General features: G+C 37.1%; 1 protein-coding gene across 1 annotated transcript; it reads left to right on the plus strand.

Moving 5' to 3' along the window:
- Positions 1-25,761: 25,761 nt before the first annotated feature.
- Positions 25,762-93,755, plus strand: Pawr (pro-apoptotic WT1 regulator). Its single transcript, XM_042698811.1, has 7 exons — positions 25,762-25,895; positions 26,276-26,947; positions 69,038-69,169; positions 73,915-73,949; positions 85,047-85,185; positions 86,819-86,923; positions 88,939-93,755. The coding sequence occupies exons 2-7, from the start codon at positions 26,417-26,419 to the stop codon at positions 89,023-89,025; spliced, it is 1,029 nt and encodes a 342-aa protein (XP_042554745.1). The 5' UTR covers positions 25,762-25,895; positions 26,276-26,416; the 3' UTR covers positions 89,026-93,755.
- Positions 93,756-118,717: the final 24,962 nt, after the last annotated feature.

Here is a 118,717-nt window from a genome sequence, read left to right on the forward strand (position 1 = left end):
TGAATATAGACAAGTTCTGTCTCAAACAAAATTATGAACTTAATCATTCTGCCATACTAGTGTGTTCCTCTTGCAATCAGAAAAGAAGGAAACTCCAGGCATTTCCTGCCTAATTCAAACCCAAACTAAACTACTGCTAACTGAAATGTTACAAATATGAGCACTCAGTAATATTGAAAGCAGAAACTTCCAAGTCAGGTAGAGAGTCATCAAACAAGAAATGAACAAAACTATTTGATATAGAAACACTTGCCTTCATGTTCCTCAGGTTCTCTGTGGGAGTGTGATGTGTGGAAACAGAATCTGTTCTTTAATTGAGGGTAATATAAAATGCGCCAGCATTATGAATCATAAGACAATGAAATATTTCATGTGGCTTTAAAGCTCTTGAGCCTCAGGGAAAAATACATTCCTTGTCAATGAGGTTCTAGGAGTTTGTGTATCAATTTCTACCTTTTCGAGTCATATAAAAGCACTTTTCCTATAAGTATTGTTGTCTTTTCTATTAATCAAATGCATAGCAATGATCTCATCCTTAATTCAGTCTTTTTCTTTTTGAATGTATACATGCCTAGGAATATCTTTCTGTCCAACTATCTCTCACAATTATGTGAAAATTCCCTCTGTCCTGTTCTTTTGTTCTCCTATCTAGTTATGTTTTTGAAAATTGTAAAAGAGTAGATATTAAGTGTAGTCTATAATATTTGATAAGTATATAAGGTAACATATATGCTAATTGACTTGAATTAGTTATTCCTATATATATATGTTGAAAAACAACATGATTAACAGGATAAATATATCATTTTATTATAACATTTAAACTTTTAAAAATAGCAACTAGAAAAAACAATTTTTTTTAACTTTCTTTCTTTTTCTTTTCTTTTCTTTTTTCTTTTTTTTCCATTGTGGGTCTTGAACAAGGCCTAGGCACTGGTCAGTGAACCTCTTTGTCCTCAGGGTTACCGCTCTACCACTTGAGCCACAGCATGACTTCAGATTTTTTTTTGGGGGGGAGGGGAATGGTTAATCATGAGGTTTGAACTCTGGGCCTGGGCTCTGTCCCTCAGCTCTTCAGCTCAAGGCTAGCACTCCACCACTTGAGCCACAGCACCATTTCCGATTTTCTGGTGGTTAATTGGAGATAAGAGTCTCATGGGCTTTCCTGCCCAGGGCCAGCTTTGAACCACAATCCTCAGATTTCAGCCTCCTGAGTAGCTAGGATTACAGGCGTGAGCCACCAGTGCCCACCAAGAAAAAACTGTTCTATCTTAAGCAATATGTTGTATTGCCTTTGGCTCACACTGATGCTAGTTCCTGTGGAGGCCTTCGGAGCACTAACAGGGTGACCATGATTTTCAATTTTAGAAATACTTTTCCTCTATTTCATATTCCTTATTGGCATTAGGTTCAACTTTATGAACTAGCTCATATTCAGCTGTTTTTGATGACATAGTGGCAATTGTTATATTTTAATGTAACATAGCTGTCTTTTCTTACCCTTCCCTTGACTTTTTGAATAGATCTGGTTCTCTCTCTCCTTCTTCTCTCTCGCTCTCTCAAACTCTGTTGATCATATCACATATAACAAGAAATACTGTCACAGAAAAGAAAGTTGGTTCTACATCTTTCTTCTCAACCAGGCTTATTACTTTTCTGATCTGCTACATATTGAACATCGCATTGTATGTACAACATTGCTGTTATGCTTATATTGTAGTATCATAAGGATACATGGAAGACAATCATGATTTTAATTACTAGTTATTATTTTCCTGTTATTTACCCAGGTTTAGAAGAAACAAGTTCAAGGCAAAATGTTTTTTCTTTCAACATTTTAAAATCAGCATGTATTAAATGCTCATAATGTATTGGCACTCTGAGTCTTTAAGATATAGGAAGAAGCAAAATGGGAAAAATTTCATCATCTTGGCTTTAGAATAACTTAAAAGTTTATATACTTAGTGATTAAGCTTTCTTTGGACTTTTCTGCTTCCTGACTAGGTGCTTTTAAGGGAAAGTTATAAAGAGAAATCTGGCAGGGATTATTTTTCTTATTTTATACTTTGTAAATTATTAGATATGATGTTTTTTTAATATGGTGGTAACAGTTCACAAACTAATTTCCAGTGATAAAAACCATATAGATCAACTCATTTTTTTTTTTTTGGTTGGTCATGGGGCTTGAACTGTGGGCCTGGGTGCTGACCCCCAGCTTTTTAGCTCAAGGCTAGCATTGTACCACTTGAGTCACAGCACCACTTCCAGTTTTCTGGTGGTTTATTGGAGAAAAGAGTCTCACAGACTTTCCTGCCTTGGCTGGCTTTGAACTATGATCCTCAGATCTCAGCCTCCTGAGTAGGTAGGATTACAGGCATGAACCATCAGTACCTGGCTCAACTCACTTTTAAATCTAGATTCCTTTTGTTGAGTGTGAAAGTAAGCAACAAAAAATGTACCCCAAGTTCCAACATCAGTTAGGTTGTTTTGTCTCACAAACTTAGGCTTCAGGAATACCACATACACAGAGGATCCTCTGACTGAGATTCTTTCCTGCTTTGGGACTTCACACCATAGCAGTGGACTTTAAATTGAGGGATGAGGAAGGTAAAAGACGCAAAACCTTTTCTTGGGCCCTGACTTGCTCTCCCACATTGAAAGTGACATAAACTTCATGACTCTGAGATCTCATAGTATTTATTAAGGGTGGTTCTTTTTCACATCATTTAGTTATTCACTTGGCAAACATTTGCTAAGCACCTGGTTGTGTGCAAGGCCTAATGCTACCCATTGAAGACATAGTAATGTACAGAATATCTTCCCTGACCTTGAAAGACTCAAATGAGAAAGTGTTAGCAATTGGCAAAGGCTACACAACATAGAAAATGTAGATTCTTTGACTGTGAACATAGGGGCCATCACAGAAATGTTTCTGAGGAGGAGATATTTGAGCCAATTCTTGAAAGATAAGCAGATGTTTTCAAGGTTGGAAAGGTAAAAGGAAAAGCACTCAGAGAGAGAGAGAGAGAGAGAGAGAGAAAGAGAGAGAGAGTACAATTTCTACATGCTACTCTTTCCTCTTTGTTTCTGTGAACAGAAGATTAAAACAGCACTAAAAATCTGTTTAGGTTATGAAGAAGAGATTAGACTTTACCCTGGAGCAAATTAGAGAAAAGTATTTTTATCTAGTAGTATAATCATCAGATTTACATTTTAGAATATCTTTATGCTTCTAGTATAGAAAGTGATTGGTGGTTAATGGAATTATCTGAGTCAAGCAGATGAGAGTTTCCCAAAATATAAAATGAGGCAGGCATTTATAAGACTTGGAAAATAGAAACTCCAGTACTAGATATGAGAGTTTAGAGAGGGAACTGCGTGATGACCTCTAGGTTTTTAACTGTTGGCACAGTGATAACAGTACACACTTCATCAATTTTTTATTTTTTTTTTTAATTTTTATTATTTTTTTAGGGGGGGTCTAGTCGTGGGGCCTGAACTCTGGGCCTGAGTGTTGTCCCTCAGCTCTTCAGCTCAAGGTTAGCACTCTACCACTTGAGCCACAGTGCCACTTCTGGCTTTTTTTCTTTTTGCTTATGTGGTGCTGAGGAATGGAACCCAGGGCCTCATGCATGCAAGGCAAGCGCTCTACCACTGAGCCACCTTCCCAGCCCTACTTCATCAATTTTAAGCAGTACATTTTTCACATTTGATTCTCTGAAATTGAAATCCATTTTCTATTTGATGGTTTGTTTACCTAGTTGTTGGCACTTGTTCCTTTTTGCCTTTTCTGTGAGGTAATAAATAATAGTATACCATCCACATTATGGCATCTTAAATTTAGTATAATATGAGAAATAAGCTTGGCAATTTTCATGGATGATGATCATGTTTGAACAGCAGAGAGAAGATTATCCCCTATGAGAGATGAGGAAGACAGTTTTATTTGTTTTAAACTGGAGATTGAACTCAGGCCTTGTGCTTGCTAAGCATGTTTGCTCTACCACTGAGCTACATTTTATACCAGAACTCTGTATTTTTAACCAGATCCTCAGATTTAAATGCACATTAAAGTTTCAGAAACACTGATCCATAGTACTTATTGTTTTACTATTAATTAAGGACTAATGAGTTAGTATACCACTAAGTTATTTAAAATTTGTAATCACTTTCTATTCTTTTGTTTGGCAATTTCATTATTTACCATAATAGCCATTAAACAACCAGCAGTTTCGGGGCAATAAAGTGAAATTTTAATTAATTAAGCTTCCATTCAGAGAATTTTGTATATGCCCTATAATTCTTTTTGTTGTTGTTAGTCATGAGCTTGAACTCAGACCTGCGCACTGTCCCTGAGCTTTCTACTCAAGGCTACAACTCTACTACTCTACAGCACCACTTCTGGTTTTGTGGTGGTTAATTGGACATAAGAGTAACATGGCCTTTTCCGCCCTGGCTGGCTTCAAACCATAATCCTCAGATCTTATCTAGGTTTACAGCCATGAGCCACTGGTGCCTTGCTCCTATAATTTTTAATGAGATAAATTTCAAACTTAATTTCCAAGTATCCTTATGATAAATCCCCTTTACTAAAAAGAAGCTATATATGAATCTCTTCTCATTTAAGGAATTTGGTTCCTGGTTAGAGACTTCTGTTTCCAGCTATGACAAAGAAGCTTATATTAGTGTCCCAAAAATAATAAAATATTTTTCAACCACTACTATTATTCAACTAACATAATTTGATAACAATAATGATTAAAAATAAAAATTGGAAAAGTAAAGCACAATTTGTTAATGGCATATGATTATCTATTTAACTCAAGAGAATCATATGAAACACTGCTCAGAATAAAAGGATTCAAAATAAATACATGGAAACTAAGGATATATATATATATATATATATGATGTAATATATGATGTAAAGAGTGCTACTGAGGGATTGACAGAGAGGGAGAGAAAAAGAGAGGGAGAGAAAGAGAGAGAAAGGGAGAGAAGGCAGGTGTCAAAAGACATATAGTACTCTTGTGCTGGAAATTTTAGCATGGCAAAGATGTCAATTTTTCCTAAAATTGATTTATAAATTTGACACAATTCCATAAAAATATAAAAATGACTCATTTGGAACCATATAAACTGACTAAAATTCAAATGAGAAGGAAACAACTATGTTAGAGCCAGGGAAAGTCTAAAAAAACCACAACAGAACAAAAACAATAAAACATTTTTCTATCAGATAGTAAAATATAATTTATAAGCTAAAACACTGCTAACTATGTGAATGATAACATATGTTCCATATACACAAAACATATATGCCAGGCACATATTTTAGTATATACTTATGAAATAAATAGAATTCAATAGAAAATATAAATTGTTCCAACATAGTTATTAAAATTAAGCATATGAAAAAGTGGAATTTCAAAATCTTAGAGAGAAAAGAAAATATTCCATCAATTATATTGAGACAAATGGTAACCAAATTGGAAAAAAAAATAAGCTGTGCTTCACATCTTATCCAGAATGAGTTCCAGATAATAGGAGAGCTTAAAGGTAAAAAATTAACTCAGAAAGTAGTAAAGAACACAAAATACAAAAAAGTAACTTCCAAAACCATAAAAAGATTATGTAGTTTGACAACATAATTTTCTACATGCATTGTGAATAGTGTGTGAACCCTATCAAAAGAGAACTAATAAATTGGGTAAAATATTTACTACCCACACGCTGGACAAAAGCTAAATTCTGTGTGTGTGTGTGTGTGTGTGTGTGTGTGTGTGTGTGTGTGTGTGTGTGTGTAGTGTGTGTGTATGCTGGACCTGGGGATTGAATTTAGGGCCTGGGCACTGACACTGATCTTTTTTTAATCAAGGCTAGTGCTCTGCCACTTGAGCCACAGCTTCACTTTTGGGTGGTTATTGGGAGATCAAGTCTCACAGACTTTACTGTGCTGGCTGGCTTTAAGCCTCCATCCTCAGATCTCAATCTCCTGAGTAGCTAGGATTGCGGGCATGAGCCACTGATGCCCAGCTTCAAAGCTAAATTCTTTATGAAGAAGAATTTCTACAAGTAAAAAATGAAAACAAGCAAGCAATATAAGCTGTGTAAACACACATATATACACACATGGCAAGGGACAAAAACAGAGACATTTTTGTAAAAATTAGAAAAATAAAAACGGCCTTTACATGCTGAGAAGGCACTAGGTTTCCATGACAAAAAGTGAGATGCAGGTAACATAATCCAGTGAGATTTCATGTATTACTCACCAGCATAATTCTTGACCACACACAGTGTTGATGGGGATCTGGCACAGTCCTGCATTGTCGATAGAAGTAAAAATTGCTTCCTTTTTTTTATTGTGAAAATACTGTACAGAGGGGTTACAATTACATGGGCAAGATAAAAAGTACATCTCTTATCAAGCATTGTAGCTTCCTCTTTTGTTTCCCCTTCCCATCCCTTCCCATCCTCCTCCCCCACCCAACCCTCTTCCCCCCCCCCACCAAAGTTGTAAAGTTCCTTTTCGACATAACAACTTGTACATCTCATTGTAAAATTGCTTCTTCAGAGAGCGATTGAAAATGCTGTTAAAAGTAAAACTCCACAGGCCCCCTGAAATGGCGATTCCATTGAACAAAGACATTTGTTCTAAAATGGGTCAAACTACTGTGCCCAAGACTCACATGCTGTAACAGCAAAATATCAGAAACAACAAATATGCTCATCAGAAAGTGACTGACTCAACAATTTGTGATATGCTCACCTGACAGAATGGAGCACGGCTCCATATTTTTGTCTCTGTCTCTGTCTGATTCTATTTTTCCTCCCTCTCCAACTCTTAGATCCCTACAGCTGCTCCTCAACTTCTCATTACACGTATCACCATCTGGTCCACTATTTCCATTTCACTTCTAACTTGGTTTCGGTGTGACTTGCCCACACTCGCTCTGTTAAAATGTAAGCTATATGAAGGCAGATGTGTTATATATTTGTTGCACTGCAGTGGCATAGGGAAGGCAATGAATAAACTTTTACTGATAAGATTTTACCAAATAAATGAGTGGAAGAATGAATTAAAACAGAAAGAGCTCCCAAATGCAATCTAAAGTGAAGAAATCAAGACCTACTTGTGTTCTCATGCAAAGTTTTACATGCATAAGCTTTACCTACACATGTATGTGTGCATATTTGTATGCACCTGCCCAAGTGCATGCTTACCTGTTCAGAGACTTTCTGGGAGGATATACAGCAAATTCATCCAATGGTTTTCTCAAGGACCAAACAAGCAGAGCATGACAGCTAGCCATCAGGACTGGGTTTTTCTCCCTTTGCCCTAATCACGCTTGTATATTATGCTAACTATGTGAATTATGCTTTCAAAACTAATATTGAATTGCTGGTTCAAGGAATGAATGGAGAATTAATAGAAAGAGACAGGATTAATAGAAGAGGGGTCATTGTCAGTGAGAGTTTAAATTGTTCTTTCCCACTCTTCCATCCCTCTTTAGAATCCTAGGGGCACTGTCTCCCCCATTCTTCGCAGTCTTCACATTTGTGTGCCTTTGCATAGAAGTGGAATAAGAGGAATTCACTTACCTGTCTCATCTACTTAAAACATCTCTTCATTCTTGGTGAAGACATCTTTTCCTCATTCTGGGTTTCATACAGCCGTTTGTTCATGTTTCTGTTTAGAGTGGAATGCCATCATTTTTTTTAACAAATCTTATTTATTCTTTATGTCTGTTTTTGTATGCATATTTGTTTACACACCTGCAAGCCCCTTGCAGGTGGAGTTATTGCTCATCTCTGTGATCTCTTGCCTAGGCAGTAACTTGTGTTAAACAAAAAATTATGGAATGTTACTGCTTTAGACTTCACTTTTGCAATAACAAACCAGATCGCATGTCACTCACAGTAAATGTCACATCACCAAACTGAAGCTTTAAGGAAGCAGATCTCCCAACAGACCAGTTTTTCCTGAAGATAGAAGACTCTAGTGTAGCAAGTCAGCAGAAGGAAGTTCTCCCTGCTTTAATCTTTACAAAAAAATAATCCAATGTTGACCAATAAGGGTTTTTGTTTTTCTCTTGTCTATTGCTCTATTTTCTTATCCTCATGTTACCATGGTTCTGACATTGCTCAGGGGGAATTCCATTCTATAAAGTTTAGAATGAAAATGGCTTTTATTCATTAATCGCAAATAAAAGCCAACCAGATCTATAACAAAACTTGTTAATATTTTCTTTTGACTCGTAAATAGAACAAGCCTGGCACATATCCTCCAAATGTTCCTTCAGTGAAAGATTGAAATATTCTTCTTCATGTAGCTTATATATAATATATAAATATATTTATATAAATATATTTACTTAATACATAAATATATGGAATATATAGTTACATATTATGTATAATATAATATATATATGTTTGTATATACTTTAAAATTAGGAAAATAAGGGAACAGATGATCCTGTATGAAAGGAGATGTACTTATTACCTGACTCATGTAAATGTAACCCCTCTGTGTATCACCTCTACAATAACAATAAAGTAAATTCAAACAGCAACAACAACAACAAATAGATGATTCACTTGAAAAAAGTTAAAATTGTGGACCTTCAACTAAACCTAGAGCATTAATACCCATTCTTGGTTTATAAAACAACAAAATCCATTAAAATTTGTTTTCTTACTCAGTGGGAAAAAATAAAATAAAATTAAGAGAGATTGCTTTGAGAAGATAATGGGAATAGACCTCTTCTGAGTGGCCTTTGAAAAACTTAGACCAGGCATCGGTATCTTACACCTGTAAGAGGCTAAGATCAGAGGACTGCCGTTCAAAACCAGCCAAGGAAGGGAGAGTTTGTGAGACTCTTGTTATATGGGAATTCGATTGCAAGCTGCAGAGAAGCCACATTTTGAGAGGTTGAATAGGGAGTCTTTATTTGAAAGCTGGAAAATGCGAGTGGACTCATGTTCCCAGAACACCTGCAGCCTCAAATGCACTTAGTACTGTTAGGAAACTGAGCCGTGAGGGTAGTACAGAAAGAGCGGAAAACAATCTCAATAAACAAGATCAACAGAGTTGAAGAGGGATGGCATGGTGACCTGAGGAGATTCAAGAGACACGCGGCATCGTGCAATGGCAGCTGACATGGTGGGGCATAAATAGGGTCATGATCAGGGAGCAGGGTTACAGGGAGCTCGAAAGTTCAAAGGTCTAGCAAGTTAATGGTACAGCTCTGGCAGGTCCAGGAACCTATTATCCAAGTCCCTGCCCCAGCTGTTTCTAGGCATTTAGGCATGCCTATCACCTGGGGGTGGGGGTGGGGAGTGAATTTCACCTCGAAGAGTTTTTGGTAAAGTCCCCCTCATCTGCCAAGATGGTACCAGTTAGACCCAATAGCCATATTCACTCATCTCCATTTTAACCACCGAAAACCCTCAGTGGAGCTGTGGTTCAAATGGTAGAGTGCTAGCCTTGAGCTACAAAACGCAAGGACAGCGCTCAGGCCCTGAATTCAAGCCCCAGGACTGGTAATTTTTTTTTTATAAAAGAAGAAGTAAAACAAAATTTAGTCATTAGGCTATTGAAATTATATAAACATGCTCATCAATAAAATTGTCCTGAGATATTAAACTTTTTAAAAAAGTTTAAATGAATTGATTTCTAAAAGATATGTAAATTCACTTGAAAGGGATCTAACCAACATACCTGATCATAACCAGACTAAAATCACAAGCATGAATAAGCGTTGAACACACCCATCAGCCTCTTTAGCAAACAGAGTTGTATTGCAAAGGTTCTAGGACAGCCATTCTGTTCCATCCACTTTGATGGGATTCTAATTATGTATAGAGAGCTGTATCTCAGGCTTACCTAGCTATGGCATATATTCATTTCATTCTCCCCTCAGCTGTTCAATATATACTAGGTAAACTTCTCATTCCTATATACATCTGCCATCTTGGAAAGTACATGCTGATTATAATGGCTTCAATGGTCCTATCTTGCTGCTCTCATATTTTTTCTTATAAATCAGTGAGTTATTTGGGTCTTCTACATCACAAAAATGGGCTATATTAATAAGTTGTGTCCCAAAGACACTAATGGGCCATTTGGATATTGATACAGTCCACAAGACTAAGGATCCAATCAATACTCATGATGAATCAATCCACCTACCTCACATTTCAACCAAAGCCTTAGGAGACAATGAGCTGCTCTTAGCTCAACATAGAGCAGCCATCCTGACCGTTGCCAGTTGACAGGTACTTACTCATAAAGCACCTGCTCTATGCCAGGCACTGTGGTGCAGACAGAGACAAAGATTTCTTAGGAAGTCAAAACTACCTGATTAGTCTGTGATTATTAGTCTTTGATTATGATGCCCTAAAAATTTGATGAAATCCAAACAAATCTTCATCAAAAATGCACAGGAACTGAAGTGTTAGCATTCTACTGAGTTTCTTGCATTAAAAATCAATTTCTTTGCTGTATAAGCTAAGGATGGGCTGTGGAATCATGCAAACATATGCTGGAATATGTGGCATTATCATGTACTAGCCTGTAACAGTGGACAAGTTATTCAATCTCTTCGTCTCTTTTCCTCATCTGTGGAAGGAAAGTAATTTTAGTGCTCCTCTCTCAGAACATAAAGTATTCAAGTAGGTACTGTAAATGAAATGGTTAGCCTGATAATAAACAATACTTTCTTGCTCTTCTAATGAACCTGAATTATATCTTCTAGGAACTTGTATTATATCTAAATGTGTCAATGAAATAAACATCAGCTTTAAATTTTGTGAAAGACTTCTTTTGATTTAAAAAAGTTGTTATGTAGGCCATCCAGATGAATTCATATCTTTGACTTCCAAAAAACAGAAAAACATCAACCTACACATGTCAATACTCTTAAGACTGAATTGAATTCATGGCTTATCATCACTATTGTACATCTACGGAATCATCTTTGGTGAGATATAGAGCTTTGAAGGTTTTTTGTAAGACAAAAAGGATGGCAAATTCATGCTTAATTTTAAATTCATATGAGCAGAAGTAACATTGAAAAGAATCCAGTGGTGTTTTTAGATAGTGATGACTTCTGCTTGTAGGATTTCAGGCCATAGAAAGTCCTTCATACAAGGAATTTTACATTTCACCTCTATTGTTTGAAATGATGGCCAAACTCTACAAGTTGGTGTAATTCCTTCCATTCCCTTCTTTTCCCTCTTTCTTTATTCCTTTCTTTCTTCCTTCCTTCCATCCTTCCTTCTTTCCTTCCTTCCTTCCTTTTTCTCTTTCCTTCTTTCTCCCCTCCCTCCTTCCTCTTTCTTTCTTTCTTCCTTCCTTCCTTTCTTTTTCTTTCTTTCCTTTCTTTTTCTCTCTTTCTCTTTCTCTCTTTCTCTCTTTCTTTCTCTTTCTCTCTCTTTTCTCTTTGTATCTATCTTATTTTTCTTTCTTTCTCTTTTTCTCTTTCCTTCCTTCCTTTTTTCTTTCTTTCTTTTCTTTCTTTTTTCTTTCTTTCTCTCTCCTTTCTTTCTTTCTTGTCTTTCTTTCTCTCTCTCTCCTCTCTTTCTCTCTCTTTCTTTTTTTCCTTCTTTCTTTCTTTCCTTCCTTCCTTCCTTTTCTTTCTTTCTTTCTTTCTTTCTTTCTTTCTTTCTTTCTTTCTTTCTTTCTTTCTTTTCTTTCTTTCTTTTTCTTTCTTCCTTTCTTTCTTTTTCTTTCTCCCCAGATTCTGGGGCTTAAACTTCAGCCTGAGCCTAAGGAGTGTTATCTCTTATTGCTTGAGACTGGCACTCCTTCCACTTGAACCACAAACTCCACTTCTGGCTTTCTGCTGGTTAATTGGAGATAAAAGTCTCACAGTCTTTTCTGCTTAGGCTGGTTTCAAACTATGATGCTCAGATCTCAGCATCCTGAGTAGTTAGGATTTCAGGTGGGAGCCACTGATGACTCTAATAGTGGGGTGTCTTTTACCAGCATTCACAATACTCTTTGTAGAATCTTGGATCAAAAGATTCACCTTAGTCTTATGATCAAAACTGTCTAGAATGGAACAAAACCATAAATGAGTTCCCTAATTATTTCCAGCCATTCTTTCACCAGCCTCCCACCCATGAAGTTCACTGACAAAGCTTAACACTATTCCTTGGAAAGTCAGTGGACTATGTGTGATAGAGAAAAGGGCTTTTTTTTTCCTGGACATTTTTTTAAAGCCAAGGTCAGAACTGGGCCCTGATAAAGTTGATGACTTTCACAGCAACAGACAAGACTCCTTTCAGAACTGCTGGCACAGCTCAATTCCTGTTGATGGAGACAGCCATGAGTCACAGCAGTGTGGAGCATCCTCAGCAAAGCAGCCAAACCAGGTGTGTCTGTGAGCTGCACAGGGCTCCATCTGGGTAGACAATATCTACAAAAAGCTTCCCTTCACAAAGATGCCTTTTCACCATTGACAAAATGACCATGGTGTGTCAAGCTTCAAATGGGGTTTAGGAAAATTGGAATATTTCTTAATATCTAAAGGAAGAATGATTGTGACAGCGATCAAAGGAAAGGCATCAGCAGCTTTGTGCTACCCTCTGTCAGTGCACGTAAACAGCTTTAGGAGCCAAGTTAGAGATCGATTTCCAGATATTAAATGAAATATCAGTGCAATTAGAAGAAAGATTAGCTCTTCTAAAGGAGATGGTGCCTTTTGAAATTGTCCTAATTTCAGTTTACTTCTTTTTGCTCCAAGGTACAAACCCATTTCAAGTATTTCCAAGAAACATGGCTTTATAAAGTTCTGTACAGTTATGTATAGGAGGGTGGCTGAGTTTGCTTGTCAAAAAATATAGGGAGGGTGTACAATGCTTGATAGGAAATGTACTCATTACCTTACTCATGTAACTGTAACCCCTCTGTACAGTATCTTTACAGTAAAATTTTTAATATATAAAAACATAGGGAGAATGAGGTGTTGGTGGCTCATGCCTGTAATCCTAGCTACTCAAGAGATTTGAGGATCATGGTACAAAGCCAGCCTGGGCAGGAAAGTCTGTGAAACTCTTATCTCCAATTAGCAACCAGGAGACCAGAAGTAGAGCTGAGCTTCAAAGTGGTAGAATGCTAACCCTGAGCAAAAGAACTTAGGGATAGTACCCAGGCCCTGCCTGAGTTTAAGCCCCACAACCAACATATATACATATCATATACATATATACACGCATATATATATTTCTGTGTATAAAGAGAGAGCTATATATGAATTATATTTGTATAATAAAATATTATATGTGGTGATTTTAAACATACCCTGTAACAAAATGAGACAAATCTAGGTTCGTTAGAGTTGCAGTCTGTGTGTGTGTGTGTGTGTGTGTGTGTGTGTGTGTGTGTGTGTGTGTGTTGCACATGCATGCCAGCACTGGGTTTGAACTCAGGGCCTGAGCATGGGCCCCCAGAGCTTTAAGCAGCTTTAAGCTCAAGCTTTCCTACTTGATACCCACATGGTTGCCTCACTGATGTTGGCAGCTTTCCAAGATATTCTGCCCTGCTGGGGTCCCATGTAGCTCTACTCCTACAGCACTACAGGCATCACTGTACTGGTTGTGATTTGCAGGGGCTCCAACACAGCAGCAAACTTCTACCTGGTTACTATGCCCCGGTGACTTTTGCATTTACATACCTACAAAGCAAGTGCCATGTAGATGCTGGAAAGTTCTACCAGGCTTTCTTGAATTGCAGTGGCTGTTCTGTAATCCATTGGAGGTTAAATACAAGGAAATAAATTGTAGGTCTGATTATATTTTGAGAGGATCATACTGGTTGTTTGTGAGGATTGACTCTATTTTGCAATGGCTGGTCATAAGATGATGCAATACATTTATGGGACAAGGGAAAAGAGATGAATCAAAGAAACTTACAGGTTTTGCTTGAGACGATGTCATCATTAGGGGAAGAAATGAGAGGAATGGGGTGGAGCAGATGGAGAAGTAGATGAGAGAGTTTTGTTCGGCTGTATTCCTTTAGAGATATCAACATGTAGTTGTCAAATGGGAAAATGGGATATGAAAGTCTGGAATTTAGAGAGGAAAAGGTTACTTTGAAACACACATTTGGCAATATTTCTAAAACCACGGAATTCCATGGAATCATCTAGGGAGAATGCTGCCTGAGAAAAAAAGAGGGACAATGACCTCAGTCTTTAGAGGTTAACCCATAGAAGAAAAAATGGGTCAAGAAAGCTAAGAAGGAGCATTCAGTGAGGATGATGAGCAAAAAGGAAACTTTCCTGTTGATTAATAGGAAGTTGGAGAATAAAAATGTGAAGATTTAAGACTTCATTATTTGTTCCAAACAATGTGAAGCACCTAAGTAGGATTTTTAAGAAAGAGATATAAGCACTGCATTTATCAACATAAGGTTGGTGATGATTTTGACTGGAGTGGTGACCAAGAACATTTGGAAATCTTTAGAGGAAGAATGGGAAGAATGGAAAGTAGAAATACTGACTAAACATAACTTATCCAAGAACATCAACAGGGAAATAGAATTCTAGATTGGAATCAAGGGAAGTTTATTTCCTTAAGAGGGTATTATAGATAGATTGAGGCCCCCAAAGGCTTCAGGCTCCAATACCCCTAGAACTTGTGAACATGGCACACAGGAATTAAGATTAATAATCAACTAGTCTTAAAAGAAGGAGATTATTCTGGATTATCCAAGTGTGCCCAAGGATCCGCAAAAGTAGAGCAAGGAGATTAAATAGAGAGAGCCAAAGGGAGAAATGACTATGGAGAAAAGGAGCAGAGAGACACACCTATGTTTATTTTTGAGATGAAGAGAATTACCATCTAAGGAATGTGGGTAGATCCTAAGTATGAGAAAGAAAAAAAAGAAAAGAAAGATTTAGAATGAAGTTTTTCTGGCCTCTGTATTTTAGCTCAGTGAGTCTAGTATGGAAGACTTCTATAAAACTGTAAGATGATAAAGTCATGTGCTAAATCTAGAAAAAATGTCACACATTTAAAAGAAAACTACAGCGCTTTCATCGTAACGGGATGTTGGATCTTGTCAAATGCTTTTTCTGCACCTATGGAGATGATCATGTAGTTCTTATCCTTGTTCCTATTGATGTGTTGAATTACATTACTGGACCTGTGTGTATTGAACCAGCTTTGCATCCTTGGAATGAATCCTGTGTGGTCGTAGTGTATAATTTTTTTTGATGAGTTGTTGAAGCCGGTTGGCCAGAATTTGATTGAGAAGTTTTGCATTGATATTCAGAGATTCATCAAAGAAATGGGCCTATAGTTCTCTTTTGTTGTGAGTCCCTGTCTGGTTTTAGGATGAGGGTTGTACTGGCTTTGTAGAATGTTTGGTAGTGAACTTTTGCTTTCAATTTCATTTGAATAGTTTGAGGAGTATTGGTGTGAGTTCTGCTTTAAAGGCCTTGTAGAATTCAGCTGTGAATCCATCTGATCTTGGGCTCTTCTTAGATTGGAAGTCTTTCATTTCCATTTCTATTTCAGTCCTTGATATAGGTCAATGTAGTAAACCTTCTTGGTTTACTTTGGGTATATCAATGTTTGCTAGAAAGTTTTCCATTTTTCCAGATTCTCAAATTTGTAGCATTTAACTAGGCTACATCTATGATATTCTTTTTTTTTGAATACTTCTCTTGGGGTTCATTTCCCTAACAGCAACTTATCTGACCTTTTCTGCTTGACTCAGAAATATATTAGTTATTGCAAATAAGGGAAACCATAGGACCTATGTTTCTTTGGGCCTGGCTTACTTCACTTAATATAATTTTTTTCCAAGTCTTTCTATTTCCTAACAAATGGGGCAATGTCATTCTTTCTGATGGAGGCATAGAATTCCATTGTACATCTATGATAGTCTTAGCGGAGGATCACAATAGCTCAACCACCAGGTGCATATATAATGAAGCATATAAAACTGAACTCCAAGAATTGGAAACAAGAGGTTTTTATTATGTTCTGTTTTCAGTTATTTTTATTCTTTTTTTTTTAAGTTTGCTGCACCCTTTGTTTGTATATGTTTAATCTGATTTGTGGGAGGGAAAGGGAATCACAAAAACAGCAGGACAAAGGATGAACTAATGCAACAATAATACTCATTAGACAATATGTTGGAAATGAACTTTACAACTTGGTGGGAGGGGTGTGGGGAGGGGAAAGCGGGAGAAAATGAGGGAGGGGGTAACAGTGTTCAAAAAGAAATGTACTCATTACCTTCCTTACATAACTGTTACCCTCGTGTTCACCTTTACAATAAATAATAATTAAAAAAAGAAAAGTAACACACAGAGAATCACTATAGCTTATTTGTATGTTGAAGGAAATAATGTAATAGAGAAGGGAAATTGATTTTATATGATAAATGTTATGGTTTAGATATAAAGCATCCTCCCAAAGGCTCATGTGTTGAAGATACAACCTCCAGTGAGTAGATTCAAGGACTAGAAGGTGATGTATATAATTGTAGGAGCAAAGCCCTTGAAAGAGGGGAGACACAGATGTTACTGAGTGAGGCTGAGACTTTTTTTGTGTTTTACTTTTTTTTTAAATTTTGATCAGTTGTGGGGCTTGAACTCAGGGCCTTGGTGCTGTCCTTGAGCTCTTTTACTAAAGGCTAGCACTCTACCACTTTAAGCCACAGCTCCCCTTTCAGTTTTTGAGTGATTGATTGGAAATAAGTGTCTTGCTGGGACTTTTCAGATCTCATCCTCCTGAACGGCTGGGATCACAGGTGTGAGCCACCAGCACCTGGCAGGCTGAGAGCTTTTTATTAAAACACAGGAAGGCTAGGGTCAAGGGAAATATGAAGGCAAGTTCAACAATTGAGAATAAGGTTGGAATAAAGAGGTAATGGACTTGAAAACACCAACATGAACTAGACTTTTTGGAGCACAGGAGAGCAGTCTTCCTAGGATATGGAATTGCCAGACAGCATGGACTACTAGTTGACCATGGTTATGCCTTTAAGCATATCATGGCTTGTTTCAATCAATTTTATTGAGCAGGTGAACACAGAAAGAAGGCTGATGATAAACTTCAGAACTGAAGCCGAGTAAGAGACATGAAACAATGCTAAGTTATGAAAAATTGGTAGATCAATAAATTAAAAATGGTTGGAATGGGGATACTAGAGTAAATATGCTGAGAAGGTAGAAGGTAATGGTTGAAAAATAAGGTTTCAAGCCAGATGCTGGTGGCTCACACCCTTAATCAGAAGTGGAGGTGTGGTTCCAGTAGTAGAACACCAGCATTGAGTGAAAAAAAGCCAAGGGATAGCCCCAGTCCCTTTCCCCCGACATACACATGCAAAGATTTTAGAACTGAGATTCTGGAGATGCATTTACAGGTATGATAAGACTATGGGAATGCCTGACGGAATGGAAGAAGAAGAAGAATGACTGGGAAGTGGATTAGTGACAGAAACAAGGAGATTGCTTACTGGGGTGACATACTTAAGTTTGAGGGAGAGTCTTCCCATCATCAGATGTATAAAGTAAGAAGAGTCGTGTTTTTAGTTAGTCAAAATAGAAATTTTTTAAAGAAATCAGGAATATATTAGATAATATAAAGTATAAAATTATGAATGTCCAGTACATTGTTTTCTTTTTGTTGGAAATAGAGCAAAATGGAGTGTATCAGTATTCTATTTATATAAACCTGAATATATTTGTACTATGATTCATGGATATATTTTCATGTAAATTCACACATTTTCTGCATTAATAAAGAATAATAGGCTTAAACAATAAAGTGTATATAAAATAGTACTATAGAAATATAATACAGAGTAGGTAAATGAATAATTTACAGATTTCTAGTTTTTATATTTAGGGTATTTTCCACTTTATTTAAGCTTATCACTTAAAAAAAACCTTTTTTATTGTAAATATTTCTTTTCCTTTTCTCCTTTCCCTCCCCTACTTTTTTTTTTTGTCGGTCATGGGGCTTCAACTCTGGGCCTGGGTGCTGTCCCTCAGCTCTTCAGCTCAAGGCTAGCACTCTACCACTTGAGCTACAGAGCCACTTCCAGCCTTTTCTGTTTATGTGGTGCTGAGGAATCGAACCCAGGGTCTCATGCATACAAAGCAAGCAGTCTACCACTGAGCCACCTTCCCAGCCCTCCCTCTCCTACTTTCTACTTACCCTTCTTCCTCTCTTTCTCCTGTTCCTCTCCTCCTTTTCAATGTGGCTTCAAACTTAATCCTCCTGCCTCTGTCTCTGGAGTGCTGGGATTACAGCTGTGAGCCACCACATTTGTTTCTATTCTCTTCTTAAAGAATGTTCATCAAATTGAATAAACTTTAGACACCATAAAATCCAGGTCTTCCAAGATTAGGCCAAAAGCTGGTCTAAGATTATCCACATACAATTGAAAAAGGGAAATTTTACTTATGAAGGGAAATTTTAATTAAAACATAGTTTACTATGGCTTTTGAAAAAAGGCGACAAGAGAGTTACCTCTATATTAAACTGAGATATCAGAGTTCTTTTCCTACCTTTTTTTTTTTTTTTTTGTCAGTCATGGGGCTTGAACTCAGGGCCTAAGCACTGTTCCTGAGCTTTTTTTGATCATGGCTAGTGCTCTACCACTTTGAGCCACAGCCCCACTTCCAGTTTATAGTTGGTTAATCAGAGATAAGAAGCCCAGTCCTGCACAGATTGGCTCGGAACTGTGAGCCTCAGATCTCAGCCTCCTGAGTAGTTAGGATTACAGGCGTGAGCCATAAGCATCCTGCTTACCTTTTTTTTTTTAAAAAAAAAAACAAAAAAAAAAACAAAAACAAGAAAAACAAACCCCAGTAACATTCTGTTTTTAAGTGGCCACATCTTTATAAAGAAGACAAAACATTTTTTACTGTGCTAATTAGTATTATCTTAGGATGTAATTTAGTTAAGAGGTAAATAAGATGCAGAAGTCCCTATTGACTTGGACTGATGGACTATCTGCAAATACACAGAAAGATAACAGATTAAACACACATTTATCTATACCCCCTCAAATAACTTGACTGAAACAAAAGTAAAATGATAAACCAGTAACAGCAAACAGAATGAGACATAAGAGCAAAATTTTGGAGGATAAAAAATGGAAAGCAGATAGACTTTAGCAGAACAGGAAAAGTGAGTTCTAAAGCCCTGCAGAAAAAGAAGTCAACAAAAAAAAAAAGTTTTTTCACTGGATGCCAGTGACTCATGCCTGTAATCCTAGCTACTCAGGAGGTTGAGATCTGAGGATCATTGTTCAAAGCCAGCCTGGGCAGGAAAAGCCAGCTTGGGCAGGAAAGTCGTCTGTAAGATTCCAATTAATCACAGAAAAAGCCAGACGTGGCACTGTGGCCCAAGTGACAGAGTGCGATTCTTGAACAAAAGGAGCTCAGGAACAGCGTCCAGGAACAGAGTTCAAGCTCCAGGTCTGGCAAAAAGAAAACAATTAATAAAAATGTTTTTTTCCCCTCTACACACCTGAAGAGGGGTTCAATGTCCGGAAACAGAAATATATACCTCTGAAAAAGTATTAAAAAATTAGAGCAAAAAAACCACAAAGCTTAATTGAAAATTGTCAAAATAAAACCAACACTCAAGGGCCCTGTGTGGCAGGGGTTCAGGGCTCAGTAGCAAGCTAGCAGTCTCTGTTATTCCCAGAGGAGGATGGAAAGTTCACATTGTAGGATGTTGAATCATAAATGTACTGAACTTGGACACACCAGTCCTATAAAGCATAGGAATGGAGTGGAAACATACATTGAGTAATGAGACTCCTCCGTCCTTTTTCCCTAGTTGGCACTTGGAAGAGTTGGTTACAGGCAGAAACAGGTTGTCTCAGGGAAACTGGTCCAACCCAAAGGCAAGCTCTGCAGATGCCGAGGTGTGACACATGCCCCCACACAATGCCTGAGTGAAACATTAAGAAGTCCATGAGTTATGCTCCACCTTTTCACAGAAGACCTTCCAATCATCTATCAGTTCCTTAATTTTAACTATGAATGAGCAGAAGACGGATGGGCAAAAATGCTCTGGCATAACAGATGAAGAGTGAAACAAAGGAAAGAAAGGAAATACAGGCAAGAAATACAGTGCAGTGTCAGCAGAAGAAAAATAAGAGTGAGAAAAGATGCTGGATATGTGACAAAAGAACAAGACAGTATGGAAAAGGAACATCTAGAGAACAGAAAGTCTTCTCAGAAAAAAAGTGTGGCAGAAAAAAATTTCAGTAGAGTCTGGAATAGAAAGTAAAGACAATGTCTCTGAAAGTAGAGTGACATTCCAGGAGATAGAAAATAAAGAAAAGGATTAAAAAATTCTTAGAAAATCTTTAATACTCTAACATCTACTTATTAGGAGTTCAAGAAAGAGAGGGCAAAACAAGCAACAAATAAAAGAATTGTCAAAGAAATAGGATGAGGAAATGTCCCAGTTAAAGGAAAGATCACACATTAAAGGGATTCACTGAAAACCTAACATGGTAATTATAAAAAAGACTAAATCAGAGTATCCTCAATATATTTCAGAATGTATTACGAAGACTCAAAAGCTTCCAGAGAAAAAACAGAAAAAACATATAATGCCTTCAGTCTTCTAGAAACTATGAAAAGAAGAAGACAACATATTGATGCCTTCAAAATTATTAAGAAAAGGGATTGGAAGGTGGGTCAGTGGTAGAGCGCTCGCCTTGCATACATGAGACCCTGAGTTCAATTCCTCAGAACCACACAAGCAGAAAAAGCTGGAAGTAGCACTGTGGCTCAAGTGGTAGGGTGCTAGCCTTGAGCTGAAGAGCTGAGGGACAGCGCCCAGGCCCAGAGTTCAGGCCCCATGACCTACAAAAAAAAAAAAAAATTAAGAAAAATTGCTTTCAATCTAGAGTCCTATGCCCAAATAAATATGAAGATAACAACATTTCCAACATGCAAGATCTTCAAGAATGCGTTATTTGTAATATTTTCAGAATATACTGTGGATGTACTCCTCTAAAATGAGGGCAAAATGAGAGCAAAATATGGAAGAAAGCTGAGTACAAGTGGTTCATGTCATTAGACTGTTATTCAGGAGGCTGAGATCTGAGGACATCAGTTCAAAGCAAGCCTGGGAACAAAAGTCCTTGAGACTTCATCTCCAATTCGACACCAAAAGTAAGAAGTGGAGATGTGATTCAAGTTGTAGAGTGCTAGACTTGAGAAAAAAAACTCAAGGGCAGGGTCTAGGCCCTGAGTTCAAGTCCCAGGACCAATATAACACACAAATACACATACAAAAGAAATACTAAGGGTTGGGAAGGTGGCTCAGTGGTAGAGTGCTTGCCTTGCATGCCTGAGGCCCTGGGTTCCATTCCTCATAAGCAAAAAGAAAAAAGCCGGAAGTGGCGCTGTGGCTCAAGTGGTAGAGCGCTAGCCTTGAGCTGAAGAGCTGAGGGACAGTGCCCAGGCCCAGAGTACAGGCCCCACGACCGGCCCCCCCCCCCCCCAAAAAAAAAAAAAGAAATACTAAGAGGTCTGTGTATGTGCGCACGCACACACGCACACACACACACACACACACACACACACACACACACACACACACACACACACACAGAGGATTTCAGGATGTCAGGAAAGCTAATCCCAGAATTACCACAGAAGAATAGTTTTAAAATCAATGCACACTAAAGCAGAGGATTGAGCGTCCAGAAGAGATGTTTCTAATAATAACAGAACTGATGTTTCCCTGTATGATAATAAGCTGCATTGAGAAAAGGAAAATTGGGATTTGCCTTTTTGTAATATTGCTTTTACAATATTTTTGTAATATTTTTGGTAGTATTCAGGTTTAAATTTAGGACCTCTGCACTCTACCTCTTGAGACACACCTCCAGCCCTAATTTGTGAACAGTATATAGAAAACTATGCCAGTGATTTTTTAAAAAGAAGAATGTTTCAACCTCAGGAAATATAAATGGTTGTGTAACAAGGAAAAACAGTTTTAAGAAAATATGGAAGAAATGCAGAATATACTACATGGCTTTGGTGAACACAAAATATAGCCATATTCAATAAAAATCCTGACATACAGCCAGGTGCCAGTGGTTACATCTTTAATTCTAGTTACCCAGGAGGTTGTGATCTGAAGGATGATGGTTTGAAGCCAGCCTGGACAGAAAAGTCCATGAGACTCCATCTTCAAAATAACCAGTATAAGGCTGGGAAGGTGGCTCAGTGGTAGAGTGCTTGCCTCACATGCATGAGGCCCGGGGTTCAATTCTCAACACCACATAAACAGAAAAAGCCAGAAGTGGCGCTGTGGCTCAAGTGGTAGAGCGCTAGCCTTGAGCTGAAGAGCTGAGGGACAGTGCCCAGGCCTAGAGTTCAAGCCCCATGACTGACAAGACCAAACCAAACCAAAACAGTATGAAGCAGGGTGTGGCTGAAATAATAGGTAGCTACTAGCTGAGCAAGCAAGCTGAGCACATATAAAACCTTAAGTTCAAACCCAAGTATGAGGGGAAAAAAAAGGAATGACAATGTGTACTTAGTACAAGGCAGCTAAATTCTCTTACAGTGAAATGTAGAAAAACAAAGGGGAAAAGAGCAATGGCAAATAAACACATTAAAAAAAATCCCTGAATGTTGATATAATCAGTTTGAAGAGTTCAAAATTCCAGGTGGGGTTTTTGTAGCAGGAATGGATGGAAGATAAGGAATGGATGCTGTCTTTTGTTGTAATCTTTATAGGACTAATGTATTTAACTTTTTATACTATATGTGGCTATTATTTTGATTAGAGATTGAACTGCATATGCTGCAGAAATATTTGCATTGAAGTCAAAATGGCTATTTCCCAATGTACTATTGTTTCAACACACACAAACTGGGTGTTTCACGTCATTGCTAGTTTTCTGTCTGAAAGAAATTAAGCAAGCCGTAACATTTATAATCTATTTCACTCTGACATGTTAAAAACAATGTTTTTATTTTGTTAGCATTGTCATATTTTCCTTTCTTACCACTAAAACTAGTTATGATAGGCTCTCAAATGCTCTCAGCCACTCCCTAGGGAACATTTAGGGGGTGTTACTGATATCTATCTATAAGGTAGAAATCAATGACAGTAGACTGGCAAACCCTTAACCACAGATATATCTAGTCCCAAATGTGAACAGCACTGAGGTTGAGAAACTAAGTTCCGTGTCTTTGAGGATTATTTCATCAGAACTCTATACAGAAAGACTGATGATCAGCCAACATCTCACAATTGAGCACTGCTTCAGCTAAATATCTTGGCCCAATGTGGGACACAGTCTGAGTGTGAAATACATCTTTGGGAATATTGAGAATGGTAAAGACAAAGTTATAATAAGTGATAACAACAACAAAGCATGGTGCTTTATACCTCAATAATCTCTTTCATCCATAGTTCCTTGGGCACTTTATAGACTAATAATAACTACTCTGGTCCTCACTTACTACCTTTTATCTCAGGTCCTTAGGCACCTTCACAACACTCTCACAATGTAGGAAGTATTATTATCCCCATTTTATATGTAAGTAAACAGAGGTACTAAAGTTAAGCAACTTGTCCAAAGCCACACAAGACAGTAATAGCCAACACTCCTGACTCACAGCCTACTAAGAGAACTGGTGTAAAACATGCAGTGATAAATTTATATGGCATAAGTGTTATTCTAGTTCATTCAGTGTATTGTTTTCAAGTTCATAGTGTATGTTTAGTACCTCTTCTAGTATGCCTTCTAGTCTCTCAAGACATTTAAGAGAACCAAGACTAGTTTCCTAGCTGATTGATAGGATGGACTATATTGGTGTCTTTCATGAACCAAGGACCCTCCATGCAATGCCAGTTCTTCAAAGAGCATTAAAATATGCCATTAGTAAGCTGGCCTGGGCAGGAAAGTCTGTGAGACTCTTCTCCAATAAACTGCTCAGAAAAACCTGGAAGTGGTATTGTGGCTCAAGTGGTACTGTGGCTCAAGTACTATCCTTGGCAAAAGAAGCTCAGGGACCTCTAGAGCCCAGACCCAGAGTTCAAACCCTAGGGCCAGCAAAAAGAGGTTTTAGAAAATGCCATTATTGCTGATTTTTACAGTAAAGAAAACTGCTGTTTCAGAGAATTTAAACATATGCTCAAGATATCTCAGCTACTTAGCATATGTTTGAATCCAAGTGGACTATATTCCAAAATACCCTCCAAAGACAAAATTCTTTAAGTTAGAAAGTACATGAGTTGCATATATTTAATAATTTAACATTTAATTCTCCACTTCCACCTTTTAAAACTTAAGAAAAAAACCCTCAAAACTGTAATTGAGCAATCTCAGGTGGTGCCCTCACATTCCTGCCAGCTAGGCAAAGAGCCAATCACTGTTTTAAAACTACCCCCAAGGAAGGCCTTTAAATTTCCAAGGAATTTTCCATTTTCTGGTTTACCAAAATATTTACTCCAACAGCTAGATTAAAAGGCCAGAATTAGGAGAGTTTCTCTCTAGGAGATACAGAGCATATGAATCATTTGGCACACACTTAATGACGCCACCTACCATGTGCCACCTGGGCAAAACAGGAATTAAGTAGGAAGAAGGATTTGTGTTAGGTAAGCCTGTGACTCCGGGCTCTGTTTGCTTGTTTTAAAAACAAAAATGGAACCCTGACATTACTTGTATATTGCAAAGTCTATTTCCTCTGGTGCCTGTCAGTGGAGCCCACCAACCCTGATCCAGAGATCTTAGGTGACTTTCACCTAGGATTTACCCTTTGGCTCAGAAAATAATGGACAAATAGAGACTGTGAGCCACTCCAGCTCATCTCAAATGAAGATCCAGGCAGCTTTAGTTCTCTGGCAGGGAGTTTGGCTACTAAATCCACTATTGGTAAAGAGGCAATGTAGAGATAAGGTCATACAACAAGCGAGACCAGGAAAGGCATTGTCAGGAGTTTTGACGAGCCTGAGAGCCTAAGGTAATAGTACATTTCTGATAATTCACTGACAGTTTTAGCCTTTCAGCTACCTCCTGTCTCCGGGACACTTGTTTTCTGTCTCTCTTAGCCTCCCTCCTTCTCTCTCTCTTATAGATACTTTCAAAGGGTTACCAAGTAACCTTTTGTTTATAAGTACAATGCATCTTGATCAGGACCACCGGGCACTCTAGATACCGATCAGGAGGGTGTCGCGTTTTGTATCCATTCTGTAATCCCGTCTGCCAAGTCTAGCAGGTCTGGAAAGGGGGGGCAGGAAGAAGATGGCCCGGGTATTTTCCCATCCTGTCTAGCCAGGTCCTGAATCACCACCCCAGGCTGATCGCACTTTCCTTCAACAGTCGGAACTTTCCCCGGAATCACGCGATCTTGGACTTAAAAGGACGAGTGGTGGGAGACGCACAGAGGCGCAGAAGAGCAGCGAGAAGAGGCAGAGGGGCGTGGAAAGTGCTCGACTCGCTCCCCGCATCACCCGACGCCACGAGGCTGCGGGCCCGGGAACGCGCGGTCGGACCTCGGGCCGCCGGAGGAGGGCCCCAGGGAGGGGCGGGCGGGACGCCGCGCCGCGCACCTGAGCGGGGAGGTGGGCGGGGCCCTGGTGGGCGGGGCTCCGAGGGACAGACCCCGCCCCCCGGGGCCCCTGGCTCGCGCACCACTTCGGCTCTTTCCGCCGGGCTTCGGCGCCGCTCGGGTCGCAGCCGCCCCTCGCTCCTTCTCTCTCTCTCCCTCTCACGGCTCCCCACTCGCCCCGGGACCGCCGCGGGTTCAGCACGGCGAGTTTGCCCGCCGCTCCTGCTGCGCTCGCGCGCGTGCGCGCCCGCAGAGCCCTCGGCTCACCTGGGCGTTCCCTCCCAGTCCCTCGCCCGGCTGCCCGCGAACTCTTGAGAGGTAAGGGGACTGCGGTCGGCCCGCGCGCCCCGACCCGTCCCCCTCCGCAGCCGGGCAGCCGCCTGGGCCCCGGGACCTCGGAGCGGGAGGCGGTGGGACGCGCCGACAGGTGGCGGGGTCTAGCCCGGGCTGCCCCGCCCCGGCCGCCCGCGCGGCGGACCCTGCTGGGACGGGGCGGGCTTCGGGGGTGGGGTCAGCTCCTCTCCCCACCCCTCGGGGGGGCGGCGACCGTCGGGGCCCGCGGGGTAGGTACGCGGAGACACTCGGCCGGGCGGGGACGCGGCGGCTCCGGGCCGGCGGGGGGACCCGTGGCCGCGCGCGGAGGGGGACCCGCGGGGACCTGACGCTTCTCCCGCCCCCTTTTGTGTTTCCCTCCGCAGCCCCCAGACCCGCCAGCGGCCGAGGGAGTCGGGATCGCCCGGCGCCCCGGGGGTCGCTCCCTTCGCATCTCGTCGGCGGCGGCCGCGGCCCGAGCCGGGTGAGCGGCCCGTGGTGAGGACCCGGCCGGTCCCTCTGGGAACATGGCGACCGGTGGCTACCGGACCGGCGGCGGCCTCGGTGGCAGCACCACAGACTTCCTGGAGGAATGGAAGGCGAAGCGCGAGAAGATGCGCGCCAAGCAGAGCCCTGCGGGCTCGGCCGGGGCGCCCGGGGGCGGCGGCGACCCGGCCGGGAAGCCCTCCGTCGGGGCGCAGGCTGCCTCGGCGGTGGCCGCGGCGGCCAACGAACTGAACAACAATCTCCCAGGTGGTTCGGCCGCACCTGCCGTCCCCGGCCCCGGGGGCGTGAACTGCGCGGTGGCCTCCGCCGCCGCCTTGGCCCGGGCGGGTCCTCCGGGCCCGCGGAGACCCGAGGACGACCCCCCTGCCGTCGCTGCCTCCGCCTCCTCGGGGATCCCGACACCCCGGGGCGACGAGGACGACCCGGACGGCGCCCCGGAGAAGGGCCGGAGCTCGGGCCCCAGTGCCAGGAAAGGCAAGGGGCAGATCGAGAAGAGGAAGCTGCGGGAGAAGCGGCGCTCCACCGGCGTGGTCAACATCCCCGCAGCCGAGGTGAGCCGGGCGGGGCCGGGCTCCGGGCCCGGGCTCGGCGGGGCGCGGGCGGGTGTGAGCGGGGGGCGCCGCCTGCTGCGTCTCCCTGCACGGTGATCACTCCCTCTCCCGCTCGCTCTCTCTGCCTCCCCTTGCTCGAGTCCGGCCGGGGAAGGTTTGATGGAGTTTTATTTTGAGCGGACGCTTCCTGGGAAGTTCCCCAAACCCCAAGGGCGACACGTGCTCTTTTCTTTTCTTCCTTTTTCTTTCCAGCCTAAGTTCTCAGAGCTTCCGAATACTAGAAAAGACTGCTTTAGAATACTGGAAAAAAACAAACTTGTGGCTCCAGGGCTAGTCGACCGGACGGAGCTGTGTACGTTTGATCAGTTAGGAAAATTGATTCATGGCTGTGATGATGGAGTTTCCCACGTGCCCCTGTCAAGTTATCAGATTGTTTATCTCTTCCCTCTTAGCAGTGTTTACCAGCACCTGTAAAGAAAATGTAGCCTTGGGAATCTCCAAGACAGCTTTATCTGCAAGGAACTCGAGATGAGTGTATCCCATCCGCACCGGATCCTGTATAAATCAGCTCTTTATAAATAGAGTTCTCCAACAGACTTCTTTTTTTCTTTGAGTGATACTTAGGTCAGGAGGGATGCTATAACAACTCACACGCTTAGAGATCTCATCTTGTATTTAAGTATCTGAAAAACATTTGTGAGAGCTGTACTTTTTGAGTGCATATGTTTCTAGGATTTTTGATGAGTCTAAAAACATTTCTGCAGGCAGCTGCTGCAGCATCCCATTACACACACACACACACACACACACACACACAAATGTATGTAGTGTATATCTACATAATCAACTTGAATCAACACAGAACAATCCCAGACAAGTTTAGGTAACTTTATAGCTCCTGTGTTTGGAAATAACTACCTTATTTCAATCAAGTAGCCACAATTTTTTCTGAATGACTTTTTGTATGTCACATTTCCCTCCTTTTCCTTGCCTAATTTACTCAATTTTGCTATCTACTAAGTAATTATTTTACTGTTTTACTGACTGAGTCAGTAATGGGGTGTTTGCCAAACATGCACAGAGTCCCAGGTTTCATCCCTAACTTTGGAGGGGCCTGGTGTGATTTCACAAGCCTGTACAGCAGCACTTGGGAGGCTGAGATGGAGAGTCATGAGTTCAAGGCCACACTGGGCTCATAGCAAGACATTGTCTTGAGGAAAAATTAACTTTGTGATTTAAGTGAAAGTATTTGCAGTAATACACATCGTTTTTAAGTATTAATATGATTTCTGTACCTAATGTGTGTCAGTAGGGTGAGTTCATGTGAATAATTTTAGAGAATTTTTTTAATCAGCCAGCAGAACTGTCCTCTGTGTTTTGCTACTTGAACCAAATATCTGTTATTCATTAAATTGCTTTCAAAGGAATTTATAAGAGGTAATCAAATTTCCAGTTTTTTTAAATGTAAAAATATGAAGATTAAGGGGAAATTGAAGACAAGACTTGGAAAAAGCTACATTCCTCAACTCTAAAAGTAGCTTATGGGCCAACTAAAAGAATTTGTCATTTTTAATGTTTTCTCATTGTTCATCTGACAGGGGTCTTATTTTGGGAAATATCTTGGCAGATGTTAAACTTCACTTTCTGTCTGGCTTCCTCAAATTATTTTTTTGAGTACTTTAAAAAAAACCAAGTGATGTTCACTAGGGGAAATCTGTAGGGTATATGTTGGGAGATCTGAAGAAGCACCCTTTGTTAACTCAACAGGAGTCTAGTGCTGAGAATGTAGATGACTCCCCACTACAATTGAGTCTAATGCTCTGGAATGTTTTTCGTTTGGGTGTTGGCAACTCCTAATTTAATCTTCCTTAAAAACAAACAACCCAGGGTACCATTTTTTTTTTTCTTGTCTGTGGAATTTGAACCTTTTTTATTGACTAGGGAATTGAGGACTGCTTTCTCTCAGTGGTAACTAGGGCTCTCTGTGTTTCAAGCAGTAGGAACAAACAAAACAAAGTAATATTTTACCACAGTATCTAATTAGCAGACATATTTCTTGAATGCCTCCTTTCTAGGTTTTTCAGGCTTTTACTGCAAAACATAGAAGCTAGTCCTTTCCCATGTCTTTAGATGGTTGCATATTTAGAATTACATACCATTTCTTCTAGTTTTCAACAGTGAGAAGGGGTTTCTTGTGTAAAACTGTGGTTTTAAAAAGTTATATTTTACAAAACTTCCAGGTATTAAAAATATTGTGAAAGGACTGTCAGTAGTTAAAAGTAGGTATATTTCATCTGATGTTGAGTAAGACTCTTCTGACTTCAATACATTATTCTCAACCAAGTTTATATTAGACTACCATATGGTTAGTATGCAGAGGACTTATTGGTGGTTAAGAGTTCTTTCAAGAGGTACATATTGAACATCTGCCTGCCGCCTTCATTGTGGCTTTCACTAACTCATGTTATTAGTGACAAGATTATTTAATATCGTAAAGGTAATATTGTTAATGGCAGCTAAAGATACTAGAATCAAGTAGCAGATAGTTTTATTAAGGAAAGCAGGTTAAAAGCTGAAACTGACTGATTAGGAGATAGGGAATAAGGTGGGTATTATCTGATGACTGTAATAGTCCTAACACCCAGGTGCTCCTTAATGAGAAAACTTTACTGTTCTCATTATTAAGTTAAAAAAAAAACCACCTTTTCCCTAGATTTTTTACTTTGTCTGTTTTTATTTTACTTTACTTTTTTGGTAGTGATTAGTCTGAAGTAGATAATTTGGCTGTGGCAACATACTTCCTACTAGTAATTTTCATGTGTGTGTGTGTGTGTTAGATCAGACAAATGTTTACCGACATGTCTATTCCAGGCACTATCCTATGCAAACTGGAGAAAACAAGAAAAATAAGGCAGCCTGTATTCTCAGTGAGTAAGGCTGTAATCTAGAAAGAAGGATAACACATAATTATATGGAAAAGCTAAAGTGCTATGTAACAGTTTAAAAGCATGGTAATGAAGCATATAATTGATTATATTAGACTACTGTGTGTTCAGAATCTTGGCTTGAGTTATACATGTTTCTATACCTATGTATTTATGCATATATCCTCACATGCATCTATACACAGATGCAGTACTTTAAATGTCAGAGTGTAGTAGTTAACTTTGGCACCACAATGAAACCACGTGCTGATCTTAAAATAAATGCTCCCCATACTGATTCCTTGCCCTCTCTGCCCTCCACTCCCACTCCCTTATGATTTAATGGGTCTGGGATGGATCCCAGGCATTAATGTTTTTATAAGTTCCCCATGTAATTCTAATATGAGTCCGGGTTAAGTTAGGCTGCAATCTGGGGATACAGGAATGAGTAGAAAACAGGCACTGCCTACAAAGTGCTCTCAAGTAAAATAAGGAAATATGGCAAAACACTTCATCTCTGAGTAGCATACCTAATTCACAGAGAAGTTGAAGATAACTTCCCAGACAATTGTGAATGCATTCTTACAGTATCTGTGAAGTTACTGCCATTGTGTAGATTTACATGAATAATAGAGGTAGTTCCACAGAGAATAGAAGCTTTCCATAGGTAATGGTGACAGTAAAAGTTTTGGTTTAAGTCTAAAAAGTAAACCTACATTGAAAGCTTGCATTTGTGTAGTGGTGTAGTATTCAAAATACCAAGCTCATCATACCGATCTTGTAGTGCTAATTTTTATTTTTTTGTATGTCAGTCCTGAGGCCTGAACTCAGGGCCTATGTGCTGTCCTTCAGCTTTTGTGCTCAAGACTAGTGCTCTACCACTTGAGCCACAGCTCCACTTCTGGCTTTTTGGGTAGTTAAGTGTTTAAGACTAAGTCATTTGATAGTTTGAGTAGTTTAGTAGATAAGAGTCTTACAGACTTTCCTGCCTGGGCTGACTTCCAACTGCAGTCCTCAGATCTCAGCCTCCATTTAGGAGGCTAGGATTATAGGTATGAGCCACCAGCACCCGGCTCCTATTCTTTTATCGCTTGTTTCCTGAGGGGGGAATGAAGGCATAGAGAGTAAATGCCTCAAAATTCAGACGTGCAATTGATTGCATAGGAAGAAAATGTGGTTTGTGTAAGTGCACATCTGAAGGAATTTTTAGAAAATTAACCTGCCTTCCATTATTTAGCATATTTCCTTAGATTTTTTTCCCTTAACTTTTTTTTATCAGTCATCTTAAATAATATAAACATCTAAATGAAGGAAAAAGTGAAAGTGTGGAATTGAATAGAAATTAAGGTCAAATGTGAAGTCTTAGATATTGCTTTCTGGTCTTCTACCCTTGAATCTAAGTTTACTTGGCTAGATTTTAGGCCATCAGCAGAGTATAAAATTATTTTTGGCTAGCAATTAAAGAATGTGAATTTTTATATTATTTAAACAATACATTTTTTCTGTCAGGATGGACTGTCCACTCCATAGTTTAAACTAGAATAGCAAAACAGAAAATAAAAGAGCATTTATTATACAGAACACCCTTTCCCAGAACATGATTATTCAGTGTATTTATTATTTCATAGGACATGTTCTACTTGGTAAGCTGTAAATCCAGGTAATTTAAGAAATAACTTTTGGTAATCCCATTATGTTCCAGACTGTCCACCTTGCTATGTGATGAGTCAGGAGATAAATTAAAGATGACTCAGAGTTGGAGAAAATTTGACTTTTGAATGGGGTCAATATAGGATAGTAAGATGCTAAGTTTGACTGTTTTAAATGTTTGGGCTCATTGGTAAAGCAAATTGAAATTTCAACATTATCAGGATTTGTAGTGTTTTGTTTGAATTGGGATGCTATTTCTTATAAAAATAATGATTATTAACACAGATGGCTTTGGTAGTATGATTATTGTCAGTCTCTGTTCTAAGCATTTTGCACATAATGGTGCATTTAATTGTCACTACAGCCCCAAAAAGAGGTAGGGCAGAGACTGCAGGTTACTAACTTGCCTTAGCTTATTTGTATAGTGACAAGTAGAGGTAGTTTGCATTCTCAGTCTTGTCTTTACTAACTGCTTTATTATACTTGACTGTTTTGTATACATACCATGTACATAGTTTAAGAAATACAAAGATATTGTGGTACAATTTAAGATACTTATATAATTACTATAAAAGATAAAGTAGGATTTTGTGGAAAAAATTGAGAACTAAATGTTAAATATTAGCTTTAAAATTCCGACTTAAAATTACTATCAAGCTTATGGCTTGTTTATGTTCTTCATTGTTTTGATGTTGGTATTTTGCAGGTATGATATAAGCAGAAAGTAATTATGTTTTTTAATAGTACTGCTGATAGTGTCTTAGAGTTTAAAGTTATAGCATTTGCCTATATATAAAGCTCTGAATTCCCCAGCATAGAAAAAAATATATACAGTTTTATTATTTTTTTATACAAAATTGGGCAGAAAGTGCTTTTATACTTTCATCTTAATTTTTTTATTATCTCTTCAGAACTTGTGGTATGTAAGTTTTAGCTCTATTTAGTAGAGGGTAGTATGCAAGCCATGAGAAGAGAATAAGTTAAAATATTTATTACTCTTAAATTTCATAGAGGAAAGAAATGATGATGGACTGTTCTCAATTTAGTATTCTCAAAATATGGGCATTAGATGGTTAGTTTGTTTTGACTTGATATAAAGGATGTTTAACTGATTAGAATTTCTTAAGTTTATGTCAGTGTTTACATATCTTTTATGCAGATTGCAGAGTTCTATCATCTTACTATTTGAGAATTGATTCATAGTTTTAAATATGCAGTTTTAGAATGCTTACAGGTTTACTAATAAAAATTAAAACAATGTTTTAAAAGATGTGGCTGGGGTTAGGTTATGGACCACTTGTGTTAGTGTCACCTGTTTTATTTTAAATACACAAAATTATGTTAATAGTTTGCTATGGCAGTGGTGGAAATGGAGAGATTGACATGAGAGGTATTTTCATTAGAATTAAAAGTCACAAAACTGGATACTTTGAGCTGAGAAAGTCTTTAGAAATGATGTAGTCAGAAAAACTGTAATCTGAAAGTTGGGAGGTTCAAAGTCCAGCCTGGCTATATAACAAGATCATGTCTTTAATCTGAAATGTTGCATTGAATTCCTTTGACCTACTATTGAAGATAATTTCTTTTTGAAATTGAGATTTTTTTAAAAAAGGACCATGACCTTTAAAAAAAAGGAAGAAAGGAACTAGCTTATTTATTTGTTCATCTATTTGTGTTTATTTGCTTATATTTTTTTTTTGTGCCAGTACTTGTGTTTGAATTCAGTGCCTTGAACTCTCACTTTACCTTTTTGCTCATGACTGGTATTTCTTCTTTTTTTTTTTTTTGGTTGTTGGGCTTGAACTCCGGGCCTGGGCAATGTCCCTGAGCTCTTCAGCTCAAGGCTAGTGCTTTACCACTTTGAGCCTCAGTGCCAGTTCCAGTTTTCTGGTAGTTAACTGGAGATAAGACTTTCACATACTTTCCTGCCGGGGCTGGCTTTAAACTGAGATCTTCATATCTCAGCCTCCTGAGTAGTTAGGATTACAGGCATGAACCACTGGTGCCTAGCTCATGGCTGCTACTCTTTACCACTTGAGCTATACCTCCAATCTGACCCTTTTTTTCTGCTTAATTGGAGATAACAATCTTGCAGATTTTTTTTTCCCCAGATTGGCTTAAATCATAATCTTCAGATCTCAACATCCTGAATAGCTAGGATTACAAGTGGAAGCCACCTTTGGTTCATCATTTTTTTTTAAACAGCAGCATTAAGTAGTCTTCACAGAATGTTTTTACTTCAAAACTTAGATATTTTAACCTCATCTTTCTCATTTATAGCAGATCTTACCTCTAGAAGATCTTCCCACTGCGCCCACTGTCATTTTAAAAATACTTCCCACTCATTGGAGATCACAGATCTGTCATTTTATTCCTTTCTCAAATATTCAGCCCTGCTTATTAAAGTTCCATACCATGTATGGATATTCTAGGGGGCCCGGCTCTATAGCCTTTTTTTATTAATTCTCTTTTAGTTGGTTTATTCAGAAGCATTTGTCTGCTGTGTGCCTCAGTGTTCCTACAATTGTAATACTAAGGAACTTTTGGAAAGAAAAAAAAAAAGGAACTTTTGTATTCTCTCAAGGGGGACAAAACAACCACCCAACCAAAACAGTTAAAATTAGGTGTGATAAGAACAGTGATGGAGGAAAGGGCTAATAGTGAACTAGCAGAGAAGAGGGGGTCACTACTTAAAGGAAGCAGGGACGCCTTTACACAGAATGAGCCCTGACTCTTTCTTGCTAGAAGGGTTTTTCCAAGTGAAGGAGGGACCAGTAACATTCTATTTAGGTAGAGCAAATAGCATGTGCAGAGGTTCAGCTGTAGAATTATAGCTTTGTAGTGAATGTCTTCTGTGCACCCACCACTGAGTAGAGGGCTTTCCATGTGTTACTTCTCATCTTCACATTAATTCACAAGACAGCTTTTTTTCACTTTACACGATCAGGAAGTTGAGCCTGACTGAAGTGTTGTGACTTGTCTAAAGACTGTGCAGGCAAAACTTGGCTTTGACTTCAAATCTGTTTGGATGCCAGTGCACACATACTGGTTATCATTGTTGAAAATAAGAGTGATATGTTCTAACAAAGGAAACCTTAGTGTGCAGAGAGTTGGTGGTGAGAGTGAATGGAGAAGAGTTAAAGAGGATTGACTTGTTATGGGGATCCCAATGATATGCTAAGGAATTCAGAATGTATTCTGCTGTTCTTTGTGTGTATTATTGATTGGACATTTCCTCCCCCTGTACACACCTGTTTATACAATAACTCTCAGAGCTTCTGGAAAGGAAAAAGTTTGCCTTCCTAGTATGAAATAATTGTCCAGTAAGAGACATATCTATTCAAGAGTATTGAACAACATAAAGTGGTGTAAAAATCATGGACATGTAGGAAAATAAATCGTGAATTAGAAAGAAAGTAGGGGATAGAATCTGGCAAAGTGATACTAAGTGATTCTTCTGACTATAGAAATAAATGTGCTGATTTAAATATGTGAATAATCCAAATTCACTGGAGTGGACAGAATGCAGTGGAATTGAAGGACTCTAGTGATGATAACTTGCTAGTCTGCTGTGATTGTACCTAACCATGGAGAAGTGTATTAGTTTAGAAGTTTATTAGTTTGTCCTGCATGAATATCAAAGCAGGCATTTATTGAACATTTAGGTTCTTCCCGTATTTTTGAATGTCTTTAAAGGGTGAGATCATTGTCTTTGAATTTTTCCTAAAAATCATTTGTTTAGTTTCTATAAATATTCCTTTCCTTCCTTCCTTTCTTTTTCCTTTTATATATTTGGGGAACTAAGATTCTTTTCTAAGTCACATTTTAAGAATGTATTAATGATAAAAAAAAATGCCTTCTTGGTGTAGAAGATTTGTAATAAGACCACGTAATCAGGATTGTGCAAGATGAAATGTAGATTACCATTTAACTCTGACACATTTCTTATCTTTATTTATTGGGATTAAACTATATGTACATTTTTAAAACCTTTTCTAAAACTTGTTTTGAAAGTAGAGCTGTTAATCATTTCTCTTTTAGTTTATTATATAAATGTGATTCCCATAATGATGACTGTAATTTGTAGTTTTGAGATCTAATTTCTGTAATTATTTTTTGATACATATAACATGAATATTTAGATACGTAGAGATTTAATCATTTTGCAAATAGTTACAACATTTTTGTTATCAGTATGCTATGAACATTTTTGTATATCTATAAATATGTGGCTGTCTTGTTTTTCTTAGTGACTATAGAATATGCTATAATTTGGATTTTCCAGTATGTTGCCTTGTTAGTGCATGTTATATGTTAGACATTGTACTAGCCCTTTTGAATTGCTGCTTATACTTTCTTACTATTAGTGTCAGGATTTGGACAAATTCAAAGTTTGAGTAATTTATAACTTGATTTTGTTACTATTCCAAGTTTATGTGAATGATAATTGTTTCTCGTTATCTTCATACTGACTTTTTTCTGTGTCAGTGAGTTAGGAAAGTTCATTCTCGATCAGTACTTAGTATCTATGAGACGAAACCACACCAAATTTTAACAGATAATTTAATAAAATTGTTAACTAGGGAACAGAGATGGTAGATGGGAATACTAAGATATCATGGAAGTACCAACTAGAGGAAACCTTTTTTTACTTTTCAAAAATTAAGAAAATTAAATTTTAAAAGTTGTAAAAGTTTGCTGAGAAAAAAAGTGATGGGAAAAAAAATCTAGAAGCTTGTTGAGCTTGTGGGGCTGAGACTCAGACATCTGAGAAGGAGGCATTGTTTGCCTGGTCCTGGGTTACTGAGTTTGAAAGAGGGGCTCAGACTCAGATCTGTGAACAGGGGCCTCCAACTCTCTGCTCTCTAGACTCTGGAAGGCTGGCTCAGCTGCTGCTACTTGAATGAATGCTGTCAGAATGAAAAAGTGAGGCTTAGGTGAAAGGGACAGGGACAGGAACCAGGGAGAAAGGAAGTCCCCAGACGCAGAATTGAAGGAGCAGATCCTCTCTCCCTTCAGCTTCCCTCTAGCTTTTTATAACCCAAAAATGATTAAAGTGGCTCACTTAATAATTGTGGTGATTGAGAAAGTTGACTTCCAACTGCCTATTTGATAATATTGAGAAATAAAGTGTTCATTATTTCACTTGTTGTCATTATATAGAGGGTGTTTTAAAGGGACCCTTTAGAGATTACACATGAGTAGTATATTTAGAGATAAGATATATTGGAATTTTGCTTCCAGGTAATACAGGAGGAAGCAGTAAATAGAAGTGTTTTATTGTTTTCTGTTTTGCTGTGTATGTGTGAAATTTTCTAGAAAAATAAGTCTTTTTGGAGATGCATGCACGTTGAGTTGTGTGTGTGTGGCTGATGCATACAGTATGTCTAATGATAAGGACTATGGAAAGGAGTAAATGGAGACATAGGCTGGACAATGGGGACTACTGGGCGGTGATGGAGAGCAGTCAGGCACAGAGCCTCAGGAACAAAGCTTTTGAATTGAGATCTGAATTTTAGGAGGGAGCCATTCATGTAAAAATCAGGATAAGGAGTTAAGGTAGAGGTGGAGGGTACAGAAATTGAACAGGCTGTGAGGCAGGAGTTGTCTTGCAGCTTATACTGAAAAGGTGTACTTACCTAGAGTGATGTGTATGAGACAAGGAAGACCGATACCTAATACAGGCCAAGTGTTTTTAAAAAGAAGCAAATCAAAGTCTACCTTTGACTTTCCGAAGTCTTAAACTTTCCGGAGGTACTTAGAAATGTTTATTTCTTATTGATTGATTGATTGATTCAATGTAATTTCAGAAGGACAAATTGTCTAGAAGTGATTATGTGCTTTTTGCCTGGATTCATTTCTAGATGACAGATAAGTTAATTTGGAGAAGCTGCTTTTACCTTAAATGCATAGAACATAACACCGGTGTTTAAACCTTTCTTGTATAGTTGAATTGAGGTTCAGTAGCCCACATAAGTGGCCTACTTAAGATGGCAAACTGATCAGGGAAAAGAAAAGTTACAGTAGTGAAATGTAACTTGTAGCATAGTCATCGAACATTTAATTTGTAGAATAATCTGACAGTGACACCACCTCACAAAGCAACCTAATGAGACTTACTAGTAAATGATTCATATATTACCAAGGGAAATAAATTTCCTTCTAGCTTAAAACATTAAGAACATTCTAAAAATTTTTGTAGAAAATTATTGTAGTAGAAAAAAACAAGTAGAAGAAAAAAAGGTAGTGAAAAGAGTCTTATGGATGATTGTAGCACCCACTTTCAACAGTTATGAATTCAATAATTATCAGTTTATGGCCAATTGTATTTTATCTGGCTTTATAAATTCTCATTTTTAGGAAATCCTAGATAACTATTTATTTGTAAGCAGTATGAATTTATGAATGATAAGGACTCCTGTTTTTTTTTTTTTTGATTACCACAGTGCACCTAATATGTAAAATATATACTTGGTTTATTTTTCAAATATTTATTTTTCAAAAATTTTTTATGCTTTTGCACTCTACTGCTGTGATCCTATCGCTGCCTCCCCGATAGTAATTTTTTTAATGTCAAATATCCACTGTTCAAATTTCTCATATGTCTACTATATTTTGTCCAAAGTCTCTATGCTGCAGTTGGTTGCTGTATCTCATATTTCATATTTCTTTCAGTTATTAATGTTCTTTCTCTCACTCTCGCTCTTTGCAGTTCATTTGTTGAATAAAGCTGGCATTTGGCCTTTGTGTTTCATACAATCTGGATTTTGCTGGTTGCATTCCTATGCGGTGTTCAATGTAATCCTTGGAACCTTTTATATCCTATAAATTGGTAGCTTTAAACTAGAGGTTTGATCAGATTTGCTTTTTTTTTTTTTTTTAAATGCAAGAATACATCATAGCTACTCTTCTTTTATCAGAGGGAATTTAAAATCTGGTCCATGCTCTTTCTATGGTGTTAGAGTAATTAACCAATTGTCAGATGAGCTGTAATCAAATTTTTTAGTCTAGATACCTTTAGATACCTGATGATTAATACTGTTAAATGAATTTTAGTTTATGTTTAAATATCACTTGTTTACTAGTGTTTGCCTTATTAGATATTTAAAACTGATGGAAATGCCTTATTTATTTAAAAATAATAAGAAACCTTTTGCAAGTTGGATGATGGTGGTTCACACCTATAATCTTAGCTACTCAGAAGCCTGAGATCTGAGGATCACAATTCAGGGCCAGTCTGGGCAGGAAAATCCATGAGACTCTTATCTCTAGTTAGCCAAGCAAAAAGACAGTAGTGGGACTGTGGCTCAATGGTAGATCACCAGCTTTGAGAGAAAAAGCTGTAAGGGTCAGCATTCAGGTTTGGAGTTCAAGCCCCAGTATCAGCACACACAAATATCATGACACCAACAAATAATCCATTGCATATTTACATGAATAATAGTTTTTGAAACTATTTGCTAAAATAAAAACCTAAAAGATTGACATTGTTTTATCATTTTGTAGCTCTCTTAATTGTCCTGCTGAACCAGAAGATATCTGGATTCTCCTATCTGCTTCATTATTCCATTTGTTGTGAATCACCTATCGTGTAACCTTTGGAGAGAATAAGATAGGGTGGAAAGGTCAGGTAACAGATTAGTATTAATGATTTTGACATGTAGACCTGGTAAAAGGATCTTAGGGGTCTTCAGAAGTACCTGGACTATGTTTTGATAGATGTTGGCCAAAGTCCAATTTTACTAGTGGTTGCAAGATGGGATATTCTGATTTTATATTTTTTCCTTTATAATTTATAAATTTCCTTTCATTAGCAGCTTAATTACCTTGAGACACAATTTTGTACAAATAAGGAAAGCTAAATGCTGAAGAGCTAGAACCTTTATTACATTGTTCCAGCACACGAGAAAGGTAAGAGAGGACTGAACCCCATTTGTACTAATTGAAGCCGCTTCCACTTAGAGAGTGATACAAGTAAAGGAAGGCCTCTGCTCATACATTTGAGTTGCCCTCTTAAATTATTAACATGTAGTTGTGTCTTAACAGGTTGCTTATTTAGTACTATATCAAATAACATAATCTAAGAAACTTGCTTGAGGAGTCTAAACCGATAGGAATCTTTCAGTTTATCAGATGCTGTCACCTGTTTGCTTCCTTTATAGAAACATTGTAAAGATTAAGAAGATAATGTTTTTGAATGGCTTAAAGTGCTCTTTTATTGTGAACTTTTATTATTAACTGCATGGGAGGAAAAAAATATGGGCTGTTAGTGGTTGTAGAGTTTGGCTGAAGTTTTTTGGTTTTTTTTTTTTTTGCCTGTCTCTAATTTGCTTCCAGAATTGCTTCCAAATTTTGATCAATCTTGAAGCAAGATTAGGAGTTGTAAATTGTCACAAATGATAAAACCCAGAGAATGGAACTTGGAATGGAATGAAGTTGAGAGAGAGGAGATGTATGTCAGAGGAGCATGAGCAATAGATTAATTAGGCATAATAAATTTTTAATTTTTGCCCTTAAACAAAAATGAAAGGGGAAGGTCATCTTAATTCCTTACTTGTATATACTTGAGATGAAATGTGAAGTCTGTTTCCCTGTATTTTAATTGACTTCTGGAATTTTTATGATACGATAGAAATATGTTGAGATGAGTTTATTGAGCCAACTATCTATAGATCTTAAATATTTGGCAGTGTAAATAGTTATTTAATGTGGGTTAGTAGTAGGAACGATGTGAGTTGAAGGATGGAAGGAAGCTGACCCAAGTGGAATAATCTGTCAGCATAATAAATCTTTTCCAGTTAAACTTATTCTGTTGTTTTGGACTTGAAAATTGTTTTAGAGATAAGAACTTAATATCATGGTTATGGGCTGGGAAGGTGGCTCAGTGGTAGAGCGCTTGCCTTGCATACCTGAGGCCCTGGGTTCAATTCCTCAGCACCACATAAGCAAAAAGAAAAAGGCCGGAAGTGGCTCTGTGGCTCGAGGTAGAGCGCTAGCCTTGAGCTAAAGAGCTGAGGGACAGCGCCCAGGCCTAAGTTCAGACCCCACGACCGGACCAAAAAAAAAAAATTGTGGGGCACCAGGGGCTTGTACCTGCCAACCTAGCTACTCAGGAAGCAAAGATCTGAGGATCATGGTTTGACTAGCTGGAATAGGAAAGTCTGTGAGACTCTTACCTCCATTTAGTCACCAAAAAGCCAGAAGTGGAGCTATGGAGTTATGGTTCAAGGTGTAGAGCACCAACTTTGAATGAAACAACTAAAGGACAGTACTAGGCTCTGAGTTCAAGCCCTAGTATCAACACATACACACACACACGCACACACATACACACAAAAATTAAAAAAAATAATTTTTGTATTTATACAATATTTTTGAAGAAAATTGATCTTTTGAGAATCCTATGAGGAATATTATCATTCCATTTAAGCATCTCAGAGAAAAAAATTAAATATTGTTTTACCTGTATCATACTTATTATAATATACATAGCAAGCCTCCTTACAATTGAATCATAAAATAGAAGTTTTGGTGATTTTTGGTAAAAAGATTTATTGGACACCTATTTTCAAATTAGAAATTGAAGGATGTAGTCTTTTGTAAATAATGAATAATGGTGTAGCTGAATGTTTACTACAGAGTTCTAAAGGTTTGGATTTACATAAATAGGATAAATATTAACAATACCAATACAATTATAAAATTATCATAGCCAGGCACTGGTGGCTCATGCCTGTAATCCTAGCTACTCAGGAGGCTGAGATCTGAGGATCACAGTTCAAAGCCAGCCTAGGCAGGAAAGTCCATGAGACTCTTATCTCTAATAAACCACCTGAAAACTGAAAGTGGTGCTGTGGCTCAAGTGGTAGAATGCTAGCCTTGAGCTAAAGAACTGAGGGACAGTGCCCAGGCCCAGGGTTCAAGCCCCACGACTAACAAAAATTTTTTTAAAAAAAATCAGTTTTGTGTTTCTTTTTCATTTTAAAATAAACATATCAGAGCTTTAAAAAAGTCTACCCTGACCTTAAAATAATTTGATGATCACATTTCGGACTTTAATTTTAAACTTAATGAAAAATACTGAGATATTTGTCTGTTCTACCACTTGAGCCATAGTTTATTTCATTTGGTTCAGCTTCCTTACATCCTTCCAGTTGTTAACACACATTAAATAAATTGTGTTTTCATGCTGTCATTACAAATAAATATAGCTGCGCCTCCTTTCAGAGCTCTTACCTGCTTTTATTTAATCCTAACTTTAAAGGTAAACAAGCAAATTTCCATTTTACTAATGAGAAACCTTGTCTACCTGCCTAACTTTACATAGCACATAACTGATGTTTCTGAGATTGAGATTTACATTATTCTTATTCTACAAATCATCAGTGTCAAGTGTTGTATAATCAGAAAACAATGAGTGGGTAGTAGTTTTAGTTGTGTGAGTGAAGCTTGCTTCCTTGTTGTGCTGTGGAATCTCAGTCACTTGCTTTGTGTTTAAAAGATTTTTTCCCCATGAGGTAAAGTCATCATCTGAGGTTGTTTCTCTGTCTCTCCTATGCACTTAAATATTAGTTCATAAATTTTAGAATTAGATCTGTATTTATCTTCTTTGTCCCTTAGGAATAGGCCTACTGGAGAATGAGTGCCATTTTGTGGCTTGAAGTTTGAAGATATATATGATACATATGCATAGAAGGGATAGAGGGAAACAAACTGAACTCATTTCTAGTTCAAGTTTGAATTGCAGTCTGTTAGTGAAGGGTCCAGAACTAGAATGTTAGTTGAGGCAAGAAATTAGTAATTGCAAGATAATCAGTTCATATAATAGATACAGTTCTGCGGACCCAGGACTAAAAGATCTTGGATTTAACTGTTATGATTCTGAGCAAAATTCTCTGTTTGGTCGGTCCTTGATTTTTGTTGTTACAGTGTATAATAGCCTCTTCTCAGGATGGTTTGGAGGTTCAAATGAAAATAAATAGTTCTCTGTAAGAACCATTTTGTCACATGTAAAGTTCCCCCCCTCCTGTTAGCAAGTTGTGTTAGTTTCTATTTTGTATCTTATATATCTTCTGAGCACTAACTAGTACACTTACATTGAGATTTTTCTGTTAATTCTGGTAATATGCTCTGAATTCCATGTTAACTAGAGCTTTTTGAAATGATGTTTTAGTTTGAGAATCTTAACATTTTTCAGTGGCAATATTTCAATTATTGTTTAAGGGATTGTTTCTCTTTTACTTCTTGAATATGATCAAGCAGCATCCTAGCTTCTATATTTATTTCCTTAGCTTTAGTTAGACCTTACTTAGAGTATGGTGCATTTTAGAAATAACCATAGTCACTATGGCCATGGTTCTCTTAACACCAGGGCATGTCATTATCTCTTGGAAGAGGGTCTTGTATTAAGCATTGGGTCCCACCCAAACAGTGGTTTCTGATTTGGTAAACCTGTGTGGGTGTCTGAGCTCTGCATTTCTGGTATGTTCTTAAGTAAGTGATGCTGTTGCTATAATGGGCACCACTCTTTGAGAACTAATAATTTGTTACTTAAAACCAGGTGAAAATAGGCAGATCACCTAGAGGATTAGTTTAGATATGAAAGACTTGGGTATGTGTGGATTTAGGTGGGGTTTGGGGTTGGGAGAAAGATAAGAGGAAAGTTAAGAGATTCTGACATGCAGGAGAAAAGTTTAGCTATTAGGTAAACATGGAAAATTCTTTATTTCAACCTGTTAAAAGTTCAGAATTCACATAAATACACTGAAGGATTTGACAGATTCCTGAAGAAGGAAAACCAACATTTTAAAGCGTATATGCCTGTGTAGAGGGCTGATGGAAGGGATTGCCATACATTGTCCTTTGTAAGGCTAGCCAGAGGCAGTGAAGATAGTGTGGTTGAGGATGAGTGAATGGTATTAGCAATGGATTTGTGACCCGAAGAACATGTTCCTGGCAAAAAAGGGTCTAGCAGTTTCCCCAGGAATCTAACTGATGCAGGTATTCCTGTATTTTTATAGGTATATGTCAGACACAAGATTTCCATTTTCACTTTCATCAGGTGATCTTTTCTGGTATCTGGGGATGATGATGTGCCAATGAGTTTTTGCCATTTTGCCATTGTGGAAGTCCCTGGTTTTATGCATTAATTTCACAATTTAACTCTGGTATATATATAGTAAAGAGGGAGATGAATAAAGGAGCCTTCTTCTTTAATCCCTATAGCAGATTTGTAGCAGATTGGGTGAGCATTAGTTTGGAATTTGTGACCTTCCACTCAGTGAACCTTTGTTTGTATTAGCCAAATAGCAACATGTGGCTTTTGAGCCCCTGAAATTAGAAGAGCCTTGAGATGTACCTGCAGGACAAAGTAAGACTTCTAATGAAAAAGTAGTAATATTAAATTAAAATAATTTTAAGGTTTTAAACCCCTCCCATTAATACTACATTTAAGTTACATGTTAAAATGATATTTTTGGTGTATAATATCTTGTTAAAAGTAATTTTACTTAGTTCTTCATGTTTTCTTCATATAGCTATTAGAACACTGAAAGTGATACATATGTCTTAAAGTTTCATTCTTTAACACTTATTATTATTATTATTATTATTATTTTGGTCAGTCATGGGGCTTGAACTCTGGGCCTGGGCACTGTCCCTCAGCTCTTTAGCTCAAGGCTCGCACTCTACCACTTGAGCCACAGCACCACTTCTGGTTTTCTGGTGGTTTATTGGAGATAAGAGTCTTACAAACTTTCCTGCCTGGGTTGGCTTTGAACCACAATCCTTAGATTTCAGCTTCTTGAGTAGCTAGGATTGCAGGCATGAGATACCACTGCCCGGCAATCTTTTACCCTTCTTATACATGGCCTTTCTCATACTAAGCACACCCTGTACAACTGAGTTCATTAGAGTTTTACTTCTCAGATTTAGGTAGGGAGAGCAGCGTGGGATGAGAATCATAATATAAACATCCGGCTTTTAATATTTAGTTATTTATCAGTGGATGAAAAAAAATCTTTATAAATTTTGAAAAATCTGTTATCTTTAAATAGTTTGACAAGCAACTTGCATAAGTATTTTAAAGATACAGTGGTAGAAAATTTTCTATAAATATTAGTTATAAAAGTGATTTTCTTTTTAAATATAGAGAGACAACCATTTGTTAGTGAACCACTTTCTCAGGAGGTAAGTCATAGTTGTTTTTATTTTTTTAAAGCAGTCATCAATGGTAATTTGTGTAAATAGACCTTGACAACTTAAATAACATGCATGTGCATTTTATAATTTGATCATATCAACCTCATTTCTACTAACTAGAAAAAGACTTGCTGCTGGTACGTCACTTTCAGGTTTATTATACAAATCATTGCTTCTTCTTCTTCTTTTTTTTTTTGGGGGGTCCGGTCGTGGGGCCTGAACTCTGGGCCTGGGCGCTATCCCTCAACTCTTCAGCTCAAGGCTAGCACTCTACCACTTGAGCCACAGCGCCACTTCCACTTTTTTCTTTGTTCTTATGTGGCGCTGAGGAATCGAACCCAGGGCCTTAGGCATGCAAGGCAAGCGCTCTACCACTGAGCCACCTTCTCAGCCCAAATCGTTGTTTTCTTAAAATGTCAACAAGTCACTTCTGGACACTAAACGTTTCATATCCTAAGGAGTTATACTATCATAGTACAGTATTTTGAAGTATTCTATCACTCTAGTCTATGAGTACTTTCAGTGCTCTAGGAATGTGTCACATATGTTGTAACTCTGTAAACCAGGTTGTTATAGTATATTTCCAAGAAAGGTATATGTAACCTAACCCTAAAATAATAAGAACTAAGAAATGCAACTTCTGAGAAAGAAGTCTGTCAGATCAAGCATGGCTGGCATATTTCAGGGACTACTTTATGAGTTCTGAACATACCTAGGAGAGTGTAATGTTGCCCCTGCTTTTTTTTAACTTGGTACTTTACCTCCCCGACCACTATTATTTGTGGGTTATCTGTCTTCCCATAAATTGTACCCCAATCTTTATCAGATACAACTCTTCCTGTATATAAAAATACACAATACTTTAAGGTCTCTAAATTGTAACTGTCTTTAACCCTCTCTTCCTTTTTTGGGTTGGTACAGGGACTTGATTCAAGGACTTGTTGCTTACTAGACAGATGCGCTATTATTTGAGCTATGTCCCCAGCCTATTTTTGTGTTTTATTTAATTTTCAAGTAGAGTCTCACATTTTGCCTGGGGAAGGCTGCAGATCACAATGCTACTACCTATGGCTTCCTATGTAGATGGGATCATGAATGTGTGCTATCATGTCTAGTTTATTGGTTTAGGGTGGGTCTTGCCAACGTTTTTGAAATGGGGTTTATATTTATCTGTGAGTTCATATATGTGATAATATTAAGGATGGTGATGACAGCAATAATAAAAGTTATATTTACTGATGTTCTTCTAAGCCTCATCTGGTATCTTTCATAAATGAAGACCCATCAATTTATACCCTAATATTCTTGGCCATCATATTGTTTAGCGCACAAAGATACTCATTAAGTAATAAAACGAACACAAATGAACCATAGCAATAACACTAATTTAAAGAAAAGAAAGAACATCAGTAAAATTAGTGAAAAGAGTAAACAATTTGCCTAAGTCTATTCTACTAAAATGAGATAGAAAAACTGTGATTCAAGTTTTGGTTCTTTTGACTAGACCATTACCATGAATTGGTTGTTTACATGAAGCATAATTGGAGACCAATGCTTTTAATGTGCTTCAGGGGTCTAACCATATCATCACCTAGGAACTTGATAGAAATACTAATTCTCTGTCTTCAGCCTAACCTAGTGTTTTAACAAACTATCCTGTGTTGATGCACACTAGAGTTTAAGAACTTCTGGTGTCTACTGTTGAGAAAAAATTTAACAGAAGAAGGTATTTTAGTCTTGTGAGGAGGAGGTGCTGCTGGTGGTGATCACTGTGGGGTGTGTATAAACCTTATCTCTTGAAAGTGACTTTTTTTGGGGGGGGAGGGTGTTGGTTGTAGAGCTTGCACTGGTTTCCTGAATGCCAACCTGAGCTCTTTTGCTCAAGGCTAGTACTCTACCACTTTGAGCCATGGCACCACTTCTGGTTTTCTGGTAGTTATTTAGAGATAAGAGTCTCACAGACTTTCTTGCCTGGGCTGGCTTTGAACTGAGATCCTCAGATCTCAGCCTCCTGAGTAGCTCGGATTACAGATGTAAGCCACCAGCACCCAGCTGAAAGATTTTAAGCTTTTGTTTTCTTTCATAGTCTCTCCCCTCCCACCCCCCAACAATCCATCGTGTTGTCCTATCTGGATGCATCTTCAACATGTTGGCCATTTGCTTCCATTTCTGTCATCTTGAATTGTTATGTCTAACTTAATAACTTCTTTCTCTGTTACTGCTTCTCAGGTTTACCCATAGGAAAGAATTTTATCTGTGCTGTTTCCTGTATCCTTCATTTCATTTCCCAGGTTAGTCTAACTGTGATAATTTGTCAGTCTTCAGACAGCTGTCTGCAGATGATTTCAGACTTCCTAGTATTAACATTCACAGCAACCCTGTTGTCTGTGATACCTTCATTTAATGCCTTTTAGTGGCTAGTATGTTTCCCAAAGTACTAACATATGGCCTAGCATTAAATATTATGAGAAATTTTTAGCATTTTCTGTTTGTTATTATTTCTTGGTGCTTTGTTTAATAAAATAGTTGATTACAGAGGGTGAATCTTTTTTTTTCCATGTCTTTCCTCTGCCCCCTTGATTTCTTTTCTTTTGGACAATTTTAAAAGTACTTTGGAGGAGTACGTAGTCTTTCAAACCCAAATATTTCTTTTGTCAAATATCAGAAAAGAAAAAATGTAAACAGAATGGGCTGCAGACAAAATATTTTCTCAATATCGCAAAATAATTTCATAAAACTTGATTAATTTTTTAGAGAATTTATAATTAATGTGAATGCTCAAGTGACTAAATTGTTTTCCTCTTTAGTTGCATAAGAATGCAATAAATATTCTGAATGATTACAGATGAAATGTGCATAGTTGTAAATAGGTTTATTGTAAAAAATAGCTGAGTTTTTTAGTCTTTAGGTATTAGTTGGTTTGGACAGTATGTGGATTATTATATTTTCTCTAGTGTTTCTTCTGTACAAAAGGAGATTAGGCTAATGACATGAGGTAGAGGATTGAGCAGTGTTTTTACTATCTTTAACAAATAAAGCAGTCCATTTGTAAAAGAGTATGCTTATATTTGGGCTTTTAGACTTACTTATTTTAGCTAGTCTAGTATGCCCCTGCTGTATTACATTACAGGGATCTTTTTAAACTTGAGGTGAAATACTAAAATTACAGGGATCTTTTTAAACTTGAGGTGAAATACTAAAAATCAAAAAAGACAACTAAATGCCAAGAGTCAAGAGACAAACTCTTCTTCATTTTAAGATATTTAATAAATTGGATATAAGCACTTAACATAAACAATTAAACATGGCTCTTTTTCATATTTATCTTTTTAAAAAGTTTATTATGTAAAGGTAATGTACAGAGAGGTTACAGTTACATGTTAGAGTACTTTTCTTTTTGAACAGTGTTATTAATGCCTTTCCTCCCTCTCCCCAGTTTTTCCCTTCCTTCCCCACCCACATGTTGTGTGGTTCATTTTCAGCAGTGTCTAGTATCACTGCTGCATTTATTCACTCTTTTTAAAAAAAATTTTGTAAAGATGCTGTGGAAAGGGGTTACAGTTACATGATTAAGGTAATGAGTACATTTTGTCCCACTATTTCTGTGCCCCTCCTTCCCCTCCCAAAGACAGAAGAGGAATCACAAAGGCACAATAGCTATGTGTAGCTGATCATATAATTATCTAACTTAACTTCAGGAAATGGAAACAAGAGGTTTCAGGTTTCATTTTTCTTTGGTGCTATTTTTTTTTCTTTGTTGGCTCTGAGGCTTGAACTCAGGGTCTAGGTGCTGTCCCTGGGCTCCTTTTGTTCAAGGCTAGCACTCTACCACTTGAGCCACAGCACCACTTCCGGCTTTTTCTGTTTATGTGGTACTGAGGAATTGAACCCAGGGCTAGGCAAGCACTGGGCAAGCATACGAGGTAAGCACTCTACTACTAAGCCACATTCTCAGCTATGTTACTATTTTTGCTTTCTATTGTCTTGTTTTATACTTATCTTGAAGGATGACTATGCTCTTAGAATTTTAGTGTTATATAAAATAGATATGTATTTGTTTTGAAGATTGTTCAGCAAATTTAATTTATTCATTTAAATTATCAGGTTTACTGATGATGTGATCATGTTTATTTTAACAAAAGTAAAAAAAAACCTTGCTCTTCTGCTTGTTTGTCTGAGCTATGGGACATAACTAACTTTACTAATCATTTAAAAGAAAGACTAAGAATTCAAGTATTTAGTTTTTTTATTAAACTTGGGAAGATAGGTCTTCAAGTTGACCTTTGTGAGTATGTGAATTAATAACTCTTAGCACAATTGTGATTTAATTTCTTTTAAATATCCAATTAAGGACAATTAATTATTGTTTATACTGAATGTAGCATAATAGGAGGCTTCCAATGGCAGATTCAAGAATCCAGGATTTATAGTTTTTCTTTTTTCTTTTTTTTGGTCCGGTCGTGGGGCCTGAACTCTGGGCCTGGGTGCTATCCCTCAGCTCTTCAGCTCAAGGCCAGCGCTCTACCACTTGAGCCACAGCACCACTTCTGGCTTTTTTCTTTTTGCTTATGTGGTGCTGAGGAATCGAACCCAGGGCCTCAGGCATTCAAGGCAAGCACTCTACCACTGAGCCACCTTCCCAGCCCCTCATGGTTTTTCTTAAGTGTCAAATCTGAAATAAAAATTCTAAGTAGAACTGAAATATAATTCAGTGGTAGACCCCCTGATTAGCATGTCTATCATGGATAATGAACTTTTTTTCTGCCAAGGGCCATTTGGATATTTATGACATCATCATGAGCCATACAAAATTATCAATATAGGTAGACAAGCTACAAGCAGCTGATGAGAAGCGTTACATGTCTCTCCTGACATTTGTACCAAATGATTTAGTGGCCCTCTGCCTCGACTGATCCTCTTGCATTAAAACAAAAGAATTCATCTGGATTTCGTGATCGTTCTATGCGAAGTGACATGTTTTATTGGACAATTGATCAGTATTGTTTGCCTTGGTGCTCTTTCTCCTACATCATGATGCTTACATGCTATCTTTCTCCTTTGTACTTGGATTTAGCTTTATCTTCTATTTGACATTATTTCTATTTCTCTACGTGGGACAAATTCTCCTAACTTTGCTTTAATTATCACACTCAATCGACTTTCTCTTCTAAGTTTTTTGGGCATTCTTTTCCAATCTCTCGCTTTACTATATTCTTAATATAGGTTTAGTTATTGTCCTATTCTAGTCCCTCTTTTAAATCTATATAGGATTTCTTAGCAGTCTTAACCACCTGCACAACTGTATGTTACTGATAGGTTTCTTAAAAATTTTTATTGAATAATAATTGGCATTTATTTAATGTAGACAGGCAAAGTATTGAAGGAACAATCCAACAACCCCAAAAGTTTACTTGTCTAAACACACACACACACACACACACACACACACACACACACACACACACACACACACACACACACACACACACACAGCCTCTCAACATAGTTACTTTGAAATTCACAAGGCTTATAATCAACTTTCTTGAGATGTGTTTCCTCTGATCCTTACAGGTATACTTCTCTATCTTGACTTGAGTATTTCCTCATTGTGCACATGCTACTTAGTGTTTAAATTTAGACTAAGGAGAAACCTATGGGCTGCTCCGTTTTCTTTGGAGTTCGGTCCATATCTAAGCTAGCTACCCTAGCCCTCCTAGATCCTTACTTCTACCTTGAGGAGATAGTAGATTGTCTGTAGGTTCATTGTCCTGTAATCCACAAACTGCAGAAATTGATGAACTCACAGTATTTCTTCTTTTTTTAAAAAAATCTCTTATGGGTCCCTAACCATTTGCTCTCCCATGTTTGGTGTCTGAAAACCATAATTTCATGCATTTGATCTTTTTTTTTTCTCTGTTGTTTAATCTCGCTCATATTCCAACTTAATTAGAAGTGGAGGTCCTTACTGAGTTTACTACGATGCATTTACAGCCTAGATTTTCCTCTTGATTTTGAGACCTGTTTGCCAGTCTGCCTATTGGACATACTTGCTCTTTTCCCCACGGGAGAAAAAAATATTTTTCTTGCTAAACTTTATTGTTCTTTTATCCACTAACTTGGAAGTCATATTGTAAGTGGTACCACCATTACCTAATTTATCCAAGTCCCTGCCGGAATGTTCTGAAGTAACATGTCTTCCTGACTCCCTGCCCTACCCCATGTAATAAACATTCATTCACCACATGTGGTCAGAACTATTTTACTTTTTAGATATTGTTCACATTAGTCTGCTTATTTCCATCCTTACCACTAAACTAGTTTAGGCCACCATTATGAGTCACTTGGGTCCCTTGTAGCAGCCCTTAATTCATTTATCTGCTCCATATCCTTCCTCAATCTCATGCTTCAAACTAGCTTTCAAGGCACAACTATATGCTTATATTTTTCCAAAATACTTAAGTTGGCCTTTTGTTTTTCCCTTTCAGTCTTTATCTTTAGATGTTTTGTCTTTCACAATCTTACCTTTAGCAATAGTTTGTTCTGCTTACCTCAAATGTGACACCTTCAGATCTTATATGTGCCACCTTTTTCCTGGAGGAATTCCATTCCAAATGTGCATTTCTCTCTCAGATACCGTTGTAGGAATCTCCTTGATCCCTGATCTGGGCTCTATATGTTACATATGGTATGTGCTCCATGAACATGACACTTTTGTATCTTGTTAATTTTGTTAGTGATTTTTACTTAGAACAGCATTTAGCATGTTGTGAATATTTTGAATTGGAGACTATATATTCACACTTGACTCATACATTTGAGAGCAAGAAATGTTTTTGCCCTCTGTTCTTGAGTTTGTAGACTAAAAAGGCAGTGGTTGAGCAGTTCTTCCTGACGTTAGAAATGCAGTATGTCAAGCCTCACCAGACTTACAGAATCAGAATTTGCTTTAGAAGATCCACAGGTGATGTGTGCTTCCTAGTTTGAGAAGCTGTGTTGTAGTTTACTGATTATAACCTTTTATAGGTAATCAGTGTAAGTTGCTATAATATGGGGAATTGATGCCTGGTAATTTAATCCTTCAGTATATAGGTTTTGGGCACCATTATTTTTGTTAAGCTGGCCATAAGGACCTGTGCTGTTGTTCAAATACCTGCCATTCTAGTTTTTAATTTGAAAGTGTTACTTTATGTTTAAGGATTTGGGGCTGATCTTACCTCTATCCTAAAGCTTAAATGGTTGGCTTGAGGTGTTAACTAATGAGGCCTAGGGCTAATAGGGGATACCTAGTTGGTAGATGTGACTACTGGAGCCCAGTACCAGTATGTCAGGCTCCTGTTAAAATTCAGATTTTTGTTTTAAGAAACTAGATTTGTTTAAAAGTGTGTGTGTGTGTGTGTGTGTGTGTGTGTGTGTGTGTGTGTGTGTGTCCCTGTTAAAATTCAGATTTTTGTTTTAAGAAACTAGATTTGTTTAAAAGTGTGTGTGTGTGTGTGTGTGTGTGTGTGTGTGTCCTGGGCTTGAACTCAGAGCCTGGGAAATATGGCTAGTGTTCTACCACTCAAACCAAGCTCCATTTCTGATTTTTTGTTTTGTTTTGTTTTTGGTAGTTATTTAGAGGTAAGAGTCTCAAGGTCTTTGTTGTCCTGGCTGGCTCTGAACTGCGATCTCAGATCTCAGCCTCCTGAGTAGTTAGGATTACAGGTATGAGCTACCAGCACCAGACAGATAATGCATTTGTACCAAGCTTCCAAGTATTCATTAGAAAGGTAATCCAGTTGCTGTGTGACTTTAAGGAAAACAAATTTGCACTTCTATCTCTGTAACTATTCCTAAGTGCTAGTTTCACCACACATTTTAGCAAGATGAAAAAAAAAATTCTGAACAGAATAAAGAACATTTAAATTCTACCAGTTCCCCCTTCTTAGGGTTTTTCAAACAGTACCAGAACCAGGCTTTTTGAGCAGCTTTCAGTGTTAAGGGAATCTAAACCTTACTAGAGCTTTGTTTAGTTGGTTCTTGGAAGAAGTAACACATTGCTTTTGCATAGGGGACAAAAGCACTCTTTTGAGTGTTAGAATTGATGCAAAGCTTTGTTATATAAAATACATTCCTTTAAAATTTATCCTTAGCTTGCATTAGTTATGCGGGGTTCATTGTTATATTTCCACACATGCTTACCATATATCCCAATTACCCCCTCCTCCATCATTCTTCCTCCCCCTAGAAGAACACCCCTTTTAAAAAATGCATTGATCCCATGCTCTGCCTTTTGATTTTTTTTGTTCACATTATGGCCACTGAATTGACCGTGCCTCCCTTCTTTTCTTTGCTTATTCTTTGGTTTAGTATTTGTACTTAAGATGCATTTTAAATGCAGTCATATTTAACCAAACATACTTATGTTAATTGAATGGTGGCTGCCAACATTGTGGGTAGATTTTCATCCATTATCCTAATTACTGTTACTCTGCCAGTATGGATGCTGTTTCCCTGAGTCATAGACCTGTTGTACTATTTACAAGAATCTTGGTTTTCCCCTGCCCTTTTAAGGACTGTCAAGTCACTTTTGTTAATCTTTTCATCTTGCTTACTTAGGTTTGCAGCAGTTGTTTAAACATGTTTCACTACATAAATTAAGCTGATCTGACAATGTAGCAATTATTAGGGAAATTTCATATCATTCAGGTATACCTCCATTATTGTTTCTGATTGTGTGTGTGCGTGTGTGTGTGTGTATGTGTGAGTGTGTGAGTGATTTACCACAGTACACATTTTCAGGCATAAATCAAAAGTTGCAGAATCGAATGAATCTGTAGCCTATAATTAATTTGCAAAATAACCTTTTAAAAAAAGACAAGAATTTTAATGTGGAACAAAAAAGGACCAAGAGGGTGATTTTTTAAAAAGTAAACATGGAAAATATTCAAGTGAAAAATATTTAAGGTGACTGGAATTGTATCAATTAAAAACAAAGCAAAAACTATCCTGCTTGCTAGTAGAAAACTCCCTTTCCTCTGAAATATATCAGTGAAGAGATTTATAAATGCATTGAAATAGGATTTCCTGTGGTTGGAATATTTAATTTAGTTTTTTTGTCTATTTTACTTTCTCTTTTACTAAAAGTAGAGATGTGATTTTTGAATGCTGTATTGTGGTAGACAAAGCTAACACAGTAAGTGTATGAGACTACCTCTAGGTAATTTTAATTTGGGTTTTATATTCTCATATTCCTTAACTGATGGTGGAGAACATAAATATGAAAAGTCATATGAGACTAGAACAGTTTAAATTGTTCAGAAATGAAACTCTTTGTCAAATCCTAAATCCAGTTTGTAGAAGCCAGGTTTTAGTCACTCACAAACTTAATTTAAATCCTCCTAGGAATGCCCAGTATCCCTGCCAAAGGTTTTCACAGGGCCATTGATGAAAAGATTTGTTGCAGAATATGCATTCTTTGTAAATACATTTCAGGAAGAGGTTAATATAGAGGTTGGAAAATGTTAGGGCTTGATGTTTTTATCTTATTTTATGATTAAACTCTTTCCAAAGATCTTTTGAAAGGACACATTCTCTTCAGACTCACAAATCTTTAAAGCTTTTTCCACATAAAAGCTTTAAAGTGATTGAAAGCCTTTCCTTAATCAGCTCAAATCCTCACATCCATCAGGTTGTAGTCTGTATTGCAAGGTACATTTAGCTAGAGAATATTTTTGTGTTACTTAGTAAATTAAATATTTAACTGCTATTAATGCTCTTGAAAGTGTTTCAGAGTATTTGCGGTTTGTTAGCTTGATTACTTTCCTTTTTAAAATTTAAATAAGCTGCATAATACAAAATTTACCATTTTAATGTATAGTTTAGTGACATTAGGTATGCCTCTGTCACTACTGTCTGTCTCCATACTTCCCATCTTTTCAAACTGGAGCTCTGCTGCATTCAATTAAACAACTCTCTATCTTCCCCTATACCTCTGTTCCACTTTCTGGCAACTACCATTCTACTTACTATGAATTTGATTTTTCTAGGTATGTCATAGAAGTGGAGTTGCACAGTATTTGTCCTTTTGTGACTGGTTTATATAATTTAGCATAGTGTCACCTAAGGTTTATCCATATTGTAGCATGTGTAACAGTCTTCTACTTAATCTACTCAATATATATAACAGTTTATCTTTTCATTAGTAGATGGACACTGGGTTGCTTTTTTCTTCCCCTTTATAGTACATGTATAAAACACTCATTATATTACCATTTTAAATTTCTCCTATGGAAAGGACCAATGAATTTAAGCTTTGGGATTACTTCTTTCTTCTTTGATTTTTTTCCCATTGTCACTCAAGATTTTGCTGGCCCAGCTTGAATATGAGAATAGCTAATCCCTAGCCTGATCCAGAACTGCAGCACTTGATGAGGCAGCTCTATTTGGAGGGATGGAGCTGAGATACTGAAGCTGATCTGGGCCCTGGGATTTAGAAATACGGAGGAAATGCTTTAAATGCAAATTACTTGCCAAAATTTCTTTCATTGATTTTCTTTTTTGTGATAATTTGCTTTTCTTTGGGACTATAAACATTATACACTTATTTTGGTGTGTGTGTGTGTGTGTGTGTGGTGTGTGTGTGTGTGTGTGTGTGTGTGTGTGTGTGTGTGTGTGTGTGTGTGTGTGTGTGTACACCAGTCAGGGGCTTGTACTCAAAGCCTAGGCATTATCCTTGAGCTTTTTTGCTCAAGGCTAGTACCTTGAGGCACAGGTCCACGTTTCAGCATTTTAGTTGTTAAGTGGAAATTAGTCTCATACTTTCCTGCCCAGGCTGGCTTTGAACAACCATCCTTAGGTCTCAGCCCCCTGAATAGCTAGAATTACTATTGTGAGCCACTGGCAATGTGGGTGTTTGTGCCCCTTGTCTGTTGATGTTCACAGTATATTCAGTCTTCAGTCACTTAGTCTTTAAATGTGAAGAAACACATTTTGCATTTTAGAAGCATAACATTTACTTCATTTAAAGTGTTCTTATTTTTATTTTGGTTTATGCATTTCTCAAGTATTATTTTTTTCTTTTTCTTTTTTTTGTACATTTTTAATTGTAAAAATGCTGTGCAGAGGGGTTACAGTTACATGAGCAAGGTAATGAGTACATTTCCTATTGAGCATTGTTGCCTCCTCCTTTGTTTTCCCCCTACCATCCCTTCCCTCCCACCTCCACACAACTACCCCCCCCCCCGAAGTTATAAAGTTCATTTTCTACATAGTGTTCAAGTATTATTTTTTCTTATCAAGGTTATATACCTAATACCAAACTATATTGCAAATTTATAACAATAGGATGCATTTGTGGAGAACTATATCTTATCATATCCTAATTCACCCTGTTGGCCTATAGTACAGTGAAGGATTTCCTTGACACTAAAGTTTTGTATTGGATGCCCCTAGCTGTTATCCCTTTAGAGTGCTTGTATGTTTGCATAATCAAAATGAATGCACACAGCTTAATGTTGACCTTTTGTATTACAAGAAGTAGAGAAGTAACTTATGAACCTGTTGTCTAGATTAGTTCAGTGAAGTCAGACCTCTTGAGTCCTCTTGCTATAGATTCTATTGTGGAAACAGCATAAAAAGGAATAGATGTTTAAAATGTTTAAGCTCTTGAGTTTTATTTCAAGGAACAGTATATTAAATTGGGACAAGTAAGGCCTCTTGTTGCTGTATGTAGCAAGAAGATTTTTAAAGTTGAATTGTGATTGGCTTCCAGTTAAGGAAGAATGTTCAGCTAGAGCTGGTGGTATTTACCAACTGCGCCTGTGAAAACATTCCTCTTTACCCTCAGATGCTCACTCAGCCTTCTTCTGTTTTCCTAGTGACATTATTATAGCCTTTAGTCATCAGAGAAATTAAAAGCACATTTGCAAAACATGAATATCAGGATTTCCCTTCAGCTTTTCAGCATTACTACTTTTTATGATAAAGGCAAGTGTGGGGGATTTTTGAAAACTTAAGAGAATTTAGTGTTGTTAAATGTCCTTTGGATTTGTAAGGACACAAACCATATCGTTGTAATACATATAGCCAAAAGGTTTGTTTTTATTTTGGGGAATTGGGTTGCTCAATACCTTCAGATTTTGCTTAATTGAAAAACAGATCTGTGGTCATTTAAAAAAATTGGGGCATTCTTTTGGCAGTGACTCTTCATTGATACCACCAGCAATGTAATTAAGCCTGAGCTAGGATAAAATGAGCAGGATGTATCTGACCTATCAAATTTAAGGGTTTGTTTTGCTCTGTTTTTATGGGTACAGAAAAAAAGGAATACTAAATGCAGTAAATCTAATTTATTGGCCATGTTTTACCTACTAGTCGTTAGTAATTTTATTCATGGATTTTTGTAAGATTTTTAGATTAGGAATGTTAGCCATATAGGAATGTTAACCAGTTTAGTTGTAGTTACCAAAGTTTCTTCCCTTGTATGATGTGCATTTTCTCCTTTCAGCTTTTTCTCCCCCTCAACTAAGACTACAAGTAAATTATTTAACTTCTGGGACTTTGATTTTTTAATCCATAAAAGAGGAATCCCATAAAGATAGCTTTCTTCTTCCCTCATATAGTCTATTATGCCATTTTTAGAACTTTTAATGACCATATTTCAAATAATTAATTTTACTAAACATTGTCACTGATTTGGATAAAATTATCTCTGAGAAAGAATGTCTAGTCAGTTTATATTATGCCAATATAACTCCAAAAGCATTTGTTTCCTAAAGTGTGTGTATTAAAGAAAGTTTCTAGAATTACATTTGAAGGGATCGTTGAAGGTTGTGAGAATTTTAGTTTATTTGGCTTTAATCTTGCCAACTCAGTTTAGTAACCATCTCTTCAGTAATATGCTCATTACTTTTTATATTGCTGTTATTTCTACAAAGCACCTTGGTTGATAATTATTTACTATTTTTTTAAGCTTAGTCTTGATTGAGCAATACTATCTGTGCAGTTTCTGACTCAATACTAGATATGTATTTTTTTTCTTTTTTGATGATTCTGGGGTTTAAATTAAGTGCCTAGTGGTTGCTTGACAGGGGCTCTGCTCTGAGCCATACTCCAACCTTACTTTTTCTAATATATTTTAAAATGCAAAACTATTTTGTTAGTTGAATGCTGGTGTCTCAGCCTATAATCCAGCTACTCTGGAGGCTGAGATCTGAGGATCTACCTTCAAAGACAGCTTGGGCAGACAAATCTGAGAGCCTCTTATCTCCAATTAATTAGCAAAAGTCCAGAAGTAGGAGGTATAGCCCAAGTAGTAGAGTACCAGCCCTGAGCAAGAAAGCTGAGCAAGAATGAATAGGCCCTGAGTTCAAACCCCTGTATAAAGTAAAACCATTTTATTTATGTAGTAGCCTTATTTCCTTATTCATTAGATAAAGCACGACAGATTGGATGGTTTTCTAATCACTGGAATTCCTTTTTTCTTTTTTTCTCTATTTTCTGTTGTGGACTGTTTTTATTATATGCTAATGTCATTAAAATGTCTTCATGTTATTTAAGTGGAAGTTATTAACATACTTAATTAAATACAATTATTAATTGTTTTGCTTAACTTTAGCCTTAAATTCCACATGGAGAACTACATGTCTTCATTGACTAATACAATACCTTATATAAAAATATTGACCACTTCCTTCCTGGTAGGATGGAATCTGCAAGTTCTTCACTGTACTGTGCTCTTAGACTTCCTAGCTTTATGAGCCATGGGTCAATATTCTATTATTTATAAATTACCAATTGGTGGCATTCTGTTGTAGCATCAGAGGACCCAGATGAAGACAATTCCTACCCAGTGGCAATGTATAATGTCTATAAAGACATAGAAAGCTACCTGCTGTTAATACACAGAGCCCTCCTTTCTTAGGTCTCAGGCACTGCTTGTTTGATTCTTTTGGAAACAAAATAGCAAATATCACTGTTTGCTTTCTAACATATTTCATGCAAATAAATTTTCTAAATGTGTAAAGAAATATCAGAAGGATGATATAGCTATTAGGTTGGTTGTTTAACAAGTAACATGTTATAAATGTTTATTTTTTTTTAACTATAGAGACGCAGTTTAGTTAAGATATGGTGACCTGGGAAGGAATATAACATCATCTAATTTTTTTTAAACCAAATTAGCTTGAGATAGTGGTTAAACCAGTATTCCAGATAGCTAGTTATTTTGTTTCCTCAAATATTTAAACTGTCTTTTGAGGAGTCTGTGAGCTTATCACCCTTTGGTGCACTGTTTGGAAACTGCCATTCTTATTTAAGAATTATTAACACTATGATGTGTAGCCTCAAGTCTGTTTGGAATCCAAGGGAACTTTAAACCTAGTTTAGACCTTAAGTTATCTTTACCTTGGACTTTTAGTCTTTAAAGTGAAAGTATTTTTGCAAAGCAAAAGTAAACTAAGTACAAATGTTCCTGTCTGTCCTCAACAGATTTGTTTTAAGGGAATCATTGACAAGAATAATGGTTTTTGTTTTGTTTTTTAAAATTTTTTGAAGAAAATTATTATTTAACCTCTGGTTATTTGATATAGGGAATATAAAAACAATTGAGGTATGAAAAAATGCTTTTTGTTACCTAGTGTTACCTACTTCTTAAGTCTTCCAATGTGGTGAACAGTAAAGGTATTCTGAACACTGAAGGAAAGTATGTAAATGAGTACTTCACAGTTGTTGTAATTGTTAGGCGTATAATTTGATCTGAACTGTGTAATGGGAAAGGCATATTATTATCATTCTTTAAATGACTTGGAGAAGAATGTGCTCAAGAGCATTTTTTCATACAAGTCCAAATTAAGACAAAATTAACTTATTTTCTGCAGACATTTTGTTTTCTCATTATAAAAGTCTTGTCTGTCCTGACATGAGATCAAGAACTTTGGATAGTTTTAAGACAAACTAAAACCCAATGGTACGGGATTTTTGGCAATTTTAACAAATCTTAAATTTCAATTATAAGGAAGAAAAACTACATAATAAGCACATTTGTACCGCAGGAATGTTTTCCCTTCTAAATGCTGTTGTGTTTTAATGTTTGATTTGACACATATGAGACTGTAAAGTAGTGTTAGTGCCTTAGCATTGCTTTGTTTTAAACGACTGGAATTTCTGGAGTGGTATGGACCAAAATGATCTGGTTGCTACGGTAACTCATAATCCTGTGTCATTCAGGTAGTTTTTGTACAATGAAAGATTTCACCACCCACCCCACTTCCCAGTGTTTGAGATGCCACTTTAGTTTTGCTTTGTGAAAGTTCGGTAGGGTTTTTCCACAGTTGCTAGCAGGTAGCCAGCTAAGCCATGTCTTTAGTTTACTCTGCTTTCATTGTAGACTTAAGCCACAAATGTAAATACACTATGTGGACTGACCATATACAGTGAATAATTTCTGAATATCTAGGGTTTGGAGTAACTTGTATTTAGAGGCTGTGTTTCATAAGGGCTGTGTGTGTGTGTGTGTGTGTGTGTGTGTGTGTGATGTTTTGTAAAAAATTCTTGTTGAAACAGCAGAATTAGTTAGATGCAAACAATAGTCTAAGGTTGAGATGTAGCTCAGTGGTAGAGCACATGCAAAAGTCTGGGTTCAGTCCCCAACACCACCAAAACAAAACTATTCTAGAGGACTTTCTGGCAATTCTATTCACCCTAATAATTTGGAAAAGTTTCTAAAGTTGTTGTGTCACTCATTTTCTCTTACCAAATTAACATTTACATGTTCACAGAGGGGAGCTGGATAATTTATTCTGAAGATTTTCTTGCTTTGTAACACCTGTGAAATAGAAGTTTGTAAGTAGCAAAGTTGGTTACCCTTTACACTCTGCATTTTCATATGTTCATTGAACATTCAGAGTATCAAACTAAAGCAGATATCAGTAATGAGTGCTACTGTCTAAATTGATGAACATTTTTCTCCCCTTATAACTCTCCCCTGTTTTATATTTATTTATTTATTTATTTTTATTTTTTTGGGGGGGTAGTCTGGTCGTGGGGCCTGAACTCTGGGCCTGGGCGCTGTCCCTCAGCTCTTCAGCTCAAGGCTAGCACTCTACCACTTGAGCCACAGCGCCACTTCCGGCTTTTTTCTTTTTGCTTATGTGGTGCTGAGGAATTGAACCCAGGGCCTCAGGCTTGCAAGGCAAGCGCTCTACCACTGAGCCACCTTCCTAGCCCTCCCCCGTATATTTATTAATTGAGCAAATACTATAGGCTGATCACATTGTAAGGTGGTAAAGAGTCAAGGAAAAATAGTTTTATCTTACATATTCTATAAAAGTGTGAAAACTGTTTGAAAGTAACTTTCCCATTCCTAATGGAAAATTCTTTAAGTCATTCCTATATTCCTAGCTACTCAGGAGGCTGATATCTGAGGATTAAGGTTTAAAACCAGCCCAGGCAGGAAAGTCCATGAGGCTCTTACCTCCAATTAACTAATCAGTTAGAAATCTGGAAGTAAGTAGAGCTGTGGTGACTCAAATGGTAGAATGCTAGTGTTGAGCAAAATAAAGCTCACAGGTAGCACCCAGCCATGAGTTCAAGCCCCGGGGTTGGCACGCGCACACACACACACACACACACACACACACACGTAGCACCCAGCCATGAGTTCAAGCCCCGGGGTTGGCACGCGCACACACACACACACACACACACACACACACACACACACACACACACACGAACAAAACCAAAAATAAGGACACTTTCTTAAGATAAAGTAACTTAAAATCCCATGCAGTTCTTTTATTTTAGCCTCAAATGTAGAACTAAACTTTTTTCCTTGTTTTGAGGTATGGTCACAAAACAAAAAATTATATGCTACATAGAATCTGAGCACAGTGCTTTCAAAGTATGCTTAATAATAATAATAACCTGTTGCCATTCTTTTTCTTAAGTGTGAACCTGGTGACCTCATACTTGCCAGGCAGGTGCTAGCCCCTAGCTCATTCTTCTTTTAGGATCCCTTTTCCCATAATCGTTTGCTTAGTAACTTTGTTTTAGTAGTATTTATCACAAGTTAAATTCTGAGAATTCTGACTGAAGGAGACAGAAACTACTTGATTTTGTTTCTCAAAGCATAAAAATGATTCCAGGATCACTAAGCTTTGTCCAAAGGATTCTTCAGTGTTCTCATTCTTTTTTTCTAAGTATGTATACAAATTACTCTGTCAGTGTGTTTATCCAAATACTTTTAAATTCTCAGCAAATGCCTTCTGGGTTGGAGAAATCTCAGGACTTGATACATTGCCTTCAGTTCTATAGTCTTTATTGAACCTTCTGTATGAAGACATATCAATGGGTGATTTAGCTATGAGAAATTCTGAATGTTTGCATAAGTAAACATTCCCACAAATGCAGAACTTAAAGTTTTAGGGGCTACTGTTTGCAATTGTTTTAGCCTAGATTAATTTCAGATCCTTTGCCTACTTTAAAAAAAAAAAAAAAACAACAAAAAATAAACCCTCAGTACTGGGGTGTGAACTCAGGGCTTTACATTTGCTAAGCAGATACTTTACCTGCTTGGACCATACCACCCACCCTTTGTATAGTTTATGTGTTTATTTCCTTTGCCAGTTATGGGCCTTCAACTCTGGGCTTGGGTGTTGTCCCTGTGCTCTTCAGCTCAAGGCTAGTGCTCTACCACTTGAGCCACAGCGACACTTCCGGTTTTCTGGTTGTTTATTGGAGATGAGAGTCTCATGGACTTTCCTGCCTGGTCTGGCTTTAAACCATGATCCTCAGATCTCAGCCTCCTGAGTAGCTAGAATTACAGGTTTGAGCCACCAGTGCCCGGCTTGTATAGTTTATTTTTAAATAAGGTCTTATTTTACCCAAGATCATGTGAGACTATGGTTTTCCTACCTTTATCTCCAGATAGCTGGGATTATAGGCATAACCCACCATACCTAGCTTCTTGGTTGAGGTATGAGGGACTTGTTAACATTTTTCTCTGGGCTAACCTTAAACCATGATTTTCCCGTCTCCTACCTCCTTTGTAGCTGGAGTTCTAGGTTTGTTCCAGCATGTATTTCATGTGAAAGACTAGCTCTTATGTCTCACAACACAACACAAGTAAATCACACTGTAGTGACAACTGTGGCCACTAGCAGTTTTGTTTCAGATGATGAGGTAATGCATTTACATCTCAAAACAAGATGCTCACAGCTCTCTAAATAAAAAAAGATACCAATAAAGAGATTTATCACACTGGTAACAGTTTAAGATTGGGAAATTTTTTTCTTTTCTGTTTGTAGTTTACTATACACTAATTTTGCAGTCAGAAAAAATACCATTGTTTGTTTAAAATAGAAAGAAACTAGCTCTAGTTTATTCTTGTTGAAATAAATGACAGAGAGAAAGTCGCCTTTCTGATCATGAATATTTAGAGAACTTGATATGGTTTAGCCCTGAGATCTGATGAGATCCCAGTAGTGTGGTTGAATACTGACTGTGCCTGGATTACATCTGATGTGAACATAAGGAATTGTAATGGAAGGTTTCTGGTTTTGAAGGATCAAATTTGTTGCAATAAAGAGGTGGGGTTTTTTTTGTATACATAATAAATTTAAATTTAAATATTTTAAATCCATAAAATCAGATCCTCTGAATTTTGTTCCTCTAAAATGCATACTAATTAAATGTGATGAATCAAATTGGTAACAAGCATTTTGCAAGGTAAACCAGAGTATGTGATAATATTCAGATACTTTAATTCCACTCAGTTTTTGTACTTTCTGTCTTAAGGGTATAACAGGCTTTAATTGTCACAGCATAGATATTTTAATTCCACTCAGTTTTTGTACTTTCTGTCTTAAGGGTATAACAGGCTTTAATTGTCACAGCATAGATATTCACTATAGCTTTTTTTTCTGCTGCCTAATGAGAGATTACTTGTTTAGTTTTGCCAACAGTATTCACAGAGGTGCTGATTAACTTGGTCTTATTTCAACTTTCTCTGTTATTTTGGAAAAATTGTTTTTGTTCAGTTATCTGGCAACCCCTGTTGTCTTTGGAGCAGAGATAGAAGGTAAAGAAAAGCAGGGCAGGAGCTTGAGTGATAACAGAGCAGTGTGTGCTAGATAAAAGTCCACTGAAAGATGAAAGGGAGGCAGATCAGGCACCAGCTGGATGGATAGGACTAAAGGGTTCTTGATGAAGGAAACAAGTGGAATCTTTCCTAACACTGTTAATACCTGTCGTGGGTGTAGTAGCTTTTGTTTTGGAAAGCACACTTAATTCACATTCATGGTTTGTACTTATGTGATCACAAAAACAGAGACTTACTTTTTCATGATAATTGCCCCTCTTTCCCTAAAAAGTTTTGAATAACGTCATTTGCCAGTGTCTAAAATTCAGTTGACAGTCATGCTTTTAGGGACACATTTGTATGACTTACTATACATAAATACAGTTGAATTTATTTGAGTTTTGTTGTGATTCTGTTCATTTTTATTCATTGAAAAAACTTGTGCTAGTACCCGTAGTGCTAGAGCTTCATAGACAATAGATTTTGTAAAAACTAGTGGAAAGTTATAAAACATCTAACAACCTTATATGGATTCTTCATAGTAACATCAGCAATGTATATGGTACGTAGATTGAGGTATTTGGATAGAAGAAAATAAACTTACTTTGTCAGTCTTCCAAAACCAGTGTCCTAGTTTCTTTATGTTTTGAACTTCAAGTAATACTTTCTGCTTAGCCTTAATTGATTTTTGGTAATCTGATCTAATCAGTCTGATCTCTACACCACACACTTCAGAATTCCAGTTCAATGTATATTTATTGTATATGTCATGTTTTATAATAAGAGTATGAAACACTGTAATGATGCTGAAATTACATTTGTGTGTCTCTCGCCCCAAATAAGGTCCTATAACTTTCAAACTTTTTAGACAGATAAATATGTGATACAACTAGCATAAGTAGATTTGCTGTTAATGAATTTCCAAGTTTTCCACAATGACAATGTTTAAAAATCTTACACACTAACAACAACAACAACAAAAGACAAGAATGCAAAACAAATGCCTGTTTGGCATGGGGGGACTAGTAAGCAAGGAGATAAGGAGAAGGAGAGTGAAAATGGTCCAGATCTTTATGTACATGTGTGAAAATGGAACAATGGAACCTTAGATTGGTTTGGGAAGCCAGGAAGAGGATTGAGAGAGAGTGAAGAAGGAAGGGAGTCTGGTCAGGGTACGTTGTATAGACATGTCTAGGCAAAATCTACTTTTTCAGGATTGGTATTAATAAAAGTTGTAAGTATATATGTTTATAGATAAGTGGTTGAGTTTTCTTTTCCTTTTTCCCCCTTCCATAATAGAATTCATGCTATGCAAGTGTTCTTGTAGTAAGCTGAGAGATTCCCCTAGCCTTTTACTAGGCTTTTTTTTTTTTTTTGTCAGCCGTGGGGCCTGAACTCTGGGCCTGGGCGCTGTCCCTCAGCTTTTCAGCTTAAGGCTAGCACTCTACCACTTGAGCCCCAGCACCACTTCTGGTTTTCTGAGTGATTTATTGGAGATAAGAGTCTCACGGAGTTTCTTGCCCAGACTGGCTATGAACCTTGATCTTCAGATCTCACCCTCTTGAGTAGCTAGGATTACAGGCGTAAGCCACTGGCGCCTGGCTTTACTTGTTTTTTTTTTTTGTTGTTATTGCTTATTTGTTATTGTTGTTTTTTGTTATTTGTTATTTTTGTTCAAGTCCTAGGGCTTGAACTCAGGGACTGGGTACTGTCCCTGAGTTTCTTTAGCTCAGGACTTAGTGCTCTACCACTTGAGCTACAGGGCCACTTTCAGCATTTTTCTGTGTATATGATACTGAGGACTCAAACCCAGTGCTTCATGCATGCTAGGCAAGCACTCTGCCACTAAGCCACATTCCCAGCCCCCTTTTACTTGTTATTAACAGAACTATTTTTCCAAATTATGATATAGTATTCCAAGCTTCAGTTCCACAACCTAGCAGCATCCCTTCTGACATCAAGATGAACAAAAGTTTGCCTCCAAAAAAATTCTACTACTGAGTCAATAAGAATTGCTCAGATCTGACATTGTAAGCAAAAGTGACCTGCTGCAGAGACTTGTTTCAAAGGGCAGAGAAGACACTAACTCTGTCAGGCATGGAGGAAATGAAAACAAGCAGTTTCCTGTTGAAGTACTACAGGGAGCTGGTGTTTTCAGACAGCCAGCTAGGTTTCATTTTGCCTCTGAGGTTAACAAGGTTTATCATAAAAATTTAGAGGACACAATGGAATAATTTGAAGGAGAGCAAAGGGTTACAAGGCTTGGATCAGAGTAGGATGGTAGGTACATGAGAAATAGGGAAACAAGTGTCCGTCAAGTGATGATGAAGCTTGGATTAATGTGGCCTGTTGTCAGTAACTGAGATTGATGTGGAAAGGATCCTGAAAGAATTCTTTTATTTGGTAGTCTCAAAAACGAAACAAACAAGAGTGAACACAGAACAACATAGAACACATGATCTCTTATGTAACTGTCATCTCTCTCCAATAATCATCAGCCTGTAGGCACTGGACTGTACCTCTCAGTGCTTCTGCATTCAATACAGTGACCTGGTAGACTCACAGGTAAGCCAAACAAAAGATTTAAAAATACTGACTGATAATTTCTATTTTTTCCTGTTTCTTTTTCTTCATGAAAACCCTACATTGCAATGCACATCAAGGTCGTAACTGACAAACATGTTACATTTGACCATTAGAAAATTCAGGGTTTGGCATTGGATGGTTTTGAGTTGGAGTTTTATTTGTACCACTCAACCATTTTATGTCCTTGCTAAACCTGTTGGTTAAACTTAGTTCTTGGATTCTTCTTTACAGTTACTTCTTAAGGATTTGTGGGAATTATATGGCATACTACAACTTAGTGCTTTACAGTGACCTACATCTAAAAAAATAGTCAAATAGTAATATACTATTACTACTGCTATTTTAGGTGTCAGACTTGGGATTTGGATCTAGGCTCTGATTCCAAAATCTGAGATCTTGTAACTTTGTAATTTAACACACATTTCAGATGATTATAAGGAAAACAAAGAAATCAGCATGCAGGTAGTGTATTCATTCTTCCTATTATTAATTCAGAAATTCCTTTACAATAAATTTCCAAGTGTATACTGTTTTTTAAAAGTTTTCAAATGATATTCCACTATTTTATTTTCAAGAGGCAAAAGTGTTTTTCTATTTAGAATAAAATAGTTTAGACAGTCTAAAATGAAGCTACATTTTGATTGATGTTTTAACAACTTTTTAAGCAGAATTTCAGAATATGCACAGTATGGAGGGTAGGAAGAAGTCCCCTATACCCATTCTTCACCAGTTTTCAACTCATGGCCAGTTTTATATGTCCTTTGAGTTTCTAGCCTAAGTTTATAGATCTCTTCTCCTTTACCTCTTGTTACTGTTTATAGTGGAAGAATCTGGACCATTTGTTTTTTACAGTAAGGATCAGCAGAGCCTTAGTTTTGTATGACAGAGAAGTGGTTTTTATACTTTTTTGTTGTTGTTGTTGGTTGTGGGACTTGAACTCTAGGCCTGGGCTTTGTCTCTGAGTTGTTTTGCCCAAGGCTAGAGTTTTACCACTTAGTGCTACAGGGCCACTTTGGTTTTGGTTTTCTAGTGGTTAACTGGAGGTAAAAATCTCACAGACTTTCCTGCCTGGGCTGGCTTTGAACCTCGGTGCCTGGTGGTTTTTTTTACTTTTAATAGTTATTATTTCTTAAAGAAAAGCAGCACACTTTATTGGCTCAGTAATGCAGATGTTCACCAACTGGTGAATACATAACCTAATAGTAGTATATCCATCTAGTACTGGGACTCTTCTTTGGTAACTCATTTAATTAACAAACATATAAGGAATTTCTCTCTTAATGTATTGGAAAGGGAGTCCTTTTTGCAGTGAAAACAGGGGATATACTGTGGGGGAGGGACATACAAAGCAACAAAAAAAAGTCACATGGTACCTTATGTATTTACATTAGAAGCAATAGCAAGAAAGAAAAAAAAACACTTGTGTACTTATCTTGGGGTTCATAATTTTTCTTTTACTGTTTTTTTTTTCTACATTGAGACCCTACACATTACGTGATATCTCAGTCTGCTCATCTGTTTTGTTCCCAGACTTCCTCTCCACATCACCATAAAAAGTAATATTCTACATGCTTTCTTCTAAAGCCTGTGTAGTCCAAATTGCTTCTTTAAAAAAAAATTATTGTTATAAAGGTGATGTCCAGAGAGGTTACAGTTACGTAAGTCAGGAAATGAGTACATTTCTTTTCTGACAATGTCACTTCTTCCCTTGTTCTCTCTCACTTTTCCCCTTCTGTTCCTACTAACAAGTTGTATAGTTTATATTCCACATAGTGTCTAGTGAGTACCACTGCTGCATTTCAAATTGCTTCATAGCAAGCTAGCACCCCTTCTTTTCAGTTCTTGCTGTCTACAGATCCTCCAGTGACCCCTCTTGGTTTATACAGTGGCCTTTGTTTTGTTCTCTTATGCACTGTTTATAAACCTTGTTGTCTTCCCTGCTTACTGTGCTTTGGTCAGCGTCTTAATGCCTTTGTAAACAAGGCTTGCAAAGAAGTTTTCTGTTTTGTCTCTCTCACTGAGCTCTTTAGATCAGTATATTAGTTACAAATATGTTGTAAAGAACAGATAACCTACGTAATGAGGACACTAGAGAGATGTGTGTGAAGTCTGGTGATAGATAATGGTGATAGACGATTGTTGGCTCCAAATTATACCCATCCTTTAAATTACATCGTGCTTACTTAACTCCCCCAGTGAAAATATTCTTTATATTACTATAGGAATAGTAAGCTAGAACGTAACTTTTATCACTAGGTTATTTCTCCTTCATATTCATATATGCACTGACCTATTTATCTTCTTTACTAAACTATAAATTAAATGTTATAATAGATCATTTACGCTGCAGAGTGCCTTGTATAAAGTAGACACAATGAATTTATTTGTTGAAGGAATAATAAAGAATGAATTTTTTTAAAAGAAATTGGTCCCTGCTAATTAGAGCTAAGAGGGAAGACATGTTGCCAGGGATATGAATGTGTATGGAGGTATCAGTTTGAAGTAGAGAATTTCCTGGAATAAAATGTACATCTCGCTGAAAAGAACATATTTATTGTGTAATTCCTAAATGTACAAACGTTTCTTTAATTCCATCAAATTTGTTTTTACAATATACCATTGAAGCACTCTTAATATATGTGAAGATGAATTGGAAACTCTTCTTTCTTTCAGTGCTTAGATGAATATGAAGATGATGAAGCAGGACAGAAAGAGCGGAAACGAGAGGATGCAATTACACAGCAGAACACATTGCAGAATGAAGCTGCAAGCTTATTAGATCCTGGCAGCTCCTATTTGCCACAGGTGAGTGAGTATTTAAAACTACCAGGAAGCCACTAGCTACTTTAATAAGTATTTAAGTTGCTGTTAATAATTATTCCAGTCTAATTTTTGTAGCATCAGCTTCTTTAAAGTGTTTTCTATTGTTTTAGCCACTAATTTTCTTTTTTATTCAGATACTTGTTCACTTAAGCAATGTTTGGCTCATAGTTCCTGAACAATGAATATTTGATGACTGACTGACAAGCTGGTTTAAGCATCAAGTTTAAAAATAACCAGGGAAAATAAGGACAATTAACAGGTTGAATTAATCAGTTCAACTGTTCTAGGTTGATTTTCAAATTAGAATTACATAACACAGTCAAGTTGAACAGAAAGATCCGTCAGAATCAAATGTTTAAAAGTAACAAACAATAAGAAATGTATTCATTATCTTGCCCATGTAATTGTAACCACTCTGTACAGTATTTTCACAAAAAAAGTAACAAACACAATATATAGTATTGTTAATTGCTAAAACATCTATACCATATAATGAGCTGTCATTTTAAATACATAGCAACTCACTCTACTTTTTGGTGGTACTGGGGAGAAAATCCAAGTCTTTGCTTACACCAGATACATGTTTGAGCTACCACAGAGTTATATTGTTAGCCCCAGAACCATTTTATATAAACTCTATTTTGGGAATATCCTTGATAAAATCTGGTATTGAATTATTTTGTGATATTCTGAGGCCCTAAGTTTTCTATGTGTCTTTTCAGAGTTGAAAGGAATTTCAAAAGAATATGTACATTTCCCATTTTATTGATGAAAAGAGATATAAAATATAAGCATCTATTATGAAGCCTTTAGGCAGAGAGAAATAAAATATTCTGAAAAAGATGTAAACAATTTTTAAACAAATTTTTTAGTATGTAGATGGTAATCATCACAATTCTGGGAAAAAGTAATACTATATTTTAATGTGCTGTAAGCTAACAACTAAGTCACAATAATTGTGATGAATTGTAGTACAAAACATCTTTGTGTCTTCTGTCTCATAAAGTTGAAGTTTAATCTGGACTTATTTCAGTGAACATTTCCTGTAAGTTGAAGGCTTTATTTATTGAAATAGAGACAATTTACCATGTCTTGCACATCTAGTCACAGTTCTTGGCCTTTGTACTTACTCTGGGATACTCAAACAGTAAAAAACTCAGACAATATCAGGCAATGGCTTTAGAAACAGGTCTGATTTCTTTCTGAAGAAAGAGAGTATTACCCAGAGTTTAATATTTTGTCTAAATGTATAGACAAAAATGGAATTCCCTGAACATAGCTGATAGGAACCTGAAGATCTGGGCCTCATCTAGTTTGTCTTCTTTCCTGTAGTTTTTCCTGATCTTTTCTTAGTCCTACTCTTCCTTACTCTGGTTTTTGTTTGTTTATTTGTTTTATTAGCAATTGGGGTTAGTGATTGTGCCCCTCATTGGTGACCTTGACGTCAAGTATCTGTTTTGCCTGGCTATTTATTTAGGATCGTAGTGAGGCTTAGGAGCTCCCCTGGGTCACCCGAATTGGTTTCTCAGAGTTCAAGTGGGAACAGGAAATGCTTGGTACACATAGATGACCTTCCTCTTGATCCCAGTTACTATCTGATTCACATATTCCATTACTCATAAAGGATAGATATCTGCTGACAACTCCAAAATCAAAAGCAGTAGAACATGTATATGGCAGAAAAAATAAATTCTGGCATCACTGGTTGTTTTCAAGGATACTTTGAATAGGGGAGTATGTTTCTTAAGATAGTCTGTGAATCTGAGCCACTTCCCTAGTCAGTCTTTAAAAATGAAGAACAACTGGGGTATGAATTTGGCACTTAAGTATTCTTTTGACAGATTAAAATATTTTCAGTCTTTTTCTTGATCTAACACAGGAGTTGGCCTTATTTTTTCTTAGCATAAATTTCTTGTACAAAGAATTTGATTGTAATATTTACAACTTGTATGTAATGTATTTTGATCAAAATCACCCTAGGTTACTCTTTCTTTCTGCCCTCCTTTCTCCCCCTTTTATTATAAGTTTTCAGTGCGTCAGAAGGTATTGTAAACATGTCTTGCATCTTGCCCTTTTTCTCAGTATTGCAGACTCCTGCAATAATATGTAAAGATATCCATATTTTCATAAATGCGGAACATTCCATTTTGCAGATGAGTTATAATTTTTAAACTACCTGATCATTAAGGTTGTTTATAATTTTTTTGCTGTCTTGAATAATGCAGCAGTGAAACAATAAACATATATATATTGCATATGTGTAAATCTATAGGGCAAAATTCTAGAATTAGAATTGCTGGATGAAAAGAAATATGCCTTAGTAATTTTGATGATATTTCTAAAATGGTCTTTGTAGTATAGGTAGTTTTTTGTTACTCCAAACTAATGTTTTCAGTAGCATAGAATTTTTATTTTAAATAGTAGTTAAAATTTATTTTAAGTAATAGTTGAATTGGCATTGTTATAAATGTGGTTTGAATTTCTTTTCTTTAGTCAGATTTCCAGAGTGAAACTTAACTGTACTGTAAAACTAAACAAAACAAAAAATGTTTTAAGGGTTTTTTGAAATCCTCAGTATATACTGTTACTTATAAAATAGCCTATCAGATCAGTTTGTGTAGGTAATGCTATATTGTTAGAGGGGATTATTAATTTTCAGAAGGCATTATTTTCATTTCTCCCTAGTGTTAGCTTATTCAACATATTGAAAGACTACACAGAATGCTTTTTAAAAATGGATAGTAAATTACTACTCTGAGCCTTCATTTTCTCTAAAATTTACTGTATTTTCCAGAAATAAAGTCTGCTATGTAACTATATCATAACTCTTAAAAAAAAAAAGAAATCAAACCTGACACATTGTTACTATCTATTGATTGAGACCTTATTCAGGTTTTACCAATTATCCATCATGTCTTTTATGTGATCAAACTCAGAATTGTGTACATTTAGTTGCCTGTGACTCTACCGTTTACTTAGGTCTGAAGAAGTTAGTTACATAGTCTTTTCTTCTTAATTTTAAAATAAGGATGAATTATATTTTTAAAGATAATAGTTTATAGATCAGTCATTTGGTAATAGATCCAACGGTTTTTATTGTCTCATGTTTACTTATAGGAAATACAAATGTAGAAAAAAATGGAGAAATCCTACTCTACTGAAACTGCCTGTAGAAAGTATAACTCCTGGTCTTACAAATTTCAAAGGCTGTAATTTTATCTTCCCAAAACTTCAAATGTCTGTTATACAACAGATATCAAATACGTTTTTCCTGAAACAATCATCCCTGTAATGGGATAGTTTGTATTGCTCAAAGGGAAGGAAAACACCTTGTAGAGCTAAGAAAATGTTGGCAGAGCACAGGCTGTTTTGTGTAAGTTTAAATAAAACATTCTGGCTCATTTAAGCTTGTACTGTCAATAAGGAAATCCCAGGAAAATGGTCTTTACAGGTGCAGTGTCAAATTGGAATGGCAACTCAGAAACAATGAACAAAGTTTATATGTGGTAAGAGGAGATAAATACAAGTCCAGGAAGATTAATTCACATTTAGAGTGAATTAAGTTTATCATTAGTTGTTTATACTAGTTATTAATACACGTTTATAGAGGTAAGTTCCTTTATTTGGAAATTTTTGTGACTGCATATAATTTCAGCACTTGCCATACAAAGGGAGGAGGGTTTCAAATTTAAGGCCAGACTAAAGCACATGATAAAACACTATTTCAAAAACAAGCAAGGAAACAAAAGCTTTTGAGATTTTGTTGTTGTTGTCAGTTGTGGGGGCTGAACTCTGGGCCTGGGCGCTGTCCCTCAGCTCTGCAGCTGAAGGCTAGTGCCCTATCACTTGAGCCACAGCACCCCTTCTGGTTTTTTTCTGCTTATGAGGTGCTGAGGAATCCAACCTAGGGCCTCATGCATGCGAGGTAAGCACTATATAAGTGACTGGATTTTTTTTTTTAAGCCTGTAAAGAAATAGCGTGATACTATTATGCAATTTGTTATTAATGTACTAAGCTGGAAGCTTGTCTGCTATCTACTTTCAGTAACTTATAAATAAATAAGTATAATAACACTCAGTTTTATTGTCTTCCATTTCATACTTCTGCATTTGTTAAAATTTTGCTGCATATTTGTACTAATAGTAGTTGGCAGGCATAAGGAAAAGCCTGTTGCCTGGTTGCTCATAGTATTTTAGGTGGTAGAGCAGTAACCCCCAAGTCAGTAGGGCTGCTCTTGTTTAGAAAGCCATCCTTCATTGCTTCCTTCATTTCAGTCAGGAGGGTGATGTAGCATGTTCAGAAATATTTTGCATATAATCAGAATGAGAGAGATGAGATGTTTTACTGCATTTGGGAGATTCAGAGATTATTAGCATTTTTCTCATGCTTTTTTAAATGAGTACCAATTAGGTATACATTTAATTTTAGTTTATATAGAATATTTTAGAAAGCTTTAAGTTCACTGATAAGTGATGGCCTACCCAAGTATTTTCTGAACTTTTAAAATACATATTAGACAACAATTTATAAGTGATTAATTTGAGCTAAACACCAAGTTTTTAAACAATCAAGTTTTGTTTGATAAGTGATGTGAATTTTAAAAAGTGTAATAGTTATTGCACTCAGCTGATTCTTTCAAAATTAGATATTCTTTATCAGTTGTCTATTAGTGATTGTATACTTAAGCACATATGCAAACTGATTTGTCATTATTTTTACTTCATAGGAATCATCTAGAACAGTTTCAGGCAGATATAAAAGGTAAGAATCTTAAATTTGTTACTCATATTGTAGACATGAGTATAATGTCTGTCTGACCATTACTTAAGTAAGTAGAACTGCTTAAAGTAGCTTTTTGAAAAGCAGGAAACCTTAATATTGTGAGAAATTACATTGTAGGTAGGTATGTAATGTCTGTCTGACCATAGGTTATTCTGACTTATCCTGCAGTTTTTGAAAACTGCCCACACTGTGAATTTGCATAGTTTGATGAACTTTGCAAAATAAAAACTTAGAATCACTTTACCTCATATATTCAACTTTTGAAAATACAAGTATTTAAAGCCACCAGCACAACTATGTTTATTGCAGCATTATTTACCATAGCTGAGATATGGAACCAACCCAGATGCCCCTCAGTACATAAATGGATCAAGAAAATGTGGTATATATACACAATAAATTCTATGCCTCCATCAGAAAGAATGACATTGCCCCATTTGTTAGGAAATGAAAAGACTTGGAAAAAATTAAGTAGGTAAGCCAGGCCCAAAGAAACATAGGTTCCATGGTTTCCCTTATTTGTAATAGTATATGTCTGAGACAAGCAGAATAGGTCAGATAAGATGATGTTAAGCGAAATGAACCCCAAGATAAGGACACAAGTGTTTTTTTTTTTTTCTTGCTTGCTATTGTTTCTAATGTATTTATAAGGTACCACGTGATTTTTTTTGTTGCTTTGTATGTCTCTCCCCCACGGTATAACCCGTTTTCACTGTATTTGGTGTTGGTATAATTTGGGGGGGGGAAGGGAAAAAACAAATTGTTTAAATAGGGATACAGGTGGACCCATTGCAACAATGAGATGTACAAGATGCTATTTTGAAAAATGAACTTGTTACAATTTAGGTGGGGGGTGGGGAGTGTAGTTGTGGAGATGGGAGGGCAGGGATGGTAGGGGAAAACAAAGGAGGAGGCAACAGTGCTTGATAAGAAATGTACCCATTACCTTGCTCATGTAATTGTAACCCCTCTGTATAGTATTTTCACAATAAAAAACTTATTTAAAAAAAAAGAAAAAAGAAAATCTGTTGTAACAAATGAGAAGGAGGTGATCTGTGATGGAAGAGATTTCTCTCTGTGAGGAGAGGCAAATGCCTCATGAGTGTGCATTTCAATAAATGCAAAAGTAAAATTTCAAAAAAAAATACAAGTATTCCACTTATATTAAGAAAATGCCATAAAGCTACAGGTGGTTTGAACAACAAAATTAATTTACTCACAGTTTGTAAAATTAGGTGGTCATGATCATATTTCCACTCAGCTAGGTTTTGATGGGGGCTGTCTTAAATAAACCTGGGATGCAATGCCATCTTGCATTATTCTGTAGTGAAGTTGGAGACTGGCTTTTTGATGTCCTTTTTATGATGTCCCATCATGGAGGGACCTCTACCTTCCTGACTTCATCTAAACCTGATTATCTCTCAAATGCCTATTAATAAGTGCAGTCACATTGTGGGTAGGATTTGAATATATTTATTATATTATACCTAAGTGATGAATAAACACCAGAGTGTTTATATGTGTACGTATATAGGAACGTAATTGCAGTCATTGTGAAAAATTGTTCATTGATAGATAGTACCAGAAAGGTTAACTTCCTGGTCTTGGTGAGATTGTAAAGGTTGCTGAAACATGTGCTTATAATGTGCTAAAACATAGATTAATGGGTTCTTATAATGTTTTAAGACACTTCAATAGCAGTCTCAGTTTTCCTGGTAATTTTTTAAAGTAGATACAAATTTTACTTTCCTTTGATAGATGAGGTAAATGATGTTCTAGAGGTAGAATATTTTGCTTGGTGCTACAAACTTAGTAGCAGAAACTGAATTTGAACTCAGGCAGACTTACTTTAGCATTCACATGCCTGGGTGGTCTCCAGCTAGCATTATAGGTGTAAGGCCTCCCACAATGATTTTTATTATTCCCTTTTTAAAAGGAGTTTCATGAGTTGTAACTCAAACATCATAAAAGTCACCTTTTTAAGGTGTATTCACAGTGCTATAACCATCACTACTATCCAGTTCTAGAATTTATTTTCCTACCATGAAAGGAAAGCCTTTGCTCATTAAAGAGTCAGGCCTTAATTATTGCTCTTAGCAATAATCTACTTTCAGTCATTATAGATTTATCTATACTAGATATTTCATATATGTGAAACCATACATATACAATGTAGTCCTTTGTAACTGTGTTCCTTCACTTAGCGTATCAGAAAATTCACAAATCTACTATATCTTATTTAGTCATTCATCACTTATTTATGCTAATATGAAATGTTATAGGTGCATGTAATACATAGTAGAGAATATGTATTAAACATTCATGTACAAGATTTTGGTCCCGCCCCCCGACTTGGGGCTTGAACTTAGGGTATAGGCACTGTCCTTGAGCTTTTTTGCTCAAGGCTAGCGCTCTACCACTTGAGCCACAATTCTACTTCAGATTTTTGGCAGGTTTGGCAGGAGATAAGAGTTTCATAAAGTTTCTTGCCCAATCTGCTTTGAACTGTGATCCCCAGATCTCAGCCTCCTGAGTAGCTAGGATTACAGGCATGAGCCACTGGCACTTGGTGATTCTGATATATTCTTAGTACATAGAAAATTTTTGTATTGTTTTGTTAAAGGGTTTTTCCCTCAAAACAAAAGGGACATTATATGTCAAATATTTATTGACTCATTCTAAGCTGTGAAGTCCTGTGTGAGAGACTCGTGGTAAGTTAATAATACTGTATAATTTTAGCTATTCTTTCTGGGATAAAACAAATGACATTTAGAAGAATGTTTTCTTTTCTGAATTTGTTTTGTCTAACTCCCAAGTAGTAATAGTTGAGCAGCCAAGTACTTTCGATAAAATAACTATTCTATTTGATTTTTTAAAAAGGATAATTCCCTATATTTAGTATGACAAACATGAGCATAAATGATAACTTGTAAATGGAACAACTGAAATTTTTAACAGTGAGACATATTTAAAGCTGTGCTATATTCTTGTAAACAGTAAAAATGTAGTTATTAAAATTATGGCATAGAAAAATAAGGATTGCATAAGAAAGTTATAACCTGCTTACATTAAATGTAGAATAGGGAGAAGAGTGTTAAAAGTTTATCAAGTAAAAAATATATATACGTTACTGTAGACTTGGCCTATATATGATATATATAATCTGAGATCTAATGTCATGTGCCACTAAGATTCTGTTAAACAATATTTTCAAGCTGGGTGCTGGTGGCTCATGCTTATAATCCTAGCTTACTCAGGAGGCTGAGATCTGAGGATCATGGATTCAGAGCCAGCCCAGGCAGGAATGCCCTTGAGACTCTTATCTCCAATTAACTACCAGAAAACTGGAAGTGGCATTGTGGCTTAAGTGGTAGAGTGCTCACCTAGAGCTGAAGAGCTGAGGGACAGTGCCCAGGCCTAGAGTTCAAGCCCCACAACCAACAACAACAACAACAAAAAAGAATATTTTCTTGCCAGGTGCCTATAATCCTAGCTACTCAGGATGCTGAAATCTGAGGATTGTGGTTTGAAGCCAGCCTGGGCAGAAAATTCCCCAAGAGACTCTTATCTCTAACTATGAGACTCTTATCTCTAACCACTCAAAAACCAGAAGTGATGCTATAGCTCAAACTCTAGCCTTGAGCACAAAGAGGTTCAGGGCCTGTGTTCATGTCCTGAGTTCAAGTCCCACATCTGACAAAAGAATAAAAAAGGAAAAATAATGTTTTCCTGGGAGATCTCTTTTTTCACTGAGATTTTTGAAGATTTCTGTGATCCAGAAAAGTTAGGAACCTATTAATACGTTTTAAAAAGGATTGTCATTTTTTCTGGGTGGATAGGGTTACTGATAAAGCTTATTTTTATATTTCTGCATAGCATATATCATTTTTATTAGAGTTGGAGACTTGGTTCTGATTGCTAGTAATTGGTTTTGTGTGTGTGTGTGTGTGTCTAATTGGAAGAAGAAAAGAGAGAACCCTTTAGACAGCATGAGCTACACTGAGGAGTGGGAGGGCAAGGTAGTAAGAGATGCTAAAAATATGGAGACTACCCATGCCCTTGTTGGGTCATGTAGGAAATCACATCCTATGCTTCTGAATATTTGATATCCATTCTTAAAGTGGGATTGTACCCAGGAGTCTTGTATTTCTATTAATTGCTAAGCTTTAAAATGTCTATATTATCAGAAAATTCCTCTAGCTGTAATCTTAGTGCTGCCAACCTCACTCTCATGATAGTTTTAGAATAACAGTGTTATTTTCTCCAACACAGCACTCATCTTTCCAGAGAAGATGTGAAATACTCAGAAGGGGGGGAATCTTCCAGTAAAAGATGGTATTTACCTTTAGTGATACTGGCTATGATTTTCCCTTTTCTGAACATTATAATTAATATTGTTGTAGCTGAGGGCAAATGGAGGAAGATTCTGTTGGGATCTTAATTAGAGATTTGTGTTAACATTCCTAAGTAGAACATTACAATCTTTTTGGAGTTAATAAAACAGCTTTTTATTTTGAATATTTTCCATTTTGCATATCTGGGCTACAAAATAGGTTAAAAAACTTTTTTATTTTTTGGATAAACTGTTTGACTTGGCAGTAAAGCCAAGTAACCAGTTCTTCATCATTATGATAGTACTTCTTTCATACCTAATATGTACTGGGAATAAAGCAGTATTTTTATTTTCCAGTAATAATTACGTCTTGCATTTACCCTTGCGTAATGGTGCCTTTTTTATATACTGACAAGCCTGTTGTGAAGGATCTGTAAAATTTTTAAGGCAGGTATCTGCAGAAGTGGATGCTGGCTGGAGTCGTGAGGGCCTCTCACGATGCTCCAGGTTTTGGTAGAGTGGGTTCGTAGGCCCTGTGAGGTGAATGCTGCAATAGTGGTGGGATCTCTCATAGTGTGGCAGTCATACTGCTGAGTCCCAGAGTTTCCCTGGACTTCACAGAGGAAAGCTGATGATGGCAACTGTAGCTGAGGCACTGAGACCAAAAGCATTGAAGTAGTGAGCTGGAGATGGAGCCTCAGGCTGAATGCATTAGTTGTCCTAAAGTTCAGGGTGCTCTCAGGCTTGTGTTCTGACATCATAGTTGTGTAGGTGAGTAGCTGCAGTCATGAGGTGGCAGTCCAGTGTTAGAGCTGTTGGGATGCTTGTGAGACTCCAGGGAGGTGAAGATGCAGTGGCTGCAGTCCCTTGGCAGAATGAACTTTGGCCATGGCTCTGTCCTCAACGTGGGGCCCAAAGTGAGTTACTTCTCCAGAACAAAACAGTCAGAAACATCAGGTAGTTCTCCAGATTGGGATCAAAGCCAGTGAGAGCTATGGAACCTCTCCTACTACGTGGTGTGGACAGAGATCTGTGATGTCTTGTTTGCCTTGTCTTGGTGATGTGGAATTGGCCTTGGCTGGTGGGCAGGGTCACATTTGTGGTAAGTTTTGTTCCTCTCTCTATGCTGCTGTGTCAAGACTCTGATTCCTGTACAGTTTGTGTCACTCCCTTATTGACATATGGTGTTCTTCCTCAGTTCCCTTCCTGAAACCAGGACATTTGTTGTCCTGGTTGTTCTATAGGGGACATGAGTGCTGGGCCTCTCGACTCAGTCATCTTGGATCATCCAGCCACTTTCAAAATGCAGTTCATTCTTGTTCCTTAAGCAGCTACAGAACCACTAAAAGACAAATGTATTTGAGTGTTTTGTTTGTAAGTGGTACTTGACAGCATTAGAGTTTCTGCCTGAATATCTTGTAGTTTATGAAGAAACTGAGCTTTTTTTTTTTTTAATGTAAAAGATTCTTTAAGAAGTTTTGGTGCTTTTCTGCAATATGAGATGACCTCGCTGATACCTTACTCTTGATTTTCTTACTGTCATTTCTTTTCTAGTATCTACTTCTTTATAGTTCTTCCTTTCTGATATCTACTTTTTATGTGTGGATATTACCTAACCATCTTTCCTAGACTTTATTCTTTCTTTTTTTGTTCTGTTTGTAGTAGATACTTTATTCCACTGACTTCAGTTTCAATATTTAAAAAATGATATTGAAATGTTAAGTAAAAAATTCCAAGTCTGGGCTGGGAAGGTGGCTCAGTGGTAGAGTGCTTGCCTTGCATGCATGAGGCCCTGGGTTCGATTCCTCAGCACCACATAAGCAGGAAAAAAAAAGCCGGAAGTGGCACTGTGGCTCAAGTGGTAGAGTGCTAGCCTTGAGCTGAAGAGCTGAGGGACAGCACTCAGGCCCAGAATTCAAGCCCCACGACCAGACCCAAAAAAAAAAAAAATTCCAAGTCTTATTGTAAGGACCTCTGATAGCCAAGCTATTTGTGTGATAGTTTGTAACCAACCATAAATACAGACTAGCAGCCATCTAGTCTTCTGTATCACAAATTGTTAAAGTAGGATTTCAGAAATATAGAAGCACAATCAATTATACTTTCTTTTTTAAAAATTCGGTACTATAAATAAAACGATAATTTGTCTCTGTTCATGTTCTGTTTTTTGCTATATACCTAAAGTGTATTCTTTTTATATAATCCTTGTAAATCTCATAAAGTGTATATAAGTAAATGTAGTCCCAACATAGGTATATACATAAACAAAGGTTGGAGACCATTAAATTCTTCCATAAAATAACTTTCATGTTTCCTGCTTGCTTGTCCAGCCTCTTATCTTATCTTTCTTGTGTTTACATTTCATGCTTTAGCCATATTGGGCTTTTCTGTTTCTCAAATGAGCCACATACTCTTAGTTTTAGATATTTGCACATTCTTACTGCTTCGTTAAGTGTAAACATTTTCTAGCATAGTGCTATTCATAATGTGGTCCTTGAACTATTGTCACAATCCATGACAAGCTCAGTAGAAAACTAGAGGAAGCGTGTAGAAACCCAATGGCATTTCAGATTGTCATCCTCCCCTGCAAATCCATGGGCTTATTTGGGAAGACAGTATATGCTGGTTCAAGTGCTGGTGAGTTGCATGCTAGTCATGCCCACTGCATAGGGTATTATATGTTAACTATTTGTACTCAGAGTTCATAAGGAGCAAAGGAGATGTAATTCATTTTGCTTAAAATCTTGTTATAATTTTACTTAGATTTATTTTTTTCTATACATGAAATGAATTAAAACTCAACATAGCTAAATTAAATGATAAAAAAGCAAAAAGTAAAAACAATTGTTTTCATTCTTTTTAAATTTTAATTTATAAATATTGTCTAAATCTTGGAAATAAAATTTATATTATGTCTTTTAATCCTAGTTTACTAATGAAAAAGCAAACTATTGGTCTTTTTGACACAAAAAGGTACACCTTTTCTGACTATGAAGGGCAAAAACAAATCGTTTAAATAGGGATACAGGTGGACCCATTGCAATAATGAGACGTACAAGTCATTATGTCGAAAACGAACTTTACAACTTTGGTGGGGGGGGAGGAGGGTTGGGTGAGGGGATGTAGGGGGAGAATGGGGGATGGGAAGGGGAAACAAAGGAGGAGGCTACAATGCTTGATAAGAAATGTACTCATTATCTTGCCCATGTAATTGTAACCCCTCTGTACAGTATTTTCACAATAAAAACAAAGAAAGTAAGCAGTACATTAAATGGTGGCAGTGAAGTCATTTCAAAGGCACTACAGTTGGTGCTAATTCAGTTGAGAAGTATTTACTCTCAATATATTGAAAGTCTGATTTGACTACAATCTGTGGAGAAGAGTTAAAATCATAGTGGTTTACTTGTGAGTAGAGACTAGCTAGTGAAACAATAGTTAGAATTTGAGTGGCTTTTACATGTATAAATAAACCAGAACCAAATTTACTATTTGAAAGAAAGACTATTCCTTTAGCTGATGGAAGCAGATATTTAGGATTTCACATATTTGTTAGTAATTTATTATTTTCTTACAAAGTCTCTTGAACAAAGTTGTCAACATTGAGAAGCCACATACAATAAATAACAAGAGTTTGCCTGCAAACCCTGGATAAGTCTGTAGCAAAGAAGGTAATTTGGATACCAGTTTCCAGCAACACCATAGGTTTACGCAATAAGAACAGGATAGTAATAAAGAAGACTAAATCTCCGACAAAGTTCTCTCAGAATAGAATACATTATTTTATTGTCATAAAAATGATGAATAATAACGTTTTTCAGTTTCATTGCTGATAAACACAGCTTGTTGTAAAGCACATACATTTTTAATTGGCCACAGTATTAACAAATGTGATTTGAAGTTTTACATTGACAAAATGTATTCTGTTTTATATTTTATTAAGTAGTTGTACAAAGAGGTTATAATTGTATAAGTCATATATTCTAATTATGCACAGAAAGAGACAATACTTGGGCTGGAAATAAGACCAATGTCCTATTTTTCTCACAGAGAAATAAGAAAATGCTGTGTCAGATAAACTACACAGTACCTGTACTCTATCAGCTGAATTAACAGTTCACTACAAATGTGTACTATTCACTAATGCATTAAATTTTAGATTTCAAAAACATTAAATGATAGTTTCAGTCTTGAACTTATCAGTTGAGGCTAATCCACTGTCCTGTGCTAAGTTATACATTGGTTCTCAAAGGGAAAATTTCAGTGGAGACTATTTGAACTTGGGGTTAAACTCTTAGTGTTTATTGTTTTTACAAGATAAGAAACTACTTTGGTTGCCAGCTCTTTTTTTTTTTTTTTTTTTTTTGTGTGTCATGGAGTTTGAACTCTGGGCCTGGGCATTGTCCCTTAGCTCTTTAAATATGTGAATCAGATTTATTTGGCTTATAGATTACTTCTTTTTCATTTCTTTTATTTTCCTCTTTTTCTTTCTTTCTTTCTTTCCCTCTCTCCCTCCTTCCTCCCTCCCTCCCCCCTCTTTCTTTCTTTCTTTCCTTCTTTCCTTCTTTCTTCCTTGATTTAGCCTTTTATGAAGGGAAGGCATGTCTGATGTTTTTCCGTGGCTGATAAGGTCCATAATATGTTAAAAATCTGTGTGAAAGCTTCTATATAGGTAGTTTGGGTTCCATAATGCAGTAACAATAGTCAACAAATAGCTTATGACATTGGCGATACATATTTGAAAAAGTTATAATCAGAAATGATATGTTTGAAAGCTTTAATTTTTAATAAAATGAATCTATAGGAAGGAAATTTTAAAAATCAGAAATTTACTTTTTTCTTCAAAAGTTTCTTTAGATTTTACTGTGATTGTTTTAGACAAAATAATTCAGTAGCTGTCTATGAAAGATTGAAGACAATATTGAAAAGCATATTTTTCTGCATTTTTGATTAAAAGGAATATGGTGAAGTTTTCTGAAATTCCTGTAAAAATTCTCATCTTGTTCCTGTTAACATAGTTTTATGGGACTGGTTCCTCTGCATGCAAGTAGCTTAAAGCAAGTAGTTTAGATTCATATTTATCCCATCTGAGTCATCGTCAGTATACCCTAGATTGATAAATTAACAAATGTGGTAGCCAGGCTTCAAGATGGCCCCAAGAGGCCTACTTCCTTGTATTTCCACTTGGGAGAATGTCCTCTCTCATTGTACCAAGGTTATTATGCATGGCTAATAAAATAAGGCAGATGGAATATCTTGTCACTAGTAAGATTGGGTTATGATTTCAGCTTCTCCCCTGCTTGCTCTGTCACTTTATCTCTGCAAAAGTCAATTGCCATATGGAAAATTACCCAAATGGAAGGACCCTGTAGGGCTTCTACCAGTAGCCAGTGAGGAACTGAGCACTTGAGCTGTCAGTCACAAGTGAGCTTGAATGCAGATTTTCTAGCCCGGAAATCAAGCCTTCCCATGGCTGTAGCACTGACCTGACCAACACCTTGACTTAAAGCTCCTTAATCACAATCATCCAGGTAGGCTGCCTCTGAACTCTTGAACAGAAGAAACTTTGAGATAATTAATGTGTGTTATCCAAAGCTACACAATTCTAAGATAATGTTTTAGTCGTAGTAAATGATATAGCAAACAAGAGGTAAACTTGTTTGTTAACATTTATTGATATATAGATATAGATATATGCTCACATACATACATACATGCTATTAATTCAGTATATGTAAATTAGAGTTCTTACAGATTCTGCTTTGTCTTACTGTGAAGGGGTTATATGCTGTATTATAGTAAATGAAAACTCTATATGTATGTATGTATTTATTTATTTATTTACTTATTTGGTACAGATTCAAGGGCTTGAACTCAAGGCCTGGGCACTGTCTCTGAGCTGCTTTTGCTCAAGGCTGGCACTCTACTACTTGAGCTACAGCCACTTCTTCTTTTTCTGTTTATGTGGTACTGAGGCATTGATCCCAGGGCTTCATGCTAGCTAGGCAAACACTCTACCACTAAGCCATATTCCTAGCCCCTTGAGCTTTTTTTTGGGGGGGGGGGAAGGGGGGTCTGGTTGTGGGACCTGAACTCTGTCTGGGTCTGGGCGCTGTCCCTCAGCTCTTCAGCTCAAGGCTAGTGTTCTACCACTTGAGCCGCAGCGCCACTTCTGGCTTTTTTCTTTTTGCTTATGTGGTGCTGAGGAATTGAACCCAGGGCCTCATGCATGCAAGGCAATTGTTCTGCCACTGAGCCACCTTCCCAGCTCTTTTTTTTTTTTAAAGACAAACTCAAAGCTAGCTCTCTGCCACTTGAGCCACTTCTGGCTTTTTGTGTGTGTGTGTGTGCTTAATTGAAGATGAATCTTAGGACTTTCCTGCCCAGGCTGGCTTCAAACCATGATCCTCAGATTTCAGCCTCTTAAGTAGCTAAGATTACAGGCATGAGCCATCAGTGCCTGGCAGTAAACCGAAAGCTCTATATAAAGTTCGAGCCTGTGCTTGCTATTAACATATTCAATACCTAGAACAAGGTCTGATATCTCACAGTTACTTAGTAGATTCCCAGTTAGAAGAATCAATGCTTCTTTTAAATTTTCCTTGAGTTAGAATGATGATTAGTCCATACAATGGTAAATAAGCTGTTATACCAATATATCCTCTGGAAATGTTGTTTAAGATTGAATAGAAAATATCCCTGACACTATTAAAGATTTTATAAAATGTGTCTTTTTCTTTGCATAGCACAACCACTGCCTCAGAAGATGAAGTTTCAAGTAGATATACCAGAACAGATAGAGGTAGATATAACAGAGATGCAACTGTTGCAAGTAATTTGGTGTCAAGTAGCACACTGGAAAAGAAAATTGAAGATCTTGAAAAGGTATGAATTATGAGTTATTCAAGATTTGTAAGGTGAATGTATCATAAGGATTTTTTTTTCTGTTTAATAACATCTGTGAGATAGAAAATAAATAGAAAATGGTAGAGAATGGGTAGTGATAATGAAAGATTGACTGGTATTTCCATCTAGTAATATCAGACTTGCTGTTGTTGATGAATTTTGACAATACTGGGTATTGAACTCATTGGGTATTGGCCAATACTGTGTATTGGTCTCATGTTTGCTAGGCAGGAGCTCTACTGTTTCAGCTTTGGCCCCAGTTCTGTTTTCTGGTGGTTAGTTTTTTGATAGGGCTTGGTTCTTGCCCAAGCAATAAGCACATGCTTGAGCTTTAATCCTGTGATTGCTGGGATCAGAGGTCTGTTTCACCATGTCCATCTTCCCTCCATAGAGAATGGAGTCTTGTAGACTTTTCTAACTGGTCTGGCCTCAGGCTGCAGTCCTCCCAATCTTAGCCTTCCAAGTAGCTGGAATTATACACATGAGCCACAGGCACCCTGCTATAATTAGCAGCTACTTACAACCATCACTTATGTATTTAGTTTAAGATATATAGCAACTTGGTATTCACTGGTTCTGTCCAGTTCTTAGGAAGTTAAAACTTGAGGAATGAAAGAGATCTTGTGTTCCTTAATACATTTGATGATAGTCTCATTCTGCTATATGTTACCTTTAATATGTTGAGAGTTTTGAAAAGTTTAGAAGTCAGAGCTGGCAAGAACAATTCAAATAAATATTAGCTATAGTCTCATAGATACTGAATTATTTGGTGAGTAAGTATTTTACGAAACTGTTTTAAGTAGAGATTTAATTTTTGAAATTTCTTTTTATGTTAATTATTTTTAAGTCATGTCTGTGCTTTAACAAACATTCCTGCTTTGTGCATTTAAATTTAAAACTTTAGAGAACACACACAAGGTTCTGTGTAGTGTTCAGGGGGGGTTCCTCAGAAGTCTTCTGGAATAGAGGAATTGGAATTTAATTGCCAGTAGTTGCCTGCAATTGATTGATTTGAATAGCCACTTTCTCTGAGGGCCAGTAGAAAAGAAGTGAAATCCTGGCCACCCAGACCTTTCAGCTCTGCCTGTCTCTTGCTCTCTGGTGGCTCTCAGCCTCGGGCCCTGCATTACAAATACAATTTTGTAAAAGGTATTGTTCTAAACAACAAAACAAAAACAATCCCTTTGCAAGCCGAGTGTTGGTGGTATAATCTTAACTACTCCCGTGGTTGAGTCTGATGATTGGGGTTCAAAGTCAGCGTGGGCAGAAAAGTTTGTGAGACTGTTACCTCCAAGGAAATCACAAAACTCTGGAAGGGGATCTGTTGTTTTAAGTGGTAGAATACTAACCTTGAACAAAAAAATTCTCAAAGACTATCCAAGCCCTGAGTTCAAGGAGGAGGCTCACGCCTATATTCTTAGATACTCAAGAGACTAGGACTGGGATCTGAGGATCGAGGAAGTGACTCAAGAAAGCACAATGTAAGCAGAAAAGCTGAATGAGAGCACAAGGTCTTGAATTCCAGCACCAGTGCTAGCACAATAGCTAGCTGAATTAATGAATGAATAAGCAAGTTACTTCCCTATTAATGCTTTGTAATTGTATCTACCAGGAAGTACTAAGAGAAAGGCAAGAAAACCTAAGACTTGTGAGATTGATGCAAGATAAAGAAGAAATGATTGGAAAACTCAAAGAAGAAATCGATTTATTAAACAGAGTAAGTATTTTACATATTTTAATTACAAAGTCTCCTTTTAGCAATGACATGAGAGTGCATATTTATGAAGAAATTATTTAATTGTATTTTCCAGTTCTTTAATGAGAGAGTAATTTGTGGTGAGAATTATATTTTATTCCATAACTTTATTTCATTTAGGCAATGACTAGTTTAACTCAATTTTTGTTCCTTGCGGGGTTGACTAGTGAATTTGTTCTGTTTTTTTCTTAAAAGTTTAGAGGTTTAACTGGGCACCAGTGGCTCACACCTGTAATCCTAGCTACTCAGGAGGCTGAGATCTTAAAGATTGCAGTTCAAAGCAAGCCTGGGCTGGAAAGTCCATGAGACTCTTAGCTCCAGTAAAAGTGAAAATGACACTGTGGGTAGAGTGATAAAGCTCAGTGATAATACCCAGGCCCTAAGTTCAGACCCTACAATCACACCACCACCAACAAAAAAAAGTCTGGAGGTTTAGGCAGCTTGTCCACTACCAATATAAAAGGAGATTGGGAAAGAATTACATTAATAAAAAAATTGGTACTTTATCACTAAAAGAAATTCCAGCTATCTTTGTGTATATTTCCATCACTTCTTCCTTGTACTATATGTATTTCTAACTTGAGCGGTAGGTCCCAAGCTCTACTTACTGCTTTTTGTAGCTCTTATGTGTGTCTTTAGCCCCAGAGCTTACTTCCTGTTTAAAGTACTAGGCCATATAAACAATGGTGATAAGAAAAATATCCCCAAACCTGGCTTTATTATAGGATTTTTTTTTTTGGGTCCGGTCATGGGGCCTGAACTCTGGGCCTGGGCGCTGTCCCTCAGCTCTTCAGCTCAAGGCTAGAGCTCTACCACTTGAGCCACAGTGCCACTTCCGGCTTTTTTCTTTTTGCTTATGTGGTGCTGAGGAATCGAACCCAGGGCCTCGAGCATGCAAGGCAAGCGCTCTACCACTGAGCCACCTTCCCAGCCCTATTATAGGATTTTATATAAGATGGAAGACAGAATTAAGTTTGCTTCAGGGTAGAAAAGCACAGACCCCCAAACCAGTCTTAACTATAACTATAAAAGAATTAGATGGTGAAGTACTTGCATGTACCCTACCCCAGCACCACTAAAATAATAAAATTAAACATGTAAATTTGTTCTAGTAAAGCTCAAAGGCTATAATTACAACTTATAAACGAAGACAGTGAAGCTTTCAGTTTATAACTTACTCTAGGCCATAGACAGTCACATATGGTGAGCCAGTGCTTGACATCAGATATGGTCTTTCCTTTTGGTTCATTACAAAGCAGTTCTCCATTTGTGTTAGAATTCAGCTTTTTCTCCCCAGTATTGAGGTTTCTCGGTGCCTCTCACTTTCCAGAAAGGCTCTCTTACCACTGAATCCTGCCTCTGACCCTTATTTGTGCTGGTTAACATAAACTTGGGGAAGGGGAAATAAAGTTTATTTTTCAAAAAAAAAATTGACAAATTACTTATAATACTTATATGGGAAATTCATAATTTCCCATCATTATAAGTAATTTTTTAATAATTTCAAAATCCCAGTTTGTGGCTCTCATTTGAAAAACTGAAAAATCTGGCAAGAATTAGCCCTGAAATCTTTATGATAACAATGAAAAATCAACTAATAGATGCTTGCTTTAGGTTGGACATCTTCCATTGAAAGTTACCTTCAAAACTTACCCTTATTTTAAAATTAGTTGATTAAATGAAAGATTTTTTTTGGGGGGGTCCGGTCATGGGACCTGAACTCTGGGCCTGGGCACTGTCCCTCAGCTCTTCAGCTCAAGGCTAGCACTCTACCACTTGAGTCACAGTGCCACTTCCAGGTTTTTTCTTTTTTGCTTATGTGGTGCTGAGGAATCGAACCCAGGGCCTCAGGCATACAAGGCAAGCGCGCTACCACTGAGCCCTAAATGAAAGATTTTTAAATGTGAATTTTAAAAAATGTTTTAAAATGTCCATAAGTTTTTTAAAAGTACTGTTTTTCTTTTTTTTCCTTAAAGGACCTAGATGACATAGAAGATGAAAATGAACAGCTAAAGCAGGAAAATAAAACTCTTTTGAAAGTTGTTGGGCAGCTGACGAGGTAGAAGATTCAAGGCTCTTTGTGGAAAAAATCCTTTAAAACTACTGATTGAATGTTACAGTTAATGCTAGTGTAATACTCCTGTGTTACAGTACATTAAAATAACTGTATATTTATTTTTAGAAAATGAATGGATGTTTATTTTCAAAACTTCTTCTTTTCATTATGAGTTAAAAAATCTTTTATTTCATGAATAAGTAACATCTTTCAGTTATTACAATGATAGGTAATGCTTCTTGGTTTTGTGTGGTATTCAAATAATATATGTTTTAAAGTCACAGTTGTTTGAATATATTGTATCTATGCTAGTGTATTTTCTCCATAAAGGAATATATTGTAGTCTTTGTTTACATGAATTCACATTCTTTGGGGAAATTACTTACCAATGCCTTATTACTGATGTTGCAACCTTTTACATGTTGAAGATTCGTTCATAAAGCTATTTGTCTACTGTCATTTGTTCTTTTCTCTTGTTCTAAGTGATTTAGAGTAGTAACAGAAGCACTACTTTGTATAACAGTAATCTTGTAGAGGAAAGCAGTTTTTAAAAGTCAATATGTTCTAGTCAGTTAAATACAAACTTAAGAGAATACTTGAATTATGCTGTAGTAAATGAAAATTTACTATTTTGTTTTTGAATATTGAAACTTGTTACATTACTTTAATTCCTAAGAAACAGTTGTAATTTTTCCTATGTAATTTCTTATGTAGGTACTACTTTATTGTTTCAAGGTTTATTATTAAATATGGGTGATTTAGAAAGTTACTCATTCTTCAGGCTTCAAACTTGTGTACAGTTGACAGTTTTTGAGAAGGAAACCCATGCTTTTTCTAGCAGATGCTAGAATATTAGAACCATGTATTTGTCCACATTGAAGACATTTATACATATATTAACAGAACAGTATGTAAGCAGAAGTAGTATCAAAATACTTTGCCTAATTTCTAAACTGGAAAAACACTGTGATACTGTTTTTATATGAGTGAATATTCCCCTATCCCAGATTTAAGGAATTTTTTTTCCTAACACTGAAAACTTTTTTTAAAAAGTTATTTTTTGGAGGAATTACCTTTTATTAAATATCCTTAGTACCTAGAGTTTTTTCATATTATATTTTCATATTGAGTAAGAACCTCCCCTTCCTTAATATGTATTAACATGAAGAAATGTCTTTCTGCAGTTGAATCAAGCAGCAATACTAATGTCGTTTTATCTAATAAAGCACAGATAGATGTAGCTTGAACATAGGAGAGCCCATTTAGGGTGCCCTACTGTCTCATTTTACTTCACTTGCCAAACTTACTTATTCACCATTAGAAAATTAGGGAATGGAAGACAATGGGGAAAAATTGAATAATAAATATCAGCTTTTAAATTCTAAATATATCTGCAGTTAGAAGTATCAAAATTAACCAATGATCAGAATCACTTGAGCAGTTTTAAAAAGAATCCCTGGCTCTAACTCTTAAGTAGATTTAGATTGAGACCTGAACTCTATAGACTTTTTAAGGCTCATCTGATTTTTAGTGTAATGTAGTTTTGGAATCAGTTGCTGTTGTGTATTTTCCATTTAAGGTCCTGTAATTGACAAATTAGCTACCAGTATTTTCTTCCTTTAAAGTAATAATTAACCTAGGGTCCCCACACCCTGCCCGAGGGCAGTTTTTGTACATCTATATATATGCTTGCTGCTCACATGAAGTTCAGTGTTAGCTCATGAAATTTGATACAGCTACAAGAATTAGTGAAGAACAGCTTCCTTCTTGGAGACTTGCCCAGCATAACAGTGATCAGCTGCCCACATTGCTACGGTATCTGCCAGGCTCAATCACTACTGGGCTATGTGGTACTCATCTCTTCAGTCATTTTTAGGTATGTGGCAGAAAGGTCTCCATTGCTCAGATCTTTATCAACTCTGCAGATGTGAAAATGCTGGCAATATCCTACCTTAATATATTAGTGAAAGAATTAGTTTCAGTTTTCTGTTTAGTTCCTATGTAGATAAAGGCACATTTTATTTCACTTAAAAAAATTGTACTGGTTATGAATGCTTCTAAAGCTTGAGATGTTTTAAAATTTTTCTCTCTAGTATTTTCAGGAATGGTTTTTGCTTTTTTGGTGTAATGACTCCCAGTGCAGATACAGGAGCCTCACGATTTAGGCAACGCATTTCACAAGGGTGCACTTCCCCACTTCTAAAATGTGTGTTTATTTCATGTAGGAGTTTTACACTGAAGTAGGACTTACTACAGTTTCTCCCTTTAAATATATAAAGAGGTAGGTGATGGTGGCTCACACCTGTAATCCTGTTTACTGGGGAAGCTGAGATTGGAGGATCCACTTTTGAAGCCCTCCCTGTCACGAAAGTCAGTGAGATCCTTATCTCCAATTAATCAGCAAAAAGCTGGAAGTAGACTTGGCTCGAGCGGCAGAACCTTAGCCTTCAGTGAAATAGCTAGGCAAGAGTGAGAAGCCCTAAGTTCAAAGCCCTGTACCATAGCAATACTCAAAGGCAACAAAGTTTTCTCACCAATAAATTAAATATTTACAAATAAATATTTATAAGTTTTAGGGGAAGTGTTAAGCAGGTAGTCTAAGTACATGTGTACTGTCATAGGAAACATGCTTATTGTTAATAAAATACATTTTGTGAAATCCAGTCCTATTAATATTATTTCTCATAACTCCTTGTGATTTGTGGCAAAATAAAGCACATCCAAAGTTACAACATTTTCAAAATTAAGTTTATCTCTGCTGCTGATACGGACCACCTTAAAGTTATTACAATTTTTATTTCATTTTTCTAGAGTTCTTTATTATTTCATTATAATACATTTACCATTGGAGGGAAGGGGAAGGAGTTGGGACGTGTACTTTTAAATAATAGTAGATTAGCACTGTCACACGTGTCCAAGTATATTAAAATGTAGAAAATTAAGTATTAATGAAGCACTGTAGTCTTTTATTTCCATAATTTAAAATTTGCTTAATTGTGGTAAGAAGCAATATATTCTTAAGGTGGAAAACCTACCTCAGTTATATGTGGTTTATCTTTTTTGGAGCAGTCTGGATTTTTGTAGCTAGACATCAAATGGTAAAATTTTGGGTCCATATACTTTGTTGAAAACAATGTGAATTAGGGTAATACAAAGACACATGCTGTACACCATAAGAAAAAACATTGAAGATCTTTTAATCAATTAGATCAATTAATCTAATGTCTTTAACCTTCATGTTGATAGTCTTCCTTTGCTTTTTTTTTTTTTCAGTTTTGTGATTTTTTGAGTTAGTGACTAGTAAGTTTCAGGTAATGCTGGCACTCATCATTTTGCTAATTTGTTCTAATATTTAGGTGTTTTCATTTTTGTAATATATGAACCAGAACACACCAGCTTTTTCTTAGAGAGAATATGTTAAATTAGAAAGAATTAGCATCCAAGAATCAGAACTTTTTGTTAACACTTCTCATATCTGAGTCCTAATATGTAACAGTAAACTTACAGCTAGATTTGCATTGGAATTATGCTCTCCTAAATAAAGGACATCCTATTGATGAAAAATTTTAATTCTGTTGTTCATTAAACTGAAAGTGTAATGCTACATGGACAACAAAGTTTGCTCATCAAGTATATCAACAAAAGCACCTCCCCCCATGCTGTTCAGCTTCTCTTTGATCTATATAAGTTGGCTGTTTGATTCTGGGATTAAAGACTTGAACCATTATGTAAGAAAACCTTTAGCCCACATTTTTTGTTTTGTTTAGCTGAATTTCCTAGCCCATTAAAATCCTGTTCTCATCCCCCTCCCCAAATCAGTGTGAGAGTTGCATTGAATATTCATACCTATCTCAGCAATCATGTGGTATAGAGTTATAGTTATGTTAAAGTTTTAAATAAATGGATATGAACCAACTCTTCCACTTAGCAGAGTACATTCTGTGTAGTGTGTTAGTTGCATAGAACAGTTTTAGCTAGCTTGCTTGTCTAATCTGAACAGTTCAAAGGTACTTTTTATGCTAATTATTCCGCCATTGTCTTACATTAGATCTAGTTAATAGGTACTGTCAAATACTGACTAGTCCAAGGAAAGAACATATATATTTGAAAGTACCTTGCCATATTAATTTGGGTAATTATGCATTAGGAAAGAAGCATTAAGGAATTTATAACAGTAATAAAGTGAAAAGAATTGTGTGTCAGGTGCACCAAACTGTTCCAAATCTGATTTCAAGTTAGTATTTCCATATACATTATTAATAGGGCTTTCTTAAAACATTTAAGCTTCTGCCCTTCAGTTCACAAACTAGCATTCACTCCAATAAGATTACAAGGTTAGTGGTAATGATTCTGAATTTTAAGTGCTTGTGTTTTGTTTTTCCCTCTGGTGCCTTCTTGAATGTATGTTACTTTTCATCAACTTGTTTCTTAAAAGATTTGGCTATGCGATACAAGGTTTTTATTGCTTTTTTTTTTAATTTAAGAAAACAAATAGACATTGGTACCAGCAAAGATCATTTGAAAGCTGCAGCTCACTGTTTTGTTGAAAAATCACTAATTCAGATAACCTAAGTGTGGGAAAACATCTGGATAGATAATTGAGTACAGTATTGTACATGCAGCTTTGACCATTCCCACTGCATAGGTTTTCATTGTGGATATGCAACATAATATAGCTTTAATTTCAATATGCTTTTCATGTAAAAAAATACTCAATAAAAGTTACATTTTCATTTATTTTTTTAACACTGGTTATTTTTTTCCCTTACACTATTAATGAAATCCTCTCCCTGATTTTTTTTTTTTTAGAAATTAAGCAAAATGAAATATTTCAAAAATCTGTATTTGGTTATATTATTTTAGAAGAATTTATATTTTAAAAACAAAAATATAACTTTAATATCTGAATATAGTAATGATAGGACTTCTTGATGAGTGAAGAAGTGTGCTTTATGTTCAACCTGATTGCAAACCTTGTCTTTGTGTTCAAAAACTACTAATTTCTTGATTTATGATTGCAACTGTTATAAACTTAATCTGAATTCAAACTACACCTGCTATCCAAAGAACTGTAGATCCTTAATAGTTTGAGACATAAATAGGGGTTTGGAAATTAAAAATCTAGTCTGCATATTTTTAGTAAATGATTCATTTAACTTTTACATGATATGTTATTTTTCATACACCTGCCCAAGCTAATCAGTCTTCTAAAGTTCATATCCTCTCAATAATATCCTGTGTGTCTAATAGACAGCAACATTCTTGTCAGTACACTTGGATAATGTCTTACATCCTTGTATCAGAACATATTCCACCGGCAAACCTGTTGAAAATCTTTGCAAGATCTCATAGTCTTCATTGAAACTGGAACCCTTTATCTGAAGACTTCATCAGATCCCTGGAGTTTTTCTTTCTAGATTCACTCTGTATTTGTGCATGCATGCATGCACACACTTTGTCAGCAACTGTAAATTGCCCACATAATTTCTTAATCTCATTCCTCTAGTTACTCTTCAGCTTTGCAAGAGCTTTCATCTTTACATTTATTTGTGATCAACTCTTAGGAAAAGGGGTTGGGCTGTTAGGTCCTTTAAAATCCATTCATTTATTTTATGTCTACAAAGATAAAGAGAAACTGGAAAATAGCTCTTTCCTCTTAATCCTCAATCAAATACATGTTACTCCCACAAAAAACTCCCATGACTTGGTAATAAAGTTTTGTTTGTGTGTTGCTAGAGATCCATCCAACTGAGGGCCTGGACTCTGTCCCTGAGCCTCTCTGTGTTCAAGGCTAGTGCTGTACCACTTGAGCCACAGCAGCACTTCTGGCTTTTTCTGTGTATGTGGTACTAAGGGATTGAACCCAGGGCTTGATGCATGCTAGGCAAGCACTGTACACTAAGCCACATTTCCAGCCCTCCATCTGTCAAACTTTTTAACAAAGGTTTGTGTTAGATAGTTGAACAACGTAAAAATAAATTGGTATGAGCCAGTTAAGAAAGATGGATTGAACTTTTTATACATATAAAAACAAAATTTTTCATAGCAGTGTATGTCTTTGAACATACACTTACTTAGTCTTAATTCATAAGTAATCAGTTGTATATTTAGACATACTGTAGGATCTGTCAGTCACAATCTTTATGTTAGACTACTGTCTTGTATCCAAAGAAAATATTAGCATTCCTTTAAAATGTGAACTGTGTTCTGTGGTCAGCCCAAGTACATGTCATCAGTGGACAGTTAAGGTTTACAGAAGCAAATTATTGAAAAATGAATAAAAAGGTATTTGATTTCTTTTGTTGTTTTTGTAGTGCAAAAGTATATACCCGAACGGTATAAAAATCCACACTGAAGTACCACAAATCATTCTTGGTAAGAGTATGCTCATACACGAGGTAGAGATGGGAAGGATCATGGTTCCAGTAAGCAAGCCTGAGCAAAAATGTTAATGGAAACTTCATCCCAACAAATAATCGGGCTGTGGTGGTGAATGTCTGTGGTCTCAGCTCTGTAGGAGGCCATAGGCAGGATTATGGTCCCCAGACAAATATACAATACCCTATCTAAAAATAACCCACAGGCCTAAGGGCTTGGGGTGTGGGCGGGTAGGGAAAAGCCCTAGAGACAGTGCTTGCCTAACAAGTGTGAGGCACTGAGTTTAAACCCCTATACAGTAAACAACATCACTAATTGAAAGTTTTTGCCAATCACATTTGTGTTAACTATTAAGTCAAAAGGATCATGGAAATTTTTAATGGATCAAATGAATGAAAAGGCCTTGTTAGGACCCCCCTAGGCTGCAGGTGCCAATAAACATACTGAGTCTGGCAACGATTTAAGATTTACTCCAACCTGATTTTAGAGCAGCATAATAACATTGAGTTAGTAATGGAGTAGCTGTGTATGCCAGGGTGTTTGGTGTATGTATTGTTCTACTTGGTTCTTTAAAACCTGTAACAAACAGATCAAGAGGGTAATTTGTTGGTTGTGTTGACTGCAAAGCTTTGTGCTTGATACTGTAACATGGTAACTGGTGAGCTAATCACTGTTCTAGGAAATATTTTGAGGTTTTCTATTTCCCACAAGGTTAGCATTACCTTAGGAATCTGTTAGAAATACAAAAATTCAGTGACCTTGCTCCACACCTCAATTTGTTTTAACAAAGTCCTCCAGGTAATCCTGAGGATGTCAAAGATTTCAGACCCCTTCCCTGCATTTCTATTTTTTTTAACTGTATTTTTTTGTCTTTTCTTTTTTGGTACTGGGGATCGAACCCAGGATGTTGCACTTGCTAGGCAAGCGCTTTGCCACTGAGCTATATCCCAGCCCTCTATTTTTTTTAAACAACCTTTGCCTTTTTTTGGGGGGATAGTGAATCATTATATAAATAACATCATGTGAACTTGTTTAAAACATAGCCTGCTCTTCTCTTCATTGCTTTCATTGAAAAAGATTGTATCAGTAGGAGCCTCAGCACGGACATTGGCAGCTTGACATAACCTCATTAGTTCCGTATTATCTCTGGAACTCAAATGGACTTCCAAATGCCAGAGACAGGAGAATGAAAACTTCATTGTTCTCTATTAAGGTTTATCCCTGTTATTGCCTGAAGGTTCTTGGTAACAACAATGCATTTTTGTCAGAATTTCAAATTAGTTTGGAACAAATAATGTTTCATTAAGCACGGTGGTTTTGTTCTATGGTTTTGTGTTTGTTTGTTGGGTGGTTGGTGTATATGTATGTAGACCAAATAGTCTACATGTTCAAAATGCCAATGTGAGTTCAGAAAAAAAATCAGTGGTACTTCTAAGCTAATGGATCAGTGGATTGAAATCCAGTGATTTTATGTATATATGTGCCAATACTGGGGTTTGAACTTAGGGCCTGGTAACTAACCTGGAGATTTTTAGCTCAAGTCTGGGTCTCTACCACTTGAGACACACTTCCACTTCTGCTTTTTTGCTAGTTAATTGGACATAAGAGACTCATAGATTTTGCTGCCTGGGCTGGCTTCAAATGACGATTCTCAGATCTTGGCTTCCTGAGTAGCCAGGATTATGGGCATGAGCCACTGGCACCCAGTTGGAAATCCACAATTTGCACCCCAATGAATCAGGATAAAGTTAAAAGATTATTCTGGGATTTGATTTTCTTATATATTATGAAAGAAACTTTAGAACAGTTTTGATTTACAGAATTGTAGGAGGTAGTGCAGAAGTTCTGCTTCTGTTTGTTCTGTACCTTTTCCCTCTTGTTATCATCTTACATTAGTATTGTGTCTTTTTGCAAGTAATGAACCAATATTGATAAATTAATTTGGCTCAGATTTTCTCAGGTTTTCCCTACAGTACTCTGCAACACAATCCAGTCCAGCCCTGTGTGTTACCCTTGGGGTCACATCTCAGACAGCTGTGACAGTGTCTCAGGTGTTCCTGGCTTTGATGCTTTTGATACTTTTCAGTACTGGTCAGAGATTTCTCACATCTTCCAATGAACTGTTGAGATACACTCCAAAAATTATTAATGCCTTGCCAATTCTTTTGCATCTCTCCTCTCCCCTAGCCCCTACTTGTTTGCTGGAATACTTTAAATTTCTATCCTATTATTTTCCCCTATTCATATTTTAATATGTACCTCTAATAGGAGTTAAAAATAACCCCAATATTATATCCAACAAACCAATACGGATTCTTTAATATCTGTTTAGTTGGGGTTCTTTAAGAAGCAGGATGTGTGAGGCTTACTGGGGGGAAATTTGGAAGGAGAGAAGGCTGAGAGCTGTCAGAACAGCACAGGGATGATGCAGGAGTATGGTTAGACAGGAAATCTTAATCCATAGAGAGTTCTTAAAACAATGTCAACAAGGCCGGTGAAGGCCTCAAGCCATAGGTGCCTGTACCTGTGGGTTTCTCAATGGACCTTCTGTTCCTGCTCGTCCATGCTTGGCAAGAAGCAGGAAGGTTGGCCTTAGCTGAAGACAGTAGTGAATTTAGACCACAGCAATTGATACTGTCAGTCAATCAATACCCTCCCTGAAGTTCCCAGCTGTCACATCATCTGCTATTTTTTTTTGTGTGTGAAAATACTGTACAGAGGAGTTACAATTACATGAGCAAGGTAAGGAGTACATTTCTTATCAAACATTGTTGCCGCCTCCTTTGTTTCCCCTTACTCACCTACTATTTTATGTTCAGATTTTCCCCAGATACTTTTTATTTTGTATGTGTGAGTCCTGGGGCTTGAACTCAGAACCTGGGTGCTGTCCCTGAGCTTTCTTGCTCAAGGTTAGCATTCTTCCCACTTGAGCCACAGCTCCACTTCTGCCTTTTGTTTGTTTGTTTTTTGTTTTTTGGTGATTAATTGACACAATAGTTTCATGGACTTTCCTGCCTTGGCTGGCTTTGAACCCAGATCCTCAAGTCTCAGCCTTCTGAGTCACCAGGATTACAGGTGTGAACCACCAGCATTTTTTTTAAGGAGTATTTTTCTATTGTCTCATTGCAGTAAGTATCTTCATTAGAGTCAGAGTTAGTCATTGCATTTGTTTAGTGAATCTAAGACTTTTTAAAACTTCTCTAGCTTCCCCCCCCCCCCCCAATTTTGTGCTACTTTCTTTCTTTCTTTCTTTTTTTTTTTTTTTTGGTAACACTGGTTTGAAGCAAGGCCGGATGCTTGAGTCACTCCCTATTTTTCAGATAGGTCTCATGCTTTTTGCTCTGGCCAGCATTAGACCATGAGTCTCCTAACTATGCCTCCCACATAGCTGGAATTATAGCTGCATACCACCATGCCCAGCTTCATTCAGATAGGATCTTTTGATATCTTTTTTGTTCTAGCTGCTGGCCTTAAACCTTCATCCTCTCTGCCTGTCAAAAGCTGGGAATATATGTTTGAGCCACCATGCCTAGCCCCTTTTCAATTGCAGAAATTGAATATTTTGCTCTGCGTATTTCTACATTTTAGATGTAACTGGTTATATCATCTGGCGTTATTTAACATGTCCTATCACCCTTTACTTTTTGTAAGTTTGAAATATAGAAAGTTTTAGACTCGGTGGGTGGTTTGTACTTATTTGTATGTCTATACGTGTGCTAGTCTTGGGGCTTGAACTTGGCTGGGTACTGTCCTTGAGCTTTTTTGCTCAAGGCTAGCATTCTATCTCTTGAGCCACTTCTGACTTTTTGTAGTAATTGGAGATAAGACTTTCACTGACAGCTATCCTGCCTGCGCTAGCTTCAAATCTTGATGTTCAGATCTTAGCCTCTCCAATAGCTAGGATTACAGGCTTGAGCCACTGGCTCCAGTTGGTTTGTACTTTTTACCGAATCACATTAGAAGTCAATTAATGTCTGGTTTGACTTCAAATTATGTTAAGATGGCTTTGTAAGCTCAGATGCTATTAACTTGATTACTATACTGTTCCTCACTAATCTTTCATGTGTTGTTTTTAGCAAAGATGTTACTTAGTGTTGCAAAGTGAGTTTCTGATACTGTCATTCCATTCACTTTAATAGTTGGAATTCTTTAAAGAGGAGCATTTCTTCATCAACAACTTGGTTTTCCTAAAATACAAGAAATATAAAATCATGCTGATTCTTAACAGTTTTAGAATCATGGGCCAGAGTCTTTCTTGGCAACTTTGAAAGGTAAGTCATGAATTTGTTGTATATATTTAATGCTCAGTCCATTACAGTAATTTTTTTTAATGTCCAAATTGTCTGATCACTAGCCAGTTGGAACCCTTTCCAGTTGGCTCTTGTATCCTTTTGGTTATTGATAGCTTACTTGTTTTCTGGCATAAGTTGTTCCCAGTCTCTTCTTGTACTTTTCCTTTTCAGGATGTGGAATCCAGAGCTACTTTCTTTCATAAAGAATTAGAGCCATGATAACCATCTGTGTTATCAGATAACATAAAACCCTTGGGCAGCAGTAATGGTGTTCCTAACTGAAATCCCTAAAGATGTTGAAGCCTTTTGCAACTTCTACTTTAACTGAGACTGTTTAAGAAAAGGACAGAAATCTGAGTTGGTTTTTGTTTGGTTTCTGCCCTTCTGCATTTATTTTCTCACTTGTTTGTACACTTGAGGGGAAGATTTCAGATACCTCTTGATTTTTCTTTGAAAATTAACATTTAATCATATACTATAAAAGTCTATTTTTTGAGTAGTTAAAACACTTTATAAAGTGAATGTGACCATATATATGAAGTTAGATGTGAAAAGACACCAGGGAGATACATACAAACACACACACACACACACACAATATTTAAAAACACACACACACACACACACACAAAATTTCAAAAGTGATGCTCAAGTTGTATTTCTTCCCAATTAAAATTTGAACTATAGTTGACTGGAGAGTTTTACTAGAGACTAAATGCCTCCTATCTATCTAATCTTGGTGAATGAGGGTCTGTTCAGAGGTGCCAACCATTGGAAAGTTTTCACAGCTGGTTCTCAGTCAGTCCTGAAGAGGAAGGAGTATTGGGTGATGGCTACAAGCAGGTTGTGAAATTAACCTATGACTCATCAAGTCACTAAGGTCTGTTCAGTGCTTGATTAGAGCCCAGTTGCTAGCAGCCATCACTTAGAGACCACCTGATAATTAATGTAGGCAAATCCTTCCTCTGCTACTATTAACACCTCTATCCAGAAAGAAAGGTCTTTTTATCTTCCAGAACATAGACACCAGCTATAGCCTAGAACTTTTGTATTTTGCAACTTGTGTTGTTCATAAATATTTATTGTGGTGCCTGCTTTTGGCTAGGATCTGTTTTATTTACTAGGAACATAACAGGAAGTGAGGAAAAACGAAAATCCTAGCCCAAACCATTCAGTTTCTTGGTGTGCCAATGAAAGAGTGTCAACACAGTGGGGGCGTGGCTGCTCCTCAAGATGACCACTGGGTTATTTCCAAGACTATTAAACTTATTTATAGAGATGGTATCAACATCTATTATGGGCTGTAGTTTGCATTGTGAAAGTAGTGTTAATAAGTCTAATGTTTGGAAACAACTGATTTTTGTCCCTCATCTTGAGAAATTAGGAGTGGGAATTTGGACCACAAATTTGTTTCCAATAATTTTATTTGCCATATGAATTTTTCTTTAATGGATGTTGCTTTCAAGTCCTGGCTGAGGGTCATAGCCTCACATTTCTAGGACATTCTGATCATTTCAAGCATTATTCAAGATAGTGTCTGTTTTTAATTATGCAATGGATTTCCAAGTATTTGTCTTATAGTTCATAAAATTCCCAAAGCCATTCATGGTAAAATAAAACTTTTCTTCTGTTTTTCTTTCTTTCTGAGCTGTTCTATTGAGGTGGAACTAAGTGCATTGTACTTCCCACGCTGTTGGTATCTGCTTACTTGAGAAACACTCCCACAGGGTCAGAAATATCTTTTTACTTTTTTTCTTTTTTGTAATTGAGTTGTCAAGATACTTTATTCTTTTGTTGTGATTCTTCCTTACATTTTGTTGGGGGGGAGGGGAACATTCTTTTAGGGGAATGAGATTTATTTTGGAGAATTTACCTCATACTTCCTTATAAATTTAGACCTTTCTTTAAACAACAAAATGCTCCTAAAAAACAAATTGTTCAGAATTGTTTCCCATAGGATATTTGAGAAGATTCTCTTACTGGTCTCAAGTAGATTTTCTTCTAGTATTTTCTCAACTTACTTTTAAAAAGCTGATTATCTCTATAACTGGGAAAAGAAAGCAGAGGAAGGTGCTTTGTTTACCTTGAGGTCTCATGATGATTTAAAAAAGTCACCTATCTGCCAGTACGTGAAATAAGTTGTCTGCAACTAAGTTTGTTTAGAAGAAAAGCTAAAGATTTAGAAATACTGCAGAAGTTAATTTTTTTAGCACAGTAGAAATTAATTTTATCCATGGTCTCTTTTAAAACATGATTTCTATCAGTGTTACAACAGTTTGAAGCAATGTGTCTTTAAGTGTGAATGAAAGTCTCTCTACTCCTGTATCAAAAGCAACTGGAGCTAATAGAGCTTACCCAAATGAGTCAGACTCTCTGCTCTCAAAAAAAAAAAAAAAAAAAAGCTTACACTTACAAAGAATAGATTGAAATAGACTAAACACAAGCGCAGAGGAGAAAAGGGCTAGTTCCTTAAGGGATTGTGGGAGACATTTTAGGATCTAGCATTTGGGCAAGCTTAATTAGGATGGACGGAATTACTTAGAAAAAATACATTGCAATGGTGAGCTAGGGCAGGACAGTGAGGGCTTCGTGTACAGCTCTCTGCACACACACTAATGGAGGGTAACATCCAAGCTACCACTCATACACTTGGACTTTAGCTTCCAAATTAGACCTATTTGAATTCAAGTCCTACTTCTTCCACTACTAAATAGTTGCATGACCTTACAAGTCACTGTGAAAAATGGAACAATGCATGTGTATGTGACTTAATGTATGCTCATGGTACAATTTGCACCAATAAAGAAGTTGTAAAGGGGCTGGGAATGTGGCTTAGTGGTAGAGTGCTTGCCTAGCATGCATGAAACCCTAGGTTCAATTCTTCAGTACCACATAAACAGAAAAAACCAGAATTGGCGCTGTGGCTCAAGTGGTAGAGTAGTGCTAGCCTTGAGCAAAAGAAGCTTAGGGACAGTGCTCATGAGTTCAAGCTCTGGGGCTGGCAAAAAGAAGAAGAAAGAGGAGGAGGAGGAGGAGGAGGAGGAGGAGGAGGAGGAGGAGGAGGAGGAGGAGGAGGAGGAGGAAGAAGTTTGAAAACTGACATCTGCTTTTACATTTTGCTTTTTCTAAGACTATCCTAGAAACTCAAAGTTATCAGAATGCTGTCCTCAAAAAAAAAAAACTGTATGTTGACACAGATGTAATATAATCTCTACAGTCACTGGTAAATTGTACATACTCAACAAAGTTTGAGCAAAGTTATAGATAAAGACAACTTTTAGAAAGAACTACTTGCATTAGTTTCCTGGAGAAGCTCAATATATTTCTTGGTTTTATTTTTCTTATTTGCTGATCCTCATGCTCAACTAAGTCTGTTTTCCTACTGAACAAATATATTCCACATCAATATCATTAACCAACATAGATGGAAACTAAACAAATGGTGAACTAACTTGATTGCGTGGTTGGCAACAACTTGATTTTCTTTCTCTACTTTGCTTGTTTTTGTCAGTGAATCTGAGTACCAGCAACCAGTTTTATGACAGTAGAGAAGCGAAAGCATATCTAAGCAATAGGTGGTTGTTTATCTACTGACCAGCTTCTGTATAACAAGAAGCCATTTCTTTTTTGACTCACATATGCACAAGACACAGAACAATGAAAATTGTACATTTAGCATTAAGAATGGTTTTTATATCATGGCAGAAGCCCACAGAAACAATTAAAAGTATAGAGCTAACACATCATCCCTGCTGAGTTGCACAAGTTTGAAAGTAATGTTTTATGAATCAGAAAAAGAACCTTACTGGAATATGGTTATTTGTCTGATTATATGTACAATTGAAATTAGACATACAAGCACTTCCACAGAGTTACATTTTCAAATATATTGGTCCTTTTTAAATTTTTAGACCTTTCTTACATATTCAATGAATATATTGCAGTAGGACAATCTTCTCTCTGCTCTGCTTACACATAGGAATTTACTTGTGATTTTATGAAGTTTAATTTCTTTTTAAATTAACTTCAGTAATAGTAGGAACCATTTTTCCTTCAGCAAGGGAAATTGAGCAGAAAAATTAAAAATGAGCAGTAGGGTCTTTTCAACTAAAAATACTTGGGACTTTTAAATTGATAGGGGTTACCAAAGGCAGTATAGGCTTAAAGAGGAAAAAACAAATATTTTAAAGATATTTTTAAAAATGTTCCCTCATTGAAAACCTAATCTAATAAAACAACTTCATTTCTAACTGGGCACGACTACTTACACCTGTGACCCTTCTCAGGCGGTTGAAAGCTGAAGAGTGAGGTTTGAAGACAGCCTGGCAGGAAAGTCCATGAGACTCTTACCTCCAATTAATCACCAAAAAGCTAGAAGTTGAGCTGTGGTTCAAGTGCTAGAGTACTAGCTTGAAGAAAAGAAAAGGCTCTGGGAAGCCGGATGCCAGGGGCTCATACCTGTAACCCTAGCTACTCAGGAGGCTGAGATCTGAGGATCTTGGTTCAAAGCCAGCCAGCCCAAGCAGGAAAGTCCCTGAGACTCTTATATCCAATAAACGACCAGAAAACCAAAAGTGGCTCTGTAGCTCAAGTGGTAGAGGTCTAGCCTTGAACTGAAGAGCTGAGGGACAGTGCCAGGCCCAGAGTTCAAGCTCCACAACCAACAAAAAAAAGAAAAGAAAGGAAGAAGGAAAGAAAGGAAGAAAGAAAGAAAAGAATGAAAGAGAAAGAAAGAAAGAAAGAAAAGGCTCAGATACCAGCACAACTATGTTTATCGCAGCATTATTTACCATAGCTAAGATATGGAACCAACCCAGATGCCCCTCAGTAGATGAATGGATCAAGAAAATGTGGTGTGTGTACACATATATATATATATGTGTACACACACACAATGGAATTCTATGCTTCCTTCAGAAAGAATGACATCATCCAATTTGTTAGGAAATGGAAAGACTTGGAAAAAATTATATTAAGTGGGGTATGCCAGGCTCAAAGAAACATAGGTCCCATGGCTTCCCTTATTTGCAATAACTAGTATATGTCTAAGACAAGCAGAAAAGGTCAAAAGCTATGTACATATGACCATATACGATGATATTAAGTGAAATGAACCCCAAGATAGGGATACAAGTGTTTTTTTTCTTTCTTGCTATTGTTTTTAACATAATTATAATAATGTACTATGTGATTTTTTGTTTCTTTTGTATGTTCATCCCCCATGGTATAACCCTGTTTTCACTGTATTTGATGTCAGTGCCCTGCATCTTGTATATACGTTTTTCTAATTTAGGGAGGGGAAGGGAAATAACAAAATGCTGAAACAAGGTTGACCCATTGCAACAATGAGATGTACAAAACGCTATGTTGAAAATGAACTTTACAACTTCAGGGGGAGGGGGGAAGGGAGGAGGTGGGGAGGTGGGGAGGGAAGGGATGGCAGGGAGAAAACAAAGGAGGAGTTAACAGTGCTTGATAGGAAATGTACTCATTACCTTACTCATGTAACTGTAACCCCTCTGTACAGTATTTTTACAATCAAAATTAAGAAGGAAAAAAAAAAAAAAAAAAGAAACAGCTCAGGGATAGTACCTAGGCTCTGAGTTCAAGCCTCGGGACCTGCACCCAAAACACAAACAATTTTTTAAAAAGCCAAAACAAAAACAAAACAACAACAACAAAAAACTCCACCTGTCTAGGCAAACAGTTGTCACACGGTTAATACAGAAATATTGGTATTATTTCCACGTGCATTTTGTCTATCCACTTCATGTTTTTTCCTAATCTCTAAGGACATTTTGAATGGATTATTTTCCAGCCAATTTAGATGGCCTATTCTGAAAGATTATTATTATTATTATTACTATTATTTTACTAGTTTTTCATGCTGATGGAATTTCCACAGGTGGTTTTTTTTCTCTCCCTTTTTGTAACACATCTTGTGAATTTCCTCATCTCTATTTTGGAGCTGTGGCTATAAGATTATTTCACAAAAATAAAGATTACAAATTCATTTTGTGCCCTGTATTTCTACCCAAGCCTCATAAGAAATCCATTTTCTTGACTTGTAGTTTAACTAGCTTTCTTTTTATCGGTGTCATTGCTTATTAAACATAAAGAAAGGTTCAGGAAAACTTGCTTTAAAAAAAGATTTAACATAAGAGTTAAAGGAAAATGATAGACAAAATAAAGCTCTGCTCAGAAAAATCCTGTAGTGAATAAAGAGGATGCCACATTTGGGTCTTGTTATTAGAAAGTAGTAAGTGTTCTGATCTAGACTGGTTGAGATACTGACCAGAGATTTTGACCTTTCCTCCTGCCACACTGGGTTATTTTATAACTTATGCAAACTGAACAGTCTTGTGTAACAGGTATAATGCCTCTATAATTTTGCATTCATGATCCAGAGGGATATCAGGAAAAGGAATTTAAAGAATTCAATGAATGGACACAATCTTCTAAAGAGACAGCACTAAATTCTCCTTGTTTATTAAAATATCATATGAAATGAATCTGAAAATCAGTATTTTCCTCTCCCTTTTCAAAATTCTTACACTACTAGAACTAGGTACTCTGTAAGATATTTAGAATTAGTGATTTTGTATTGCTTTAAAATTTTAAAGGACAATTTTATGCCCACTTCATGGTGTGTAAAACTGAGGCACAGATTTAAGAAACTTGCCTGTTACCTCACTAGTAAGCTAAAATAGGAATGAACATAGTTCTCTCATTTCCTGTTTACCTACTGACATACTTTAAATAGTGAACATTTTTGTTCTATTTATGGAAGTCGGATATGTTAGTAGTGTGGTATTATGTGTTTAATCTTTGTTTTTAAACCTTCAGAATTATATTTTAAAACTTCAAAATTATAAGGAAAAATATTCTCTATGTATAACATAAGAATTCTAATTCTTAGTACAAAGCACAAGAGTTTAAAGATTTAAACCCTTGTTATACTGGGAAAAGCAGAGTCAGACACTGACTGGCAGACACTGAGTATCCCTTTGGTCATGTCATTTTCCCTCTCTGCATCTACTACCTAAACTACAAAATTTTCGTGGAATTCTCAATCTTTTGCTATTTGGTAAGGGTTAGTCTGTGGACCAAAACATTGTGGAAGTTTATCATGAGTTATAACAATATTGACACAAAATATCTAGCTATTATTATATATATTTTTTAAATTTTATTTTATTGTAAAGATGTTGTACATAGGGGTTATAATTACATGAATTTGATAATGAGTACATTTCTTGTCAAACATTGGACTACCAAAATCAAAAGAGAGATTCTCAAATCTATTTTCTAAAAGACGGAAAAGTGAAAGCATATAGATAAGAGCAAAAGTTTATGTTCACAAATGTTACAACATACAGAAAGAATACTCTGGTGAGGTATGAAACTGGACACAAGAAATGCTGTCCTCAAGTCAACTGGAGTAAAGATTCATGAGTATGTGAGGTCTCTGTATAATGGTTCAGTGAATGAACGAATGGATTTGGGTGCTTCTTCTGCTCTTTTATTCACTGGGAAAATTGATGTTTTGTATTTGAATTCCACAACAAACATTTTACTCAAAGTTATGTCTTTGGGGCCAGTTTTTTCCAAGCTCGCTTGTATTTTTTTTTTACTTTTTTTTTGGCCTGCAATCTTTTTCTGTGACCCTTTTTGTGACATTCCAGTAGGTTGTTCATTTGGGATCCAAAAAAATCAGGAAGTTAAACTTGATTTGGAATGGAAGACATAGGGTGTGTGGTTTGGATTAGACTCAAATTAAGTTTGACTAATCTGACTTTGGTTTAATCTATGTGGGAAAGAATAGAATGTGAGGGAATACAAATAAAAATAGGGGAATCTATTCTTGTATAATGATAAGTAGTTTTAGTAAGGCATGTGCTGAGGGCCAAAACTTAAATTATTTTTTATGAGAAGTTTGTGGACAAGATTCAGCAAAGGAATTCAGATTAATTTCTCCAGTCATCATAGTTAGTGTTTGTTTTTTCTAGCTTTCCCAAGCAAGGATCTCCAGGCTTCTAAAATGGTTATGCTCTACAGATAAAGCACATGACTTAATATCTGTCATGTTTTTAAATTTTTTCAGGGCTCTGGAAATGGATAAGCCCAATTTCTGGGAAATTTTATCAGCTAGAGAAGCAAACAGAGTGTCTGGTGCTAAATTCATAACCAAATGATCAAACCTTAGACTTTAATCTTCTCTCTCTCTCTCTCTCTCTCTCTCTGTACTGGGGCATGAATTCAGGACCTCACACTCTCATTTTATTTCTTATGTATTCCAAAGGAGAAGAAATGTTGAGAATATTTAAGAATATCCAGCACTAATGATTTTCAGTTGACTTTTTCTTCCCTTCAGTGATTTTTTTTTTTCAGTCTGCAATGTTTTGGAGCACTGCAGATTGAACCTGGGTGCTGGAGTTCAGGAAATCCCCTTTCAGAACTGGCTGAGAGTATTTGAACTAGGATAAAAGCCAGGAAGAAGCTAGAGAACTCATCAGTAAGCTGCCAGTCAGTTTGGAGTTCTGACTTGGGGAATTGTGAGCAGCATGGCTCCTGGAAGGAAATTCCCTGTGGATGCCTAATAAGTTCTTACAAAGCAGAAAGCGGTGACTAAGCATGCCTGAGTCTTTGGAATGTAGTAACTTTTGATCCCAACAATTGGATTTCCTCTCCTGGAGGTCTGTTTTGCTCACCTAATGGAACAAATTTAGTTTTCATTTAAGAGAGGGAAGAGTCTTCATGTTACTTTTAATTTAACATATTTTGATATGTGAGTTGAAGGTATGAACTAAGTTCACAAATCATGAAGATAGAATATAGATTTTTCCCACTTGTTGATACAGGGCTCTGAAGTACCCTGTCTGATGCCAATGAAGTCTTGCGGGAGCTCCTAATATAAGAAAATAGTGTAACTTTACCTGTCCCCAGCCAATGAGTAAATGATTTAATATAGTTCTTTATAGCATGCAGGCTAATGATTCCAAAATGGAAATAAATTATGCTCTGATAAATTTTCCAGAAGCAAAAGTAGTTAGTGGCAATCTTCTAAGAATATAAGTGGCTTTTGATTGCTGTAGCAATACTTAAGTCATTTCAAAATAATTTTATATAATTTCTGCATATAAAATGACTGTCTACATGTATCTAATATAATATGTAGGCAAACATATACACACTATAGTTATTGATTTAAAATGAGAAAATGAAAATCCAAGTACCCACAGGCCAGCTCAAAAGTAATGTAGTCTCTACTTGTTCATGCAAGTTACCAAGATCTTTGAATAAATGTTTAAATAAAAAGGGTATTGTCAGTCATTCTCTGCTTTGAAATAAAAGCAGTTACTATTTCACTCGACTGACATGACTGCTTTTTGTTAAGTTTATCAGCTCAAGTACTGCTACTGTTACTGTTTAACTTAGAGTAGTCATTGCTAAGAAGAAAATGACTAAAACAAGCCACACTTTTTTTTGTAGGTTGTGGGACTTGAACTCAGGGCCTGAGCATTGTCCTTGAGCCTCTTTGTATTCAAGCTAGTACTCTACCACTTGAGCTACAACAATACGTCCAGATTTTAAGTGGTTAATTGGAGATAAGAGTCTCTGGGGACTTTTCTACATGGGCTGACGATTCTCAGATCTCAGCTTCCTGAGTAGGATTTCAGGTCTGAGTCACTGGTGCCTGGCAAGCCACATTTTAACTAATGATATTTTAAAAAGGGTTTTAAAAAATATGGATACATGAAGATGCCTTAAATCTTCTGGGAAGTGAGGTATTTGAATAATTAGAATTGGAAAATGCTGCAATGGCGTTGTTTAGATGAGAGGATAAAATCACTTATCTGCTATAATCAATCACAGTAGAATGGAGAAATAAACATTTATTCCTGTTCCTAGATGATATAATTCTCTTCCCTGCATCTTCCTGCCTATTTTTCACACATTATTAGAGTATTTGTTATTATAGTGTAAAAGACCATTTTATGTTTAAATAAAAACCAAAAAGGTTTTGCTGTTGTTTCTGTGATGCCTAAGTTGGTCTGGGTTCATTGAGTGAATTCAGTAGCATTTCTAGTCTACTTCTGCCACCTTGTGCTTTCTGAAATCCATTGCAATGATTAGCTAAGAAATAACAAGGTGTTATATTTCTTTAGGAATAGATTTTAGTTCATGGTATACAGGGAAGGGGAGAGGAAACATTTGCAATCACATGGAATTTGAGAAAGAGAAAAAGGAGTAGAAACAAAGGAGGAAGGAGAAATGAGCATTGTCTCACTCCAATAAAGTAGCATTTTAAAAATTAGTTTATAAGCCAAACGTGGGCTCATACCTCTAATCTTAGCTATTCGGGTGGCTGAGACCCGAGAATTACAGTTCAAAGCCAGCTGAGGCAGACAAATGTGTGAGAAGACTTGTAACTCCAGCTAACTAGCAAGCAGTCTGAAGTGACGTTATGGTTTAAGTGGTAGAGCCTTGAGCAGAAAAAGCTAAGTGAGAGCAAGAGTGGTAGGCCCTGACTTGAAGCCCCAGGACTGCTGCCAAAAATTGAAATTAGAAAAGAATGTATATAGGTTTTTGTACAAATCACAATCGGCTTCTTTTAAATGTATTTCTTCCTGTATATAACAACAACAACTCAGAGATAAAGTTGTGCCTGGAAAGCAGCTAGGTAGCATTCAAAATGTATTTCCTAAAGTTAAACGGCCTGGTGTGTTTACCGGAACTGTTTCTTTTCCCCCTCCTCTTTCACATTATCATTCCAGACAGCATTCCATTTGTTCAGAGCCTCAAACTATTTCTATGGTCTACTGCGTTGCAGTTATGCTGTGTTCTAGAAAAGAGAGCATTTACCCTAGGAACTTTGGCCTCCCAGCTTGACAGTAAACAAGCTTGGTTTGATGACTTGTCTGGAGAGCTCTCAGACATTTATTTTTTAACTAATGAATTAATTTAAATACATTTGACTTTGAAATGGCATTAAAGAACAATGGAGGCAAATAACATGTTATTTTTAGGATGATAGTGCAATGGTCTTTCCTAGCCTACTAAAATATTGGAAGTACCAGGCCTCAGGTATTTCTTTACTCATACTTGTATCATACTTGCATATTGTCATATTTGATTTAAGTGCAGAATTATAATCCCAGAGGGCCTGAATGGTACAGAAGCTGTTATTTCTTGAGCAGGCCAGGTGCAAATTCATATATATATATATGAATCACAGACTGCTCAGCACCAATCTGTCATGTGTATTCCCTTCCTCACTTTACATTTGAGGAAAGTGAGACAGGAGATTGTTTGGAAATATCAGGATTGGGATTGAAAGGCAACTGTTTCTAAGTCTTAAGCCTATAATATATTCCTGTGGCAAATGGTGAGAGAAGGTCCTGGTGATCTGCAGAGGGAGTGAGTGAGTATAAGGGCACTGGATTTAAAGTCTGGACCCAAACTAGGATTAGGGCCTGCTGGGAAGTGTGTGGGCAAGCTCAGCATCAGCACTACCTCTTGATGAACCTACATCTTCTTGAGTAAAGCCTAGGGCTATTACAGGTGGTAGAGAACGCAGGAAGCTTGGAAGACTTCCTCAACCTTCCGAATTGCTCAATGTAATAACCTCCTAACTAAATCTCCCAGTCTCTATTCTGGCCCCACCTCCAACCCATTCTCCACCCTGCACTGAAAAAGTAAGATGCCCTGGAGAACAAGCTGTATTCTACCGTGTTCATCCATCGATTCTCTCAAGGGCTTCCATTTATTCCTGGAGTAATGTCAGAACTCGTTGGCAAGATTTGCTACCTCCTCCTATCCCTAGCCTCTTCTCTATCCACTGCTTGCTGTCGACAAAGCTCAGGGGAACTCATTACTTCTAAATGTAGCACATTCTCTTGGTCAGCACTGGAGGTGTTCTGCCTTTCTCCTCTGTCTCTTGCTTCTACTTAGCTTTTGTGGTCGTGGTGTAAAAGTCACTTCTTTTGATGATCCTCTCTGAACTGCTTCTCCAGATACCACCCTGAAGGTGTAGAATGACACCCCATTCTAGCATGGCACTCCTCACAGGAATTATAATGACCTCTGCTCTATTGAAATACAGTTCAGCTACCGTAAAAGAGCCTTTTAAAGTATACAGCTTTGTAGCTTTTAGTATATCCAAAAGGTTGAGCAAACATCACCACTATATAATTTAACAACATTTTCAGTACTGTTATGGTTTGAATATAAATGTCCCTCACAGGCTCATGCATTGAGCACTTGGACCTTAGCTGATGATGTTATTTGGGAAGCAGGTTTGGAGGGAAAAGGTTACTGAAAGTAGGCCTATCTATCTGGTTCTGTCTGGTTTCCAGTCCCTTCCAAAATGTGTCCTTACTTTGTTAAGTAGCCTTTTGAGGTATTTTTGTCACAGCTATACAAATATAACTAACACAGTTACCCCTCAAAAAAAACCCCACAAAACACATATCCTCTGACAGATAATCTCCATTATCATTTTCCACAATTCCTCTGCAACAACCAGTCTCCTTTCTATCTCTATGAATGTACCTCGTCTGAGAACTTTATATAAATATAGAATCAAACCGTCATTTAAAATATATTTTATTTTAAGTAATTGTACAAAGGAGTTGCATTCAAGAAAGCAGTTTATGCATACACTGTCTTGATCAGTGTTACTTCTTTCAGAGTTTTCCTCCATCTCTCCCAACCCTACCCCTTTCCTCAACTTCCTTAATTTTGTAGGATAGGCATTAAATCGTATGACTATATTCTTCCCACCTTCCTCTCTGACTTTTTCACTAAGCATTCTTTGAAGGTTTATCCCTGTTGTAACATTAATCAATTCTTTGTTCTTTTTTGACTGAGTAATATTTCTTTTCTTTTTATCGGTGGTGGGGCTTGAACTCAGGGACTGGATGCTGTCCCTGAGCTCTTTTGCTCAAGCTAGTAATCTACACTTTGAGCCACAGCACTACTTCAGGCTTTCTGCTGGTTAATTGGATATAAGACGTCCCTGCTGGGCTGGCTTCCAACCGAGATCCTCAGACTTCAGGCTCCTGAGTAGCTAAGATTATAGGCATGAGCCATACTTCCTATGAGAACAGCCCCTTCGCCCCTTCACCCCTTCCTCTTCTTGAAGTACAGTATGTAACCTCACCAGAAATCACCTGTCTGAAACCAGTAATCACCTGACTGTGAGTCAGCGAAGGACCCCAGGCTCTGAGGTCACTACCGAATCCTCTGGGGTCACACCTTCTCCCCGTCCTCTCCCTTACATAACCTTTCTCCCTATCATAGTTGCTCTCTGCACACCTCCACCTGGTGCAGGCCCACAGGTTTGGTTTCTCCTAACAAATTCTCTTCCACCTGAACAACCACATAGAGGTTTCCTTTCTCTGAACCTTACAACTTCTTCATATGCATACATCACATTATTTCTTCTCTTTTTTTTCTTTTTTGCTTATTCACCAGATTGACTTTTGGGTTGTGTTTGGAATTTCTATGAATGAAGAACTTCCAGAGTCTCTTCCACAGCAATTGCACTATTTTCCATTCCCAGCAACAATGTATCAGGGGTCTGATTGCTGCCATTCTTTCCAACACCTACCTACCTTCCTTAATTCCTTCCTTCCTTCCTTTTCTCCCTCCCTCCTTGCTTCTTTCCATCTTTCCTTTGTGTGTGTGTGTGTGTGTGTGTGTGGATAACTACTCTAGTAGATACAGAATTAAACCTACCTTTTTGCTGGTTGTTTCCTTTTTGACGCTAAACTTTGTAAGGATAAGGACTATGTTAGATGTTAATAGTTACTATATTCTGGTGCCCATACATTGTGTAGGTGTAAATAGCTGCAATGTGCAGTAAGTAGCTGCAGAATAGGAATTTCAGGAGACCTGAACCTTTCCCAGATGCTTTGCTTCTATAACTCCAGGAGAGAAGGGGATTGGAATGGGAAACGATGTTCTGGCTTTCCATCCAATAATGCTGTTCACCAGAGTGCCATAGGATTTCTATCACCACACTGAGTAGATAGTTCCCTGGCTTTAACAATCTTACCTGAGAAGTTTCCTGCATAGAGATCGGCATGACTTCTCATTTAACTAGCTCAGAATGGGAAAAACATATTCAACTCTGCTGGCATTTTAATCTGTGATTCGGGAGAATCTTTCTATTCCAAACACATTTTTGGAGGGCATGTGAACATTGCCTAATGAGAAAGCCATTCATCCCAATGAAAGTAGAAAAGGGGGGAAAAAGGCAAAACAAAAGTTGCTTGACTGGAAACAGATGGGCTCCATCAATTATACATTCAGAATAACACAAATTGAAGCCAAATTGTCCTGTACTGAAACAACTCTATTTAGCCAAGTTACAACTGGGATCTTATCTCCTGTTTTTACCCTTAGTTCCCTAGCTCTCTGCTTTTGCTTGTCCCAATGTGGCAAGTATTGGATTTGTAAAGGTGATCAGAAAGAGAAGAGGTGCTTGGTCTCTGATTTTCTGACTCCCAGTCCTCTAAACAACAGCCCGTAAAGAAAAGATCATGGAGATGCCTTCTTGATATTGCTCCTGAGGTCATGATCGGGTGAGTGAAGGCCAGAGGTGGTAGCTGCAAACCCTTGGCTCTACCTCTACCCTTTGTCAACATTCTATCTTGTCAGGTTTTGCCAGGTCAGGAGAAATATTCCACAGTGTTCTTTTCTATTCACAGTGTACTCTCCTACACCATACTTCCATCATTGTTTGTTTTTCTGTACTTTTTCTCTCTGGTGTTACTGTGAATCACAGTAGTCTTCCTCAATCTTGGGAGTTTTCTGTTGTATTCTTTAAACTTAGGACTAGTTTTCTGCTTTGCTGTCCTCCATGATAACACAGATATACCGAGTTACAAGCTCTACTTGCACGATTTCAATAAACAGTTTTCTCTATGATCATTCCCCTTCAGCAACACACTGTAGGTTTATGACCATTTGAGGGGAGAAAATAGGTAAAGGAAAGAGAGACCTTTGGGAAAGTCTTAGGAAAATAGTACTGACCTCAAAAAAGGAGTGTTGTGAGAACACAAAAGACAGAGGGGAAAAAATAACATAGCTATCTTTGTCCAAATATGGCCCACTTGAACACTAGATGGTATGTCAGCATGGTAGGAAAATTCCAGAAATCTCTCAGCCTACAAATATTTCCCTCACCTTATCTGCCTTCCCTGAGAAACTGAGGATAAGCTTGGTATCAGCAAATATCTGTTGTTTGAAGTAAGACAGTGCAGGGGCAGAAAAATCCCCATCTGAGAAAAGCTCGTCCATCCTTCCTGTGTTTCCTAACAAGGGTTTCATCTAGGTCTTCAGTCAGTAAGCTAGTTTGCATGGAGTCTCGAAATACTGTGCCCACAGATGCCAGGTGCTGATCTTGCCCCTGTGTAGAAGGGAACGAGATCTATGCCATGGAGCCCTAAATTGAACTCGCAGGAACAAAATTTCCACCCTCAAAGCCTCAGGCTTCTAGTAAATGCTTTTAGTGGACCAAATTAACTGGCCCCAGTTTATCCTCCTCTTGTCTCCTGCCAAGAGAAATATGTGGCTCTTGATCTCCATCTTTGTGGAACATGACAGTTTTTGCCAAGTAGGGCAAAGCCTGCTGTGACCAGATAGTTATACTGTGAGTATGGAAACAAAATAGAATCTTTTACAGATTGCCTACGCTGTGTAATTTGCCTCTTCATCTCAAGGTTCCTTTGACTCTTTGGGATAGCATTTGAGAGAAATACCAAAGTTCAGGAGATAGGTGGTTTTAAGCTCTGGATTGAATTAAAGCCGGATTTGCCAGGAACTTTAACCTGGAGAGTCATGCTGGGTGTTGCTGTGATATTCATCTGGGTGGATCCACCCTGAGTTTGTTTATTAACACCGAGAATTGAAGGAAGAGTTTAGAAATATCCTGTCACGGGATGTGTGGCTAGTCCTGCCTGAGCACCGAAGTCAGAGGAAAGTAGGAGAGTTTCAGCAAACAGTGCCCTCTAGTGGTTTGTCTGTGGCCGCCAATGAATGAAGTGCAGGTACACTGAAGTTCTCCAATTATCCAAAAACAAGCCCTCAGATTGTGTTTGGAGAAAGGAAGAGGGAGAAGATTCTTCCTAGGTAGCTCATCCAGAGATTTAAGCTGGTCTTTCTGGACAGGTCTAGTGAGGGTCAGTGAAAACAATCTGCCCTTACTCCCAGGTTTTCAGAAAGTTATTCTAGCTACATGTTTTTTTGTTTTTTTTGTTTTTTTTTTTAATTCAGGATTTGCTCTAAAGCCCAGCACTTCTTTGCCTCTTTAACTTTGACCAGCCTTCCTTCCCCTGCCCTCATTCCATTCCTAAGTGAGTCACCTGGTTGAGTGGCCAAACCTGCAGCAAACTGCCTCATACACTAAGCTCCTTTTCCTGTGTCCTCCACCCTTCGCTGTTTCCTGCAGGCCTCTCTGTGTCCTTTGTACTTAACTTCCAGCTGGTTTCCACAGAAGAGTGTGTAGCCCAGATCCTCAGGTGCCCAAATAGCCCTCTGGCAAAGACAAGAATGCTCAGACTGTCCTACACTGCTTTACAGACCCTCTAGAAGTGGAATGGCTGGGTGGTCTTCAAAACACCTGCAGACACAAGTACCGGAGGCTACAGAACTAGTCCTGGAGTCTGTGTGTCTGTCCTTGGGGTTTCTCCAGGTCTGTATGTCTGGAAACTCAGGGAAAATAATGTTGGTTGTATAGCAAACTCTAGGTGTGTGCAAGTAATTTGGTTCTGTCTTTGATAGGAGTTATTTTCTGAAACGTTCTGGTTGTCATGAACTCTATAGCTATCTATGATGTATCTTTCGAAGTGGGAATGTTGGTTACCGTACCTGGGTTTGCAATGACTTTTCCGATGGTTTCAGATGCCCTGCAGTCATGACATGCCTCTGGCTGTGTAATGTTGGTCCATCCTTCCCTGACGCAGCTACATCTAGGGAGCTTTCCTGAAACTCAAAGGATATCTAGAGGCTGCTATTATTCTCTTGTTTTCTCAAGGGTGTTTTGAGTCTCAGTAAAACAGGTATTTGAAGGTTTCCTGCGATACTTGTGTCCCTTTTAGCAAGTACAGAGCCGTCATAGGAACCATTTTGTCAAGCATTGTTAAGGTGAACAAAAAATATAAGTATATGGAGAAAGACCATATTGGAATAAATAAGACATGTAAGCCAGGGAAGCTGAGTAGCTAAGAATATAGTACAGGCCATTCCATGTAGTGTAGAAGAGAACCTTTGTATGTTGCAATGGCCTGAGAAAATACATGCACAATGTTGTTTTGAAAATAACTTAAAAGAAGTCAATTCTACCCAGAAAGACACACAGGTAGGTCCCTGTGATAACACATTAAGTGGTGGTGTGATGACCTAGATTGGAGTGTATGCTCAGTGCACATCTTTCTCAGATGTAAACTAACTCCTTGCTACAAGGGTAAGTTTCCCACAGATTCCACCAAAGATGTGAACCCCTGATTTAAGTGAACCTAGTCATTTTCATTCTCAATTTCCTAATGACATCAGAACAGGAGTCAGGTAGTCAGGTAGTGATGAATTGGGCTCAGTGCTCCAAGTAGGTATTAGCAAGAGTTTGGCTGTGAGGGCCAGAAGGGAAAATTGCAATGCCTAATAAGATGGAGATGATCCAAGACTTGTATGGGGAGCTATTTCATGATTAGCAGAGATGCAGGCTCCTTCTGTCATCTCCAAAATATAGCTTCTGGGAGAAAAAAAGAACTCACTCTCTGGGAGAAAAATAAAACCCAAGGTCCTGATTAGTACCACATCTTCCATGGTCAATTTTAACCTAAATGGTTTCAAAACTAGTTTACAAAATTCCTGAGAGTTTACCAGTTTGCTGTTTCAGGGACATAAGACCATTTCTAACATGCCTCAGCGTCTCTCTTATGGTTCAGAATGGTCGCTCAAGTTCTAGCCATTAGAGCTGCATTTGAACCAGTGCAAAGGAAGAAATAGCAAGAGAAGAGCAAACTCCTTCCTCTTTCATGATGTCTCCTAGATATTATGTGTAGCCTTCCATGTCAATCTCATTGGCCAGGACTTAAAAACTCATGACCATATAGGTGGGAAATATATTCTTTATTGTGGATTTGCTAGTTGCCAACCTACAACGTGGATGTCTTATTACTTTTAGGAAGAAGAGGAAACTAAATCTGAGGGGAAAATTAGTAGTCTGCATGATTAGTAGTAACACTAGTTCCATATAAATGCCCGAGATGATTAGGAGCCAGAAGCTGCAAGTCAAAATATTTTCAGAGCAGGTAGAATTTAAGTGGATTTATAGGAGGGATCATAAACATGCAGCTTCAGATAACAAAAGATAAGGTAGCTGTCTATTATGTAAATTTCAGTGTTACCATTAATATCCCTTTCTTCCTTTTCTGAGTGCCAAACCCAGTGAAGGACAGATAATTAAGCCAGGCAGACAGAAAATAAGTGTCAACTTACTGATGAAGCTGTTTAGAGATCAATTTTACTCTTGCAGTAACAAGGGTCATAGGAACTTCTACCCCGAATAAATGCACCAATCTGGTCAAAGGCAGAGTTGCAAATTTACAACGCTGCTCATTTTGTCACCATTCTGTCCCCTCCTCCCCCCTGAAGGCCCCTGAAAAGAAGAGGGGAAAGGACTGAACTATGCATGTGTGGCTTTTTCAAATTCACTAATTGGATAAGTGATCAAGGCTGATTAAAGGTAAAGCAGAGAAGTCAAGACGTGTCCATATTGGAACATGAGAAGTAAGTCTCTTTATTAAGACTAAAGACCTTTTTAAACGTGTTGAGGTTTAGCTAATTATCTTGCCACTGGGTAATGTGAAATAATGCCTCTGTGTTCTGAATGCTGCCTCCACTTATTTAAATGAATATAGTTATTTAAAAATAACACAATAGTTCCTGACTAAGGCAGAAATATAATTATGGGGTAGATTGTAGGAGTCAGATCTCAGATGCTGTAGGAGTTTATGAGAA

The sequence above is a fragment of the Dipodomys spectabilis genome, unplaced genomic scaffold (genome assembly GCF_019054845.1).
Source record: "Dipodomys spectabilis isolate Male_0828 unplaced genomic scaffold, ASM1905484v1 ptg000234l, whole genome shotgun sequence".
Classification (NCBI taxonomy): Eukaryota; Metazoa; Chordata; class Mammalia; order Rodentia; family Heteromyidae; genus Dipodomys; species Dipodomys spectabilis.

Excerpts from the sequence above, each read along its gene's own strand:
- Pawr (XM_042698811.1), top strand. The coding sequence starts at position 26,417 with ATGGCGACCGGTGGCTACCGGACCGGCGGCGGCCTCGGTGGCAGCACC. Across the intron at positions 26,948-69,037 it reads TCAACATCCCCGCAGCCGAG|TGCTTAGATGAATATGAAGA; the intron begins GTGAGCCGGGCG and ends TCTTTCTTTCAG. Across the intron at positions 73,950-85,046 it reads GTTTCAGGCAGATATAAAAG|CACAACCACTGCCTCAGAAG; the intron begins GTAAGAATCTTA and ends TTCTTTGCATAG.